The sequence below is a fragment of the Aulonocara sp. 'chitande type north' Nkhata Bay genome, linkage group LG22 (genome assembly GCF_057382095.1).
Source record: "Aulonocara sp. 'chitande type north' Nkhata Bay isolate Kocher_YH1m ecotype deep benthic linkage group LG22, A_spYH_male_GT1.1, whole genome shotgun sequence".
Lineage (NCBI taxonomy): Eukaryota > Metazoa > Chordata > Actinopteri > Cichliformes > Cichlidae > Aulonocara > Aulonocara sp. 'chitande type north' Nkhata Bay.
Genome location: NC_141364.1, coordinates 29,130,666 through 29,274,844, shown reverse-complemented (window position 1 = coordinate 29,274,844; position 144,179 = coordinate 29,130,666). Strand labels below are relative to the sequence as shown.

The 144,179-nt window shown below is 42.4% G+C and overlaps 6 protein-coding genes and 1 pseudogene across 7 annotated transcripts; 3 read left to right on the top strand and 4 right to left on the bottom strand.

The window, feature by feature from the left end:
- Positions 1-4,090: 4,090 nt before the first annotated feature.
- LOC147304415 (uncharacterized) lies at positions 4,091-5,284 on the bottom strand (annotated as a pseudogene).
- Positions 5,285-11,799: 6,515 nt separating this feature from the next.
- Positions 11,800-13,445, bottom strand: LOC147304414 (uncharacterized). Its single transcript, XM_086280911.1, has 2 exons — positions 12,336-13,445; positions 11,800-12,199 (listed from the first exon to the last, which is right to left on the bottom strand). The coding sequence occupies exons 1-2, from the start codon at positions 13,160-13,162 to the stop codon at positions 12,091-12,093; spliced, it is 936 nt and encodes a 311-aa protein (XP_086137037.1). The 5' UTR covers positions 13,163-13,445; the 3' UTR covers positions 11,800-12,090.
- Positions 13,446-22,562: 9,117 nt separating this feature from the next.
- On the bottom strand, positions 22,563-27,880 carry paqr7a (progestin and adipoQ receptor family member VII, a). The gene is made up of 2 exons (XM_086280829.1): positions 27,759-27,880; positions 22,563-24,943 (listed from the first exon to the last, which is right to left on the bottom strand). Exons 1-2 carry the CDS (start codon positions 27,830-27,832, stop codon positions 23,848-23,850), a joined length of 1,170 nt encoding a protein of 389 aa, XP_086136955.1. The 5' UTR covers positions 27,833-27,880; the 3' UTR covers positions 22,563-23,847.
- Positions 27,881-40,802: 12,922 nt separating this feature from the next.
- Positions 40,803-47,548, top strand: tmem222b (transmembrane protein 222b). The gene is made up of 6 exons (XM_086280414.1): positions 40,803-40,966; positions 41,554-41,638; positions 42,631-42,662; positions 42,755-42,851; positions 42,944-43,074; positions 45,538-47,548. Exons 1-6 carry the CDS (start codon positions 40,851-40,853, stop codon positions 45,623-45,625), a joined length of 549 nt encoding a protein of 182 aa, XP_086136540.1. The 5' UTR covers positions 40,803-40,850; the 3' UTR covers positions 45,626-47,548.
- A 2,368-nt stretch (positions 47,549-49,916) lies between these two features.
- On the top strand, positions 49,917-53,634 carry tpbg1b (trophoblast glycoprotein 1b). Its single transcript, XM_086280997.1, has 2 exons — positions 49,917-50,424; positions 50,711-53,634. Exons 1-2 carry the CDS (start codon positions 50,171-50,173, stop codon positions 51,558-51,560), a joined length of 1,104 nt encoding a protein of 367 aa, XP_086137123.1. The 5' UTR covers positions 49,917-50,170; the 3' UTR covers positions 51,561-53,634.
- Positions 53,635-63,950: 10,316 nt separating this feature from the next.
- LOC147304410 (uncharacterized) lies at positions 63,951-65,499 on the top strand. The gene is made up of 4 exons (XM_086281065.1): positions 63,951-64,101; positions 64,181-64,239; positions 64,323-65,377; positions 65,445-65,499. The coding sequence occupies exons 1-3, from the start codon at positions 64,061-64,063 to the stop codon at positions 65,372-65,374; spliced, it is 1,152 nt and encodes a 383-aa protein (XP_086137191.1). The 5' UTR covers positions 63,951-64,060; the 3' UTR covers positions 65,375-65,377; positions 65,445-65,499.
- Positions 65,500-71,715: 6,216 nt separating this feature from the next.
- arid1ab (AT-rich interactive domain 1Ab) lies at positions 71,716-126,661 on the bottom strand. 2 transcript variants are annotated; one of them, XM_086279116.1, is made up of 20 exons: positions 125,386-126,661; positions 102,908-103,129; positions 99,914-100,603; positions 98,991-99,098; positions 84,694-84,934; positions 83,824-83,898; positions 83,168-83,338; positions 82,363-82,663; positions 80,697-80,845; positions 80,460-80,557; positions 80,169-80,378; positions 79,826-80,030; positions 77,885-78,017; positions 77,340-77,515; positions 77,125-77,254; positions 76,882-77,001; positions 76,605-76,701; positions 75,615-76,434; positions 75,198-75,328; positions 71,716-75,101 (listed from the first exon to the last, which is right to left on the bottom strand). In XM_086279116.1, the coding sequence occupies exons 1-20, from the start codon at positions 126,280-126,282 to the stop codon at positions 73,167-73,169; spliced, it is 6,909 nt and encodes a 2,302-aa protein (XP_086135242.1). In that variant the 5' UTR covers positions 126,283-126,661; the 3' UTR covers positions 71,716-73,166. The 2 variants fall into 2 exon arrangements, with proteins under 2 accessions (XP_086135242.1, XP_086135243.1); XM_086279117.1 differs by having other exon boundaries at positions 77,125-77,251.
- Between the last annotated feature and the right edge of the window lie 17,518 nt (positions 126,662-144,179).

Sequence of the window (144,179 nt, the reverse complement as noted above, 5' to 3'; positions counted from 1 at the left end):
TGGGGTTGCATGAGTGCGTGTGGCATGGGAAGCTTGCATGTCTGGAAAGGCACCATCAATGCAGGAAAATATATTCAGGTTCTAGAACAACATATGCTCCCATCCAGACGTCATCTCTTTCAGGGAAGACCCTGCATTTTTCAACAAGATAATGCCAGACCACATTCTGCATCAATCACAACATCATGGCTGCGTAGGAGAAGGATCCGGGTACTGAAATGGCCAGTCTGCAGTCCAGATCTTTCACCTATAGAGAACATTTGGCGCATCATAAAGAGGAAGGTGCGACAAAGAAGGCCCAAGATGATTGAACAGTTAGAGGCCTGTATTGGACAAGAATGGGAGAGCATTCCTATTTCTAAACTTGAGAAACTGGTCTCCTCGGTCCCCAGACATCTGTTGAGTGTTGTAAGAAGAAGGAGATGCCACACAGTGGTGAAAATGGCCTTGTCCCAACTTTTTTGGGATTTGTTGATACCATGACATTTTGTATCAACATATTTTCCCCTTAAAATGATAAATTTTCTCAGTTTCAACTTTTGTTCTGTGATTTACGTTCTATTCTGAATAAAATATTGACATTTGCCATCTCCACGTTGTTGCATTCAGTCTTTATTCACAATTTGTTTAGTGTCCCAACTTTGTTGCAATCCGGTTTATACTTTAGGTTTCTGAATATTAAACTTGTTTCTGCCTTTCATAGTGTGTAACTTGAAGGCCCTGAGTACTTTCTCCCACACTGAAAACACTGGAATGATAAAATATTTTGAACATTACCTAATGAGACTGAGTCAGGACAGGCAATTAGTTATTTTAAACTTTCCTAGCAGTCCTTCACAAACAGGGAACAGTCTGTCTATCCTCTCCATCTGTCAGCTGCTGCTGGCTCTTCCTCCTCCTCTTCCTCACACACTGCTGAGTTTTCCTGGTGGATCATCAGGGGTGCAAAGCCTCACAGGTGATGTGCAGCAGTGGGTCCCTCAGTCTGTCCTCACTCTGGTCACTTGCAGTTGTCACACATGGAAATCAAATGTGTGATAAGCTGCAGGATTCAAACACAAGTGTAACTTATAAATACATGTTATACTTTTATTACACAATCAGAGAGAGAGTGCAGGACAGACAGACAGGTGACAGTCTCAGGTGTAGACACTGCTACACAACAGCACAAGAGAAAGAAGATTTAGTGTTTGTGTTATTACGAGTGCTCAACAAGGAGAGTTCCCAGTGGACACATGTGTGACTCCTGTGATTAAAGCATCTTTCTTTCAGCTTAACGAGTGAACCGTCAGCTCGTTCAAACACATATTAAAGCCCGTTTGGCTCGACACCACCGAACAGAGGCAGCAATATAACACAGCTAACATTAACAGTGCAGTGGATCCTGCTTGTGCCGTGATATTTGGCAGCATTCACTGACTTTCAGCTTGTTGTGTTTGTGGATATATGACTGACTTTAATCATCCATAAAAGTATCACATTTTCTGTAAGATTAATGTCAGGTATATATATAGCGGCGTATATTTTAAAGTAAAGGTTTTAAAACCCAGTTAGTACTACATCGCTAATGGCACATAACTTTGCCGGCATGTAGGTGTGTAAAGTTAGGGTATTATTGTTTTTAGCGTTGCTTTAATGAATTTTGTATATTACAGCAACTTGTTGTGGTATGAGGCCACTTGTATGTGACCGTTTGTGTGGTGGAACCACAGATCACTTGTGAATGTGATTATTCGTGGCTGCTCTGATTTTGTGTTGTAGCAGGTTGAATAATCGTTTTGGATTTGACTTTTGTACCCCTTTATGTTGGTCACATGTTAGTCTTTGTGCAGTCAGTGTGGCAACTTTAAATCCTAATGCAGGGGCATCCTTGCTTAAAGATGCCAACTTAAGAAATGCGAGTATTTAGTTTTGTGTCAGGAGAGCAGGTAATAAACTGCTCAAGTTTTGGCTTTGGCTTAATAAATTTAGGGGTCCTAGAGGAACCCTTTTGAGTGAGGTGGTGTTACGCCCCTCTGCAGCCCCTAATCTCCTCAGTGTGTTCAGCTGTTGCTAATTGGCCACACCTAGTAAGGTATAAATAAATGCATACCTGTGGCAGGCTATTCAGGAAGCCTGTTGCCTTTGTGGCAACAGCCATTTGAGCCAACCTGGGATGTCATTTTAAGCTAAAACCTCTTCTCACTTACACTCTGATATTCGTCTCCTTTTTTATGTTGCAGCCTCGAGCCGGGTCATAACACCTCCCCTTAAGTTTTCCAAAAAAAAAACAGATAGATGATCCTCAAGTACTTAGGGAAAATATTCTGTGGAGTCATGAGACAGTTTGTGGATAGTTTGAATTCTGTTATTTGTGGTAGTGAGATCATAAAGCTAACACAGTATTTCATAAAATGAACATCAAACAATTGATGGAACCATGATTCTGCTCTGTCTGAAAATCCTGAATGCTTTTCTGGGTTCTCCATTAGGTCATAGTAGTTCACAGCCCGGGATTCCAAGCATTCTGATCAGGTACTACACTGTGACGTCGTCAGACTACATGCCACCGATTGGCTGATAAGTAGCGTCAGTTAATGAGTCATTGAGCGCCATTTGCGAAAATTAAAACCGCAATTTTTGAATTTCGGTGATCATATTTGAATCAGGGAAATTTTGCCCCATACAGTCAGAAATATTGTATTTCTGATCACTTATCAGTACATATCCTTATTTTTACATCTATAAAAACAAAGCTGACACTTGTGAGACTTGATCAAAGGTGTAAGCATCTCAGCAGATGCCTTTGTGTCAAAGTAACTGAGGATAATACAGAAAAACATGAAGGAGATTTTCCTGGCCTGGGATTTTATAGCAGATAACCTTAAAATATTCTGCAGTATATACATTTGTTCAGTATTGAAGTGAAGAAATTAGGCTTTCGTGTTGGAAATGTAAAAAACAAAAACCAGTGGCAGACAGCGCTGTAAACAACGGTAGCCTGGTGGGTAATAAGCAAGCGAATAATGCAGAAAACAGACTTTTTTATGGGAATCTATTCCTGAGAGAGAGAGACGGAGAGCTCTGCATGATGTGTGATTTTTATCGTGGTGGAGTTAAAACAGCAAAAGTAAGAGGGAATTTAAGGTGTTTATTTAATGTTTATGTGAAGCGAAACATGAAGCTAGTTTGGATCTTCTTTTGCTGCTGGTTCAGTCAATGTTGTTTGAAGATAGATCAAACCTGCAGCTTCAGAATCTAGCGCAAAAAAGACAAACACAAAGAGCGGAGCCGCCGAAATGTGAAAATGTTTCACTCAGTACAGTGCGCTCCAGCTGTGAGGCTCCAGCTGCTGTTATGCAGCTGATGAATTGGTCATTGTGCACTGACTGGTCCTGGTATTCTCCTAACCCCAAAGCTGTTGCTGCTGAGAAAAATGTAATTTACACAGCTGGAGAAGCAATGTACAGGAAGTACCTCCCCACTCTGCTTTTTCTGATTTCACAGTAGTCCTCCAGTCTGACTCCCAGTCATTCTCACACATCTCCATAATGATGTTGGTGGTACAGGACCACTGTTTTATCTACTCAGACAATCACTATCAGACACGTAGTAGTAAACAAAACTAAAGTAAACAAAATCAAACATCAACATTTTTATGTATTTCAAGATTTTTATTATTTGTATTGTAATGGCTGATGGATGGTGAAGACTTTGCAATATAACTGTTGTTGTGAATATTTTCACAACAACAGTTGTGAATATAAAACCCCAACAATCAAATGATCCCCTATGAGCAAGCACATGGCGACAGTGGGAAGGAAAAACTCCCTTTGAACAGGAAGAAACCTCCAGCAGATCCAGGCTCAGGGAGGGGCGGCTATCTGCTGCTACCGGTTGGGGGGGGGGGGTGTTATCTGTATTTTACTGCTGTTAATATTTCCATGTCTCTAATAAGCGTGGTGCCCAAGGTGCCACATCCTTGTGTTGTTTTTTAATAATGGGGGCACGCAGCGTTTTCTGTGGTTTAACCGGAAGAGGAGGGAGGGGTGGGAGTAAATTTTTATTTGTATTTATGTCCCACCGCTCTAAGCGTGGTGCCCAAGGTGCAACATCCTTGTGTTGTTTTTTAATAATGGGGGCACGCTGTGGTTTTTGTGGTTTAACCGGAAGAGGAGGGGGGGGTGGGAGTAAATTTTTATTTGTATTTATGTCCCACCTTTCTAAGCGTGGTGCCCAAGGTGCAACATCCTTCTGTTGCTTTTTAATAATGGGGGCACGCTGTGGTTTTTGTGGTTTAACCGGAAGAGGAGGGGGGTGTGGGAGTAAATTTTTATTTGTATTTATGTCCCACCTTTCTAAGCGTGGTGCCCAAGGTGCAACATCCTTCTGTTGCTTTTTAATAATTGGGGCACGCTGTGGTTTTTGTGGTTTAACGGGAAGAGGAGGGGGGGGTGGGAGTAAATTTTTATTTGTATTTATGTCCCACCTTTCTAAGCGTGGTGCCCAAGGTGCAACATCCTTCTGTTGCTTTTTAATAATGGGGGCACGCTGTGGTTTTTGTGGTTTAACGGGAAGAGGAGGGGGGTGTGGGAGTAAATTTTTATTTGTATTTATGTCCCACCGCTCTAAGCGTGGTGCCCAAGGTGCAACATCCTTGTGTTGCTTTTTAATAATGGGGGCACGCAGTGTTTTCTGTGGTTTAACCGGAAGAGGAGGGGGGGGTGGAAGTAAATTTTTATTTGTATTTATGTCCCACCGCTCTAAGCGTGGTGCCCAAGGTGCAACATCCTTGTGTTGCATTTTAATAATGGGGGCACGCTGTGTTTTCTGTGGTTTGACCGGAAGAGGAGGGGGGGGTGGGAGTAAATTTTTATTTGTATTTATGTCCCACCGCTCTAAGCGTGGTGCCCAAGGTGCAACATCCTTGTGTTGCATTTTAATAATGGGGGCACGCTGTTCAGTTGTGCGAACCTTTGCACGGGAACCGTGATCGTTAGCTCTAGCATAAACGTGAGACATATTTAATAAAGGTTGACTTTCAGCAGTATTTTAGACTCAGCGATACTTTAGACGGACCGACTTTGGAGTTTACTGGTGTAGAGTGTCGCCAAGGCTCTATTTATGCTATTTGGAGGCTCCTTCGAAGCACCTTTGTTGTGACGTTGCAAAGGCCTTTGTTGTGACGTTGCAAAGGCCTTTGATCTGTCCGAGCTTAAGCCCCGCCCCCGACGCTGTTGTCTGTGATGGTTCTCAGGCTGTGGCAGGGTCGGCACGCTTGAAGTACGCGCACTACGCATGGTGCGTGCGGAAGTGAGAGGCTTGTGAAATGGGACGGTCTAGTCTCCGTCGCGCTTCCCAGGTTGCCTAGCAACCATGATACTAACCGCTGGAAACGTGTCATACAATTTTGTTTGACAGAAATGAAGGAGAACATATTTTGTTCATTTGTTTCTACAAGAGCTTTGTGTGATTTGATAAGTATCTGAGGCTGAGACTACAGGACAGTAAAACATGATTTTTGGGCTTCATTTCTGTACTGAACAGTCATTTAAGATTAGTTAGTAAATAACAATTAGCTAATGTTTTTCATGAGACAAAAGTCATATCACTTTGGTAATGTAAATATAATATGGCCAACATTATAGTTATTATATTAATCATTATTAGCTATTACAGCAATGAACATGAACTCTGTGTCAAATACTGAGCCTCAGTACAGATTCAAGTTGCAGTTATTTATATGTCTTATCACCTTAAATCTTCACTCAAAGACAAGTGTCTTTGACAGTGCATCTATAGGTGTATCATATATAGGAGACAAATGCTGTTCCTTCAGTATGTTGGCATTACTAAATTTGGCTCATTGCTTACATACATTTATAAAAAGAAAATGTACAAGCTGTGATAACTGTTTCTGATAAAATGAAGAGTAGACTGATATATTAAATATTCCTTTATTGTCATAACTGCTTTAAGTCATACAGAATAGATATCAGAGCCTTAAACAGGCTGGTTTCTGCTAAATGGGTCAAACTGGGCAGAAGTACATTTATTTTTAGGTCCATTCTGCTGCTGATACATACAAACCGGATTGCAACAAACTGAATGCAATGGTGTGGAGACGGCAAATGTCAATATTTTATTCAGAATAGAACATAGATGACAGATCAAAAGTTTAATCCGAGAAAATGTATCATTTCAAAGGAAAAATATGTTGATTCAAAATTACACGGTGTCAACAAATCCCAAAAAAGTTGGGACAAGTAGCAATAAGAGGCTGGAAAAAGTAAATTTGAGCATAACGAAGAGCTGGAAGACCAATTAACACTGATTAGGTTAATTGGGAACATGATTGGGTATAAAAAGAGCTTCTCAGAGTGGCAGTGTCTCTCAGAAGCCAAGATGGGTAGAGGATCACCAATTCCCACAATGTTGCGCAGAAAGATAGTGGAGCAATATCAGAAAGGCGTTACCCGGCGAAAAATTGCAAAGACTTTGCAGTTATCATCATCAACTGTGCATAACGTCATCCGAAGATTCAGAGAATCTGGAACAATCTCTGTGCGTAAGGGTCAAGGGCGTAAACCCATACTGGATGACCGTGATCTCCGGGCCCTTAAACGACACTGCACCACAAACAGGAATGCTACTGTAAAGGAAATCACAGAATGGGCTCAGGAATACTTCCAGAAACAATTGTCAGTGAACACAATCCACCGTGCCATCTGCCGTTGCCAGCTGAAACTCTACAGTGCAAAGAAGAAGCCATTTCTAAGCAAGATCCACAAGCTCAGGCGTTTTCACTGGGCCAGGGATCATTTCAAATGGAGTGTGGCAAAATGGAAGACTGTTCTGCGGTCAGACGAGTCACGATTCAAAGTTCTTTTTGGAAATGTGGGACGCCATGTCATCCAGACCAAAGAGGACAAGGACAACCCAAGTTGTTATCAACGCTCAGTTCAGAAGCCTGCATCTCTGATGGTATGGGGTTGCATGAGTGCGTGTGGCATGGGAAGCTTGCATGTCTGGAAAGGCACCATCAATGCAGGAAAATATATTCAGGTTCTAGAACAACATATGCTCCCATCCAGACGTCATCTCTTTCAGGGAAGACCCTGCATTTTTCAACAAGATAATGCCAGACCACATTCTGCATCAATCACAACATCATGGCTGCGTAGGAGAAGGATCCGGGTACTGAAATGGCCAGTCTGCAGTCCAGATCTTTCACCTATAGAGAACATTTGGCGCATCATAAAGAGGAAGGTGCGACAAAGAAGGCCCAAGATGATTGAACAGTTAGAGGCCTGTATTGGACAAGAATGGGAGAGCATTCCTATTTCTAAACTTGAGAAACTGGTCTCCTCGGTCCCCAGACATCTGTTGAGTGTTGTAAGAAGAAGGAGATGCCACACAGTGGTGAAAATGGCCTTGTCCCAACTTTTTTGGGATTTGTTGATACCATGACATTTTGTATCAACATATTTTCCCCTTAAAATGATAAATTTTCTCAGTTTCAACTTTTGTTCTGTGATTTACGTTCTATTCTGAATAAAATATTGACATTTGCCATCTCCACGTCGTTGCATTCAGTCTTTATTCACAATTTGTTTAGTGTCCCAACTTTGTTGCAATCCGGTTTATACTTTAGGTTTCTGAATATTAAACTTGTTTCTGCCTTTCATAGTGTGTAACTTGAAGGCCCTGAGTACTTTCTCCCACACTGAAAACACTGGAATGATAAAATATTTTGAACATTACCTAATGAGACTGAGTCAGGACAGGCAATTAGTTATTTTAAACTTTCCTAGCAGTCCTTCACAAACAGGGAACAGTCTGTCTATCCTCTCCATCTGTCAGCTGCTGCTGGCTCTTCCTCCTCCTCTTCCTCACACACTGCTGAGTTTTTCCTGGTGGATCATCAGGGGTGCAAAGCCTCACAGGTGATGTGCAGTAGTGGGTCCCTCAGTCTGTCCTCACTCTGGACACTTGCAGTTGTCACACATGGAAATCAAATGTGTGATAAGCTGCAGGATTCAAACACAAGTGTAACTTATAAATACATGTTATACTTTTATTACACAATCAGAGAGAGAGTGCAGGACAGACAGACAGGTGACAGTCTCAGGTGTAGACACTGCTACAAAACGGCACAAGAGAAGGAAGATTTAGTGTTTGTGTTATTACGAGTGCTCAACAAGAAGAGTTCCCAGTGGACACATGTGTGACTCCTGTGATTAAAGCATCTTTCTTTCAGCTTAACGAGTGAACCGTCAGCTCGTTCAAACACATATTAAAGCCCGTTTGGCTCGACACCACCGAACAGAGGCAGCAATATAACATAGCTAACATTAACAGTGCAGTGGATCCTGCTTGTGCCATGATATTTGGCAGCATTCACTGACTTTCAGCTTGTTGTGTTTGTGGATATATGACTGACTTTAATTATCCATAAAAGTATCACATTTTCTGTAAGATTAATGTCAGGTATATATATAGCGGCGTATATTTTAAAGTAAAGGTTTTGAAACCCAGTTAGTACTAACATCGCTAATGGCACATAACTTTGCCAGTATGTGGCCAACAGTAATGTTTTAACGTTCTTCTTTATTAAACATTTGCGCATAAATAAGTGATATAATATTCAGTACTTACTTTAAAAAAAGTTTACTCTTTACTCTTTTGACCTGAATACTGAAATGAGCTCCTTTGTGGTTTAAGTATAAACTAACAGATCTTTGTAATTATTTTGTCTGAATTAATTGTCAGACATAACCTCTGCAGACTACAAGTGTGAATAAATATTTCACAACACACAGTTTTACCTTTGGAGCATACAGTAATGAATTATGCCACTGAGACCTCGAAAGCACGATATAGGAACGCATTTTCATTGCATGTGTTGCCTTTATAATATTGTATTATCACCACAGGACCTGTACATTGGATTGCAATAAAAAAAAAGTTCTCTGAATTTCTTAGAACGGAAGGTTTTGAAACAAGACAGAGGAGATAAACTCAAATCCTGAAGTGCCTTTTAAAGAAGACATTTTGTACCAATTATACTTTACTCTCAGATCTATTATAAAGGTGCTGCTTTTGGGAGTGAGTCAAACATGAAGGTCATATCTGCATGTTTAGATTTAGGATTAATATTGGAATAATACTGGATTTTTAGCATAACCCCTGTTCCTTTGTATTCGTATTCTTATTCCAATTTATTCTATTTATCCCTTTTGTATACTCTGTATTAGGGGTGGGCGATATAAACGGAATAGGGTAGAAACGATATAAATTTAGCCAACGGTAGAGATTTTAGAGTAAGTAAGGTTAGGGTTTTATTGTTTTTAGCGTTTTAGGCTGGGAGTTGCTCACAGTAAACCAGTGGCACCAAACTTGGCAAGAGGTTTGAATTAGGGGTGGGCAGTATAAATAGATTACTGTTATGCAATTTTGTGGATCACAAGGTTTAAAACTACTAATAAACACACACCCACACACACACAAATTAATTTCACCAGAGTGCCAATGTCAGGTCACTTTTGCTGGTCCAAGCCCGGATAAAGAAGCAGGGTTGGAATTGTGACATTAAAAAAAACAATAATTCCTAAAAGAAATTTAATTTGTATTTCTAAATAAATTCGAAATGCATTTAGGACATTTTACTCACTTTCTCTTCCACGATGTTATTTCTCTCTCCAACAACGTAGGTTACAGGTCTCTTGACGACACTATCAACATGGCTCTACACTTCATCCTGTAGCATCTGGACTCCCCAGGAACCTACGCCAGGATCCTGTTTGTGGACTTCAGCTCTGCCATCAACACCACCCTTCCAGACCATCTCCGAGGCAAGCTTTCCCAGATGAATGTGCCTGATCCCATCTGCCGGTGGATCACTGACTTCCTGACGGACAGGAAGCAGCATGTGAGGCTGGGAAAGAATGTCTCGGACTCCCGGACCATCAGCACCGGCTCCCCTCAGGGCTGTGTTCTTTCTCCTCTGCTCTTCTCCCTGTGCACCAACTGCTGCACCTCCACCCACCAGTCTGTCAAGCTAATCAAGTTTGCAGATGACACCACCATTATTGGACTCATCTCGGACGGGGATGAGTCTGCCTACAGGAGGGAGGTTGAACGTTTGGTGTCCTGGTGCAGCCACAACAACCTGGTGCTGAATGCCCAGAAGACAGTGGAGATTATTGTGGACTTCAGGAAGCACACAGCTCCACTCCCCCCCATCATCCTGACTGACACCCCCATCACCTCTGTGGACTCATTCCGCTTCCTGGGTACCACCATCACCCAGGACCTGAAGTGGGAGCCCACCATCACCTCCGTCATTAAGAAAGCCCAGCAGAGGATGTACTTCCTGAGGCAGCTGAAGAAATTCACCCTGCCAACACGGAAGATGATACAATTCTACACTGCAATCATCGAGTCCATCCTCACCTCCTCCATCACCGTGTGGTACGCTGGAGCCACTATCAGGGACAAACAGAGACTGCAGCGTGTTGTGCGCTCTGCTGAGAAGGTGATTGGCTGCAGACTCCCATCTCTGCAGGACCTGTACACCTCCAGGACACTGGGGCGTGCAGCTCGGATCTCAGCTGACCCTTCTCACCCTGGACACAGTCTGTTTGACCTGCTCCCCTCAGGCAGGAGGCTCCGGTCCATTCGCACCAGAACCTCTCGCCATAAGAACAGTTTCTTCCCCTCTGCTGTTGAACACATGAACAATAACCGTATGACTGTTCCCACCCCTAACACATGACCCTACGCTGTGTTCACTGCATCATTCCATGTTTGGCACTGATCACCACCTGCACTCATGTATATATCATGTATATATCTATCTACTTAGCACTTTTAATTCTTATTCTCATTTTTATTTTCATGTCTATTTAAGCTTAATTTATAACAGTATGTTTGCACTGAAGCACCGCAGCAATTTCCTAATGTTGTAAACCCGCTCAACATTTGGCAATAAAACCCTTTCTGATTCTGATTCTCTTTTTAGTGAGCCGAACTGAAAGAGCCGGTTCTCTAAAAAGAGCCGGAAATCCCATCACTAGTGTTTACCCAGATAGCAAGGAAACGTCTTTGTGCAGAATCCGTGCACCAGCTCTCATTTACTGTTTTAGCTGTTGGGTGGTTGTCGAAATTTTGTAAGGTTTAACCTGATATTCTGGCATTTTGAGCAAAATGAATTTATATTTAAAAGTCAATTCAGGATTTTAATGAATCAATATCATGTTATGCAAGCTAGAATTGATTTTAATCGAAAAATTGATGATCAAAACCCACCCCTAGAAGGTACTAATGGAAAAGGGCCATATGCATGCTGCTTTTATTCTGCCTTTAGTGGCATCTTAGTCCTCCTGGCATCTGGAAATGAAACCCTTTTGTTTGGGGAATGATGAGGTGAAAGTTTTCTGTCCTTATTTCTTGTGAAGTGTGAAAATGTTTCACTCAGTACAGTGCGCTCCAGCTGTGAGGCTCCAGCTGCTGTTATGCAGCTGATGAATTGGTCATTGTGCACTGACTGGTCCTGGTATTCTCCTAACCCCAAAGCTGTTGCTGCTGAGAAAAATGTAATTTACACAGCTGGAGAAGCAATGTACAGGAAGTACCTCCCCACTCTGCTTTTTCTGATTTCACAGTAGTCCTCCAGTCTGACTCCCAGTCATTCTCACACATCTCCATAATGATGTTGGTGGTACAGGACCACTGTTTTATCTACTCAGACAATCACTATCAGACACGTAGTAGTAAACAAAACTAAAGTAAACAAAATCAAACATCAACATTTTTATGTATTTCAAGATTTTTATTATTTGTATTGTAATGGCTGATGGATGGTGAAGACTTTGCAATATAACTGTTGTTGTGAATATTTTCACAACAACAGTTGTGAATATAAAACCCCAACAATCAAATGATCCCCTATGAGCAAGCACATGGCGACAGTGGGAAGGAAAAACTCCCTTTGAACAGGAAGAAACCTCCAGCAGATCCAGGCTCAGGGAGGGGCGGCTATCTGCTGCTACCGGTTGGGGGGGGGGGGGGTGTTATTTGTATTTTACTGCTGTTAATATTTCCATGTCTCTAATAAGCGTGGTGCCCAAGGTGCCACATCCTTGTGTTGTTTTTTAATAATGGGGGCACGCAGCGTTTTCTGTGGTTTAACGGGAAGAGGAGGGGGGGGTGGGAGTAAATTTTTATTCGCATTTATGTCCCACCGCTCTAAGCGTGGTGCCCAAGGTGCAACATCCTTGTGTTGCATTTTAATAATGGGGGCACGCTGTGTTTTCTGTGGGTTAACCGGAAGAGGAGGGGGGTGTGGGAGTAAATTTTTATTTGTATTTATGTCCCACCGCTCTAAGCGTGGTGCCCAAGGTGCAACATCCTTGTGTTGCATTTTAATAATGGGGGCACGCTGTGGTTGTTGTGGTTTAACCGGAAGAGGAGGGGGGGGTGGGAGTAAATTTTTATTTGTATTTATGTCCCACCGCTCTAAGCGTGGTGCCCAAGGTGCAACATCCTTGTGTTGCTTTTTAATAATTGGGGCACGCTGTGTTTTCTGTGGTTTGACCGGAAGAGGAGGGGGGGGTGGAAGTAAATTTTTATTCGCATTTATGTCCCACCGCTCTAAGCGTGGTGCCCAAGGTGCAACATCCTTGTGTTGCTTTTTAATAATGGGGGCACGCTGTGTTTTCTGTGGTTTAACCGGAAGAGGAGGGGGGTGTGGGAGTAAATTTTTATTTGTATTTATGTCCCACCGCTCTAAGCGTGGTGCCCAAGGTGCAACATCCTTGTGTTGCTTTTTAATAATTGGGGCACGCTGTGTTTTCTGTGGTTTAACCGGAAGAGGAGGGGGGTGTGGGAGTAAATTTTTATTTGTATTTATGTCCCACCGCTCTAAGCGTGGTGCCCAAGGTGCAACATCCTTGTGTTGCTTTTTAATAATTGGGGCACGCTGTGTTTTCTGTGGGTTAACCGGAAGAGGAGGGGGGGGTGGGAGTAAATTTTTATTTGTATTTATGTCCCACCGCTCTAAGCGTGGTGCCCAAGGTGCAACATCCTTGTGTTGCATTTTAATAATGGGGGCACGCTGTTCAGTTGTGCGAACTTTTGCACGGGAACCGTGATCGTTAGCTCTAGCATAAACGTGAGACATATTTAATAAAGGTTGACTTTCAGCAGTATTTTAGACTCAGCGATACTTTAGACGGACCGACTTTGGAGTTTACTGGTGTAGAGTGTCGCCAAGGCTCTATTTATGCTATTTGGAGGCTCCTTCGAAGCACCTTTGTTGTGACGTTGCAAAGGCCTTTGTTGTGACGTTGCAAAGGCCTTTGATCTGTCCGAGCTTAAGCCCCGCCCCCGACGCTGTTGTCTGTGATGGTTCTCAGGCTGTGGCAGGGTCGGCACGCTTGAAGTACGCGCACTACGCATGGTGCGTGCGGAAGTGAGAGGCTTGTGAAATGGGACGGTCTAGTCTCCGTCGCGCTTCCCAGGTTGCCTAGCAACCATGATACTAACCGCTGGAAACGTGTCATACAATTTTGTTTGACAGAAATGAAGGAGAACATATTTTGTTCATTTGTTTCTACAAGAGCTTTGTGTGATTTGATAAGTATCTGAGGCTGAGACTACAGGACAGTAAAACATGATTTTTGGGCTTCATTTCTGTACTGAACAGTCATTTAAGATTAGTTAGTAAATAACAATTAGCTAATGTTTTTCATGAGACAAAAGTCATATCACTTTGGTAATGTAAATATAATATGGCCAACATTATAGTTATTATATTAATCATTATTAGCTATTACAGCAATGAACATGAACTCTGTGTCAAATACTGAGCCTCAGTACAGATTCAAGTTGCAGTTATTTATATGTCTTATCACCTTAAATCTTCACTCAAAGACAAGTGTCTTTGACAGTGCATCTATAGGTGTATCATATATAGGAGACAAATGCTGTTCCTTCAATGTTGGCATTACTAAATTTGGCTCATTGCTTACATATTTTATAAAAAGAAAATGTACAAGCTGTGATAACTGTTTCTGATAAAATGAAGAGTAGACTGATATATTAAATATTCCTTTATTGTCATAACTGCTTTAAGTCATACAGAATAGATATCAGAGACTTAAACAGGCTGGCTTCTGCTAAATGGGTCAAACTGGGCAGAAGTACATTTATTTTTAGGTCCATTCTGCTGCTGATACATACAAACCAGATTGCAACAAAGTTGGGACACTAAACAAATTGTGAATAAAAACTGAATGCAATGGTGTGGAGACGGCAAATGTCAATATTTTATTCAGAATAGAACGTAGATGACAGATCAAAAGTTTAATCCGAGAAAATGTATCATTTCAAAGGAAAAATATGTTGATTCAAAATTACACGGTGTCAACAAATCCCAAAAAAGTTGGGACAAGTAGCAATAAGAGGCTGGAAAAAGTAAATTGGAGCATAACGAAGAGCTGGAAGACCAATTAACACTGATTAGGTTAATTGGGAACATGATTGGGTATAAAAAGAGCTTCTCAGAGTGGCAGTGTCTCTCAGAAGCCAAGATGGGTAGAGGATCACCAATTCCCACAATGTTGCGCAGAAAGATAGTGGAGCAATATCAGAAAGGCGTTACCCGGCGAAAAATTGCAAAGACTTTGCAGTTATCATCATCAACTGTGCATAACGTCATCCGAAGATTCAGAGAATCTGGAACAATCTCTGTGCGTAAGGGTAAAGGGCGTAAACCCATACTGGATGCCCGTGATCTCCGGGCCCTTAAACGACACTGCACCACAAACAGGAATGCTACTGTAAAGGAAATCACAGAATGGGCTCAGGAATACTTCCAGAAACAATTGTCAGTGAACACAATCCACCGTGCCATCTGCCGTTGCCAGCTGAAACTCTACAGTGCAAAGAAGAAACCATTTCTAAGCAAGATCCACAAGCTCAGGCGTTTTCACTGGGCCAGGGATCATTTCAAATGGAGTGTGGCAAAATGGAAGACTGTTCTGCGGTCAGACGAGTCACGATTCAAAGTTCTTTTTGGAAATGTGGGACGCCATGTCATCCAGACCAAAGAGGACAAGGACAACCCAAGTTGTTATCAACGCTCAGTTCAGAAGCCTGCATCTCTGATGGTATGGGGTTGCATGAGTGCGTGTGGCATGGGAAGCTTGCATGTCTGGAAAGGCACCATCAATGCAGGAAAATATATTCAGGTTCTAGAACAACATATGCTCCCATCCAGACGTCATCTCTTTCAGGGAAGACCCTGCATTTTTCAACAAGATAATGCCAGACCACATTCTGCATCAATCACAACATCATGGCTGCGTAGGAGAAGGATCCGGGTACTGAAATGGCCAGTCTGCAGTCCAGATCTTTCACCTATAGAGAACATTTGGCGCATCATAAAGAGGAAGGTGCGACAAAGAAGGCCCAAGATGATTGAACAGTTAGAGGCCTGTATTAGACAAGAATGGGAGAGCATTCCTATTTCTAAACTTGAGAAACTGGTCTCCTCGGTCCCCAGACATCTGTTGAGTGTTGTAAGAAGAAGGAGATGCCACACAGTGGTGAAAATGGCCTTGTCCCAACTTTTTTTGGGATTTGTTGATACCATGACATTTTGTATCAACATAGTTTCCCCTTAAAATGATACATTTTCTCAGTTTCAACTTTTGTTCTGTGATTTACGTTCTATTCTGAATAAAATATTGACATTTGCCATCTCCACGTCGTTGCATTCAGTTTTTATTCACAATTTGTTTAGTGTCCCAACTTTGTTGCAATCCGGTTTATACTTTAGGTTTCTGAATATTAAACTTGTTTCTGCCTTTCATAGTGTGTAACTTGAAGGCCCTGAGTACTTTCTCCCACACTGAAAACACTGGAATGATAAAATATTTTGAACATTACCTAATGAGACTGAGTCAGGACAGGCAATTAGTTATTTTAAACTTTCCTAGCAGTCCTTCACAAACAGGGAACAGTCTGTCTATCCTCTCCATCTGTCAGCTGCTGCTGGCTCTTCCTCCTCCTCTTCCTCACACACTGCTGAGTTTTTCCTGGTGGATCATCAGGGGTGCAAAGCCTCACAGGTGATGTGCAGCAGTGGGTCCCTCAGTCTGTCCTCACTCTGGACACTTGCAGTTGTCACACATGGAAATCAAATGTGTGATAAGCTGCAGGATTCAAACACAAGTGTAACTTATAAATACATGTTATACTTTTATTACACAATCAGAGAGAGAGTGCAGGACAGACAGACAGGTGACAGTCTCAGGTGTAGACACTGCTACAAAACGGCACAAGAGAAGGAAGATTTAGTGTTTGTGTTATTACGAGTGCTCAACAAGGAGAGTTCCCAGTGGACACATGTGTGACTCCTGTGATTAAAGCATCTTTCTTTCAGCTTAACGAGTGAACCGTCAGCTCGTTCAAACACATATTAAAGCCCGTTTGGCTCGACACCACCGAACAGAGGCAGCAATATAACATAGCTAACATTAACAGTGCAGTGGATCCTGCTTGTGCCATGATATTTGGCAGCATTCACTGACTTTCAGCTTGTTGTGTTTGTGGATATATGACTGACTTTAATTATCCATAAAAGTATCACATTTTCTGTAAGATTAATGTCAGGTATATATATAGCGGCGTATATTTTAAAGTAAAGGTTTTAAAACCCAGTTAGTACTAACATCGCTAATGGCACATAACTTTGCCAGTATGTGGCCAACAGTAATGTTTTAACGTTCTTCTTTATTAAACATTTGCGCATAAATAAGTAATATAATATTCAGTACTTACTTTAAAAAAAGTTTACTCTTTACTCTTTTGACCTGAATACTGAAATGAGCTCCTTTGTGGTTTAAGTATAAACTAACAGATCTTTGTAATTATTTTGTCTGAATTAATTGTCAGACATAACCTCTGCAGACTACAAGTGTGAATAAATATTTCACAACACACAGTTTTACCTTTGGAGCATACAGTAATGAATTATGCCACTGAGACCTCGAAAGCACGATATAGGAACGCATTTTCATTGCATGTGTTGTCTTTATAATATTGTATTATCACCACAGGACCTGTACATTGGATTGCAATAAAAAAAAAGTTCTCTGAATTTCTTAGAACGGAAGGTTTTGAAACAAGACAGAGGAGATAAACTCAAATCCTGAAGTGCCTTTTAAAGAAGACATTTTGTACCAATTATACTTTACTCTCAGATCTATTATAAAGGTGCTGCTTTTGGGAGTGAGTCAAACATGAAGGTCATATCTGCATGTTTAGATTTAGGATTAATATTGGAATAATACTGGATTTTTAGCATAACCCCTGTTCCTTTGTATTCATATTCTTATTCCAATTTATTCTATTTATCCCTTTTGTATACTCTGTATTAGGGGTGGGCGGTATAAACGGAATAGGGTAGAAACGATATAAATTTAGCCAACGGTAGAGATTTTAGAGTAAGTAAGGTTAGGGTTTTATTGTTTTTAGCGTTTTAGGCTGGGAGTTGCTCACAGTAAACCAGTGGCACCAAACTTGGCAAGAGGTTTGAATTAGGGGTGGGCAGTATAAATAGATTACTGTTATGCAATTTTGTGGATCACAAGGTTTAAAACTACTAATAAACACACACCCACACACACACAAATTAATTTCACCAGAGTGCCAATGTCAGGTCACTTTTGCTGGTCCAAGCCCGGATAAAGAAGCAGGGTTGGAATTGTGACATTAAAAAAAACAATAATTCCTAAAAGAAATTTAATTTGTAGTTCTAAATAAATTCGAAATGCATTTAGGACATTTTACTCACTTTCTCTTCCACGATGTTATTTCTCTCTCCAACAACGTAGGTTACAGATCTCTAGACGACACTATCAACATGGCCCTACACTTCATCCTGTAGCATCTGGACTCCCCAGGAACCTACGCCAGGATCCTGTTTGTGGACTTCAGCTCTGCCATCAACACCACCCTTCCAGACCATCTCCGAGGCAAGCTTTCCCAGATGAATGTGCCTGATCCCATCTGCCGGTGGATCACTGACTTCCTGACGGACAGGAAGCAGCATGTGAGGCTGGGAAAGAATGTCTCGGACTCCCGGACCATCAGCACCGGCTCCCCTCAGGGCTGTGTTCTTTCTCCTCTGCTCTTCTCCCTGTACACCAACTGCTGCACCTCCACCCACCAGTCTGTCAAGCTAATCAAGTTTGCAGATGACACCACCGTTATTGGACTCATCTCGGACGGGGATGAGTCTGCCTACAGGAGGGAGGTTGAACGTTTGGTGTCCTGGTGCAGCCACAACAACCTGGTGCTGAATGCCCAGAAGACAGTGGAGATTATTGTGTACTTCAGGAAGCACACAGCTCCATTCCCCCCCATCATCCTGACTGACACCCCCATCACCTCTGTGGACTCATTCCACTTCCTGGGTACCACCATCACCCAGGACCTGAAGTGGGAGCCCACCATCACCTCCGTCATTAAGAAAGCCCAGCAGAGGATGTACTTCCTGAGGCAGCTGAAGAAATTCACCCTGCCAACACGGATGATGATACAATTCTACACTGCAATCATCGAGTCCATCCTCACCTCCTCCATCACCGTGTGGTACGCTGGAGCCACTATCAGGGACAAACAGAGACTGCAGCGTGTTGTGCGCTCTGCTGAGAAGGTGATTGGCTGCAGACTCCCATCTCTGCAGGACCTGTACACCTCCAGGACACTGGGGCGTGCAGCTCGGATCACAGCTGACCCTTCTCACCCTGGACACAGTCTGTTTGAGCTGCTCCCCTCAGGCAGGAGGCTCCGGTCCATTCGCCATAAGAACCTCTCGCCATAAGAACAGTTTCTTCCCCTCTGCTGTTGGTGTTACGGGTCCCAGATGTGAAGACCACAATAACAAAAAGAATACAAATCTGTAAAAATAAAGGTAGAGTCTCAGAGAAAGAATCACAGGAGCACTCGTATCTTTTCCCGAATTGCGTCCCTTATTTCCGATCAACAAATATAATTTACATCCAGTGCTTTCACTTGTCAGATATGCTCAATAACTGTAAAAGGTAATTAAAAGGCATTTGGCAAATATATGCATCTATGGTCATTACATTTCTCCAGTTTACACTGTTAACTACACTACCACCGCTGCTGTGCCGCGCTTCAGTAACTTTCAACTAAACCCCACTTAAGGTTACATCGGCGGTGTCAACATAACTCTCAGTAAACACCGAAGTAGAACGAGGCACAAAACCCTCATACACTGTATTTTTAAGACGATACTGACCTGTAAAAATAAAGGTAGAGTCTCAGAGAAAGAATCACAGGAGCACTCGTATCTTTTCCCGAATTGCGTCTGAGAGGACAGGAAGTTGGTCCGCTCTAGGCAACCGCGGGCGAACGACTACAGTGTCCACAGTTCCGCTTATTATTTCTCACTTTTACTCTCCTCAATTGTTATCGAATACACGTAATGAATGTAAAATAATAATTGTCTTAATTGCTGGCATATGTTTTTCTTAAAAATAATAAAATTTACCAAAATATGGTAGCACATTTGTGTGTGGCCATCTTGTTTTCCCAGTAAAGAGGAAGCCTGCCTCAATTGCAGCTCTTTTATAGGCCAGTCTGTATTAAGAAGGTGTGTCTTTAGAGTATTTAAAGGGAGCAGGAATTGGATTGGGAGCCATTTTGAGAAGTTGCTGTCTGCATGTGCATGATGTTGGCAAGAGATAATAAAACAATTACTTTAATTAAGATAGAGTGAAGTCTGCTGTTTCCCTCACCACCCCTCACTGTGTAACAGGCACTGATCACAACCTGCACTCATGTATATATCTATCTACTTAGCACTTTTAATTCTTATTTTTATGTCTATTTAAGCGTTATATGACAATATGTTTGCACTAAGTACCGCAGCAATTTCCTAATGTTGTAAACCTGCTCAACATTTGGCAATAAAACCCTTTCTGATTCTGATTACAATGACATTAGCATGACCTATTATGCAAATTAGGCGATGACGTCTTTTAGCGACTTCTAGCGACTTTATGGTCAGCCAATACTGATTTTCCTTACTGAGGAGTTGGCAACATTGCGTGAGGCTCCTGACTACGGCAGCCGTAATGCTCCAGCAATCCATCAAGCCATGCCCATCATAGCTTACCAAAGTCGTACTAAAACATTTTGACAGATTTCTATGTGCCGTGTACTACATAAAATCGGTTCGAGGTCAGAATTCATACATAAGGCACACTGTCGATTTTTGAGAAAATTAAAGGATTGTAAGTTGCCTTATAGTGTGTAAAATACGTTATACAGAAGAAAAGAATATATCACGATATATATCGTTACCGCAGATGCTTCAAATTATACCGTGATATGGATTTTAGGCCATATCGCCCAGCTCTACTCCCCAGTGCCATCAGCAGTCATGCAGTCCCAAACAATGACATCTCACCACCATGCTTGACTGTAGGCAAGACATAATTGTGTTTGTACTCCTCACCTGGTTGCCGCCACACAACCTTGAGAACCATCTGAACCAAATACGTTTCTTGGTCTCATCAGACCACAGGTAATCCATGTCCTTAGTCTGCTTGTCTTCAGCAAACTGTTTGTAGGCTTTCTTGTGCATTATCTTTAGAAGAGGATTCCTTCTGGGATGAAAGCCATTTGATGCAGTGTATGAGCACTAACAGACTGACCCTCTACGCCTTCAACCTCTGCAGCAATGCTGGCAGCACTCATACATCCATTTTTAAAAGACACCCCCTGGATATGATGCTGAGCGTGGCGAGGTTTGTTCTGAGTGGTACCTGTCCTGTTAAACTGGTGTATGGTCTTGGCCCCCACGCTACAGCTCAGTTTCAGGGTGTTGCCAGTCTTCTTATAGCCTAGGCCATCTTTATAGAGAGTAAAAATTCTTCTTTTTTTTCAGATCCTCAGAGAAATCTTTTCCATGATGTGCCATGTTAGACTTCCAGTGACCAGTATGAGAGAAATAACACCAAATTCAACACACCTTCTACCAATTTGCACCTGAGATCTTGTAACACTAATGAGTCACATGACACCAGGAAGAGAAATGGCTAATTGGGCACAATTTGGACATTTTCACTTAGGGGTGTACTCACTTTTGTTGCCAGCAGCTGTGTGGTGAGTTATTTAAAGGGGATGGCAAATTTAGACTTATACAAGCTGTACACTGACTACTTTACATTGTATCAAAGTGTCATATCTTCAATGTTCTCCCATGAAAAGATACAATAAAATATTTACAAAAATGTGAGCGGTGTACTTACTTTTGTGAGATACTGTATATATGTACATATAATAGATACAAAGTAAGAAAAAATCACTTGCATAAAGTTTTAAGAAACTATTGGCAGAAAGATGTTGTCTCAGTTGCGCAGCCTGACAAATTACTTTTCAAAACTACAAATCCTCAATTTAATGCTTTAAAAAAATTTTAGCAGTAAAATGATGTGTAATTTCAATTCAGCTTTACTGTCATTTCAATCATGGCAGAGTCTGTGCAATAGTGCATAATAAAACTGTGGGTCAGTATTATCACCATTTTTGCTTGTACATACTCATATGGTAGCAAACTGTCAATCACAAGACAGGCCTGGCCTGAATCAGACTGAGCTTTATCATGCTGTTTGATTCTAATAAGAACAAAAAAACAAAATTCAAAATAAACATCATTTTGTATTCACTATGATGTGAACCTCACAACTGAAGGCGTAAATCCAGGACAAATCAAGGGCTTGAAATAAAATGTTTCCCTCTGCTGTTACTGCAGCTTACTGTAACTTTGTCTCTGAAAAGGACATGGTGGACTATTGAGTTTATTACATGCTTTCTTACTCATCATTTGTCTCAGAAATATTAATTTCATACACCAAAGCATATTTTGTGCTTATTTTCTATGACTTTTATAGTACTATAGGGCTAGTATAGTACTTAAGCTGTTAGTACTGGCTAGACTAACTGAATGTGAACTGACAGGCCTATACATAGTCAGTCACAAGCTGGTTTACATAAGGTAAAGAGGTAAACTGTGTTGCCTAACTCACGTGATTTTAATTTTTGGTTATTATGAGTTCACTTGGTGAGTTTTGGGTTTGTTGCTCATGTCATGAAAAACGCTTTGCAACAACTACACATCTCTGGGCACTGAAAATGTCTGCCGCGTCTGACATATGAGCTACGATGATGTTTGATCCAGGCTAATTTACAATATAACAAGAAATATGACTGAGTGACCAATAAAATTACAAAAGCATTATATAAATGCAAGTATATGACATTATACTTATTCTCTTTGTTTCTAGCAGCAATACCAACAGGTACCCTCATTTTGTATTGCTCATTGTTAATACTTTAAGCTGTGGCAAGATTACTACGACCCTGGAGCTGAGCAGCACATTACCTAACACCCTCATTAAAAAAAAAAAAAAAAAAAAAAAAAAAAGCACTGTTATGGCTTCTGTGGTTGTGCAAGTATTGTTACAAATTCACACAATGAATAGAGAAAGGGTTTAATACATGAAAGACATTTCACATTGTTACATACATAACAAAACAAGATTATTTCTGCCTCCAGAGATGCTTATTTGACTAATCCCACTAGTTTACCTCTTGGTCAGTAGCATTATCATCTCCCACAAACACCAGCAAAAACCTCCCTTGCTTTGCACTTATGTGACATTCATAATCATTTCTTTTACATTCTAAAGGCCCGCTTAATCACTGCCAGTAGTGGTTACAGTAAAGGTATATACCTGAAGAATACAAGGGTACAAAAACAAAAGGAAAAAACAAAACTGAACTGAAAACGATTTTCATTATATATTAAATCCCTCATACAAAAAAAGATCTAGCTCTCTTAAATACATTAAGTACATATTCCAAAGTGCTATGATGCTGAAACTTGTGGTGGCACAGCAACAAAAAATGAGGTTTAAATCTTAGACTGGCAGTCGACATCAACATTCCAGTGTGTCCTCAGAGCTTTAAAGCCTACATGCAGAAACCCAACGCTCTCCTTCGAAGACTCCGCACACTGTGCTATTATTTGATGGAGTAACCTTCAAGGAAAACTCAGCCTTCAAGGCAACTGAAGAAAATGCCTACCAAGGCACAAAGTGAAGGTCTGAAATACTGCAGCTCTCTGGCAACACTATATTATAATAGGACTTAGTTTTACTGTAGTGTTTGAACAGGAATTATGTAGCAGACTTTATCTTAAAGAAATGCAGATTTTAGCTGTGATCAGTAATCACCTTTAAATAATACCTATAGTTACATTGTTAAAAACCAACGTAAATCCATCCCTCTATCCATATATCCAGTTTCTTTTGTTTATCCAATTCAGGATGCTTGGAGGGGGGGGCATTATTTTGCACATTATTTGCACCTGAATTTGCAATTTGCAAAATAATTACTTGCAAATTGCACAAGATCCTCTCCAGACATTGCTACAAAAATATCCTTACAACATGACAATTTAACAAAGTACATATCATCTGTTTAAATAACACTACTGTAAATTGACAGAATAACATGTAGGCAATCATTTTTTACTTTTAATGATCTTCCTAAACTTACAGAATTGTACTCTTTTAAATAAAGCACCAGGCTTTGTTAATACATGAAAATTCTGTGTTATTCAGAAATAATCCATAAGAATATAAAAATTCTAATATCACTGTTTATCCCTCTTGCAATTTGCTACCTATTTATTTATTATGCTGCAAAAATAATCAGTTCCCTTTCTATGAAAGGAGTGACACTAAAGGAAGGCTTGTATGATTATTTGGACTTTAATTTGAAGTCCAGCACTTGTTTCACTTTCCTCAACATTAAAGCAGCAATTCCAACACACATAATCAAAGTGACCACATACAGCCCCACAAATAGAACAACATCACCACTTCCGTGCAGACTTGAGTACAACTTCCTGCGGCCCACAAAGTCCAGGTAGGAGGCGTGGATCTGACACAGGGTGCAGCAAGATAAGAAAACGTGGAAGATTTGATGACTCTGTCCCACAAAATCACACCGCCCGGGGAAACAGCGCTCCAGCAGAGGGCAGGTGAAGAAGAAGGCACAGCTGAGGAAGAACGCCACCTGGCCAAAGTGGTAGATGATGGCTGGATCACTGCTGGACCAGAAGAACAGTCTCTTGGCCACTGGACTGATGTCCCAGGAATAGGCGAGTGCTGAAGGCACCACCTGGCACACCTTACGCACCCACGTTGGTAGGCTGTGGTTGCAGTATTTGCCGTAGCAGCATCCCAAACATGAAAGGCAGCTGAGGATTGCGGCGGTGGGCATGAAGATACCACTCACCAGTCCATGGACGCTTTCATCAACAGCATAGTAAAAGTGGACTACAGCGCTGCCATACTGATACTGCGCTACCCCTACGTAGTCCAGAAAGTAGAAGCAATAATGAGCAAGGTCAGACTTTCCTCCCAGTAAGTGAGCTACAACACTGAATGCAGAGTAGGTCAAAGAGGACAGGACGAGGATGAGCAGGGGCCACGAATGACGGTCACTGATAAAGTCCACAGTCTCAGTAAGCTGGCACAATTTAATCAGCAACACTAAAAATGCCACCAGGTGAGTCCAAATGTTTAAGGTTTCATTGTGGCGCTGAAACAAGGACAGGAAGTAGTAGCGCCAGTTTTGGTTGAGTGGACGATAGCCGGTGCAGACGTAGCGTTCCCGGAAGTAGGAGGGAACCTCGGTGTCTCTGACGGTGCCGGGCATGGAGGGTGCAGCGTCAGTCAGCAACTGGGGAAACTGCCGGATCTGCTGCAGGCTGATGAACACTCGGCCGATGCTCTCCATCACAGTGGTTGCCATGATTGTCAGTAGCTGGCTGATGCACACTGGGTAGTTCCTGCAGATAGGTTTTTAAGAGTTAAAACCCACAAATTTGTTTTATTTTCAACCATTTCATTATGCTCCAACAACAGTGATACACATTGGCAAAGCAGGCTGTTGGGATGATTCCAGGGATTGTTTGAATAGATCTTTTCTGGATTCAAAGCAGAAAGCACAGTTAGGCAGTTCTTCTGATGTAAAGTATTTTAAAATAACCCTGTATATATGTATGTATGTATATGTATATGTATATATGTGTATGTATGTATGTATATATGTTAGGGGTGCAACGATACACAAAATTCACGGTTCGGTTCGGTTCGATACTTTGGTGTCACGGTTCGATATTTTTTTCGATACAAAAAAATGTTCATGCTTTTTTAATTTGTCATTTATTAAAATTATAAATATACATCTTAACTCAAACGTACAGTTTTTAAATTTAATGTTGCTGAAACAACAAAGGGATAAAATAATAAATCTATCTGATTGAGGAATCACTCATCTTTGGAAAAGAGAGTTTATTGCAGAGAAATGGCTCTTTCCAAAATAAAAGCTATACTATCCGCTTCTTCTGGGCTATATTCTCAGCAGCATATTAAACATATCAGGTCCCCATAAGGAGAATCATGTGCTAACGGCTGTCTAAATGACTCGGGTAAAGTTTGTAGCATGCGTGCTTGTTGTTTTTCTCTGCTTCCACTTGTCTTTGCACTAGGATGCTGTCGGAGTAAATGTGCAGTCATATTCGTTGTGTTCCCACTAGTGCTTTCAGGTTAATCTGAAATGACGTTAACGCCACAACACGGCAAATCTCCGTTAACGAGCTACCATCCCCGTGCGTGGGGCTGGACAGCGTCAACATTTCTTTTTATCACAACTCTGGTTTTCGTGGCTTTTCAACACAATTTAAAAACTGTTATAAAGTCCACACTTTTCCCGTCAAATGTTCCGTCTGTCCTGCTCACATCTCCAATGGTTGTACACGTTGTCATTAACGTGGCTTCACTCCACATCAGCCACGCCGCCTTGGCAGCTAAAACACCGGTGTCGGCACTTAAGGACGCTGTCATAGCCTGTCAACGACGTTGATTGGCTGCGTATATACGAATGTGAATCGCATTATTGGCTGGACTATGGGATAGGTGGCATCGTTCTAATCACATACGGGAGCAACCAGTCACTTACTGACTAACGCTGCAAAACAGAATTGTTAAAGTATTAATTTTAATTTCAATGCAGGTAGATTTTTTTTGTGCGCAAAGCAGATTTTCTGTGCGCAGAGACTGTGCCAGCAGTGCGCAATTGTGCACGTGCGCAGCTTAGAGGGAACATTGCTCCCAGGGACATGTTAGGCAAATCTATAACCACTACACTTTTAAGGTAATAGACAGTCCTGATGCTTGTAGAAACACTCAAACATAGAGCCTGCTTTACCTCATGCAGATGTCATATAGAGTCACTGACAGGTAGAGTAGTTCCACTCTACCTATAGGAGCAGTTTTGTGTTGTTAAGCTATGTCCTAATGCTCTTTCTCTTCCCACCTTAAGCTAATGCGCGTAACAAGACAATATATCTACGCTGAGGTGTTTTAGTCATTACCCCACTCCCCTCCAAAAACCAGAAACATTTTTCCTTATTTACATCTTTAATGATTGGCTGCAGAGCTCTGAGAGAAGCCGCCACTTCATGTGTGCTTGTGCATGTGTATTACTAAGTTTTCAATTAGAGCAGTTATTTTGCTCTCAAGTGATTATCTTGCTGTTACTGCGAGGGACCTGTTTTAAAGAGTACTCACAGTAAAGCATTTTGACACACCAAGAAGAATGAGGCAGCTTTTGTTGTATGGGTTTAGAGAGAGTTTGTGTCTCTATGTTTGGATGAACTGTGCGGCTCTTACAGCTCTTGATTCCTGCAGAGACTGCTGTACCTCGGAAGTATCAACAAAATTTGTCATATAAACCCGTCAGCTTTCCCCCCCTTGTGTTACAAACAAAGCGCGCCCCTTTCGTTTGCAGCTGTGTGCTTTATCCTCTCTTTCAGGTTATTTCAGCTTGAGCCAAGATGATGCAACAAATAAAACATTTGGTCCACAAGTCCTATCTAGAAGAAGCAAAAGTTGTAATGGGCTTCAAGAGGGGAACCAATGGAAAGATGATGAAAGGTTAAAGATCCCCTTATCTCACTCAGTACACTGCTGGGGTGCAGTGTGTGACCAAGGTGCTACTCTGCTGTCCTGCTGGATTGGCAGGTGAATTTTGTTGTGGTGACTTTTGACAGAAATCATGTGACCAGACCTCAGAGAAAAGACTCAAACCCTGGAACCCGTGGGTAACTAATCAGCTGTTTATGTTAATGTCTGGCCCAAGTTGCGTCTATTCTTTGTAACTGGCCGCCCTCACTTAACTGTAGCAGGCTAGAACCGGTCCTGAGCTCGGTTCTCCAGCCTCCTCTTCCGGTCTGTATTTCAGCAAAGGAAGGATTTTTTTTAAGTTTTGTATAATAATTTGCAGTGGCAGGCTATTGTAAAATAAGAACGCGACATCGAGAAAAAACGCAGCACCTCACACCAGTTTACTGCCTACATAAGCCCCCCTTCCCATTTTTAAAAGCATGCTACAGCCTGTTGAATATCAAACTTCCTTCGCTAAAGTTGTGTCGATTTACCAGATAATCGTGTGTATGCTACCTGCAGAGTCTTGGGGAGAAAACATCCCAAAACAGTTCTTTAAAGGTAAAAAGGAGACTTATTCGACTTAATGTGTCCGTAACATTAGCGGTCTGTTTAGTGTTCAGCTACCCATGAAGTCATAAATGGATGATGTCTCACCTGCCAGCCTGAGTTATGTCGATGTCCGTCGGTAAAACGACCGCTCCTTCCTCCTCCGCCTGCCGACAGTACATTCAACAGATTGAATCGCTCTTCTGAAGACAGTCGAGGCGCTGGAAATGCGGCCGGAAGTTTAGTCTTTTACCCCACCCAATTAAAAGCGTTATTTTTCAGTCGTACGTCGTTGTTATTCCTGTTAGCAGTATAGTTTTGTTTCCGTTGCAAATAAATAAATAAATACATACATAATAACATTTCATCCCTCCCCAAACACCCCCAACACTGAACTAACAACTGAACCTTATAGAGTCCAAGTGCTAAATACCCCTAATGAATGTAAAACCAACACACTGTCTCCAACACCTTTCCAGTTTTCACGCATTAAAGCTAGTCTCTTGAGCAGGAGAATGACTTTGTTTTAGTTACAAAGAGGCATATCAGGGGTACTTCCCAAAGTATAAAACATATGCTCTAAAAACTAAGTACTGTAAAAAAAAAAACTACTGATATATACAAGTCAAATCTAATAATAATTGCTAGAAATACGACGATTTGCTTTTTCTGTATTATAAAATTTTAAAAACTCATTGGAAGCTATTCTACCCCTATCTTTTCGTTGCATTCGAGATTCTTAATTGTCTGGGATGGTTGTTAAACTTAATGTCGTTACAGTTTTATTTTGGAAAATGTATACCGGAAGATGAGTCGTGCTCTTATTTTTCTGACACCGGATGGATTTTGAGGAAGAAAGTGGTTTTCTAAAAACATTAAAACGAAGTACCGAAAGAAAGTCTCCGAAGTGCGTTGCCTTAAGCCTGACCCACGTGCACAAGAATATGTTATAGATAAATATTTTTAGAAGCTGTTTTCTCATGAGCTTATTAGGAAATATGTCTTACTCTACATTTGGGAGGACATTAGAAAATAAATTTGAATCACAAGAGACCTTTCCAGACATTTAATTCAGTCTCAAAAGTCCCGGACAGATGCTAAATCAGTTCATTTGTTTGAGGGAAGGGCAGAGGAAGGTGGTTAGACAGCCTCGGGGTGATTTTTCTGGAACATTCGTTATCATTGACTTTGCTCCGGAGATTTAGAGTTTACACAGACACGATTACATAACCTGGCATTCAAGCTATGACCACACCACTTAAGTATGATTTGAACAGTGAGGCTTGTACAAACGTGTTTTATTATTGTAGTCATTTTGACTAAAAAAAGTTCTCACATTAAAAAAATTCGATTAACACACTTTGTCAGAAAAAACAAAGTTCATCCTAAAACATATTGCCTTTATAATATTGTATTATCACCACAGGACCTGTACATTGGATGCAATAAAAAAAAGTTTTCTCTGAATTTCTTAGAATGGAAGGTTTTGAAACAAGACAGAGGAGATAAACTCAAATCCTGAAGTGCCTTTTAAAGAAGACATTTTATACCAATTATACTTTACTCTCAGATCTATTATAAAGGTGCTGCTTTTGGGAGTGAGTCAAACATGAAGGTCATATCTGCATGTTTAGATTTAGGATTAATATTGGAATAATACTGGATTTTTAGCATAACCCCTGTTCCTTTGTATTCGTATTCTTATTCCAATTTATTCTATTTATCCCTTTTGTATACTCTGTATTAGGGGTGGGCGGTATAAACGGAATAGGGTAGAAACGATATAAATTTAGCCAACGGTAGAGATTTTAGAGTAAGTAAGGTTAGGGTTTTATTGTTTTTAGCGTTTTAGGCTGGGAGTTGCTCACAGTAAACCAGTGGCACCAAACTTGGCAAGAGGTTTGAATTAGGGGTGGGCGGCATAGACCGCGATAGCGCATGTTGATGATGTCATCAAGCTGCGCCTGTTTTGGTCGAAAGCATCGCAGCAGCTGCAAACAACATCATCAGCAAATTATGCCGGGCGACAGTAATAGCAAAGAGACAAGCACTTTTGGAATATGGGGAAAGCCAAAAAATGCGCTTTCTCCACTTCCCTACAATTGATTCATTAGTGCTGAATTCTCTCGCAGCTGCTCTATTCCCATGTTGTTGCAGTATATTAATCACTAACCTCATATTGCGGATGGATCATCTCAGTTGTTCTCCTGACTGAAGTTTGGTCTGTTTATAGCATTCTGCCATGCAACTGCATTTGTCCCTAACCACCAGAACTCCTCACGTTAACTTTTATCGAGTGGTAAGAAGTTAGCGTTCATCCTTCAGCTTCACTGTGCTAATGTTATGCTAATGTAGCTGTTTTGCTAATGGTCACGTAGCACATCATTAGCAGAGCTGTACGTTTTCAATTTTTCAAAAATGGTAAATGGCCTGTATTTGTATAGCGCTTTACGCATCCAGTCATCTACCCATTCACGCACACATTCACACAGAAATCTGTCAGAACATGGTATATCTGTTTAGGTGGAAACTAGCGAGCTAACTTCCTGCTAACTTCTAACTCCGTTGAATTTAATAAGTTCTGATTTCATGGATGTCTGGATGTTAATTTTAATTTTTACACCTGGTAAAGCAGCAACGCCGATCATTTTATTAAAGATGAAAGAATTTAGACAGTTTTAATTCTCAGTGATGCCGCAGTGTTCGTTTGACTTTGGGACCTGATGTAATGGAGTTTAGGACCCAGATTACTCCGCGAGGCTCCTGACTACGGCAGCCGTAATGCTCCAATAATCCATCAAGTGGTACGCCTTCATAGTTTACCAAAGTCGTACTAAAACATTTTTGACAGATTTCTGCGCGCCGTGTACCACATAAAATCGGTTCGACGTCAGTAAGCACACCCAGAATTTATACATAAAGCACACTGTCGATGTTTGAGAAAATTAAAGGATTGTAAGTGTGCCTTATAGTGTGCAAAATACATTATACAGAAAAAAGAATGTATTGCGATATATATCGTTACCGCACATGCTTCAAATTATACAGTGATATGGATTTTAGGCCACATCGCCCAGCCTTAACTCAAAGGTCTATCTTATAAAGACCTTTTTTGTTTTTGTTTTATTTAGACCTGGTTTAATTCTGGCCGTTGCAAAGCCTGGGTCGTGTAGCAGCCAACATCTTCTCCAGAGAGGTTGTCCCGGTGAGGGAGAAGTTCATGGCCCACTTCTCGGCGGAGGGAGCAGTGTCTTGGCAGCCAAAAGAATAGCCTATTTGAAGTCCCAGTGACTTCCCCACAACGGCTCTTTTAAGAGCCACCCACAAACCTCTAAAGAGCGTTCCTGCCTTTTTAAAATTTTCTTAATAAGTGGAGCTTGTCTCCAAAATAAACTAACCTCTCTTTATTCTCTTAAATAATTGGTCTTCACTATGTTCCAATATAGTAGTACATTTTTTTATTGGCCAATATTAAAGTTATTATTATATTTAATCAATTATATCATTATTAGTTATTACAGCAGTGAACATGAACTCTGTGACAAATACTGAGCTTCAGTAAAGATTCAAGTTGAAGTTATTTATATTTCCTATCAACTTAAATCTTCACTCAAAGACCAGTATCTTTGACAGTGTATATATAGATGTATTATACATAAGATAAGATGACCTTTATTAGTCCCACAGGTGGGAAATTTGTTTCGTTACAGCAAAAGTGCAAAGTTATGTAGCAGAAATTAGAAAACACTGGAATGGAATAAAATAAAATACTATATACAATAAGATTAGATAAAACTATAACAAAATAATGAAATAGAATAATATATACAATAGAACAAAATAGAATACAAATGCTATATACAGCTGAGTAAGAAAATACAAAAGTACAACTTTGTCAGAAAAAGAATTGCACTTATAGCAGTCTTATTGCACATGTGTGGGTTTGATCAGCTGCAAAAGTCTTTGTTGTAGAGTCTGACAGCAGTGGGGAGGAAAGACCTGCGAAACCTCTCCGTGGGTGCCGCAGCCTGCCACTGAAGGAGCTGCTCAGTGCTGTCAGATTCTCCTGCATGGAGTGGGAGATGTTGTCCAACAGGGATGAAAGCTTAACCATTCAAACATTCTCCTGTCACCAATGGCGTGTCCAGCGGGGTGGCCTGGGGGGCACAGGCCACCCCCAAACCAGACTGGCCACCCCAGGTGCCACCCCAAAGGCAAAACAATAAAATTCAATCAAATATCAAATGTCCGATTATGTTTTCACGGTGACGCTCAGATATCCGAGTGTAAGTGAATGCAGCATCGCTTCTGCGCTATGCGCATCACGTTAGCAAAGGTAGGAGAGCCAAGCGCGAAAGATGGCACTGCAGGAAACAATTTTTCGGTGAAAGAAAATGAGGACAGAATAAATGTCCCGGTAAGTAATATCAAGTTTGTTGAGTTTAGTAAACTTCGGTGAAATTAGAATACCAAGGAAAAAATAACACTTAAAGAATTATTGCAGCTGTGGAATATTTCAGACAGTATGCTACTGAGGGCAGCTAACATAAGAGTTATGAGTTATAAGATATAATCTAAGTCGTAACATTGCTGTATGGAGCTGCAAATTTGGTTGCAGGTTAACATAGCTGGACTGGCCATCGGGCATACCGGGCATATCCCCAGTGACTTATTTTTTTTTTTTTTTTTTGTAATGGCATGAACAATGAGAGGTGGTGGATTGGCCAGATGCAGGTCAATGTGTAGAAATAACTCCGTTGTTTGGTGGTGGCTATGGCGGGGCTTCCACAGAGGCAACAGGTGGATGAGGGAAGGGGAGGCAGGAGGAGAGACCCGAAGCAGCCACCAGTCCGAGTGTCAGGTGAACTGAACTTCAGGTAAGAAGTTATGACCTGCAGTCTATCTGGGTCAGATATAAACCAAGTTTAGGTGGAGTTTATTTTCATGTTGCTGACTTTTTACTGTCAGTTGCAATAACTCATACTGCGTTCTAGCCAGTTTGACGGAGTTTTTATACAGCTGGGTGGGTGCTATGATGTTACTGATAGTGAACTTTATTTTATTCATAAGGTTAGTAGAGTTGCCAACGGCTCCTTAAAAAAATGGAATGGTCCCTCAATCAGAGAAAATATTACGCGTTTCGTATTGAGCTGAGAAGAGACGCAGTTTGTCCCGGACTTTAGCTAGAATGGAAAAAAGACACAAAGCTGGAGTTATTCTGTCGTTACGCTGCACAGCTGCCTCTTCTCTCATTCTCTCCCCCTCCCTCTCCTGTTGCTACTTCAATCATGAAACTGATCAATGATCAGCTGATCGGCTTTTCTCTCTTGTTTATCGCCCACTTTGCCAGAAAGAGGAAACCAGCAGATGTCGCGCTAAACAACAGCAGCACGTTTAAGCTTGATCAGCTGTTGTTAGAATTTATTTAATATTAATTTCTAGTATCAGCTGATGTTTGCTGGAGCCACAGCTGTAAAGCTGCTGGTCATGATGTCTGTTTAGATATGTGGTGAGAGGGAAACATGAAGATGAAACCAGGAGATGTCCTTACTGAATCATCAGAGCTGAACAGGTGATGGAGAAACAGGTTTACCTTTTAGGTGACATGAATGAGTTGAAGGGAAGTTATGAACTGTTTCTGAGAGACAAATAACACCAGGATCCTTTTTTATGTAGCTGACAGCTGGTAACTGTGCAGGGGCGGGTCTAGCAAAGTTTTGCCAGGGGGCCAGGTAGGGCATTAACAGGGAAAGGTGGGCACAAAGAAATACTTTTCTTTCTTATTCTCATTTAAAATACCTAGTTTTTATTAAATAATTATCTAAATCTTACAACCAAAGTTTTTATCTGACGTAAAATGTATAGAAATCATACATATACCAACAAGACTGTACATCACTGTCACAACAGCATTTGTTTTCATTCAAAGTCTTTATGGCTTTACTACCTGGTGGGTCGGTCTGTAGTAAAAATGCCCAATTTTTTGTCCCAGTCCAGCCCTGCAGGTTAATACTGGCAGTGTCACCATGCCAGCTGACTGTATTTTATCATCAGCCAGTGTTGTTCTTGATCAATATTACCAAAGTTTACCATAAGGCAGCATAGAAAGTATTTACTTGCTTTCAGGTTTTATTCAAATGTTAGTCTTTTCATTTGTTTCCCCACTTTTTTCCTGTTTCAAAATCAAACACCAGTTTGTGAGAAGATTATCTTCTTTTTTTAACAGGCAGATAAAGTTTTGCATTGGCATTGGCTAATTTGTCAATTGTTTGTTACAAATGTTCGTATTTTAATTTTCAAAAATGTTTTTGCCCAAAACATATGTGCACTATATGTCAGTAAAAATACTATGCAAATATTGCTGTCCTTGAATGCTGAGTAAACACTGACAAAGCACTGATTGTATCTCTTGTACTTTATCAACGCAGTATCTAAAAACTTTGCACCGTAGTGGTTAAAATCTCATTCTAATAAGAGTTAAAAGTGCATTTGGTTATTAGGTTTATAGGATTATTGAATTATGGTTAAGGGTTGGTAGAATTTTTTTTTTAAACATTATCTGCCAATTAAATCTGCCACCCTTCTCCAAATCTGTGCCCCTACCTGGCCCCCCCAACAAAAATTTTCTAGACACGCCACTGCCTGTCACTCACCACCTCCACTGGGTCCAGAGGGCATCCTACAACATAGCTGGCCCTTCGAATCAGCCTGTTCAGTCTCTTCCTGTCCCCGGCAGAGATGTTGCCGCCCCAGCAGACCACACCATAAAAGATAGCTGAGACATAAGAGACAAATATTGTTCTTTTAATATGTTGGCATTACTAAATTTGGCTCAATGCTTACGTATATGTGTAAAAAGAAAGTGTACAAGCTCTGATAACTATTTCTGACAGAATAAAGAGTAGACTGATATATTAAATGTTCCTGTATTGGGTGAGAAAATCCTACCATGTCATAACTGCTTTAAGTCATACAGAATAGATATCAGAGCCTTAAATGGGGCGATCGTGGCTCAAGAGTTGGGCGTTCATCTTGTAATCGGAAGGTTGCTGGTTCGAGCCCCGGCTCCGACAGTCTCGGTTGTTGTGTCCTTGGGCAAGACCCCGTTGCCTACTGGTGGTGGTCGGGCCACCAAACCACGCCTGCGCCACATTCACAGAGCCACCAGTTAATTGTGGCATGCTTCAGCTCAGTGAGATGAGCAGCCGTTCTCAGACCAGGAGGCCCTGTTTCAAATCCTGCTTATGGCAACATTTTCTTCAGTTAACACTTCAACTGTTTAAACTCTTTTCCACACAAATTTCAGCTTTTTCACCTCTTTTTAGCAAAATTTTCAGTTTTTCACTACTTTTCAGCACTAATTCCAGCTTCTTAAGCTGTTTTAGCACAAACTTCAGCTTCTTTCCCCCTTATACAGTAGAAAGTCTGCTGATTCACCCCTTTTCAGTACAATTTTTAGCTTTTTCACCTCTTCTTAGCACAATTTTAATCCTCTTCTGCTCTTATCAGCACAATTTTCAGCCTTTTCACCTCTTTTCAGCACAATTCAGCTTCTTCTGCACAGTTACTCTTTTTTTTACTCTCATCATATCTTTCTTTTGGATCAGAAGTGGTTTGGTGCAGTGGGATGCGCAGCTGCTGGGAGACCTGGTGGCAAGGGTTCGAGCACTACATGGGACCGATGCTGCACATCTTCCCTGCCTGCATGTAATCTGCTTTCTTGACACTCTTCAGTATAGTCTTTTAAATAAAGTAGAGTTTACCTTCTACACCTGTTTTCAACAGAAAGCTCTCCTTCTTCTGCTGTTTTCAGATTCCACTACACGGCATTCACACTGCATTTTCGCAGGAAATGGAACTTTTTCTAGTTATTCTAGTTGCTCAGACCTTTGCTGGTTAACTACTCCCTCAGTTTTCAGCCGATTTTCACCATTCAAACTTTAAACCTCTCCGCTCCTTCTCCCGATGTATGCTATAAGTTTTGGTGCTCATAACCTTTATACTTTTTCAGATATTAAGCTTTTTATGCCATTTTTGGACCTATTTTGCTGAATGGGACCACATTATCAGTGTGATCACCAGTTTAGCTTTCCGGGGTGAGCAATACTTTAGCTCAGTGAGATGAGCAGCAGTTCTCAGAGCAGAAGGGTAAGGTTCGAATCCCCCTTATGGCAACATTTATTTCAGTTAACAGTTTAACTGTTTTTACTCTTTTTAACACAAATTTTAGCTTTTTCACCCCTTTTCAGCAAAATTTTCAGTCACTTCTGCTCTTTTCAGCACAATTTTCAGCTTTTTCACCTCTTTTCAGCACAATTTAGCTTCTTCTGCACAGTGCACATTTTTTCTCTCATCATATCATTGTTTGAGACCAGAGCTGGTTTGGCTCAGTGGGATGCGCAGCTGCCGTAAGATCTGGTGGCAAAGGTTCAAACCCAACATGTGACATTTGCTGCACATCTTCCCTGCTTTCTTGACACTCTTCAGTCTAGTCTTTCAAATAAAGCAGATTTCTGCATAGAGTTCAGCTTGTACACAGTGTTTTCAGCAGATAGTTCTCCTTCTTCTGCTGTTTTCAGATTCCACTGCACAGCATTCACAGTGCACTTTTGCAGGAAATGCAACTTTTTCTAGTTAGAGAGAAAGAATCTGTCTCTAATTCCATTAAAAATGTGTTTTCTTGAGCAGTATTTGAACTGTAAATTTGTACTCATGCTCTAATCTTTCACATAACATCCATAACATGTGTGTGTAACTTCATCTACATTTACTTGAGCAAGCAGAGTGTCTTTTAGTGTTACAGACACATCAGCAGTAACCCTGTTCCTCTTCACAGTTTTAAATATAGACCTAAGTGTGCTGATAAAAAAATTTGTAAAGACTACAATGTTTGCCACTCCCTCCTTCTCACTGTTTATCTCTCACAGAAGTATTTGCACACTTCCTGTTGTTAACCACACTCGTTTAGTAATACATACTCCCTGTTTCTACTTTTTTCCCCCCACGCTCTAACATTCTCTCAGTTAACGTTAACATTGTCTGTTTTTGATGCTGTTACATTGGAGTTTATTTTGTTATATTGATACTTGCTACTTTTATTTTATTAAAAATCATTTGTAAGGGTGGAGAAAAGTTGTTGCATTGCTACACTAAAGCGGATTCTAACATTTTCAAAGGCATATCGGACATAGTGAAGACATGGATTTGGACAAAAACACTTACGTTAATATGGCAGTTACATTGTGTATAAAGGAGAATATGAACTAAATTTGAAAAGAGTCAAAAGCAGAAGTACATTCCTAATAATGTACTAAGAAAAAGTAGACTCCTGTAAAACTAGAATAGTGTGACATCTAGTGGACAAAAATGTAAACTCAAATTAACACAAACCTTGCAAGCACCAGCTGATAATCATATGTGTGTGTGTGTGTGTGTGTGTGTGTGTGTGTGTGTGTGTGTGTGTGTGTATATATATATATATATATATATGTGTGTGTGTGTGTAGCTGTGTAGTCTTGTAGCTGTTAATAACTGTTAATATGACACCCCATAATCTTCCTATAATAATCTGTGTGTTTGTTTCATTGTCCAACAATTCCTGCTGCACAATCAGGATTTAAGCAACAAAACTAGGCACACAGGTTGGTCTCAGGCCTCTCAAGGCTCTTACCTATAGCAGATGGTATGATGTCATTTGGCAACAATTTTATGTATTTATTTACATTTATGCAACAATAGCACCTTATGAAACCATTACAATAATTTTTATTTTACAGCTGAACTGTACTATATTATGGGTATGCACTAATAATTACAATAATAAAAATAATGATAAAATAAAACAAAAAACAAAAGCTGAATTTTAAGTGAGTTACTTGATTTAGTTTTGAAAAAATCAGATGTCACTGTCAGAAGAACAGAGGAGTCTGCTATTCACATATGTTGCACTGTAGAGCATTATTGCATGAGGTATGGAAGATTTCCTGCTTGTGTCCTTATGGCAGCGGTACTGAAAGTGAGAAAGTGCTGTGGAGCGTCAGATACTTGTACTCCTCCACCAGGCCATTTGGATTTACTCCTTCTTCTGAACATCATTACCAGTCTGGTCTTATTAAGTAAGCCTGCAGTAAGATGCAGTGTGTTTAGTGAAGTGTGGATTAATTTAATCCAGTGTAAATTGTGATTTAGGAAAGATTTGCATACAACTACAATGCATTTGACCTCATACTCAGCTCATATCAAAGTCTTTTTAAAAGTAAACCCCCTCATCATTGTACTTTAAGCTCTGCTGTACCAGCGATTCTTCAGTCAGTCATTCATATCACAACAAACTAAGTGCTACATACTGTGTGCAGCGAGCAAAGATATTTGGGACTTTAGCCCCCAAAACAAACAGACCTAAAAATGTGAGCCTTCATATAATATCAAAAAAGATATCAATATCCCCACTTCAGCAAATTACACTCAATGAGTGGACTGATTGATTGTAAGAAGTAGGTTTGTGTGCGTGTGTGTCTGACCAGCACTTCCGCTTTTGTGACTGTAAAGTAACAATGAGGGAAAGCCCTGTGTTGCTGCAAAGCGAAAGCAAGGAGTGTTTTCCTCTCTCTAGTTACACTCTTTTTAGCCAATAAAAAGGACACATTTTAACCTCCTTTCCTTTTTCTTTTTTTTTTACACATCCTTTCAGAAGACTTCACTAACTAAATATGTTTCTAAAAGTGTGTAATTAGACCCTCTTGTCATTTCTTGGATGTGTAACCACTGTCCGGGGAGCTGAACTGGAAACTATCGGATGCTTGACATTTTACTTTCCAAACCTATGACTGAAAAGAATACTGTGTCACCGAGTTACAGTCCCTAAAGCAGCCCGTCTCCAGGCCTAATTGGGTTGGATGGCTCAGCCAGAAATCGAGGTGGCATTTTGCCGGAGAATTCCCTCAGCTCCCCAATGATGAGCCCAGTGTGCCTTCCTTTATCAACGTCTGCCTGCTTTTGCTGAGTAGTTTGTTTTTGCCCTTCGCACAATTTATCACCTGTCACATCTAATGGGACCCAGTATAGAGTACAGAGAGCCCTGGTGGATCCCTTGGGTTCATCTTTGTTTCCATTTCCACCACTGCCATAGATAACTCCTTCAATAGCTGGAGCCCTCCACCTCCACAGTGCTGGAGGGTTTCTGTGCGCTGGCATGGAAACAAATAAAGGCCTTTGCAATAAACAGGATAGAAGTTCCATTAAAGCCTTTGTGGTGAGATTGAATTTGGATGATAACAACGGACCTATTTGACTCAAAACTGGGAAGTTTTGTTGGCAAAGTCTTAAAGAGTCTGAGTGAATGTATTTATTCCCCAAAGTTACAAAGTAATTTAGATACACAGAGCAGGTACAAATATGCCCAAAAGGTCATGGAAGGATGAGTGAAAATCTGTAAGTCTCACAAAAATGTTTTCTCTGCCCCCTTCAAAAGGAGTGGTGTCATCATCATCATCATCATCGTCTTGTTTCTGCCCTATCATATCTCTCCTCTAAGCGGAAGGTTTGGCTATTACTGCTTTTGAAGGATGTTTCTAAATATTTATCCACAGCCACACACTGTATAATAGATCAAACTCATTCCACAGGATCAATTAATTTGAGATGGAAAACTTAGATTTAATTTGAGTGTTTTGACTAAAACAGTTTTTAGTTTCAGTCATAATTTAGGCATCTAAGTTCTTATAGTTTTACTCAGTTAAATAGCATAAGATTATAGTGTTTCAGTTGACTAACAGTGTAGGTGTAACAGTTTGGCGTGTTTTTACTAGTGAGAGTCATCCACACAGTTTTCAAAGCATCTTACTTTTCTTGACATCAAATGCAAAACGTGTCCACACATCTACCTGTTTCTTGTGTTGACATTTTATGGCATTTTCATGAGTGTTACGACCCGGCTCAAAAGCCGCAACATAAATAAGGAGACGGACACCAGAATTTAGGTGAGAAGAGGTTCTATCTTAAAATGCGTTGCAAGTTGGCTAAAATAGCTGGTACTACCAAGGCAAGGGCTAGCGAGCCTACCCTGAAAGCCTACCTCAGGTATGCTTTTATCCACACCTGACTAGGCGTGGCCAATTAGCAACAGCTGAACACACTGAGGAGATTAGGGGCTGCAGAGGGGGCGTAAGAATGAGAAACAGGGACCATGGGAGCTAGCTGTACCATTTCCCATTGAGTTGGATTAAATGATTAGCTTGTGTTAAGTGTAAAATTAAGCCTTTTCATGTTTTTATAACCTTAATACTATAGGTTTTCACATGCATGCACACGTTCTTATCTTCTTCGGCTCTTATTATCTTGGTTTCCCTGACGACCACCTCTTTTTCCTCCTTTCAGCACCTCTTGCCCACACCCTGCTCTCAGATGAGTGTTAAAAACTGTAAGTACAACTCGGGGAGCTTTTCTTGAGTAAAGCACTTATGGGCTGTATCCACTTTGAAAATGGTGAAAAAATAAAAGGAATAAATGTGGGGGTTTTTTGTCAATAAAGGAAATAATAATGGAATAAAAACAGAAACATTTCCACGATACCCGTTTCTTCGGTTGTACATTTTTAGAAAAGTTAGTGATCCCAGTTTGTTTGGGGGATTTTATGTTTTTAAATTTTGTTTTATAATATAATACACATACTCACAAAAATGCATTTTCCTTACAAGTGTGGAACCATTTAATGGGAAATAAACCGACTTTCCATCAGCATAAGATTAAGATTGCCAAGAAGCATTGTTAGAACAAATAATCGACCAAACACAACTTTCCTTACTTTGTGTGCAAACACACACGTATCCCACTGGTGACTGATTCCTCATAGGCATACAAGTATCCCGGAAACAACTGCTGTCACGAATCCAACAGGATAGTAAAGCTAGAATAGTGAAGTCTCATCAAATAAGAGAAGGCGCTTCCGGTTGAACCTTTCAAAGTAAACGATGTAACTTTTATAAAAGTGCTTTGCGCTTTTAGTCTGTCTCTATTTTTCTCAGATGTGGCGATAATGTCAGTGAATTTAGCATATCTGTTGATACTGATGCCGTCTTTACGATTTTTGCCAAACTAAAAGTAGATGTAGTGTTTTATTTTGACAGTAAGATTTGTTTTCCGCTGAGTATCCGGGTAGCTTGACGCGGTGGGACAAATGAAGTTCATAGTCCACAGCTGGTGATGGCGGATGTTGAAAAAGAGAGCATGAAGAATTACCACATAGCTTCGGAGAAAATTAACCCGGAGGCCAGTCGCTATCCTTACTGTATAGTGTGGACACCTATCCCCGTGTTATCGTGAGTTATCACTTTTTGGCTAAATGCTCCAGAAATCGCACGAGGTGACAGCAGTAGCTTAGCTAGCTAGCAGACGCACAGTACCTTCCTGTTGCTGCCCTTCTTCTAAAACGATTTATATTAGATTATCTTCGCTGCTAACAAATGTCTAAGTTACAGCTGTGCACGAAGAACTGTTACATTTAATGAACACGGTTTAAACTGAAGATGTTTGTACGAATAAATATAAATATGCAGATATTTGGATCACAGATACGAAGCAAACAAAATGGTAAACATGCCAGCTATTAAATGATATGCTTAAAGTCAGCCGTTGAGGATTTTGGGTCATCAGTGTTATAGTTCTGCGAAAGTATATCTTACTGAAACTTTGAATATCACAACGCAGTTGCTTTAAAACTCATACTATCGCCTTTATTTTCAGTGATATTACTAATAAATAATACACTAATCAAAATTGTGTGTGTGTTTGTATTGGCTTGTCTAATCTCAACGTTTGCAGTCAGGCCCTCTTAAATAGTACTTCAATGTGGTGATGGTAACTTTGCAGGTTTGTTTGTTTGTTTGTTTGTTATTGTTTCTCTCAGATGGCTGTTTCCCTTCATTGGTCACATGGGTATCTGTACTTCCACTGGAATCATCCGGGACTTTGCTGGGCCTTACTTTGTTTCAGTGAGTACTGACTGAAGTTCTGCAGCATTCACCAAACAATCCTTTAGCCCTTTATGCTAGATTTACTATGGTAAAATGCCCTTGTCCGTGATAGATATGAGCGTAAAGAGCTCACTATTAGTTTTAACAAAGGGTCCAATAAAAATCGGACATGCTGTACCTTGAGACCTGTTGCCTTTAAATCCAGTATTTCTCACTTCTGACACAGAATATAAAATAGAAATGAATAGATGGCTGTACATCTACTTGTATACACTGTGCAGTATGAGCAAATGAAGGCACAGCGCTATTGTGTTTTAATGTGGGACATCTAGGTTTTCCAGTAGGACCAGTAAGACTGTTTCACAGTAGTGTAGGCAGTCATTAATTAAGTGTGGTTTTAGTGCTACAAAGTACTCTCCCAGTAATCTCATGAGCAATTTCATACATTTGCAGTGCCACCGCTGGATTATGCTGTGCTGTGGCAAAAATAGCGATGTTTGCCTTGTGTGTCAGAAAACATTCTGTCTTTGCAGCTGTAGAAATTCCTAAAGAGAGCTTTGTTTTGCTGCACTTTTGTGTTGTCAGACTATCGTTTAACACGTTCTTTGTTTTGTTTTTTGTTTTTTTGGAATATTCAGATTTGTTTATTCCGAAATGTCATTTTCTTTTATGGGAATTGAAGGTACACTATTCCTTGTAATAGAAGAAAGAGTAAAGAGAGCTTGCAGCTTGGATCCATTTTGACTTGTATACGCAAACACAATAGTGAATCCTAACAAACAGGATGTTAGACCCATTTCCTAAATTGATGCTAAACTACATATTCCGGCTATTAGGGTGCTGAAAATGTCTCTTATTCAACCTTACATAGCTGAACAAGTTTTGCCCTAATGGTGGTGTCTTTGTTTAGTGCTTTGATGTAACCCCCCACCCAAAAGAAAAACCCCAAACAACATAAAACAGCTTTCAGTGAGCACAGGTAACTTAAAGAAATATTTCATCTTTTGCAGGAGGACAACATGGCTTTTGGACAACCAACAAAGTAAGTAAATAAATATCGTATTTTTTTTTTATTTTTGTCTCTTTACATCTGTCATACACAACAATAAAGTTTGTTTTCCTCCTTAAATCCAGATACTGGATGCTTGATGTAAGCAAGGTTTACACCAGCGGCTCCAATGCCTGGGACACAGCCGTGCATGACGCTTCAGAGGAGTATAAACACAGGATGGTAAATATGTGGTGTTGTGTGAATGACTTTGCCTCAACTGTGAAGTGAAGAAATAGTGGGAATGATTCTTGATAATGTTGTGTTCTCCAAAGCACAACCTATGCTGTGATAACTGCCACTCGCATGTCGCAATGGCTCTGAATCTGATGCGATATGAAAACAGCACCTCGTGGAACATGATCAACCTCTGCCTCCTCGCTCTCATCCACGGAAAGCATGTGAGGTAAGAAAAGCTCAGCGTGTCTGAGAGACTGAAAAAGATAGAAAAACAGTTGATGTGGAGTTTTTAGTGGGCAAACATTGCAACAGGAAATTATTGATGACGTACTCTGGTGTATATCTGATATTGTTTCAGTACTGAATTCAAATAGCTAGGCTGGATAGTGGATCCATTCCTTTCAATTCTGCATTGTTCTGCGTGTACTGCACCACACGTCAGCAGCAATTCCCTGGCTTACTGGAACCAAACGTAACAGTGCATGAAGAAAAACTAAGATCAGTCTGGAGGCATTTCCGGTTTGCTATGGCAACAAGCTCTGTTTTTCTCTTATGTGCTCTATATTTTCTTTGGGATGAGATGCACATACAGTGAAACAGAGAGCAGAGAAGGGAGAGAAATTGGAGTAATCCTAACTAACAGCAGCCAGTCCCCAGCTCATGCCCGATCAATGATTTTGCTCAAAAGCTTCACTTTGTCATACCAAAGATTGATATTTTTTTTTCTTTTTTTTTTTTCTCAAGCTTGTTAGAATTGTACACAAACTTTTTATTTTGTTTTATGGACTCTATTTCCGTGCATGTTTCTGTGGTTCAATAAATCACTTCACCGGTTTCCTTTTTTCCTGACGAAGTATAAAGATTTCAGGGGAAGCTTACAAACCCATGTAGAGGCTCAGGTCATGGTTTTTTCTTTTCTTTTTTTAAAACATCTTGTGGCACTCAACTGTAGACTGTTGCTAAAAAAACAAACACAATTATTAATCACATGAATTTTCTATCAAAATCTAACCTCAGTTACGATGATCTAGTGATGTTTTACTCGATGTTTCATTTGCTCCAGATAAGCATGAACAGACTTAACGGTATCCTTTTAAAAAAAATTCATCTTCCGGGGAGCAATGAAGTGAACTACTTTCAGAGGAATGCGCATAGTATTAGTGACTACCATCCTTATTCTCGAGATATCTGAAGGCTGTCTACCTTAGAAGGAGGTGATACAGTGCAAGCCCTGTACTCAACAGCTGCTCTCTTCAAAGCCTGCCTAAGAAGTAGGGCTGAAGCCTGTGAATGAGGTTTCTCTGTGGAATCCCAGGGGTTCGGACATAATTTCACAGGTATGCCTTGAACCTGTTGTGTCTCAGGACAAGAGAGAGAGACCTGATTCTTGGGAAATAATAAGAGTGTATATAGGACATTACTGGAATGTCTTTAAATTATAGCATGACAATAAAAAAACTACACATCCCAGCAGAACTGCAGTAATTGTCAGAAAGTATCGGGAAGCGAGACCTCTGAAGTTGTCGCAGTCACTCAGTTTTGTTTTTTTTTTTTTTTTTAATTATTCTTAATTGAAAATGTGCTCTGACTACCTGCTTGATCGTTAAAATTTTAAAGGGTTGTTTAGTATAACTTAATCACTCTTACTTACTTATGCAAAGCAGCCTCAATATTTAGTCTTATTTAATCTAAGGATATTTCTTGTAACTGCTTTACTAGTCGATTAAATTCAAGAAAAAAAATCATGCTATTCCGCTAGTCTTAACACAGATGCCACAGAAACGTGTAGCCCTTTGTGCTATATATACTAGTGTGCGTACACACACACAATTTAAGTTTGCTGAGTGCGGCTTAACATAAGCATCGCTAACATCATCGACCTTCTTTCCTCTCAAGTTGATTAAGAGTTGAATTTTATTTATATAGCGCCAAATCAGAACAACAGTCGCTTCAAGGCGCTGTATATGTAAGGTAGACCCTACAATAAAACATACAGAGAAAAACCCAACAATCATATGACCCCCCTGTGAGCAAGCACTCTGACAACAGTGGGAAGGAAAAACTCCCTGTTAACAGGAAGAAACCTCCTGCAGAACCAGGCTCACGGAGAGGGGCCATCTTCCGCGACTGGTTGGGGCGAGAGAAGGAAGACAGGATAGAAGACATGCTGTGGAAGAGAGACAGAGGTTAATAACAGTGTGTATACAATGTCGTTAAACGTCCCTGTGATCAACTGAACATTTGCTACTTTGCTCCGACACAGCGTACATGCAACCCTTGCTTTCTAGAACATTTAGAGATGTCTTGTGAGGCTGGCATCAGTTACTTTCCATTTTGCTTGTTTATCCCAAAAGTCCAGACACCAGTGTGTGCGATGTCTGTGCTCTAATTAACGTATTTTTCTTAGTTTTTTAGCTTTCCACACCAGCTGCTTGTTTTGCCTCTCAGCAGGGTTAAAAAAAAAAAAAAAAAAAGACGTGTCTATCATCTACACTGATTGTTGCCATAGCTACAGGAAGAACAAGGTTGAAGATGCCATGTCCCTTGTCTTCTGCTGGTCATTATAAGGGCTGTGGTTGGGATGGGAGGGGGCTCATAAAAAAATAAGAGCTCATTCCCGCGATTTGTATTTGTGTACATCACCGCATGCTTGTTTCCTCACCTTGGTTTTCCTGTCATCTCTCTCCAGCTGTGCAGGCTTTCTGAAGACCTGGCTGCCTTTTCTGATGCTCATGGGCATCGTCCTTACAGTGGCCCTGGCCCTCAACCTCCGGTGACCTGGGAGCAAGTCTAGGGACATGGTGGAAACCCCCTCGTGGGTCAGAGGTGGCGCTGACCTTTTGAACAACACAGGAGAGGGGAAACCAGTAACAAAGACTCCTCACCTCTGAGAGAAGATTGATGGACAGGATTGTTTAGGACATGCCTGATTGCTGGCTCGAGCATGATCACTGGCTTTACTGCCGTGTGGATGCTAGAATGTCCCAGTGATGGAAGTCCATTTATAATCGCCTGCAATGACCAGGACTACACAAAAGCATTTATTGGATTCTGAATATTAAAAGTGTGACTGGCGGTTTTAAGCCATTGCCGCCTGCAAAGTGTAACAGTAAACAGTTGAAAAGAAGTACCTACATTGTTGAACTCTTTGAGGGAAACACATCCATGCCTTGCTTTCAGATTTTACTCTGATTGGGATTGTAATCCCATGATTCAGTGCTTCCAGGATGCCAAATTTATAGCGGGGCGCACCAACATGTTAGTTCAGTTAGCTGCCTTTCTGCAGGAATCTATTGCATCTCATGCTTGACCTAACGTAGCTCTTCCACAGCACTGCAACGTCTACCTAAATACACAAAAGCAGTTTGTTTTTGTGCATTTTCTTACTCTGTAGGATATCAAAGAGTTTGCATCTTCAAAAGGGAAATATTTTCTCAGATCTGTTGGACATGCATTACACATATCACCTCATGATACTGTTATCTATCAGTGCAACAATTGTAGCAACCTCAATGAATATGGCTGTGGTAGAAAATTAGAGAATAGATGAGCCTTTTTGTGTGACCAGCACAGACTGTGTCCTTCCATATCTTAGTCTCTCAGTAGTGGAACAGTTTGTCTGTGACTCTAAAGGTGTTGATGAAAAGCCAGCTGATGTCAGAGGTATGAAACCTGCTGCGATTTCGTTTTGTTGTCCCTTTGCTGCGTTCGACTTTTACGAGAAAAAGCCAGAGTCAGTGCCTCGAAACGACCTCTCTTTGCATTTTCAGCTTTATGGTCATTTATGACTCCTCCTTCTAAAAAAGAAATGCACATGATGGTTGGCACTCAAAATCCGTTGCCATGGCTGTCGTGAACGGCTTCAAATCCCCTCATTGTTTGCAATCAAACAGGGAAAAAAGTGTTGAGCCCTCTCTTTGTCTGCGGTGCTGCCAGAAGCAGCAGGTAGCCAGGATCCTCAGGTTTTTTCACGCTCACCGACCCCTGTTGAAAATCCCCCGTTTCCACCTCGGCGCCTGACCAGCGTTGCTCGCTCCTGCTGTTTTTCACCTCTGCAGATCAGATTGGAAGGTCATTGTGAAATGTCAGCACTGTTTCGCAAAGCTTTGATGTATACCGACCAACATCCTGCAATAATCCAAAGTAGATGTCATTTAAGTGTGAGCTTAAAGGGGTTTTCTGTAGTAACTCCAGGGCTAACACCATTTTCAGGCTCCTGTTGGAAGCAGAATTTCTGTGGCCTCTAGTTCTCTGTTTCACCCATGTTGCCTGTAAATACTTACACATCAGACTGTACATCAGGTGCTCTTTATATACTTTGCTAACTTGATCACTCTTCAGATTTGAATGGCCCTCTTTACTGTACTTGTAATGTCTGCTTGGCAGTGAGGCAGACCTGTGCCTGGATGAGTGTGTGTGTGTGTTTGTGCGTGTTCTGCACACTAGAGAGAGCATGCACTTGCATGCCAGCATGTGTGTATTGCATGCATGCGAGAGTGAAACTGTTGGAGAGGGATGTTCGTGGTTGGCTCATAGCTATCGCTTCTTGATTATTAATCGGCTGCATATCATTGCAGCAAACTGCCTAGTAATTGATTTCTATATTTATTACTCAGTCTTTCCCTTAATCTCTTTAAAATGTTCTGTATTCACTGGTAAAATTGAGTGAAAATAAATAAAATATTAGATTGTACCAGACCTGCCTGTTTGTGTTTGAAATGGCCAATCTGGATCCCAACTAGGTTGGCAGCTCTCTGTAAAATATAAAAACATTATATTTAGTAATACTTTAAAGATACAAGAAAAAAAAATGTTCTAGGGTAGAATCGCACCCAGCCATCTGCAGTAGCCTTTAGTATAAATGAGTTGCCTTCTCAACCAGGTGAGATGTAACAACACCCACAGGGAGAAAAGGGAAGCTGCTTTTTAAGACTATTGTAACATGAAAATTGATTAAAAATCATCAGTGATTCCTTGAAGTATCAGTGTAAGCATAGCACACTATTTTCTAATATTTTGTAGATAATTAGATTATTTTTTGGTTATTAATTTGCATAGCTGAAAAACTGCTATGATGATCAAAGAGCGAGTACTTTAACTAGCTGGGATCTGGATTGTCAGCTTTGGGAGCTCAAAGTTAAAAAAAAAAAATCAAATCTGGTAAAGTATTTGTTTTGTTCTGAGGGGAGAGTTTCATGTCTTAAATGGTTGATTTCAAATGTGTGCATTGCTCCCTTTGACAGAACAGAACAAACTGCCTGTAACTGGAGTGAAAAGAGAAGGAGACACCAGTGCACGACTGAGCAACGGGAACACTTGTGCCACCAAGTCTGGGAAACTGATGCCTCGCCGGAACTGAAGAGGCAGCAGCAGTGAATTATATCTCTGCTAGCTTGGGAAGTCATCATAACATGGCTCTTATTTCTTAGGTTATTCATCAGAATTATTTTTCTCTGAGTGAGCATGCAAAGACCAGAACCATTTATAGCGCAAAAGGCTAATATGATCAATAAGACAATTAACGCAGCAAACTTGGACATGAGACGTAGTTGTAACCTACATGAGGCCTTTTGTGGAGATAAATTTAAATGAAAGGTGCTTTTTGCATCATAAAATGACATTTATTTGCAGTGGTAGAATAGGTCAGTAGCCCTTTAAAAATGCATATGTATGCCCTAAGATGTCAACTATTTCTTTTAAATGACTGAGCTGAGCAGACTACACTGCTGGGTCCAAGAAGGAGCATGCCTTTAAAGAAAACGTGGAAATGTGCTCATTATGCCTAAACTGCAGTGATATTTAAGGTGCAGACTTGGTGGACCTGTCTGTGGAAAATCCCAGTAGAAACAAAGAGTAAAGTGAAAATCCCTTTGGTGTTCTGTAATTGCGCTAAATGTCAGAAAACGGACGGCAAACGGTGTCTTTGAATGTGAAACCTGTCCTTAATGAAGCAGCTCATTTAGCGCACTTTGAGGCATAAAAGGCAGTGGAGGAATGAACGGTCCTTTTGAGAGCAGCCGGCATGCCTCACAACATTGCCGCCTGTAACACATAAATATGAAGGTATATTTCTGAAAGAGAGATTGTGAAGATCAGCAGTACTTTGGGCCTATTTAAGGGCGGCCATGTGCGGGAATGCCACACTGAGTGGGGATGATGTGAATGGTTTTAGATGTTGCCTCCTGCGGTGCCTTGTTGTATCCAGGAGCCGGGTCCTGGAATGCGGAGACCTGTGGCCACAGCGATTCAGACCGCTCACAAAAGACAGTTGGGATGCTATTATTAGCGCCACCATCCATGTATACTTATACCAGTCTGCAATGTCAAAAACCCTCCTTTGTTTCTCTAATCCCAACATATCTTCTGTGCTGCAGATCATACAGATGCGAACTCTGAATGTGTCCGACTTCCAGCCTTAATGCGTATAAAAGTTATTATAGATTTGTGGCTCTGCTTTTCTCTCGCTTGAATTCGCATCATTCAGTCGTGACTGCTGTGTTTCATCAGGGCTGTCAGCAGGAGGGATGATGCTTTAAGACTGAGTCATGATATGCGAGAGCCTTGCTCGTCTTTAAATACTCTCGGAAGTCATTCAGGTAGTAGTCTTTGGAAGTTGTCGGAATAAATTTATAAAGAAGAGGAAGTCCTCGCAGCTCTCATACTCAGCTGCCAAGTGGCCAAAAGTTTCATTATCTAGTAGATCATCGTGGTGTTAAAGAAAAGGGGGATCAAAGGCTGAAGGTTGGCCCCCAAACACTCCTCCCCCACATTTAGCGCACACCACCTGGGGAGCTGGGAATGACGAGTATGTTTGCCCGTTCTTTGTTCTGAAATAAAACTGTTAAAGTCCAGAATTCATTACATTCACATTTATATTTGAGTGCAGAAAAAATGGGAGAGAGAGCGAGCGCTGAAATCCCGGCCACTTTCTCCTCCTCATCCATCCTTCATGCCTGCGCTCTCTGCTCAGGGCTGAGGGGAAGATCTCGTAGATCCGGGCGGAGAGAAGCCCCTCCCCGCAGATCACTACACTCCTCGATGGTCCTTTTAACTTCATTGCTGGAGCAGAAGCAACGCCCCGAAGGATCAAACACCCCCTCTGATCTGCACGACCCTCACTTTTGTTCTCATGGAAATCAGAGCCAGCCTCCCGGCCACACTTTCTGCAGAGATCCAAAGTTAAAGGCGCATTCCCGGCCGGGACAGCTCGTGATCATGATGTTTCGGTGGAGCTGATCGTTTCTCCCCGTGTGCGTGTATTCTTTGTCGCTGTTTCTTGCCGCCGCTCTCTAACCGGACACTTTTTTGTTTTCCTTTCCAACATGCTGGATTTGACGCAGGGCATTGTTTTCTGCGCGCTCCTCGCCTCCGTATACGCGTCTTGCCCTCCTCGCTGCGAGTGCTCAGAGGCGGCTCACACCGTGAAGTGTGTCTCCAAAGACCTGCAGAGTATCCCGGCTGGGATCCCGGGATACACGAGGAATCTGTTTATAACGGGGAATCAGATCAGCCGGATCGGTCCGGAGTCTTTCAAAGGGTTGGAGAATGTTACCAACCTATCTCTGAGCAATAACAGGTAAGAAACTCTCCCTGATCTCTGGGGCTCTTTGTTATTGTGCTAATGCAAAGCTCCGAAGGACTGAAACTGTGACAAAACTCTGTTTTCTCATTCTTCACATGTCCCCCATTGTTCTTGAACTGCACCGATCCATTGGCTTAAGTTCTGTTACCCGTGTGCATAGTAGTAGACTGTGTTCAAATGATCACGTTCAGTTTTCTTTCAGGTTTGATTCGAGGTAAATGTGCTTTCATTCTCTCAGTCTTGATGGTGATTGCTAATGATGTGTCATCTTCAAATCCAGAATTTCTGAGGTGGAATCCCTCACCTTCAAAGGGCTGCACAGGCTTCGCTCTCTGGATCTGAGCAACAACCAGCTGGCTGTTATTCATCCTGAGGCCTTTGCCGTCCTGAACCAGTCTCTGCGGGAGCTCAACCTGAGCCGAGCCCTCTACAACCACTCTGCAGTGACCAGCTTGAGCACGGCTTTCCACTGGAGCTCCCTGGAGACCCTGAGAGCACTGGACCTGTCGGACAACAGTCTCATCTTTTTGCCCCCGCGCATTTTCTCCTACCTGAGCAGCTTGCGGATGCTCCGGCTTTCCAACAACTCCCTGGTGGCCATCCACAACTCCACCCTTTCGGGTTTAGAGCAGCTGGAGGTGCTCGACCTGACGCTCAATGCCCTCAAGACTCTGTCAGAAGAGGGCCTCCAAGAGCTGGACTCCCTGCCCAGAGCTGCTCTCCTGCTGGGAGAGAACCCGTTCACGTGCACATGTGGAATTGAATCTTTTGCTCAGTGGCTCAACAGGTCACAGAATCGCATCAGAGACGTCGAGAGCCTCGCGTGCGTCTTCCCGGCCAGCATGAGAAACACGTCCTTGCTTGCCGTGGGGACGATGACTCTGGGATGCCACGAGAGAGATGCTGCCGCAGATCTCGCTCTGCAGACCTCTTATGTCTTCTTGGGTATAGTCCTGGGCTTTATCGGCCTCATCTTCCTCTTTGTACTCTACCTCAACCGCAAAGGCATCAAGAAGCGAATCTATGACATGCGAGACGCCTGCAGGGAGGTGTGGGAAGGCTACCATTACCGCTTCGAAATGGACTCTGACCCCAGGTTATCACAGGTCTCCAACAGCGCTGATGTGTGAGAGGACATTTTGCTGTATTTTCTGATGAGACAGACTTTCTCACCCCCACACATATATATAAGTAGAAAAGTGTATAAAATGTACAGATGTGTAAATATATACAAAGCAACATGTTCAGAGCCTTTGAGCCATGGTGACTGAAGCATGCACTGTTATCGGCTATCGCTATTCCTTTGCTGTCCCGAGTGGGCACGATTGTTCCAAAAAGACTATGCCGGCTGACTTTTCTTATATCTGCTCCTGCTCTTTATGTACTCCACAAAAGTAACAGCAAGTGCCTAAAGTCAGGTATTGTTTTCCACATGGCACAGTCATTCAGTATTTAGCTGTTTGAAAAGAAGCAACAAAACGCTGCCATACAAACTCGACACTATTAAAACAAACCTCTGGGAATTTAAAGCACAATCACTCATTCATCTTTAAACCATTTCACCTCCTCCCTCCCAGGGTGCTGGAGGGGAATTAAACCACCAGAAAGCTTTTCCAAACGCTCTCCTTAAAAATAATAATAATAAAAAAAATATCACCGCTCCGCTCCTCTTTGGCAGTCGGATAAGAGGGAGGGGTGGACAATCCAGCGCAGACCAGCGGAACTCTACCGGCCCCCCTTCTGCTATTTTTTTTCAATGAAATGTCGCTTTGTGTCAGTTCCTTGAGTTTTATTGTCAAAATGATGAGAACCAGTCCCCGGGCCCGGGGCCGCTGAAAGCAGTCTCCCTCCCTCTCTCCTTCCTTAAAGACAACAGGCTGCTCTGGAGGCTCTTTGAAAGAGAGGTCTGGCTCTCCACATTTTTCTGTTTAAGGGATTTTTTCTCTCTCTTTCCGATGATAAGATACAGATGATTCTGAAACACCAGCTACATTGTTTCATTCAGCAGTTTGCTCTGACCAGTTAAGGGCATTAAGTCTTGTGAAAAGGAAGAAGAATATGTTCTTAGCTTTTCGTTTTTCATTTCGAGAGAAGTGTCTTTTAGGGGAAGTTGTTTTTCCAATAATTCTTCGTTCACCTCTTTAACATCCAGAAGGTCACCGGTAACCATCTAGGGTCAGGGGTAGGTTTACGGTTACTTTACCACCACCCCCACAAACCCTGGGCTCAAACCCTACCCCTGACACTTAGGTGGACTGCTGATGATGCGGTGGGGGGTTAGAAATTAAACATAAATGTACATGCATGTCAATCCAGCATGGCCAAATAAATCAAAATGTATCCTTACAGCATATTTATTTCAGCCATTGTCGTCTTCATAGAAGACAAAAGCGATTCTCTCAGGCCTTTTGAGGCTCCAAATTCAGACAAACACACACAGAGCGGATGGCAAGCTGCCATTCATCAGTTTGTTTATTACCCACATTTCTAGCTGTCTGTGGTGCAAAGGAGGCCTGCAGTTAAGTGAAACAGCCTCGCCTTTGTTTGATGCCAAAGTAGCATCTTCATCCCATCAAGATGTTCTCCATACTCTCCTGATAGCCAGAAGCGTTTATAACCTGGAACCAGTTCACTGCATGTGGAATGACAAAGCATTAGAAAGTTGTACATGTCCATGCTGTCATTTAGCCCAAATGTAACCTTGTGCATTATGCAAACAGCAGAAATGAACGTACTGTTAATGTCCGGAGGTATCATTTCTCCCGAGCTGCGGCACCACATTAAGCCGGGCATTTACTCGGCGATGAGAAAACAATTGAGGCTCGTACGCCGCGCACAAAGGGACGGCTCGGGTGGCGAGACGCCTCAAATGAGCTTTGTTTCTCGGCGCTGAAAAGACGCCTTGTTGACACTCATTCTGTTTCTGTTTTCACAGACGGCCATTATGCTGTCACGTAATAGGATTCACTCACGATGACAAAGTCGAGCGCTCTGATCCAGCTATTGTTCAAGTGTCATCATTCCTAATAATCTCCTCCTGGGGGGAAAATCCCGGGAAAAGTTTTCATTTGGCATTACGCAACGTGTCACAACCGGGGCATTAAGCCGGCCACGGGTCATTGGTGTCAATTTGCAAGACAGAGAGAAGAAGAATGATTCCCTGCATGTCATTACTTCCGTTTTCACTCATTAAAGTGTGGATTTGAAGCAGTGCCTTTTTGTCTTTTTACGAGTCTGCCTGTCTGAGAAATGTATGGTGTGCTTGGGCTGTGGGAGACTGCCTCAGCAGGAATCCAAGGAAAGAGAGGAACTTACAGACCCATCCAGGCGCTCTCCATTACTCCCTGTGCTAAAGAGAGGCTTGTTAAAAACAGGGGGAAAAAACTACTCCAATTACTCCTCTCCCTCAGACTGCCGCACGTATCTGATTAAAAGATCATGTCTCTGTTTCAGTTTTGCTCACCATGTTTTGCGTTCCCACAGGCTGTTTTTTTTAGGTTTCTTTTGAGGAAGCAGTTTTAAAAAGTGTAACAGCTTTATGTTCCCGTGCAGCGTGCGGTTGGCGCAAAATACATATTCAAAGGATTTCTTTCTCACTTATTCCTCTGGAGCGCAGCAGGCTTTTGATTTTATACGCCTGCTGTCTCGGGGAACATCTTGGCGCCATTACACTGGGCTTTAATGGCCGTGATAGAGAATATGCCTTGAAAGCGATCGCCACATCTGCGAGGAATTGAACATGTTAAAAAAAAAAACTTAAAAAAATAAACCCACAACAGTCAGCAGCGTGATGACAGAGACAAAGTGGCATTTCCACCTCCCCCCACTCCCACTTTCCTCCACTAGCATAGTATGACAAGTACAGCTGTCTCTCCCATCATGGGGATCATGTCATTATTTACATTTGGTATAACTGAACTGTACAAACACTGCTTCAGATCCAATGTGGTGCGCCAAACCTTAGTCTTGCTAGACTTTTACTATAACAGCTATCTTGATTGTGGCGTGAGGTCAGCGAAGTCATTGGCCCAGCTTCTCAGATGTCGCCTATCCATCATCTCTAACAAGACTGCTCAGTGAAGGTGGAGACTAAAAACTCCAGTGGGGTACTTACCCATTGTTCTGCTGCTCACTTGATCAATGAGGCTAATTGTGTTTGCCAGAGGATGCAAGGAAGGAGGAGTTGGTACAAGTGGCCCAAGTGCCCATTAAAACCAACTGGCCTCCCATTTATCATTTTACAAGGCCTGGAGCTAACTGCACATTTAGAATGGTGCGTAGGCATACACACTGCCATCATAGTATCTGCAAAAAACAAAAGATGTGTATGTTTGGTCTTTCCTCAAACAAATGAATGGTGCAAATTAATAGTTTGTATTTCGCTTTGCAAAGATATATATCAGATATATACCATCGACAATCCAAGCAGGTGTTGAAGGAGAGACCGCAATAAGCGGCAGTATCACCTCAGCTTCAATTTTCTGACACAAAACAAGCGACGAGGACTGAAATTTCAGTTTGAACTTATTAAACTCCACAAATGGATTCGATTTGTGCTTGATTGCACACTCCCTCTGTCCCCGCTTTGTGTAAAACCGAGTGTGTGTGTATGTGTGTATATGTGTGTTTCCGCATGTCGCAATGGGATTCTTCATGCTCTTGAAATTCAAACAAAACCCTCTTGGTGCATAACCACAACGAGTCCCCAGACCCGTGATAAATGAGAAACAAATGCTTCTCAACAGAGTTTTGTATGAACGCAACGCTTATGTAAAACATTCCACAGCAACAATGCAGCTGCCCTCTGAAGTCATCATAATCGCATCTCTATTGATCTCCAAATTGACTACGATTTTAAAAGAAGAAAAAGCACTGGTCTGCCAGGCCTTATACCCCCACCCTATCCCCTGTGACTTATCCCCCTCCCCGTCCCCTTTTCTGGGCCTCTACCCTGAGAGCAGAGTGTCCTAAAGCCTTGTTGTGGGCTCTGCTGTGTTTCAGCTGGCCGTAGACCAGTCCCTCGATTGTGGCTCGTCACAAGTTTTGTTTAGCGTTGATGTGGTCGTTGTAGGAGGATAAGGCTGGGCAGATCTCAGTTAAAGTGATCTGTTTTCATCTGTGTCCCACTCATCTGTGTCTACTCAAAGTCTTGATGAAACCCCAAAGCCGAGGCTTTTTCCAGGTACTCGAGTTTAAAGAGAAGAGAGTTCAACTCTTTTTATGTCTCTGATTTAAGATTCTCAAGGGAGCTCAACATGGCGTAAAGATGATCACCAAACATAATCGAGCAATGCGACTGATTCAGCGCACCAAACGAAGGACTCGAGCTATACTTCATTAAGAACTCTCTCCTCTGGCCAGTTCGCAAAAATAGAGTATGGCTGCCGTTTCTTGGTGATTATAAATGGCCTTGACCCATTTTTAAAAAAGGACAAGATACTCACAACTCCTGTGCTACTTCATCATCTGCTTCATGCATCAATGAGCCGGGCTGGAAATGAGCAGCAGGCAGGGCAAATACGATAGTCTGACTGGAGAGTGGAGTCATTTGAACACAGTATTGTGAGCAGTGGCTCAATTTATTGCTGGCTATGCCTTTTCTTCCAGGTTCCAGCTACAGGAAGTGATGGGAAAAGCCATTTAAACTGAGAAGTAAAGCTGCAGTTATCATTAGTTTCACAGGAGCAACGTGTCAAGAGCGTGCATGTGCAATATGAAAGTTGTTCCTCATAACAGGAGACTTTTTAGTTACACGACAAAGCAGCTGAAGAGCCGCCTAAACTGCTGAGGAGTTGGTGGAGACCAAAACAGAAAGAGGACTGAATCTGGGACACTCCGTGTGTCAGCTGGCCAAAACCACCGTTACAAACCAAGTCTGAGGTTTCTAATGTGTGCATCGGCTCAGTCTTAACCAACATGTGTTGTTTTTTTTGGGTTTTTTTTGCATTTTTCAGCCTGGATGCAAATATACATGAACTAGAAATAACAGATTTGCGGGACAGTTGTGGATTTACGGCACCTTTTTTTCTCTTGTCTTTGAGCATCCATCCCAGTCAGCCATAATAACAAGCCTCCACGTTTGTATGATTTCATGATTTATGCTGCGGGTTTGGATGCAGTGCTTTAGAGATCTCTTCCCACATCTCACTGATGCCTCTGGTTAAAACTGATGACCAAAACAAAACAAAAATATGGGCAAAGTTGTGATAACTTGGAAGTGTTATGGAAGCAGCGAGGGGAGGGAGTGCAGCCGCTCCGATGATGACGAATCCTTAAGTTCCTGGAATGTGTTAGGTGTGAACTCTCCATAGGTAGTTTGACCTCTCGCCTTCCCAGAGGGAGGAGTTTTAAGCTCATTATTATTGCCTTCATTATTTCAAATGCTTGACCAGATGCCTGAGCTGGAGGTGGCCCTATGCACCCCACAGGGATCTGAAGCACCTGATTGGTCAGGAGGAGAGAATCGGTTCGGAGGCCAAAGGGTAGATTCTTCCGGAGTGAAGACACCATCTGCTGACTGTCTGTCTCTCTGACTTTACATCATCTTGCTACATGAAGGAGTTTGATACGGGTCACTTTGGATGAGAACATCCTGTTACTGCACTGCGTGTGACATCCTGCCTGTAGTATCAGTCTCAGGTGTTAGATGTACAGTCAGTCTCTCCAAAAAGGATTTAAGTTTGATTAAACCAAGTGTAAATTAAAAAGTGCAGACTGTTACACACACTAGAACCTGCTCTAATTAATATTTTTACATTATAAATGGATTTAAATGGAAACCTCTGCAGATTCCTTACTGTATGGTGCTTTTTGACATATTTCTGCTCATTATTGAGGCTTTCTGTCCCACAGCCTTGCTGCTTGACACAGAACGGGTGGTTACTTTCAGCCTTATATGAAACAGTGTGAAGATATGCCATTTAATGTGTTGATAGCTCACACGATAGATGTTTTACTTATTAAATGACTTATTGACCATGAATCTTACCTTGTACCCTACTGTAACCCTGAAAACTAGGCTTAACTTTAACATGTAGTCATTTTCATTTGCTTCTTAATGTCAGACCACTTTTAGCCCAAGCTGTGCAATTCCTACAGTCATACATTAATAAGAAAGACATTTGATTGGTCTCAAAGTGGGCTATTTATGTTTAGCCCAAGAGGTTCTGGGCTTTATGAGGCTCCAGAAGCTATGTCTCAGAAAGCTATACTGTTAGCTTGGTTAGCTCTGTTAGGATGATAGAGTTACCACTTAGAGAATTTACTCACTGCTCCCAAACTTCCAAGACTAGATATGAGCTAGATGCCAATAAAACGGATAGTCAGTGGGTTTTGGCAAACAACTTAGGGTAACGTCAGGCAGAACTCCAGAAAACAGTCCAAGAGGTCATATACCGAAAACCAATAACATACAAGGAAACTTAAAAAAACAACAAAAAGACAAAAACAAATGGAGGACAGGTTGACGGCTGAAATGCTCGAATAGAGACGAGACAATCAGGAAAAATTAAAGAAAGCAGCAGGTGGTGCAGCTACAGAGGACTGACTGGATAGTTGGTGTGAAAACTGGAGGGAACCCTGACGAAGACAAAAAGTAAAACCAACCAAAGGCAGAAATGCAGATTATTTCAAAATACAACTAGAAGCAATAAAAAAGATCACACGAACATATTATAAAGCAAAAACTGCAGAATGAAGTCAAACTTTGACAAGAGCCAGATTTAAAGATGGATTTTAAAGTTTAAAGTGTGTCCACACATATTCATCTAATGCTCACGGCTCCATACCCCCTAATGTATACAGTAGATGTCTGTGAACATTGTTTTCAAGGCTAAATCTGGCCAAACTTTCAAAGGATTTCCTTTTTATGTTTAATTTGGCTGAAAAGAGAAAGGTGACTTCAGCCATGTACCAATAACATACTGCGCAACCTTCTGTTCTTTAGAGAGTTAAGAGGTGTCAGAGTGGCACATCAGGATTACAAATGTGTTAAATTAAGTGTAAAATTTAGGCAATTATAACTGGCTGTTGTTTCAATAATTTCATTGTGGCTTTGTTTTTATTTTTTATGAGGTTTTTTTTTCCAATATAAAAAAATATAAAACACAGTTTCTAAAGTTGACTCTAGTTGAGGAGTTTGCAGAGGTATTACATTTAGTTCCCAGTTGCCTGAAAGCACTTGATACTGTAAGGTGATGATGATCGCCTGTGATTAAGCACTTAAGCGCTTGGTGACAGTGGGAAGAAAAAACTCCCTTTTAACAGGAAAAAACCTCCAGCAGAATCAGGGAGAGGCATCTATTTGCCATAGTTGGCTGTGGGTGAGATGTTGAGGAGATATGCCCTTTCACCTTTTAGCCAGATTTAGACATAAAGGTCTTTTAAATGACCTAAGCAGGAGGCTTTTATGTTTCCTTTTTCACTAGATCATACTGTAGTTTAAAGTCAGGGAAAGTCGTCTTTATGCTGGGTTTTTGCTGGGTGGGTAGGTTCTAAATGGAAAAACTGGCACCGTACAAACATGCAGTGTTTTTTAAAGGGAAAATATTAGCATGATTTTGGAAGAACGCTGGTTAGCACCGTCACTCAACAGCAATCCACTGGCTCTGCATGCTCTCCCTTTCTTTCTCCACCTTTTTCTGGCAGTCTAAATATATGCAGTTTGGGGTAAGTGATGATTTTAAATAGATCATAGGTGTTAACGGCTGTCTGTGACAGTGCGACAGACTGGTGACCTGTCCATTTTAGTGTACCCTGCCTTTTACCCCATGACAGCTGGGATAGACTCCCCCTGCAGCAGTCCATAATTTATTATTCCTCAACGCCATGAAGCTCTAGTTTTATAAAGAACATAATTTTTTGTTTTATAAGAACAAAAAATCTACTTTTTTCCTAAATAACATGAATACATTTTAATTGGATTTAATCTCACATACACTGTCCTGCTACTACAAATGCTCAGTGGAGCATCCACACAAGAGCAATGCACAGTTCAGAGAAACACACAGTTCACTTTTGAGTATCTTTATCTTTGTTTTTAACAAAAGTTTCTGATTCAGCAGGCGTTGCATGGTTTGACCCTTCTGACAAAAGTCCCCATATCCTGCATAGCTCTGCACATAAATTAGATACGGATGCTGTGCTTGCCTTCTCCTCCACCACACCCCCTTTTTGTGGTTCTGCACACGCAGATATTAATCTGTCTTAGCCAGCACGGAGCTCATGAGCAAAGTGAAACCTTACACAGTGTAACCTTTACAGGAGAGAGGCTTCTAAAATGAGTCTGTGTGCCAATCATCTACAGGTCAGGGGTCTGCGGAGACCGAACGATGCCTTTCATTTGCTACAACACCCTGCTCTGTAGAAATCGGCATTAAGGCAGAAAATATAAGAGTGTGAGACCCGATGCCGGCAGAATTTTGAGCAAGAGTGACCATCCCCAAGGAGAGAAGAGTCACCTACATTGAAGCATAGCTCTCATTTACAGTTTGATTAATGTCACGCGTAGGTTTCTTTTTAAAGCATTCCTTCTGTGTCATCATGACACCTTTGTCATCGGGGAAGGATTCCAGCGGAGGACTTTCATATGAATGTTGATAGGCATAAATGGAAAGAATTCAGAAAAGAGGAAACTGCTCCTGAAAAAAATTCTTCTGGGCTATTTCCTCTGACAGGAAATTGTGTCTTTGATCTAAGCCACCACACTCATCTGGTCATCGCATGCGAAGTGTCACTCTTTCCTAGAGTGGAGACAAGGAAATTTGCTATCACTGCTGTGACTCATAGAGAATATTGGACACTCAAGTCCCTAAAAGATGAAAAAAGGGACTCTAAATTTGACTAAAGCTAGGCTTAAGAAGTGTTTGATGAAGCACGTGATGGACAGCAGGACAAAGTGACTGATTCGTTTGTCTTTGCAGGGAATTGTCATCACTATTGACTAAGCACAGTCAGGGATGAAGATTCACACCTGTCAGACTACCAGGGAGTGTGTCCTTAGCGTGTGTGTGTCCTACACTCACAGTATAAAAGGTCATTTTCCTGCGGAGCCTCCCACATGGTCACAGATCAGTCAGAAAAACAGAGGACGCTGATGATATCGCACTCACATGCAAATCTAACATGCATTCTGCTTATCACTCTGTGCAGTCACATGTAAAAAAGAAGCAGAAGCAGAATGAAGCTGAAATCTCTGATATGGAGATTGTGGTGCTGGTATTGCAGCGCCTGATTTATAACCTGCAAACAGAAGGTGGAAGCACATTGATCTTCGTGTGTCGTTTGTCACGGTTATAGTCGACCGCATCATTACCGCCGCCTGGGTCTTTTCAGCGTCAGGGGGTAGAGGAGGCATCGTTAATAATGTTAACAAGGCCAACAAGACTTATATGATGGTTGTCAAGGTCAAGCTCGACACGGAGAGGTGAATTCTCTGCCTAGTAGAGCAGGTAAGTTAAATGTTACTGTTTGCAGAAAATTAGTCAGTCGGTTAGTTAGTTTGTATATAATGTAGCTTGCCATCACCAGTGTGTGAATGTGTGGATGACTGGTTGTGTAAAGCGCTTTGGGGTCCTTAGGTACTAGTAAAGCGTTATACAAATGCAGGCCATTTGTCTTTTTTTTTTTATCATTTAGGTTGCTAAACATAGCAGCAAGTTTTTCATTGAAAGGCATGAACCTGGTGTCCTATAGATGCAACTTATAATTATATTGCTGGCTTTTTCAACATGGATTTCAATAGTAACACATTCCAATACGTCATCTATGGTGCTTGACATACATTCAATCAGACTACATTTCAAAACTTTATCTATATATAAAGCAACACCGCCTCCTTTTTTATTCACCCTGTTCATTGTAAATAATTGGTATCCTTCCAGTCCCATTTCACTAACTTTCTCATTATCGAGCCATGTTTCTGATATTGCAATTATATTAAACTTTTTTAACTTACTTAAACATTCTGTAACTTTAGAAAATTTTTATACAGGCTTCTACTATTGAAATGTATGACCGACAACGCATTTGCCATTTTAATATTCATATTGAATTGGTCATCTGTATAGTACTCACAAGTACTATTGTTGTTATTGTAGAAGTGGTTATCTGGGTCAGTGTTACTTTCAGGGTCATGCATGTTATGCTCTGCATAGTTAAATGTTTTGAAGTTCGTTTTCTCCGCGTGTGTCAAAATAACCACCTCGACAGTCCTTTTCATAATCAATGTCTTCCTCTTCAATATCTCTGAATGGAAACCTATAATCTGTGTCCAAACTTGTCATTTATGTGTTTTTTTTGTTGTTGTTTTCTTGAGCCGTAAGGCCAGAAACACTTTCCATACCCATTGTTCATTATCCAATCGTCACTTTTCCAATAGATTCTATAGTAGATTCCTGATTATTTATATTGCTCTAAGTCTTTGATTTCTCTTATCATCACAACTTTCGCTTCTTCGGGAGTGCCATTTAGTCTCATTACTTTGCAGTTCCTCGTCCATGTCGCTTGTATCTTATTTTGTTTCAGGCTGCGTGCCTGTCTTGCAATTTCAGCAGTCTTTTTCGTTAAATGTTCATTTAAATACACACCAGTCCCTTTTAGCTTCTTTCCCTGTTTCAGTAACTCAATCTTTGTTTTGCGACTCACAAACCGAAGAATAATTGATGGCTTTGTTTTACTGTCTTTTCTGGGGAGCGTGTGGCATGCGGCGATATGATGGCTCTGAATACTTACATTCTTCGTTTGAAGGAATTTTAATACTTGCTGTTCAAGTGAGTAAATGATGTGATGCAGCTCCTCTACTGGGGCATCTTCACCGTCTTTACCTCCGCCAGCTGTTACTCTGGCTTAGGTTCGGTGTTGTGTCTCCAGTCCACTTATCACTAAGTCATCCATTCTTGTGTATTGTTCAAGGTCCTCGATTTGCCGTTCCAAGTTGTCTATTTTCTTGTCCTTCTTGTTTATCAAGTTTTTTAGTTGTTTTATCTCATCCTGTCATGTAGCATACCCTGTTGTTTAGCCACTTTGCTCAGTTCATCAGACATGAAATTAAGCGATTTCCTCTTCAACTCCTGGGTTTGCCTTTTTGAAAATGTTGAGATTGGTGTTACCTTGTGGTGGCCCGTTGAAGTCAGTGTCAGTTTACTTGTTGGTGCCTTGCTGGAGGAGCCTGGGCCTAGAGGCTGATTGAAAATCATACGATGAGTATTTCTTCTTCACTCACTGTGCTGCATTTAATCATTATTGCTGATGATTAATCTCTGACACTCTTTTGGGCATCATGGTGATGTGGTGCTTAGTACTATTGCCTTATAGGAAGGAGGTCCTGGCTCGGGCCTTTCTGAGGTTCTCTCCGGCTGCCTCCTGCAGTCCAAAGAGCTGCAGTTAGCGGGGTCATGTTAACTGGTGATTCTAAATCGCCCATAGATGTCAATGGTTATCTGTCTCTCTGCGTTAGCCCAGTGTCAGATTGGTGATGTGTCCAGGCTGCACCCTGCTGCTCGCCCTATGGCAGCTGGGATAGGCTCCAACACCCCATGACCCTGACAGGATGGATGGCTCTCTTCCACAGTATGCCTTTCATCCTTCTTTCTCCCGTCAGGAGCAGGTGGCTTCCCCTCCCTGAGCCTCGTTCTGTAAAACGTTCTTTCCTGTTAAAAGAGAGTTTTTCCTTTCCACTGTTGTAATATTGTAGGGTCTTCATCTTACTTTATAAAGCACCTTCATTGACTGATGTTGTGATTTGATGCTGTATGTAAGTAAACTTCTAGATATGAGGAGCTATATAAATTGAGCTGCTCTATATGTATCTGTTTGATCCATAGGGCTACATTCAGTTGGTTTCATTTGCATTTTCTCTATTTCAGGTTAAAGCATAATAAAAATATATTGAGATTTACAAGAAAAATAAATGTGAAGATTTGATGGATTTCCAGTTTGGTCTATTAATAAAAGATTCAAGCTAGGATGACTGAGATGATGCGAAAGGAAAGTGCTCCCCTCCATTTTTATTTATTTATTTATTTTAGAAAAATGTTATAATTCACACTGACACTCGTGTTCCTTATTCCCCCAAATAAACCTAAGGCTCTGTGGGATGCTGATTTAACTTAGTGGTTGAGCAGATGACCAGAAGGCATGAGTCTCAATATAACAGCCCAGGTTTGGTTCTGACCCCTCTGAGTCCCTTCGCTGCACATCTTCTCCACTTTCCTGTCTCATCTTTACAAAAATTCTCTAATAAAGGTGAAAAAAAGCCCCAAAATGATTTATAAACTCAAGGCTCAGTTTTATATTTTCCCAGTTGCTATGGTGATGATGATGGGGTTTTTTCCACTACCCCTACACACGTAACTCTGTGTGAACAAAGTTACAGTCGACTGAGCTAACCGATCATCTGTAACCAAAAAATGAGTTAATCGACTCTGACTTCAGGATGAGACTTTGTCAGACCTGCTTTCTGGAACAATCTCCAGCATTCAGCCTGACAGCAGCACAACAGCAGCTGTAAACAATCTGCTCATTAGCCTGTGATTGGATACAGGTTGCAAGAAATGTCACCTCTTTGCGGCACACACATGCAGAGTGAGCAGCTTCAGAGTGTTTGTGTTACTGTTGCTTTGAGTAAGGCAGCATGCTTTGGAAATCTGGAAGGGCTTGTGGAGCTGGTTTGGGGTAAGGCTCTACTTTGCAGCTATTCTTAACCTTGTTGTTGTCCCATTTCTCCTGACCTTGATGTTTTGCTTCTGAGCAGGATATTGCTGATTTTCTTAGTTCAAGCAGAGCATGTGTGCTGTTCATGGGCTACACGAAGTAAGTGGGGAATTTATATGTTTAAGTTATTTTAGTGCTGTGATTGATTACCACAGTGGGCTTACATTCTATTTCTTTCTCAGCATATAGCCCCCAGATGCACAACGTTAACGGATATGTTGGCTTTTCACAGCAAGATGGTAGACTAAGAAGACTAGATGGCAGCTATTCCCAGGATCAAATCAGACATGCCTTCATTTCTCCACGAGTAGCTCACAGCAGTAGCCTCAGCACAGGAACTACAGTTAACAGAGGCTATAGTGAAAGGCTTTCTGCTAGCAGCTATAAACAGACTGTTTCAGAACCAGCCCAAAGCTTGGTAAGGTTAGTGCAGAGCAGCTTGGTGACAAAACCTAACTGGTACACAAATGTGAAGGGCGTTAATGCTCTGGAGGTGCCAAACCGCTCCTCTTTTAGCCTTTCTGTTGCAAGTGGGAACTCGCTGAATGGACTCGGTCAAAACCAGAACAGCCTTCCTGATAGCAACAAGGAAATGACTTGGCCGTTTCAGCGTGGTGCACCCCAAACTAGTAAGGCTGGCTCCAGCAGTGCCGCATCTCTTCAAACTCTTACACGAAGCTCCTTGTTTAAACCAGCCTCTCAGCATTCTGTAGCACAGAAACCTGCCAGTGCAGCTGTACGGGGGCAAACATCAGCAAGCGCTCCTGCAAAACGGGTCACTCAACATAAATCTGAACCTTTAAGTATTGCTAGAGACTTCGCCGTCCATGGCTTTAGGAAATCATACGGAAACACATGGCTTCCTGCAAATACTGGGAACATCCAAGTAGGCTACATGCCGTCTTCCACTTCGAACATGATGGTGAGCTACAAACCCAGCTACACCTTCGCAGAGCGGAGGCCCACCAGTAGTAACCCTCTTCAAGCACCATGGGGAATCAGGAATCCAGCCCAGGAAGTTCATAGTCTGCCTGCCTATGGAAGTAACAGCAGGATCTATGAGGTCCCTGAACACTTTGGAGGCTATGCTATCAGACGGCTTGGTGACAAAGAGGTCGAGCAGGTGCCACAAACTACCACACCTCCCCCACAGCAGATGGAATATCTCAACCCAAGAAAATCTGAGCATCCGCGTGCCAAATGGATGACAATCAAGCTACGTCCAAGATACTAGAAGGTGAGTATCTCATTACTTTGTTCTGTTTATATCTGGCTGGTATCTAAAGTGTCTCTCCTACCAACAGGTGCAGCAAGAAGACATAGCTGAATGTTTTCTTAAATAAATTAAATTGAAATCTTGTCTTCTGTCTTGACTTCATCTCCCAGTTGTGAGGTACTATTAAAAGCCAACGCTTGTGTCTATGGATGTAGACTTGGTGCCCTCTAGTGAGTAAATGATGTGATGCTAAACTACTCTTTGGGGGGCGAAATTGCTCCTGATGCAAAGATCCACTTCAGAGAACACAATCTTACTCTAGCTTATTTCCAAACGACTGTTTGTTTTGGTTTTAAATTGTAGAAGGAAGTGCTTACAGGACATTTCTGACACAATACAGTGGTGACAGAGTCCAGTACCTTGCTCTGCCCAGATTAAAGAAAACGTGACGCAGTTAAGAGCTGTGCGTAAACGCCCTGCCTACAAAATGATGTCCTGAGTCAGATCAGTTGAAACATCTCAATTGCTTCCTGTGGGGGACGGGAGACTGGGCCATTTACTTTCTGGAGACTTTTTTTTCTTAAGTCTTGGCTGAAATCTGTTTAGACAGATGACTCAAGCTGCTGAGTCATGGTTCAGCTGTGGTCGTGTTGTAAGGGGACACTCCAATAATTTCTCGGCAAACTCACTTTCCTCTGAGTTTTAATTTGAACGTATTGTTCAGACTATGTCAGTAGTTGGATTTCTAGAGAAAATATTAAAATCGCTGTAAAACGGTTCCTGATGGCACGGAGTTAAAAGGACCCAAAAAGTGCACCAGAAGACCCGCTGTGGATCTATTGGGTCCACAAGAGCACCCTTCTAACAAGGAGTAGATTTCTATTCCTTGGTCTGTCCTGGCATGTATTGTGACAATCGTGTGTGTCCTTGCTTGTTACCCCCAGCAGGTCACTCTGACCTGCAGACAAATGCATCAGCTCTGCAGCTAGCCTGAGTGCTATCACTTGCACATCAGGACAGAAACAACCATCCTGCACTATCAAAGGAAAAACACTTGTAACTCCCTGAACACTTGATAATTGTACACAAAGTGATCACGTTTTTTGTTTCGCAAAACCTTGTTTTTGGGTTTTTTTTTGGCAAAATGGCAACATGAAATTGAATCTATACACAGCGTGGGTGGATATTTTATTTTTTTTGTGGACTGAAACATTTCATCATAAAGGAGCAGAAGTGAAGATACTTTTCCAAAATCAAGTCTGAGGACGTTGTTTTCCTATACTTACAGTTCATGGTCGACTGCTTGTCATCAACACTGAACCTTGCAAATAAACCTCTAGTTTGAGATTTGGTGCCTTTATATACAAATAACCCTGAGTTATTCCTGGTGCATTTGTTATTGTGAATGTCACATAGAAAGCACTTGGATGGAGAATAAAAGCTTTTATGAATGAAACATGTTGTGCTTTTAGTGCTGAAGTAGAACAGTCACTTTACTATTTATGCATCACCAAATGCATGTTCAGCTCATTGATACTTTCAGGTCCTTTTAGATTAACAAAAAGGATATAAGCCAAAGTATTTAGGATGAGGCTCCTCTCGATCCTCCTCTTCCCCTTTTGATTCCCAATCTGACCCATCGTCTTGACAAGGGCACATATATAGTTTGAAGTCATTACAACAGAACTGTGGGATCATTCATATCAATTATACTTAATATAACAAAAAATATACATATGAGCTGTTGATAACCTTCCATGTTCCTTAGTGCTCCACAGTAAACAACTGCACTTTTTGTGCATCCATATTCACCCATGTACACTGAGCTACAAAGCAAACTATCATAAGGGGATAATGGCCTGCTTTACGTTCTCCCTCCTGAATTCACTCTGATTAAAGGGACAATGACAATATGAAAATCATTTAACTAAATAAGGTTCATATGTAATGTCTACATTAAGGTTGTCCTCTCCAACCTCTGGCTTTCCTTTTATGCAAGATGCCACAAACCAAACTCTTTAAGTCCAAACTCCAGTGAGCTAAACAAAACTCCTGGGAGAAGAAGGTGGCTCATGTCTGGCTGCTCACTATGTATCAACATACCCCAACCTGAGGGACAGTAAATGACCGGAACACACAAACACAAACACACACACACACACACACACACACACACACACACACACACACACGTGCATATGATGTATCATTGTTTATTTGAGGGAGAGCGCCCTCATCAGAAAAGCCTAGTTTGCCCCCTTGCGGTTGAATCGTGCAGTGACGTTGTTGACCTAATTATCAGACATTTCTGGAGCAGGTGTGACGGAGTCAGCCTTTTTTATTCTTATTCGTGTAGTTTGTGCTTTTAAAAACATTATATATTTATGTTCTAATGTATGAAGGTTATTCTTGGTCGTACTTTTTTTGGTTTGCCAGAGTAACCTGTTGTTTCGCTAAATACAGATGTTTGCTAGCATCCAGCTGTCACCATTCCTTGTCAGTGTTGTGACGTTTATTAATAATTTATTACTTATCGTTTCCTTGTTTTTTCCCCCTCCTTTTTTTTGTTTAATCCAGAGTTTCTTCTTTCTTTAAATTGTTACATTATTACAAAGTTATACTTCTATCCTAAAAAAGTGTAATAGGATTTGTACATTCAGGCTAATAGCAGCGGTAGAGTATATTGACATAAGACAGATTTATTCATGTTTTACAGATGACTGTAGATACTCTTGTGCCTTGTACCTCTCTCCTGACATCCTGCATATATAATGATGACAAATAAAACAAAAATAATATTTTCAGCTCTCCATACCACCTGTTGCCATTTCATTTCAGTCCGGTTTTTGTGTAATTTTGAATACCTCAGTCTTTTCTCCCCATTTCCCTTCCTAAAGAGTGGCTTCTTGACAGCCACTGATCCACTGAAAGCATCTCAGATGAGGCTTTGATCAACAGTAGAACTGAACAGCCAGATGCCAAATCCTGTGTCAGGTCATTGCTAGATATCTTGTCTTAGATCTTAAGAGCATGACTTTCCAGATGCTGTTCAACAGATTGTTTTGTGTTAGGCTGTTAGGAACACAATAACTAAAGATTTAGTAGACATCCCTTGAGTTTCTTTGGTGTTTGTTAAGTGACTTCACACAAAAAACGCATTTTCTGAAAATGTACAAGTACAAGGAGTGGAAATTTGTTCAAAAGTAGCCAATATCCACTGAAAAACCTGATAGCTTTAAAAAAAAAAAATGATAACAAAGTCTGGCTCCTTGGAAGTATAAAGAAATAAAGGTTGGCCCAATACAAGAAGTGAGTGTGTTAGAGTTGCTCCCACCAGCTGTCACACTGGTGTGAGGGGGGGTAAGACATACTTTTACAGCAGTTATGCAGATACACGCTGTAATTTGATGTTGTGACCAGATGAGGGCACCATGTCTTTAGAGCAGAGAGAGGAGCCGGCTGACTTATAGGAAAAAGTTCACACAAATTAAATACTGAGTGTAAATGTTAAATAAAATGAATAAAATGAAAGACACGATTCCTCATTTGATGCATATAAAGCATCATAAACCTGCTCCAACCTTCTACATGCTGCATATGATCATCTACTGCTTTAACAACTGCAGATGTTGGCAATCAAAAAGTACTTACTCATCTAAAATCTGTTTTGTAAGGAAGGGAAAGAAAGGGGACGAGTCCACACTGGAAGTAACGTGGTGACCAGAGACCATAGAAGGTGAAAGATATTTGGCAACTTCATGCAATTGCATGTGAAATAACTGCTGGTGAGGCAAAGTGGACCGGACCTGCAATAAACTTTCAGGTTAGTGACTGAAGTCAATGAGAGTGAAGACGACCCGTGATTGACATGTATAACCTGCTAGTAAATACATTACAAGGTCACGGGAGCCTGGAATGTCAGCAAGCGACCGGCTGGCAGCTTCAAAGCGATGCACGACGAGTGAATCGTTTCCAGTGTGTACGCAGCTCAGCACAACATGCTCTGGAATCAGTGCTGCCAGCACTACTGTACATTGGAAGACTCTCTGGATGAGTGGGACGGGGCTTTGGGAGATTTGTTAAGTGCTTTGTTGATGTGATTATAACGGCTCGAGAATCTCTTTAGAGACCTGGAAAATTTCTGGCAGCATGTGTTTACTACTGGCTGTCAAGAGTGTTTGTCATGGCTCTTTGAAAAAAGAAATCCATGACAGATGTCTTTAGGCCTCAGCTGGCTTCAGGTGGCGGTATGAATGGCGCTGAGTAGGTTCGTAGATGAACTGGGGGTTGTTTTAATGGCTCTCCTTAGTAGGGATCTACTGAGATGCTGACAGAGAAGAAGAGTTCATAACTGGCTCCATAAGTCGAGGTCTGTTGTTCGGCACAGACCCCAATCAATGTGTACAGTAACTGGTCACTGTCAAAACGAGCCGTTACAGAGATGTAACTGACTTCTACAGCCATAAATAATTCACTGGTGAGTTGCAGTATGAGCATGATACCGCCCTACAAGGACTCTATAAAGACCTCTGCTGTTGTGCCATTACTGACAAATGACTTGAAGAGATTACAGTGGGACAAAATTAACCTTCCTGTCGTGTTTGGGTCAAATCTGACTGATTTACAACTTAAAACGCTCATAAATATTGTGCTTTACATATGATTTCCTCAAAGCCCTATGACAGCACTTGAATATATAAAAATGATGAGCACCTCTTTCATTGAATTTTGATTGTTTATATTGTAAGTAAAGACTCTAGTATTAGAGAGAGGACTAAAACCATCAGGTGATTCCCTTTGAGCAGTAAAAGTAGGTCCAAATGTGTAGATCAAGCTCACCAAGGATGAAGCACACCATCAAACTTTGCATGTTGCCTCCTCCTGCTACTCCCACAAACACTGTCTACTTCTGTGGGAAACACTATAATCCCATGCAGGGGTTAATGGTAACCATCGAGAACAGTGACCTGCCATCTTCGATCAATAATCAATTAAATCAAATTAGGCAAATAAAACATATTAATATAAAGGGAGCTGATTTTGTGCTACAGCCTGGCGTTGCTTTCAGGTGATACCAGGAGATACTTGCCCTGCAAATCGTCCCACAGTTCCACTTACCATTAAGCCGGCCCCCATTCTTATGTCTGCCATGTATTCATGTACACAGCAGTCAGTGCTCTTCTTGCAGAACTTCAGCATGTAGCCATCTAGCTAGCACTACAAGATGCAAGTGAGCAAAAATGGAGCAACTATGTAAAACAACATTATTTGAAATCAAACATTTGAAACAGCTCAACATATATCAGCAAACAAATGATTTCTGTGCAATTTCAGTCACAGTCTCTGAGCTCAAAGTACAGTTTCATTATTTTAAAATAAGAAAAAAGCATGTTAACGTTTGTCAACTCAAATGTTCAGTGGTAGGGAGCGAGACGTACAATACTAAATTGGTTGGTGAGCCTTTAGAGCCGTTTAAGCTGCACTTTATGTAGATCTCTCCTTTTATTATGATCTGAGTTTGCGGGTGATCTCTGGGACTTATCTATAGCACTTGGGGTTATTTTAGATCCATTGCCTTGAAGCATTCCACTAAAGTCACACACTAAAGCAAGCCGGGACTTTACTTTTTTCCTGCATCTTGATCTCAGTGAGACTTGCTGAATAAATACGACTAAAGTAAAACAACATCAAGAAGCGGCAGCAGGCTTTGAAAACGTACTTGGTGCCACATTTAGCTCAGGCCGACTGTTTTGTTTTTATGGATGCTATTTTGTCTCTCCGTTGAGGACAAGAATGGAAATACTTTAAAACTTCATTATCCTGTCGGCTGTAGCTAAATAAGTAGGGGTGCTCCCCCCCCCCCATCACACATTAAACCAGGTGCTCTGCCGTCTCCAAACTGAATTCAACTTTTGTCAAAACATCAGATGATATTCTGGAGGGGAAAAAAAGTCAGCTTTTCTCGCAGTAAATGTCAGCTCCTAGCTTATCTGTATGTATCGAAGCGCTCTGGCTGTTCCCCAAGTAATGTAAATATATATGTAAATATCAGCATGTGCGACCCAGGGACAAGGACAGCCTTGTAACATGGGGGTGAGATGTCAATCAATACAGGGATGGGAAAACATGGCTGTGCATTCAATAAGCAGCATACTGCACAGAGATGTGCCGTGTCTCCGCATCCGTGTGTAAATATCAAAAGCGTCAGCAAAACACAAGCGCTCTGAGCTGCTTTAGTCGTATCAGATTGTCTCAGCGCGAGTGAAATGCGAGCCAAATAAAAAATTCAGGGCTTTATTCACTGCGGCCTCAACCATGTCAAGAATAATAATAAATAAATCCACAGCAAATGTCTTACGAAGATTTAATGTACATTTATTCTTAACACGTGGAACATATAGTATAAAGATTTCATACTGAATAAATGATATTCATTAAGCCAAAAAAAAGGAAAAAAGAGGAATTTACATCAAGTTTTTAGCTACATCATCTGAAATACAAATATGCAGAATCCGCATCACTGAAAAAAAAAATAAAATAAAAACAGTTTCTTCATCAAGGTCTAGTTTGTCGTTTATGAAGGAGCTCGAATGGAACCGATTTGTGTTAATATTCTCTACACCCAGACGAACAGAAAGTTGAAGTTGTGTTTACTGAGAGGAGGGGGTGGCGCTGGATCTGACAGCAGCTTAACGACCCCCGTCCCCACGCTCACACAGCGTGATACGAGCGGGGTGAGGCGCTGAAGTAACGGAGAGGGCGGGCGTCAAGTAATCACATGGCGTTCTCGATGCAGGGAAACTCGTCAAAGATTAAAAACGGTGAAGAGCAACAGAAGTCGAGAAAGAGAAAGTGTAATGTACAACATCATATATACACTGCAGCTTGGACTGCATCTAGAGTTGAGGACCAGTCCTAAAGAGGTGACTTTTGAATATAAGGGTCAAGTCATACAATCAAGGGACAAAGAGAAGAGGTCGGGGTGTTGTAGGTTCACCGTACTTTGGGGGGAAAGCCGTTTTTCTCTCTCGACATTTAACTAAAACTGGTTTTAAAAACTACAGTTTGCTGCCAAGCCAGCGGATCTCAGTGTGAAACAGTATTATTACAGTATGTTTACAGTTTTTAAGGTGTACAGTACAGAAAAAAGTCCTACAATCTACTGCACAGGCCTCCCATGACAGACATCTGTTCACAGCCAATAATGTGGTTCCTGTGGGGCTGAGTATATAGCATCCAAAGTTACAGCAATTATACCACACCACAGTCCATGAGTCTATGTAGCCTCCAAACATGAACCATAATATTGTTTAGTCTGTGCCCTCTTTCCCCTGACGACCCACCTCCCCCGAGGGAGAAAGCGAACACGTGTATCCCCCAAACTCACTGTAAACGAGACAGCAACTTTGGTTACAGTTTTTTCTTTTTTTTTTCTCTTTCTGGAGATTTTTTTTTCAATAAAAAAAAAACAAAAACAAAAAAAAGTCCTTTCTACAGGGCAGCAGCACACTCTGTCCTATGCCTGGGTCCCAGTCTGTTCTTCTTTGCCAGTTTCTTTCAGTTTCAGATGTTTGAAATCAACAGCTACTTCATGATATTCCTTCCTTATAGAGAGAAGCAGGGGTAAGAAAGACAGTGGAATCCGAGTTGATTTTGCATAAATTAAAAAAAAAAAAAAAAAAAAAACTAAAAAAAAAAAGTTTTGCTTTTGTCACTCACGCGCAACTAACAGACACGCACACACGCGCACACACAAAAAGGTGGTTTAGGGGGAATAGAAAGAGGCAGAGCTGAAACCTCTCCACGGCTGTCATGACTGGCCGATCAGAAACAGTACATCACAGATTACTTGGGACACCAGAGAGTTCATAAGTGGGGACATCGAGATGTCCAGTAGCCGCGACTCGTACAAAGTGAATTCAGAGTGGTTTTCTTCCACCTTAGCCAGGGCGTGCAAAGCCCGCGCTGCCCGCCGCATCATGTCCACACTAGTAGGCTCAAACTGGGGTCCACCCTGCATTTGTAGCAGGGAGCTCTGGCTCTGCTGGTACTGCGTAGCCGCTAGGCTGTCCTCCAGGAAGCCCAGTAGGTTGCCCACGCTGCCTTTCTGCACAGCGATCGCTCGCGCTGCAAGGCTGTCACCCTGGGCTAGGTTAGCTAGCAGGATCACTGCCATTTCACGGCAGACGGCCACCTTGCGCTCGCCGACGAGTCGCACGAGCAAGCCGTAGAGCTTCTCCAAGCGGCTGAATGGCGGAGTGGCCAGAATGAGGTCGACGTTGTTGTCCTGGATGCTGAGCTTGCTGAGGGTCTCGAGGACCAGTCTCTGGGGTGAAAGGGAGCCGTGGGGCCCCAGCGTGGGAAAGGGATCCAAGGCCTCTGCTGAAGGGCACACAGCCCAGTGGAGCAGGCCATCAAGGAGAGGCAGGCATATGCTCTCTGGGTAGATAGAAAGGTCCAGCTGGCCGGAGATGTTTGCCAGAGTGACCAGGCAGTTCTCCCTTAACACCTCAAGGCAGTCCCACCACCACTCGTCTCTCTCGCAGCTCACGCCTTCGTCTTCCTCGTCCTTCTCGTAGGTAACAGGCGCCTGTTTGCGTTCAGGGTGCCTGTGGTGGAGCAGCACCAGGCGGCCCAACAGCAACAGGAGGCCAGGGTGTTTGGACAGCTCCAGGTCATTGCCAGGAACGAAGGAGAGGCTCCTCACAATGTTGGAGACGCAGATGCAGCGCCGAGCTAGCGAGTCCTGCCAGTCTGATAGAGTGCTAAGTGGCGTTTCATCCTTGCTGTGAGGTTCATCCTCCAGGATCTTGATGTTGCGGCGGCTCTGGAGATCGGGGTTGATGCTGAACAAATACTTGCCGTTCTCCTTCTGCTCCTCGGCACCTCCACGAACTACTTCCTCCGTGACCGACCCCGGGCGAGCGGATAGTACATCGTCAATGGTGGCAGTGACTGGTGCGCCAATGGGAAGAGGAGGCGTGGTAGTCTTTGTTGGAGACTTGTGAGGTTCAGAAAACTGGGGCTGCTGCTGCTGAACCTTATCGTCACCACTGGATTTAGGCTTCTCTGGGTTTTCTGCTGCTGCCGCTGTCCCATTCACCTTGACCTTCTTGCGGTTGTCAGCGGCCGCTGTTGTTTGTTTTCGCTGCTTGAGAAGCTCCATCCGGCTCTCAAAGTGGGTCTGGATGTGCTCAGTAGTGTCACCACCACCCACGCTCCAGTGTATCAGGCCGCTGTCAAAGCTCTGCCGCTGCCCAAGCTTGGACAAGCGGTTTAGCCGGAAGGGATTCTTCTTCCGCACCACCTTGATGGGGAGTTTATCAAACTTGCTAGCCTGTTTGGGCTTTTCCGAGTGTATACTGGGGTCGTGGGAGAACCCTGAGGTAGAGGTATTGGCTTCCTTGATAGAAGACTCCCTTTCCTTCTCATCTTCCTCATCCTCTGAAGACTTATCTTTGTGGGAGTTCTCCTCTTCCTCCTCCTCCTCCTTTATCTGGACCAGTGAAGAAGTGTCAGGATTGATCTTTGTTTCCTCTACCTCCTCATCCTCTTCGTCCTCCTCGTCCGAGTTCATGTCCTCGCCCTCAGGCATGGGAATTTCATCATCAGAGTCCTCAGCTGCATTGGGGTCTATTAGGGTGCGCTGGCCAGGGTCTCCTACTTCATACTCCTTAAGGATGCCAAAGATCTCAATGAGACAGCGTCTGAAGTACTCCACTACCAGCTCCAGAAATCCAGGTAGCTGTGAAAGCAAAGAAGGTGGTCACTACATTTGACAAGTCATTCTGAAATGTTGACAGAAACAAATGCTAACAGGTTGTGGACGTGTGCAACCTACCTGGCAAAGGTTAAAAGTAGAAATGCTATTGTCATCATACAGCAGAATGTTAATGGTGTCCAAGGCCCAGGTGCTCTCAGCTAATAAGCCAGACTTTAATGACATCATTACCCTCCAAGCCTCAGGAGTGCCTTTGAAAATAGAAACAGAATGAATATAACTAAAAGTAACCATGATCGGTCACTGCAGCTTTAAATAACATGTAAAGGTTTACTAATCTTGGGACTTTAACTCCATACTACATGCAATACATACTACATACTTGTGTCACCTAGTGTGAATACGCAATTTGTATCTGAAAGCTGTCTTAACGCAAACTGAGAAATATCAAATGGTCAATCCAGGTCAGGTAGACATAAGCATATTGTTTATTACATGTGTAATGTTACAAGTTATCAGGCAAATCACATTTTATACCAATGTCTTTCATGGTGAGCCGCCTGCGGGGTTTCAGGTGGGGTTGGGTAGCTTCCACAGAGCCAGGAGGGAAGGCCACATCTCGCCGGATCATGGGTTGCTGCACGGGAGCCTGGCCAATGTGGGACGCGGGAACTGGAGGTCCAGCTTTCTGCACCTTAATTCCAGGATGCATATAGGGGGATTTGCTGGGCGACGTTCTGCTTTCCATGGATCGGGGCATGGATGCTGGGCTCGACACCTGAGGAATGTGGTTTTGGGAAGCCGAGTAGGTGGAGGGCAGGGATCTGGTCATGGGTGGTCCGGAGCCTGCGGGGACAAACGGAGGCTGTCGCTGGTTGGCATGGCCAGGCCACTGTCCCTCGTGGTTCATGCGCTGATCTGATGGCATCATATCTTCTGAGCGGTTCATGCCGTGGTAGCCGGGACCCTGGCCCGACACAGGGGGTCCCTGTCGGTTGGGATAGTTGGGGTAGCCCATCTCATTGCGGCCCTGCCACATTGGGCCCTGGGAACCATCGGGGCCTGAAGGCATGGGACTTGCCATCATTTGGGGAGGCATCGGAGACTGGGAATTGGGGCCTGCAGATGACGGCCCTCGATCCCGTCCGAAGGGGAAGGGGAACTGGTTCTGTGGGCCTGGCGGTCGGCGCTCCCCTCCAGGGTATGCATTATACTGATTATACATGTCCTGCTGGCCCTGGGGCCCCGAGGACTGGGGTCCTGGCTGTTGCTGCCCACTGTAAGGAACGCTGTACATTTCTCCCTCATGGCGCTTGGCAGGAGGACAATACCCACCATCCACAGGACGTTTGTAGTTCTGTCAGCACACAAAATTAAGCATTACAATCCTCAACTGAGCACAATAATTTTAGCAACAGCTCATACTTCTGTTCAGCTGGAACAGAACATAGTACATTACATGAACACTGAAAAGAGAAACCCAAGTAATAATAGGAGTACTGCAAATGCTGGACAAACTGTTCTTACTGGCTGCTGCTGTGGATACATTCCTGGCTGCTGATTTGGGTAAGGCCCACCAGGGGGAGCTCCTTGGCCAGGGAACTGATTTGTATAGGACTCATGCCTAAAAATACACACTCAGATTACTATATTTCTTCATTTCAGTAAATGATTCAGTTACAATAAGAAACTCTGTAAATATCTTTAAATCTATCAATGATCTTACTGACAAAATGCTGACATGCAACCATGTCTCTCCGTTTAATCTTTATACAGAATAGTCTCTGCCCTGAATGGTACAGACCGTTGCTGTGGCGGAGGACGGCTAGGCGAGTACATCCCTGTGTCAGCTCCAGAAGGCATCATGTTGGGCTGAGGAGCTCCCGGTCCCATGTTGACATCAGGGCCCATGCCTGGCTCTTGTCTATAAAAGCAACGAGCAATAATCATGAAGTGATTTGATTTAGTCGGAAAGAGAAAAGGACACTGAAATGGCACAGGTCAGATCACAATCATCTTATCTTATTTACAACTATAGTACATTTACCTTCGTTCATATCCATACGGGTACTGTTGCCTCTGGCTCATTGGCATGTTGGCCATTGGGCCTGGTGGACCTCTGTTATACTGTTCCCCCATTCCACTGTTGGGGCCGGGTGGCATGAACTGTTCCCCTGCTAAAAATAAATAAACATAATATTAGTTATGGCTATGAACGAACCCTTACAGAATCTGGGGTTTGGTTACATGGACGGTGTTCACCTTTCCTCATGCCTCCAAAAGGGTCCTTGTTGGACTCGTAGGGACCCATCCGACCCATCATCTCCGGGGTGCCTATCCCAGGCTGATAGCCCTGAGAGTTGGGAGTCATGGCGTTCCTCCGGGGAAACGCCGGGTCTCCGCCATCAGCAAAGGGATCCTGTAGATTAACACTACTCCTGTAGGAAAACAGATGGCTTTTTAGCAAAATGTGGAATGTGAAAAATTCATAGTAATTAAGACTTTTCTAAGTTTTCTTGTTAATTTCTTTTTTTGAATGTTTTCTGTCTGTCCCTCTAACAAGACACAGAAGACAGTTTTTACTGTAGTCTTCTAAGCCCAAAGTGCATAACTATAATCCTTTCATATTCCTGTTGACTAGTCTGGTGTTTGTGTGTACATGTGAACAGAACCCCATCAGTGATAACTTTAAAGCATATTTTGCTGTTTTTCGTATTCCAGTTCTTGCTTCTCTGATCCAATTTCACCACAGGTGGAGATTTTAGTACGAACGCCACAGAAGCACGACGCTGGTTTTTGAATCGTACCTTACGCCAGGCATTGGGGGCATTTGCGTGTGTGGGGTGGAGGCTGGTGTGGGGGGCTTCAGGTCTCCCCCCTCTGCCATTGAACTAGTGGTTGACTGAGGGGTTTGGGGTCCTTGCAGGGATCCAGAACCAGCTGCAAAACACAAGGATACACACAATGACTAAGTGGGAGAAAAAACAAACAAAAGAAAAACAGTCAAGTGCTCTGGTTTGTAACACTCAGAGATTCCAGAGAATTCAAAGAACATCCCTTTCTCCTCCTCCTCCTCGCTCGAGGAATAAAGGCAAGAGCTGATAGTTGATAGTGAGGCGGGTTAGGCAGAACACTGCTGGGGGCTTTTAGAGCACATGCTGCTTTTGGCAATCCTAAATCCCATTAAGAAATTCCTGAGCGCTGCACAGTTTGTGTCGAGCTGACTGGCTTTTGAGTGCATAGCCAGCAAAAAATCTTGAATCTTCCTGCTCATCACAGGATTCCTGCCCCCTCCTCAAACACCGCTGGGCTCCAGGAACCACCAGGAAACAGTGATGTAAACCCTCACTGTGACAGATTACTGCCTGGGCTGTAGAGACAGGAGACAGCCAGCTATGTGTGAATGTGTGTGTGTGGGTGTGACTGATATTTTGTTTGTGTTGTGTGTGTGACATACTAGCAATCATCCTTAACTTCAGCTCAGGACTTCTCACTATTAGCAAGCCAGTCTGATGAGTCACAGGTTCCCATTCATTAAACTGGCACACACACACAAACACACACAACACCCGGGTCACTGGCAGGTCACAGTTATTCACATTTTCTCACATCACCCTCTTGCCTCTCGAGCTCTCACGCATGCACACAACATTCATTGGCTCACCCTCCCTCACCCCCTCTGGGCAGGGATTTCCCTCTACTAAAGATGAAGGGAGGGAGGGCATGATAGAAATAGAGTCAGAGAGAGAATCGTGTGACTTTTACACACACACACACACACACACACAAAACCCTCTTCCCCCATTCATCATTTCTGGCTCAGCACTAATCTCCAGGGAGTGTTGCCGTGCTGCTGTAGCCCAGGGCCAGGCACCAGGCAGCGAGGACACGCCACTGACGGAGCATCGCTATCGCCAAATCACCTCCTGCCTTTCTCCTGCCATTACTTCCTCCACCACCCCCACCCCCAAAACCCTCCCCTGCCCTTCTTTCGTACTAACTAGAGGGCTGATGCCAGCTGACAAGCACCCTGATGTCTCCTGTAACAACACCCCGGCGCTGACTCAGTGCCCCGTGTCTGACAGCCTGGGTCTCAGCCAGACTGAAGCAGCATGTGGTTGCTCCCGGTGTGGTTGCTCCTGGCAGCTATAAACAAGGAGTCCCCTCCAAAATAAACAGCATCTCATGCAACAAGCAATGACCCTTCCTGGCTGCAACCTCCTCACCCTTAACAACTGGTATGAATGAGCGCCAGTTCATCCGCTGACTTTTACCCAGTTCATTGAAACATTTAGCATTCTGCTGTCATCACCGTTGCCACAAAAATCAAAGTGGGGAAGTCGGAAAGGACAAGTCTTTCGTCATGTTCTGTGCAAATGCCAAGGACTATTCCCCCAAGGCATGTGTTTGTGGAACCGTCCAAAGGACTTACAGCTACGCCGCCGTCATTTATAACTCCTACGATATAGGGGAGCAGCGATTTATGGAGGGTGGCTGCTCCTACATGAGATGACAAACAATGCTCTATGAATGGCTTTAAAAACGGCAATTAATGGGATATAATAAAATAGACTAGTTTATAGACAGCTGATGTGAGGCAAATAGAGCAGAGATGATGTTATGAATTGTACTTAATCCAAACTGCGCCCAAGGGAGAAAAGGAAATCTGAAATAAGATTCATTCATTGCATTTTAAATCTAAGGAGGCAGTAAACTGTGTGACAGTGAAGCGGAGCAGCAGCGCTCACCTGGGCTGGGAGGCTGGATTTTGGGCTGGTTCTTTTTGGTGTCCGTGTTGAAGAAGTCTGGGGGAGGGTCCTCGCCGCGCTCCATTTTGCACTCAAAGGCGTACAAACACTGGATGTACTGTTTTTTGAGCGAGCTGGCTGCGCTGCTCGACGTGCCCACGTTCAGGTTGGTAGCCAGCTCCCTCCACTTCTTGTTCTTGTTCACCTGGTGGGCGAGAGAGGAAGGAGGTGGTTCAGAAAGCTGTATACGAATTTTTTTATTTATTTATTTTTTTAAATTACCGACGATCGTCCTTCTGATCTGAAGGATTCACATCAAATTCAGGTGGAAGTCCAGGTGTACCTGGGTGAGGCCGCCGATCTCTTTGACGGATATGTAGAGCCTGAAGAGATCGAGGGGCTTACGGCCCACAGCGGGAAGATTGTTCATGCCCATGGCTTTCTCCTCAGCAAAGGCCAAGTATCGGTCCACCCAAATTTTCCTCTCTGGCTCCGGGCCAAGCTCGTACAGACGGGTTATTTTCTCATTGGTGATGGTGGAAGAGCTCGACTTCTGTTGGACGGGTGACGGAAGAAAATCGTAAGAACGAGAAAAAGGGAGGGCGGGGGAAAAAGCTGGACTTTGAATGTGTACCTTCTTGGATTCTGGCTTGGGAGTCCCGTCCACTTTGTTGTTCATCTTCGGAGCAGGATTCATTTTGTCCATGCCAAACTCTGAACTTGGAGCCATTCCTGGGAGAACGGGGCAATGACAGAAGGGTATAAAAATAAAACGATTACCAGTCTATAAAACTGTTTTATAGACACAACCCTCAGGCCTGCAGCTGTACTCCAATCACCTGATCAGGGCTATAGTTTCACTTGTACTCACCAGGGCTATTGTTGGCTATGTTTGCTCCTGCCATTGGATACGGCCCTGGCCCACCTTGGTTTATCATACTGTGCATGCTGTTCATGCCTGGGCCATACGGAGAGCCTGCTCCCATCATGCCCTGGGACATGTTAGGATAGCTGGGTGGCCTACAGAAAAGAATGCTTGATTAGAAGAAATGCTAAAAAACAATAACCACAAAGAAACAACAGGATGATTAAAAGTTGCCACCCCTGTAGCAGAAACGAGAAATACTGGTCAGTTAAACTACTTATTTCTATTTTTCTAATGTCAAACCGAGTTAACATGTTGTTTCTAAGACGGCAAGCAGCAACTTGCCACTGCCAGGGCACACAGTCCCACTCTTTGTGACAGGAAGTTGTAAACAAGCAAGCTGGGGAGGTAGGATAGATGAAATCCCTGTGAGTCAGTGCAGTTCTGCAGAATTTTATTCCAGATAATGAATGGTACTATCTCGAGGCTGTGTCAGAGTGAAATTAGTGCTGTTTCTACAATGGTCACTTGAACCTGGCTCCAAAAGAAAGTCAGTCTCCACAGACTCAGATGTTTCAAAAAGCGTGTTCACAGCCTGATACAAAAAAATGTGGCTTTGGCTTCTATAAATATTTTCCTGTAGAACAAGTCCACAGTGACTGACTGTTGTTTTTAACTTAAACATTCAGAGACTTTTATGGCCGCTATGACTGACAGATGCGCTGACACAGGCGGCTGGAGGTGAGCTACGTCTCAGCGCTGCTAATTCGAGTCTCTGAACTGGACTTCCTCACGGTGTTTGTGCTGTTGCTCCCTTTTGGATAAATTTTAATGGAATTTTCTGACAAATAATATGGTTTGCTGTCAACTTAATCGTACTACCCAGCCCATCCAATATGTCTGTGCAGCAGTTTTTGGTGAATGCAATTCTAGCATTCTATTTTTCTACCTTAATTTGAGCAAAGAGTACAAAAATAAGAAGAAAAAAAACATTTCATAGACGCAACCTTAGGGCCTTGTCCAAATATGGTCATGTTTCCTTTTAAAAAACATAACATAAGCATCAAAACGTTGAGTCCAGAAAGAATTCTTCTGATTATTGTGCTAATTTTAACTTTTTTCTCAGCGATTCTACAGTAGTTGACTAATCTAATTATTTTCACCTATTTAATCAACTAATAATTAGTCAGAAGTAATCCCTGAAAGGATCCACTGCAAATACAGACTTTGCCTGACTGAATTATGTCTTTTCCTTCACAGAGTTCAGTTTCATTTGTAGGAAACATTAATTTAAGTCACAGGGTACCATTTGCCAAGCCCACAAGAGCTGCTCTGTAGGCTCAACAGGCATCCCTGCTTAGGAAGGATGTGATTCAGTGATTGCAGGGACCATCTCCTCTTCTGTGATAGATAAGCGTTTGGGCTACTGCCACCACTCAAGCACTAAAACATGTAACAGACTGGCTTGTGTGTGAGGCAAACCAAGGAGAGACAGACACACACACACACACACACACACACACACACACACACACACACACACACACACACACACACACACACACACACACACAGCAAAGTGATGAGAAAATCTCCTTAAAGCTATAAATTCAATGACCCTCAACAGTCACAGGCTCACACAGATGTCACTGATGCAGCCAGGAGCACCCACCTGTTGTGTATAGAGTTTGTTGGTCCGTGGTGCACGGAAGGACCACCATCCTTCCTCGTCATGACCGGAGGGGGACACATGCCGGACCCCACCTGAGGAGGCATGCCGCCCATATTGGAGGCCATGGCAGGACCGTAAGGCCGAGTGCCCATCTGCCCAGGACCTATCCTGCCCGGTGGCATGCTTCCATACGGAGCCCCGCTGCCCTGACCGGGAATGGGGTTCATGGAGCCACCCATGCCGGGGCCACTGGGGTAATTGGCGTTGGGCATCCCTGTGTAGCCGGGCTGCCTGGGATAACCTGAAAGTGTTACAGATCAACATTTAGAGTTTCATGCCCTCCTGCTGTGTTTCAGCCTAAAACAGATCTCATCTAGTCACTTCTCACTGACGGGATAAAGAGTTTCACCAGTCCGGCTCTAAATTTACCTCAGCTTGTCAGAACAAGCAGCCTGATGAAGCGGGCTTTATCTGGCTCCCGCCTTTCTCTGCTATGACTCATAGCAGAACTTCTTCAAAGCCCACAGAAACCATCTGAGACTTCAAAGTGCACTGATATAATTTCATGAATGTAAGAAGTGAGAGGAAACTTCAAAACCTCTTAGAAAAAAAAATCTGGGCTATCTGTGAAACTGTGATGGTCACAGGACAACCACTGTAAACTCATTCATAATATTTTGAGTATTAAAAAAAGAAAAAAAGTCTGCTTGATATGACAGAGCGGAGACACTGCACTCTTATTTTTCCTGCTGTACAGAAGGCCCTCAAAGCAACACCACCCAACACTCACAGCCTCATGTCTCACCTGGCGGGCCGTACTGGCCCCCCTGAGGGACGTAGTTTCCCATGGTATTGTTCTGAGGATAAGGGCCCATCCCACCATGGATCTGCACTCCTGAAGACTGGCGTGGAGATAAGGCCGAGCCAGGCTGTCCAGGGGACCCGTAAGGAGGCATCTGAGGATTGCGCATGTACACTGGAGAAAAGACAGGGAACATTAAGCAACACTGTTAGTTTTTTTTACACACACATATCAAAGTTTGATTAATTCAGCAACCAATAGTAAGTGGTAATAATTAGATGCCGATTGTATCTTATGTTAAACACTTAATGTTAAAAAAAACCAAGAAAATAAACAAAAAAACAACAAAAACAAAACTCCACGCTACATCTGCTTTAGCATACATTTGCACAACACATTATGGCTCAAGCTCTTCACTTCCTCACAAACACAACACAGTACAGTGTGTCTGCCTGCTCTCATTTGACCTGGCAAGTAGAGCACATTCTTATTTAGAAGCACAGCCTGGGGGAGTGCTTGCAGATGGGAGGAATGCATACAAGTGCAAACAATCACACCTAAAAGCTGCTGAGAATGGGGCGCACACACTGCTGGCCACTGAGCACATGAGGAGATACTCTTTAAAGGTTTCTGTTTGCAAACATTTCCAACACACTCACCTCTGTCCTGGCTCATGGATGAGTGCATGATGCTGTCTGACTGGACGCTGGGCGGCCGAGGAGGCATCTGATTACCTGCGGGACAGCGATGACATGGGTCTGAAATTACCGTGGGAACCGCGGAAATTTGTCTCCTTTATTTACAATCAGTTCTTGCTCTTAAACTTTGAAATACTGGCCATAAAATGAGTGTGACCCAGTCACATTCAAGCTAATAAACTGTGGCAAGTCTCTCCACAATGAGCAGAGGGTGGCACTGTAACCTCCGTCTCTCCGTCAGCGAATGGTTTACTAGCATCATGTTAGGAGAAACTTAAAGTTCCATATCTTGCAAATCGCTTCATAAATTACAAATGTGATCCGCATCGAGTTTTGAATTAAAACTCTAAATCTGTCTGTTTTTTATTACATATGTCAGACAGGATTTCTGCTGGATACGATGAATAGCTGACTACAAAGACATTGAAATTATTGTTGTTGGTTAGCCGTATCGAGCAGGTCCATTTTTACATTTAGCAGTCTTTGGCAAGTGAAAATAAATAACTGCTCAGTTGTTTCAGGACATCATATTTATGGTGATTTTCCTGTAAATATTCTGCATTTGTACTTTATCTACTGACACCCACATAATGCTATTATTCTTCTAGAACAAACTTGGTTTTAATTTTCACATTTTTCCTTGCCATAAAATCCCCCTACGTAGTCTTTCGCAGCTGAATTTCAGATTTCAAAGACCATTTCAAAACGACTGAACTTAAAGACCGGAAGATCTAAAACAACTGTATTAAAGCAGAGTAGAAACAGAATAATGTTTTAGCTGTGTGCTGCTGTAGGTCTGAAACAACAGTATTAACGGTATTGTGCGTTTACCTGGCACAGCAGCGGGGGACAGGGGGCCGGTGCGAGAAGGGGTGACGCTAGCTGGGGAACCCACAGGTGACGGCGAGGGTCCACGTATGCCCGGAAGGTGAGGCGAAGTGTGCGGGGAGAAGGGTGACTGGGCCGGGTTGCTCTGCTCGCCCTGGCTGCTGGACACGCCCGAGGTGCTGACACCCGGGCTCAAAGCGCCTTCTGTACCAGTGGGAAGGTCGTCGATGGAGCCGGATAAATCCTTGAAGGAGAAGAGCAACAGAACATGAGTCGACGATGACACTGCATTCGTTCGTTTACACTGTAACAAGTGGCTTAACAAATTTATTTTTACAATTCACATCACCAACTTGTTACTGATAACAAGTCAACACATTTCGCTCTCGCTTTTCCATAAAGTATCAGTTCCTACAGCTTGTGGAAGCATTTGCATCATTTTGTGAAGCGATGATGACTCAGCTGCTGATGAGTTCTCCTTAACATGAAGAACCACTAAGCAGATAAGCAGCTCCAGAACAGCGGCGAGGCCCACAGACGAGGAGAAAAGGGCCAGTGCTACAGTTCTCAAGCTGTAATGGCTAGCCGTTAGCTAAACGTGTAGCTATGAAGGGAAATTACCAAGCAATTAGCAATATCAACTCGATATGCAGTGAAGTGTAGTCAGTAGGTACACCGGGATAGATATCATATCATTACAATTGCTGTAGTAAGGCATGCTAGTCTAATCAAAGATGAAATGTTCAGATATGGTTCTGGTAACAAATGAAGCAGAAATCCACCAGAGTTATGGAGTTATTCTCTTCTTTGTGATACAACCATGATCATGGCATCGGGGCTGCGGCAAAAAGACGCATTGTCCAACAAGTTGCCTTTAAAAGTAACTGATGAGCATATGGGCTAAAAATACAGAACAAGAAAACTGTTCAGGTTTCATCAGACAAAACAAAAAAAAAATCTCTGCCACTCATTGTGGAGGCTCAGCTTATGATGGGAAGAGAGAAATTAAGTGGAAGAACTGATACTTGATATCAAAGGTAAGGGTGTGTGTGTGCACTGGGATGTAAATGAGGCTCTAAAAATGTATAAAACCTAGAAAAAGAAAGCGGCTGCATTCTGGGAATCACATTTGGGAGAAATGAATAAGAAACGATGAATATATTCAGGCTTTTCTCCTCCTGACCTGCATGAGGAGGGTGAGACTGTTTTATTTTCAGTGTCATGTCAAAGTCAAGAGAAGTCAAATCAAGTGAGTGGAAATCCAAATGGGCACTGATGCATTACAGCAATCTTTGCCCTCACCGGGGTGTGTATGTTACTCTCTCATAGAAGGCTGCCAGCCCTATTACAGTTCAATAATACATTTGGGTACAATGACTTCTTTTCCCACCTTTTTAAAAATACTCCACACATCACTCCCATAATGCCGATAATGATCCGTGCTGGCAAGGAGAACCGAGTTTGACTTGCAAAGAGAAAGTGGGGGGAAAAAAACAAACATTTGAAGCGAGTCATCTCGGGAGGCAGTTGAAATAATTGGTGCTGGGCACGAGCTCTGGTGCCATGTGGTGTTGTTATTGAGCCTCGCTGGCTGCGACACAAAGACGGGCGGGCGGGCAGGAAGGTAGGAAGGCAGCCGGCAATGATTATGTTTGTGGGAAGGTGAATGTTTACACACTGGCCACTCACGTGGAGACCATGTGCTCACTCAGAAATGCAAGCTCATCTGCCAGTCACATTGGAGGAAGGGAAAAAAATGGGAGGGAGTGAGGAGGAGGAGGAGGAGAAGGAGGGGGTGGGAGAGAAAAATAAAGCAGCACTCATTGGATTGTGGCCAACTATTCCCATAGAAATCTCACACTCGCAGGCTGGCTGCAGCCCCGAAGCCGGCGGTTTTGCACTTGAAACGGCGCCCGTTGCTATTTTTGGGATGTGACCTGATGGAGGAACCCCAGAGGGAGTGACAGGAGGACAACGCTGATTCAGAATCCACCCTTCCCTCCCCCTCCAATCCACCCTCACCCCGTTCCTTCGGCCCTCCCTCCCTCCGGCTCTTCCTCTCCTGCTCCGGCGACTGCACAAACCCAGGCCTCTCTGACCCACACTGGAAATACGGCACCAACAAAACCACGTGAAACGCAGCAGGAAGGGAGTATCGCACTCCAAAGTGTTTCCCTGGCTGACGCCCAATTAATGTTCTCAAATGCAAAAGTGGGTTAGAGGCACATCATTAGGTCTTCGTGCTTTGGAATCAAGAACAGGGAACCGAACAGCGTGACATTCTTTGCTCAAACAACCATAGCAGGAACCCTTTTTCCAGCAGCCAGCATCGTCAGCTGACCTACACCCACCCCCTCCTTCTCCTGTTCCCAACCAAGAGATCACAAGACTGGTCATCTGACAGAGGGCTCCATCTGAAGGGCTCCGACTGGCCAGATGCCACGATGACCACCTCTGTAGTTGGTACTCACAGAGACTCAGAAGCTGCTGCTCAGAGTCAAATCTCAGCCACAAAACAAGTTCTAAACCACAGCTTCCTCAACACAGACCAAAGAGGAAAGGATTCAGTTAGTGGGTTCAGCTGAGGAGACACCTCAGCAGGAGGATGCACACTCAAGACGAACAAACTGTCATCATAAGACAGAAAAAAGGATTTAACACATGATCGTGGATGTGGGGTACTTCTAGAGATCCATGGGGGTGTAAAAGCAGAACAAGATCAATCGAGTATATCAGTCGTCATTCTTGGTAGTACCGCCTCACAGTGGCTTTTAAACCATATTAAGATTTGGGGATTGAGGTAAACTGTCTGATTATTATAGTTTGTGTAGTTTCGTTTGTGTGTAGTTTGTGTAGTGGAGTTTCTGCCTTTTTTTATTAAGCCTATTTTCAGTTGACAGATTTACTTTTAATCAAAGGTTGGCAGTGATGTAACTCCAAACTAGTTACGCATGAAACACACATTTATGTTGTCGTCTTGGAGCCTAGAGGTTGATGACCACCAGCTACACACAGAGACAAGAATCATGCCATTAAAGCAACTATCACTTTACACCAATCAAGATTAGATGGGTTAGGATGGCGGGTTAAAGGTACGACCACCATATTATCACGCAATACCAGGATTTCACCGATCTTTGGCTGTGTTTGGGTTCCAACGACCATTTCCAAGCAGCACTGATTAAAGCTCAAGAGAATCATATTAAATAACCACGTTTGCATTGTTCTGGTGCTAAAATTGAACTCCTAACTCTGAGACGGACTGTTAGCGGTCGTCATTCCTGCCACACTTTAAAGTCCACTGTGTGGCGTGCATGGCTAATTGGTACACTGAAGTGTGCATCATGTGTCCAGCAAAAAGCTGGGATTGAGTTAGCTGGAATAAAGTTGTGAGAGCAGTCATTTTTATTTTCCTCCAGATTACAGAATATCTGTAAGAAACAAAAAGAAGCTGGTTGGTGCTAACAGGTCCAGACTGGGACCAGAATAAATCAGCAGGACTTTAAAGTGACATAACATCTGAGAAAAACAGGAAAGTAAACAAAAAAACCCAAACAAATGTGTTTTTGTGACAACGCTGCATGGTACGGCATGAAAACCGCAAAATTTAAAATATCCCTTAATGGCCCGATAACGCCGGCAAAAGCTCCGTTTGTGCAGCCTGTGTGCACTGCTACAGTGGCACGTATGCAGCGTACAGACTGAGCTCTTTAACATTCTGTAAATATCTGACAGCTCTGAATCCTCAGCTTGGATAGGCAGAAGAATTGTACACACACACACACACACACACACACACACACACACACACACACACACACACACACAAGCTCCTACCTACTCCCACTCTGCAGTCATTGATTTTTCCCAGCTCAATACTGCACAGCACCAGCCTGTTCTGCTGACTGCACAAGCCGGACAGCGAGGAGAGGACGGAGGGGGAGGGGTGGTGGATGCTGGTGATACTGATGCTGCTGAGGCTCTGCTATTCAACACGCTCATTATTTAAGGCAAATGATGAAGAGGAGGAGAGAGGACATAGATCAGGCATGAGGAGGAGTTGAGAAGTGGCGTGGTTAAGTTGGAGTAGCGTGTGAGCACAGGTGGGGTGTGTGACTCTGTGTGTGGAGGGGGGGGAGCTTGAAGGAAGGTCACAGCAGCATTATCAATGGCAAATATGACAACTGACAATATGAAAATACAGAAACGAGCCATTTCTCTATGTGCAGGGGAAGAAAGGGGAGGACCGGCGAGCCGTGTTGCAGAGAGAGCAGCAGAGAAGCTGCAGCTCTTTCTGTAGAAAGCCTCTCTGTGGCAGCCATTTTGTGCTTTTTCCCAGCACTGCCTAACATGGAACTTCAGAGCTGAGAAGTGCAGAACAGACTTCGGGAGCTTTCAAAGGCTAAAAAGCAGCGTTTCGAACGATGAATTCGTTTCAAATTCATTTTAAAAACGATACAAACTTTCCAGAATTTTATTCTTCTTCGTCTCCTTCTTCTAACGCACTTCTTGTTCACAAATGCTGAAAATCTTCGCTGCTCCCACAATTCTTACATTCTCCACATCTCTCTCGCCCGTGCTGTCTCTGAGTCATCTGCTCTGCTCTCTGCCGTCCTAATGTATTCCATTTGCAGATTACTTCACTGAATCAATCAAGCTCGACCAGAGCCATTAGTCTGCCAAGCCAGCCTTTTTTCCTCCCTCTTTTTTTTCTTTGGTAGGTTATGAGAAGCAGAAAGTGGAAGAAGCAGCGTAGTGGCTCGGAGTTAATGACACGTATCTGGAACATGTAACCCTGGTCAGTGGTGTAACTAGATCTGGTGGTGGTGGTGAGGAGGAAGAGGAGGAAGAAGAGAAGGGAGGGGGGGTGCCAAAGTTCATCTTTGAGTCACACACTTGCCCTGACCCGCTTCATTCTGTCATCCTCAGACCTCAGAGTCTCACCCGCTGCCTGGGCTGGCAAGCTTCCTCGTTCTCAGGCCTCCAGATGCTGAACACAATATATACAGCAAAGAACAAAACAAAACAAACCCAGCTCGCTCAGAGTCGACACATCCGCTGTGGCAAAGTGAAGAGAGTAAGAAGAAAGGGATGGAAGAGGAAGAGGGGGAAGCTGGCTGCATGTCAAGGGCTGCCATGGTTACTGTGATCCACGTGGTTGACACGTTAGAGCCGACACAGTCCCTCCCCCCTGTTGCTGCCATTCCTAGGTCTGCATGTCTCTGTCGACGGCCTCCCTGTGTGCCTGGCAGGGTCACGGTGCAGTCAGCTACTACAAAAGAAGAAGCCCGTCATTGTTACAGGAAACGCAGACGCACCAAAGCCCTGTTCACCCCCCCACACCCCCCAATATCCCTCCAGCTCCTTTAATTACATTTGTTGGGGAGGACTGGGAGACAACACGGAAGCACAAAGCGGACAGGGCACGCTCAAACTTTTTTGTCTTTTTTTTTGCCATCTCATTCTGGAGATGTTTATGTTTATATGCCAACGACCTCGTCAGCAGAGCACTCCAGCGCTGCGCATTTACCACTTGTTCAGGACAAAGTAGGCTTTTGATATCAGAATGGGGTCATGGGAAAAGTCATCGCTTCCCTTTCAAGCTTAAGATCAAGTGAATTTTTTTTCCTCAGCGCAGTTTCTCTTCTCTTTCTCTCAGCTCAGAATCTGAATGTGCTGACTTGACTTACTGAGCCCAAAAGCACATTATCTCTCGCCTATGATCAGAGCGCTTGTCTTCATCATTCACCAATGACACACAGTCCTTAGACAAAGTACAATTTAAGATATTTGTTCTGTCAAACCACCAGTCAATGCTACATTACCATGAAATGCCAGCGGGTTGCTGAAAAGAAGACAGACGTGTGGGCGTTGCTGACATGTCAGCCGCCACCCCAGAGCCTCCACCTGTATCTGGGGACTGTATCCACATACCAAGGGCTGATGGGAAGTCAACCAAAGACCTGGGGAGAGGCTGCTCCAGCCCCAGCTCAAGATTTGCAGGGCTGAGCTCAACCATAAGGGGGCACTCCCATCCCACTATGAGGGAAGAACTGGAGAAAGGAGGAGAAGCAAGGCAGGCCCCTGCCTCAAACAGCAGCAGCAGCAGCCATTACAGGGTTTCACACACACACACAGCACAGACAGACGAGAAACTCCAGGCACAGCCAAAGCACCCTATAGGTGCGCCATGCACTCTTACCATATATATATGCCACCGAGCAGATGACTCGAACCCCAGTTAGTGTTTGAAATTAACAAATCGCATTTGTGCAATTTCATCTCCCCAAGGTAAATAACAAAGGTGGATAGTGACAACAACAGCAGGGTGTCACAACGCTCACAGCACCCTGCTGGGGACAGATATCTCAGACACAATGTCTACTACCTCCACAGATGAGCAAGCTCAAACTCCCGAGAGATCAACATTACACTGCTACTTTATCAGCAGCGTGGGTAGGATAATAACATGGAACAGAAAGTAGAAGATGAAAGAGTGAACCAGCAAAAACAAAAAAAGGGGAGGATGCCACGATATACGAAAATCTAATCCTTCTGACACTGATCGGTGCTGTTCAGCTTTTACTTTGCTGTGTGATACAGGCTTGCAGTCAAAAAAAAAATCTAGGCCAACTATGAATCTTAATCAATAAGTAGGGAGGTCTTTTTTAAACGCTCCACATTTGCCTAATTGAGCTTCACTGTGGGGGTAACAGGAAAAAAAAAAAGGAGGTGTGCAATGCACACAAACACTGCAGCAGCCTGTGTGGAGCTACCACAGAGTAGATGAAGGGAGGCGGTGGAGAGGAGGAGGAGGAGGGAGGGAGGGAGGGAGAGGGTGGTTGGAGGGGTCTGATTGCTGTGAATAATGGGGAGATGGTGTGTGCGTGGGGGGCCTTTTGTGGAGATCACAATAGTAGCAGGGAGTCCCAGGGCAGCGCACAGATGCCCGAGTGAGGCAGGCAGCTGCCCAGCCCGAGGTGAGGGGTGATGGGATGCGCAGGGCTGAGGGGGCTGGAGGGGCCTCGGGGTGAGGTGGGGGAGCTAGAAGGGTGGGGAAGCTCCAGACCTCTACAGCCAGTCTGCCTGCTTTCCAGACCAGCAACGCCCCTCCCTCTTACTGTCACACAGTGTGTCTAGAGGGCGCTACTAAAGCAACGGACACCAGCAGTGAATTAACTGGGGATAGGAGGAAAAAAATCATATGTAATATGAAAAGGGATATTTCGCAGAGCGAGAGTTAAATTCATTGTCAGCCTCTTTTCATCAGTCCGTGCTCAGCAGCTTGTTCCAGCGAGCGCCAGAGAAAGCCAGGGACATACAGTGCTGCAGTCAGCCACAGTCTTTGTGCTGCAAAACTAGCTCAGCCCAGCAAAAATGGAGGCAGAGGGGAGGGGCATGGGAGAGTGTGCACGCGAGTGTGAGAGTGAGTGAGTGTGCAGAGAGCGCAGAAGGGAGAGTGCTTGATGCACTCTGTGTGTGCGTGTGTGTGTGTGTGTCAGGGCTTTTTTGTTAAGTTTTTGGGGTGTTTTTTTTTCCAGGTGGAGAAACAATTCAGTGAAGTAAATGCAAAACAAGACACTTTGTCAACAGACTAAATTTCCTCAAATAGATTCATTAAAAATCATCTAAAGAAAAGAAGGAGAAAGAAACAGACGAGCTGGGAGAATGGGGGGAGGCACCCTGGAATCTGAATAAGACATGTCCACACAGGAAGCAAGGCCCCCAGAATAGCAACAGGAAACTGGCCCAGGACTCTGAATACTGTCAGAACCTCGCAAAACAAGGCTGCGCTGCACAGCGTTATGAAAGCTGATTTACTGAGAGAAGAGAGCGAACGAGGAAGGAAAGAGAGGGGGAGGAGGGCGCAGGCGAGGGAAAGAGAAAACGAGAATTTAGACAGAAAGAGGAACGAGTCAGAGAGAGAGGGGGGAGAAATATATTCATATAGAAATATATTTCAAACAGAAATAAAGAAATGCTGCACAAAAACAGAGTGTAATAATGAAAAAGGCGCTGAGGGGGTTGGGCTGGGTAGGAGAAAAAAGAGAGAGAGAGAGACAGAGAGAAAAAAAAAGTGGGCCGGCCTTGTCAGGCTGATTGCTCCAGAGCTATGTCGCAAAAACAAGCTTAGCTGCCGCATGAGAGCAGAGCTGGGTTGGGCTGAGGAGGGAATGGGGATTGGAGGCAGAAGGAAGGGAGGGGAAGGGAAGGGAGGGGGAGGGGGGGACTCGGAGTTGATCAGCAAGGCTGGAAGATCCCTCGGTTCCAGATCAGAAGGCTTGGCACATAACATTAAAGGTCATTAAGAGGGGGGGGGGGGGGGGGGGGGAACTGTTGTTGGTGTGGGTGGTCCCTGAGCTCTGGATAAGAGTGGATTCACGCAAAGGCGGGACTCAAGATAAGCAGTGATACGTTTAAAGGTGGGGAAAACTAGGATCTTCAGTGGATGGCTGTCCAACCAAAACAACAAAAAACAGGAACTTGAGAACACAAATAGCAGAAATGCATCAATGACTTTACACATAAGGCTCAAGAATCTGCATAATTAGGGAAATACATTCTACTAACGGTAAAGACTCTTATTGTGAGAAGAGAAACCAGAGGACCAGGACAGAGGAGAGAAAAAACAAACTCGAGTGCAAGTGTATGACCAACATGTGACCTTCCTCTTAAGTCTAGAGCACATTCAGACACATCAGAAAAGAGGAGCACCACAAGCAGTGGGCGGTCCTGAGTGGGATTAGCCCCACAGTGGAGAAAGGGTGTACAAAAGACTTGGGAAAGGACAAGAAGGGGATTTTAAAGAAAAAGAAGGGAAAAAAAAGACTAGAAGAGAGGTGGGTGGGAGTGACGGGGCTTGATGGTGTCCTGCTAGTTATTCCCCTTTCCACGGTTTTTACACAGAGAGGAAATGTCACATCTAAGGAGTATGAAAGACGCCTGCTTTACTTCTGCTGGGCCCTAGACGAACGAGTTCCCGAGTATTCACGTCTGCATGGCTACTACTACAACACACACAGACACCCCAAAAATCTGACCAGCATCACACGTCAACATTAAAGGTGTGTCCCAGACGTGTGACATTAGCACAGACATCAAACTCGTTGAGGAGCTGCCAGAGGGGAAATTAAATAGCTCCTCAAGAAGAGCTAAGTCATTCATGTGTTTTAAAAAAAAAAAAAATGGCAGAGTCCCCCCTTTAATCATGAACTATGGTTATTCATTACAAACAGAGTCAATAATGTGAAGTATTTGATCGAAAAAAAGAACACAAACCCTTTTTTTCCCTCACCTACTTCTTATCTCTTAATTCATTTCCTTTCCTTGAAATGCCACAAGTGTTATAAGGCCAGATGTATATTCGAAGACCACAAAGACTACTACTTTGCTGCTGTATTTCACCCCCCCCCAAGACAAGCTTCAGTTAGATAACCAAACGGTAAAAACATAAAAAAAGGATTCCTCAGAACTGATCAAATGAACAGCGAGGTAAATACTCAACAGTTAAACTGTGCATGTGTCTCCTGGAGCCAGAGTGAAAACAAACCAGGAACCAGTTGAACCTGCTCAGCTAGTTCCACTCTGACCGCACATGTGTGTGTGTCTCTCTCTGTTTTAATCTCTCTCTCTTCCACTTCTTATCCGCAGCCCTGTTCTCAAACCGACTGTTGCTCTCCTACCTGCGCCTTCCAGCAGGCACTGAGCCTTCTGTACACCTTTATTCCCACCTCAGCAGCGGCCTAACAGACGCTGGGTTTTTAAGCACCTGCCTCAAACAGACCCATCTGTGCTCTCGATGAGGTGATGTCTGGCTGGCTCTGCACGAATGCTACTAAAGTAGCTAAATGGCATTTACCCCTCAGTCGCTGTTGGATCGGGATTCAAACAAGATCTCAGGCAGATTAAAAGAAATGAGTCTATACAAATTACTGCAGGTTCTTACAAAATAAACATACTTTTTTCCCCCCTTCAAAATAAACCTGTACCTTTCTTTCTGACAGATGCACTTAAATACGCTCCTTTGCTTGGCGTAAGGCTAATTAGTTATTTAAGATTAGATTAGCAAACGCTTCCTAAACGAGAGAAGTACAAACACAATTTAGTACCAGTTACTTATTTTGAGACAAGAACAGGAAAATTTGTATCTATTACACTCATCAATCCACTAATAAGTGTAAAATAAAAATAATCATACCACATAAAACCTCCACATTTATTGGGCTAGAATACAAGGAAGAATTTGTGTGTGGACAACACACACACAAAAAAACATTTCTATACATTTGATTTATACAACCTTGGTTTCATATGTGGTCAAACCAACACATATGAACCCCAACAAGTCTGACCATGACCCCTTAAATCATCTTTTCTTTTTATGACTGCAGCTGTAAATCTTTCTCTCGGTTATTTGGGGGAACTGCATGTTAAAATAGAAAAATTCAACAATAATCAGATCAGATATTACACATATTACTTCCAAACCTGGCTTGCTTCCTAACAATGTCAAAGTGAGCACATGCAATAGGTACCCATCCAGGCCAATTCCCACCTAAACCAAACAGAGGTTTTCCAGTGGTGACAACAAATCCGAGGTTGACTGTCTCCTGGTGTGTTCAACACGGGACAAAGGGCAACTTCACATTCAAGCCCGAAAACGGCTCAAGTTAGCGAGTTACTATAACTACATTCATTCTTTTTGATATTTGTATTCCTTGGTCACAAATGTTATTATCATTTCATTTTTTTTTATACAAGTATGCATCTTGTTTTCTTTACTGCAGTGACCTCACGTTTGAAATTATTTTATTATGGCAGAGCAGTTAAGACTTTGGTTTTTGGGCTCCGACCTCACAGGTCCCCAGAAATCATGCACAAAAACTGGAGTGATAATTTTTAGAGCCTGTCGGTGGACGTTGAGGTGTTAGAAGGGATGGATAGTGATGCAGGGCAGCGACATAAAAATTAAACAGACCGCCAATTTGTGCTGTGTTTGTTATATGGTATAAGTAGAGAGTGCCATGTTATGTGTGTGACACAGCATAGCTCGAGCTGCCTACCTCAACTAGCTAGTAGTAAGGACTAGGGGTGGGCGATATAAACGATATACGATAGAAACGATATAAATTTGGCCAACGATAGAGATTTTGACTATATCGCTCTATCGCGATAGCGCATGTTGATGATGTCATCAAGCTGCGCCTGTTTTGGTCGAAAGCATCGCAGCGGCTACAACCATTATCATCTGCAAATTATGGCGGGCGACAGTCATAGCAAAGAGATGAAGCACTTTTGAAATATGGGGAAAGCCAAAAACTGCGCTACCTCCACTTCCGTAACATTGATTCATTAATGTTGAATTCTCTCGCAGCTGCTCTAGTCCCATGTTGTTGCAGTATATTAATAACTAACCTTGTATTGTGCACGAATAATCTCAGTTGTTCTCCTGACTGAAGTTTGGCCCGTGTATAGCATCCTGCTATACGATTGCATTTGTCCCTAACCACCAGAATCCCTCACGTTAACTTTTATCGAGTGGAAAAAAAGTTGGCGTTCATCCTCCAGCGTCACTGTCAGAACTTGGTATGAAATGTTTAGGTGTAAACTAGCGAGCTAATTTCCTGTTAACGTCTAACTCCGTTAAATTAAATAAATTCTGTTTTCATGGATGCATGGATGTAAAGCCTTATAGTGTGGAAAATACGTTATACAGAAGAAAAGAATATATCGCGATATATATCGTTACCGCACATGCTTCAAATTATATGCGATATGAATTTTAGCCCATATCGTCCAGCCCTAGTAAGGACCACTGTCTGTATAAGTAGGTGTCCTGTTAACAACAGCAGAATTGTGATGCAGGCTGTAATGAATGTGTGGCTCTTTTTTTAACAACACATCCATTTATTTTGAGTTCGGGGGAAAGGACCGGGCTAAGTACTATTTTTTTTCTTACTGAGAGCAGTCTTTACACATATTTCAGTTCTATCGCACAAAGCATTGGAGTTTTTACACCACTCTTTATTGTAGAGTTTCATTGTCACAAATCCTTTTCTCAGCATTTCTGACTTGTTGGTGATATTTTCTGCCGCTTTTATAGTTTAGCAGAGGTTACAGAATAACTTCAGCACCTTGTACAACAGGTATCATCGATGCACATCTACTTCTAACACCTGCAGGTGTCACCCCAGCTGCTCGGACTCAGGCTGGCAGGGTTCTACTCTGAGTTAGCATGGTCTCATCTGCACACACTTTGGTGCCGCAGGGATGAGGAGGAAAAAGAACGGGAGGAGGAGATCTGTTTACCACTGCCATAACCAGATTAATGGCTCTGTCGGCCAATCAGACAACACTGATGGGGAATCCCTGAGAAGATAGAAAGTAAAAATAATAATAATAAAGAAATAAATAAAAATAGCCCTGGCCTAGCCTTCCTGACCAATGGCCAGGTCCACAGAGAGGTGTATAAATAAATAAGGGAAATAAATAAAAGAGGAGGGAAACACATCCTGAGGGCATCCCCTACTGGCGTAGACAGCGCTGCCTCTCATCCCTCCCTCTTTCAGCATCTTCCACTCCAACCAATCACTCACACTATTTGAAGTTATTTGCTTGCACTCCCTCAGTCCCACACATCTCCCCCCCTCCCACCCCTCCAAACTCTGCTCCCTCACTTTCATTCTTTCTTATTAATGATCTCATTTCTCACTCTCCTTCCCTGAGGCCCAGAATGAGGTTAGATCTGCAGTCTGACCTATAAACACTGCCATGGAAACTGCAACGTGTTACAGCGAGACACCTCTTTAACACAGAGCATGGGGTGGAGGGCTGGTGGAGGGTGAGTGTGTGTGTGTGGGGTTGGGGGGTTCTCTCACCTTTATCTTAGCCAGAGGGCTATCAGATGCGAGATTTGCTTCACTTTCAACAATCCTTATCCAGGCAGAACTATTTTTCCCCACTTTCTGATTTCTTTGCTCTTTAAGAGCAAATGGAAACCGTGACTTTGCTTGCTCGTGCTATCAGCTTCTTGTGGGAAGGGTTGGGGTCTAAATTAACATTATAGCGCTCTTTACCTCTCCTTCAAAAATTCTTGTGCTGTTGTCACTGATATCCAGATACTACTGAATTCAACTTTATTTATACAGCGCCAAATCACAACAACAATCGCCTCAAAACACTTTATATTGTAGAGTAAAACCTAGAATAACAGAGAGAAACCCCCAACAATCAGATAACCGCCTATGAGCAAGCACTTGGCGACAGTGGGAAGGAAAATCTTCCTTTTAAGAGGAAGAAACCTCTGGCAGAACCAGGCTCCAGGAGAGGGACGACGATCTGCCACGACATGTTGGGGGAAGTTAGGTAGAGGGTGGGAGATACTTGGTTTCAAATATTCCATCTAGGAGGGAGAAATTTCTCAAGATACTGTGAATTTAGCAACAAAGCTATTACTCCACTAACATCTGCAGAACAAAATATTGGGCCTTTTTCTACTAAAGCACATGATACCCACAGAGTTGTGATCATGTATAACATTTCCATCACATTGCTCTGAATAGATTGACTACCAAACCATTGGATTCACAAGCACAATCGATTGCACGGTGGAATCCAAAAGCCAACATTTACTCCACATTTGCATGTTTGCTTCACTCTGAGTGACACTATACAAATTCACCTATGAAGTAACTCAAACTGAATCACAGAGCAAAGCCTAGTAAACATCAACTGTTTTGAGAAATAAGTTCAATTTTAGTCTGAGTTTCAAGCAGGAGAAATGGGTACAGAGTAAGAAACACCAGGATGGGATTTGCTTAAATCTCATTTAAGGGGTGAACCCATGGTCGAGGGGTTTTAGGCGCTTACCAAATCGGCTAAAGCAGCCTAGTTCCCGGATCAACACCCAGCCAGAACTTTGCTGCATGTCATTCCCCTGTTCTATCCCCACATTTCCTGTCAATCTCCACTCCACTCTATCGAAATAATAAAGGAAAAATATTATAACATGTTCACAGAGGCAGCCATAATGACATTTAGAGCTGGGTGATTTTCCTCTACCACATATGGCTATAGATTCTGAATTCAATCAAGTCTGACTAACATCACTAATTATATCAGTGCTGTCCTACATGTTGGGCTGACTATGCGGTTACGATTACAAATGGTTTATAAATGTTAGTTTAAATGTTGCTTCTGTGGGATATTCATCAAGGGCGTCTGTGAATGTGGTCTGTGGAATTCTGGCGATGAAACCTGCTACAAAATTCAGAAGTTAAAAGCGAAGACAGAAGCCTCACCGGCAGACTGGATGGCCGCGCCTGCATGCTGTCTTCTTGACTGCTCTTGTTTGGCTGGTTAGATGGAGGAGCGCTGGACTGTGAGCTGAAGGAATCCTGGGAGAGTTCCTGATTGGAAGAACGAAGACAAGAGACAAAACGGACACAATGTAAAAAAAAATAAAATAAAATCTCAGAGTCGAGCATTTATTACTGCTTGTTCCCTTTTTGCAGTGCACAGCTAATATAACCACTGTCACACTGATACAAATAACAGATCTCCACTGGGCTGGATAAATGTAGAGAGCCGTGACCGACTGTGATTTGAATATTTACTGTACGTCATGTTTGTGTTGCCACAGGGCTCACATGGCATGGGGAAAACTCACTGCTTATTCTACAGCTTGTGCTTCAACTTATCATATTTTTTTATTTATTTTTTACAAGAAACTACTAAAAACTGCCCCGTTCTGTCAACGGTCTTGTGTGCGGTCCATTTCCTGTTGTTCATACTATCCATTTAACAGACAGGAGCCTGTTTAATTAACTAAGTAATTAAAGCTTAATTACCAACAAAGCAGCTCTGAGTGGGCCACACCAAAGGTTTATTCAAAAGCTCTCATGGCTGTTTCCCTGTTTAACCCTTGTAGAGCAGCATCTCACTTCTTCCATGTGTTTTTGCTATGGAAAGCTGAGCGTGCAATGTTCTTTTCAACCGACTATTGAAAGTTATCAAGTGAAGGCATTTCCTGGGAAGCAGGCAGTTTACAGTGCCACTGTTAGATCGGCACGGACATCATTACAGCACTGATTAAGTACAGTAAAGTCAAGAGCATGTGTCAGCGCAGGAATCTCCTGCTAATGGAAACACAGTTGCCCCTGACACAGCACATCACATCAAATTACAGCTAAAGTGTTCTAATAGAGTTTTGTGTAAGGATTACCTGTGGAGGAGGTGGGAACCTCTGATAAGGTGACTGCTGCTGCTGCTGTTGTTGTTGTGGTGGTTGCTGCTGCTGTTGTTGTTGTTGCTGCTGCTGTTGCAGCGGGGGAGTCTGAGAATATGGTGATGGCTGGCCCTGCTGGCCATGACCTGGAGGCTGTTGGGCTTGAGGAGGTGGACCTCCTGGTTGTTGTTGTTGTTGCTGCTGCTGCTGTTGTTGTTGTGGTGGTGGTTGTTGTTGTGGGGGCCCTTGTTGTTGTGGGGTTTGCTGCTGTGGTGGCTGCCCTGGACCAGAGGGTTGCGGGTACCCAGGCTGGCCCTGAGAGCCCTGCTGACTTTGCGGACCAGGTCCCTGCTGCTGCTGCTGCTGTTGTTGACTCTGCTGTTGCTGGGGAGATACATAGGGTGGCTGTCCTGGCTGAGACTGCTGGGGCTGGCTATACGGAGGTTGACTCTGAGGAGGGCCGTGGGGACCTTGAGATTGTTGGTATGGGGGTCCTGGCTGCCCGTGTTGGCCTGGAGTCTGTGAAGGATGGCCCTGTTGGGGGTATGAAGGTCCAGAGGTTCCCTGGGGTTGGCCAGAGTATGGAGGTTGCTGCTGTCCAGGGTGAGGCGCAGGGCCATGCTGACCATAGTAGCCCTGACTTTGCTGTCCATAGCCTCCTGGGCCCTGTTGTCCATATGCTGACATCTAGAAAATAGGATATCAGTTATCAACAGTAGTTTATCTTCAAAGGGGAAGACTAGCGATGCTTGATCTGAAAGTGCGAGCAGACACAACCAGGCACAGTTTTACTATCCGGAGCCCCTCTGTGGAATATCAGTCACTACCTGAATACAGCATGTGTACTGATGGGATCTGCAGAAATATATAAAAATAACTCAATATTCAAAGTCACCTCTTTAGTTTTCATTTTTTACCATTCATTCTCCACAGAGTAATCAGAGCATCTCTTCATCTTCCTCACAGATTAAACAGAAAAGACAAACTGCCCCCCCACCCCTCAGTTTGAGTGGTGTGTTCCTCACTATAAACTGATCAGTCAAAGCACATAAGAAAAAGCATCCAAGTGTCGGAATTCAGCCGTGTATTACTTTAAATTACTGGCATGAAAATAAAAATTGAGTTTTGACTTCATCTCCTTGAACTTCAATATGAGCCTTTTCATATTCTGCCCGAACCTGCTCGCGGAATGCCTTTCAATACCAGTGTTTTTGTTTCATTACCCTCAAGGAACATGGAAGGAGAAAGCGCTGACCTTGTGAGGAAACACTGTAATAAGAAAAGAAGAAGGGGGGGGAGCCATGTGTGGGGTTTTTTCTTCTTCGCAAGGGGACTGAAGGGGGGTGAGGGGGTTCTCAGCTACTCGAGAACTATAAGAAAATACAAGATAGTAAAGAATGGCCTCACATTTAAAACAACATGAAGTGGCTGTATTGTATCTGTCTGACAAAGGCGGGGAAGCCGTTTTCTTCTCTGCAGGGCACTTATCGAGTCCACGGTCAAACACCAGGCAGGCCAGTATGAGATAATCACACCACACAATGGGCACAAGACCACAGGCAGCGGACGCACAAGAAAAAGGCTTCACTCTACGGGATTCCCTGCATGCATTTCTCTGTTAAGATGAACTGCCTGGCTGAGAGAGTTCAAGAAGGGGCTTATTCCTAGCTATGAGTAAGTAGCTATAGCAAACTGGATGTTTGCCGTTTTCAATTGGACAACGCTGTCAGAAGGTGCTGCCCACTGTGCCTGTCGACACAGCTTGGATTTCCCCCCCATCTTTGGCTTTCAAGCATGAAAATAAATCAGACAGTGGGAAACTGATGGGCTGCTCTCTTTTGTGTCTATCCCTGTAAAGAGTTTTTTTCACCCCTCCTCTTTCTTCAGAGCCTTTTGGGATTCAAGTGAAAAAGATACAGAAACACAGTTTGGTTGGACTCTTCAGAGGAGGTTCGTGGATGTAGTTGAGGAAGGGTTGGTGTGACAGAAGAGGCAGAATTTTGGTTGGGGCTTTCATCCACCCTAATAAACAGGACTTTAAATAATAAGTTAAGTATGCAAGGTAAGAGACACTCAAGGTGACAATGCTGATATTTCTTTGATGTCTAGCAGAGCAGGTGAACGTTATTTGGTTATATGTTAATGCACTTTATCCTCTCTAGTTTACAAGATATATCTAGTTAAAAAAAAAAAACAGACACAGGGCCACACTGTAAGTCTTTCAGATCTTTAGCTTTTTGTTTAATTACAATTGTTATGCTAAGCTAACTGTCAGATATGACACACACACACACACACACACACACACACACACACACACACACACACACACACACACACACACACACACACACACACACACACCATCTTCCCTATGACAGCCAGAACAGGGTCATGCCTTAATGGCTTTCAATTCCTTTAAGTCACTGTACCTGGATACATGACATTTGTTAAATATCTTCTGCTAACGAAGAGTTGTTTTGACCTGGATTAGACTTTCTAGTAATGACATAGTTGTTCCAATGCTCTATTACTCTGGCAGTATGGCAGAAGAGTGTTACCCTATCGATACTACAGGCTCTCCTCTGAAACCATGCTGTAGTTTCTTATCCTAGTTCATGTCTTCTTCTCACTAGATGGTACAAATTTGTGGAATAAATTCTGACTGCACAGTGCTGCTTTTTTTAAACTCGACTGCTACATATCACCTTACAAATATTTTTCTTGTCATATTTCTTATTCAAATTATTTTACATTTCTTTTTAAGGACTCTTAAATTGGTGCAGTAAACCAAAATGTACAAAAACATCTCATCACCTACTTAGTGGACAATCTGCTAAATTTACTAGCATAATTGATGAAAAGAATTTAGCCTAAGTCACCAGATATTTCAAAAATAATCTGCACAGAAATGTCTTAACAGCAAATATTGGTTGTGCAAGGTTTCAATTAAAACTGTACAAATAGAGAGCCAAGTTAATCATTACTGACCTGTTGTCCGTATTGCATGCCACTCATGGTTCCGGGTGGTCGGCTCTGCATCCCAATAGGGTACCTCTGAGGGCCCGGAGGGCCATAGCCCTGCCCTGGGTAAGAGCCTGCCTGCTGGGGTCCAGGCCCTGTGGGAGGTCCTTGCTGCTGCTGCGAGAAGGGGTTGGGTCCTCCATATGGTTGGCTGCGCATCTTCCCTACCTGGTCCATTGGGCCTGGAGGCTGGAGAAGATACAAAGAGAATATGTGATACATCCATGAACTGACGAAATAGATTGCTGGAATGACAATTCTGACATTAAAGCTGTATGGTGAAGCGGACTTTAGAAATAACTGTGTGATCCACACAATTATTGTGATTTTAGTGCTGATGGTAATGGCATGTCTAGAGTCCCTATTAGAGGGTTCAGTCATACCTCCTAACAAGCTCTATAGTGATAGAAATAAAGGGATCTTGTTCAGAGCACAGTGAAGTGACAGAAAAGGATGAGAAAATGCGGTCCAGGTCAAATTTAGCTAGAGTTATTTTAGAACCTTTTTTAGTGAGTTGTCTTGAGAAGGCATTACTCAGCATGACTCCACTGCAGTGTGTCCTATGAGCATCATCTCATAAACCAGCCACAGTGTAATCAAGCAAATATAGAACAAAAAGCAGAAGGGAGGGGGAAAAAAACTGTAGTGGATTTACTTTCCAAATAGAAAGGGAAAAAAAATTGGCCATGAATGAATGAATAAGCCCACTACATCCGCCAGGAGCATTTCCCGGCCCAGGAGATCATTGTGCCAGTGGGTGGATACTGTTACGGCAGAGACGTTGGTAAAGGTTTCTATGAAAATAAGCTTAAGGAAGTGGAAGTGTCTGCGGTGGCTGGAGCTGTGCCCACCTCTCAGCTGGAAGCCGTGTAAGGATAAAGGGTGGGGTGGTGGATGTGGGGAATGACCTAGGGCATCCTGGACTCGTAGAGATCCACGTGGTAAAAACAGGGAATGTTACGGAGTCAGATGGCATATTCTGGGTTGGTAGTGGTTTACAATGAGGTAGCTTCATCTGTCAACAGCTGGAACCAGTGTCATAAAATGTCTATGCCATAAAGTCGGTGACAGTGTGTTTGTGTGTACATAACACATGGTGGGATCCCTTCCGACACAACACTCCCCCAGCATGAGAAAAAAAAAAAGTATATCCAATATTTCTAAAAAATTAATAAAATGGGATTCCACTGCAGCATTATTAACTGGTCATCAAGTGGAAAAATAAACAAATAGCAATTCACAACAAGTTTTCTGCTCGTTTGCCATGGTCTGATGCCATCAACACATCACACTTCTGACAGCCTGTGCATGTTCCCATCAAACCCACCGCAGCGGCGTCTGAAAGTACAAACCACAACGGGGTCTTTGAAGTAGCAACACCTCCTGGCCTGCTGACCTCGGGCAGCAGACACAAAGGTTTCATTGCTTCCCACGGTTATTAATCTGTGTGCAAGTGTGAGTGTGTGTGTGTGTGCCTGCGCGCGCGTGTGCGTACGGGTGTGTTTTTCCTCCCCCAAAAACCTCTTTTCCTCGGTTAAGGGAGACAACCACTGGGGCTATTTATAGCCAGTGAGACGGAGAGGGCAGTCTGCCGAAAATGTAACAGGTCCCAGCTGCACTGCTGTTTGAACCCGGGCCAGGGCTTGCTCTTCCTGGGCTTTAATAAAGCAGCAGGCTTTGGCACTCTATGAATGACAGTGCTGCAATGAAAGAGGGGGAGGTCGGGGTAGGGGGTGACTCAGTAGGAGGCTTGTGTGTTTGCGAGTGTGTGAAAATATGTGTGTGTGTTCCAGAAGACTGTAGCTGTTGGAGGTGGTGGTGGGGGGGTGTGTGGAGAAGGGGTGGATCAACAAGCTGTCAGCGTGGTCAACCGACATTATCCAAGATAACATATTCCACTCCAGATTTTCCCTCTAGCCTCCTCCAGGCCAAACTCTCCTGAGCTCCTCCAGGTTCACAAGAGTGTGTGTTTGTGTGTTGTGTTGGATGTCTGTGCAGGGAAGGAGTAGGTGGGAACAGTGGGAGGTGGGATGGGGTATCTTGCACTCCCTTGGGTCATTACCGACCGCACCAGGGGTAGAGGTAACAGGCTCCACTGTGACCTCTAATGCACTTTTAACCTCAGACTCGAAGAAAGGACACCATGCCTGCTGCCCCCCCTCCCCAGTCATGCCAAAATAGGAGTCCAAACATCACTCTACACAGCTTAAATATGACTGGTAGAAAGCAGTGAAGCAGACACCACATTGTTGCTGTTTTTTTACACATTTCCAAAAGTTTCTTTTGTCCAATTATGGCAATGAGGAGCCAAGAGGAGGAAAAAAAAAAAAAAACTGGAGCGGTTTCTTTCACTGGACAGAAATATCCTATAGCTCTTTTCTAATGAGCTGCTTAAGCAGTTAGACAGAGCCTCCTGAGTCATCTGTAAAGTGTGCCACCGAGGCCTGAATCACCGGTAATGTCCTCCAATCCACATGAAAAATGACTAGCATGCAAACAAACTACAAAAGCCGGCACACTAAAGGTAAAATCTATTTCTCATTTAGACAAAAATCTCCCAGCGATGACTGGGCCATAAAACAATCAACCTTTCTTCCCCTCACCAATTTCGGTCGATACTTTTGCCAGCAGTGAGAATATTTCTAAATGAGCGAACAAACTGGCTTTTCCATTAAGAACCATGACAGCTCGGCACCCAGCTCAGTGGGGAGAGAGCTCGCAAGTACGACTTGACTACAATCGGGGTTTCCAGCCCGGAGTGGAACGTGCATAGTAACGGCTCCCGAAACAACCACTCTTCTCCCTCTCGTGTCTCAGTTATCACCCACTCCACAGATGCAGATAGGGGTGCTTTGATCAGGTCAGGAGATAGTGAAGGTGAGCGTGCACTGTTCACAAGTGTGTTAACGTATTTAAAATTAGGCTTCATTTTCTTATTTTTTGAGTCATAACTATTAAACATTCTAAATCTTTTCTGTAGGAAAATGAGGTGAAAAAGCAGAAGAAACAGGTAGACTGCACTCCATTGAATTGTGTTAGCACAATTTGTGCTTCTAAAGATTATGAAAACATCATTTAGAAGAAAAATTAATTTGTTGTATTCGTTGAATCAATAATGCTCCTGTTTTGCTGTTTTTCCACTTTACGTGGACCAGTTCTCCCAGTATACACCCAGTATAAATGTATTTATTTTCTCTGATACACCCGCAGACCTTCCACGGTGTAGACTCCAGATTGTGGGGACAAGCAGTTGTCTCTACCTGACAGGCTTCATCAGTTCAGGGAAATCCACTCTTAAAAAAAAAGTTCAATAAATGCATGATGTTTCAAAAGCTTGAATTGAGCAACTGTTTTTAATCGTCGATGACATTCCTGACCGCAATAATTTGTGATTATGACTTGCCACAATGAGCAGCACGGCATTAACAGATTTATAAACTTTGTTTCTACGTAACGTAACTATTGTAATAATTAACTGCAAAGTCACTGGATCAAAGTCACTGACCTTTTTAGAAATCAGTAAAGCATAAAAAATAACTACTACCTTGAGCCCTATTTTGCGGGCTTTGGCCTTCATATGCGTTAAATCCCCCCCCCCCCCAAAAAAAAACAACAAAAAAAACACCCATAAATTATAAATCTGCTATCACACAACTGGCAATGTGACAAATTTAATCTGCAATGTAGTCAGTCAATTAGCATTCAATAACCTGTTTGGATAATTAAAGTAGCTGAAGCCAAACTCCAAAAATCCAATGAATCGCCATCATGACCACACAATATGGGTAGGATGTGTCGAAAACCGCGCTCAATATAATCTTATCACATTCATGTTTTGGCTCGATGGATTTAAATGCATATGGTTTACAGCTCAGCATAAAGATGAGGAACGCAGGGTGTTTGTTTTACCTCTCTGCCTCATTCGATCATGTTAACACATCTGTACTCTGCAGGCTGGGAGATAGCTGTGGCCGGCCTACTGCTCGGCACTTCATTGATCTGTTTACCAGTATTTTCCTTGGATTGCTTAAGTTGTTCACATCGGACATACCATTACACATCCTTCAAATTCCCAGAGAGCTTTTGTAGAGGCCTTTGTAGGTGCGCGAATGTCTGCTTTAACCCAACTAAAGAGTCTACTGCATCTTGTAGACAGAGGCCTGTGAATGCTATACAAGAGTCTGTTTAGCGTTCTCTTGCTTACAGAATTAGCACTGCTGCTGCTCCTCAACTTGAGAATTTTATCAAAACCAAAAAAAAAAAAAAGAAAAAAAAAAGAATAAAAGTAGAATTATGTTAGCAAAGATTAGCAGTACAAGGTTGAGGGAAAAAATTCCAATAGAGGAGATCTATACATATCATTTGTTAGTTTCTGATCTATTTAAAAGGACACTGGATTTCAAGGTGAAACAGCCATATCTTTAACAGTATGGGCATGGTTGGTGGTTGAATGTTCAAGGCGAAGGACAGAAAGAGAATCGTTTCTGATGTATCACAGGAGAATGTCAGTGGTTTTAGTGGTGAGGTCAAGATGGACACAGCGGAAAGACGATAAGGCACGCAACACTACCGAGCTGAGTGCAAGTGCTTTGAATCCAAGTGCTTTGAAAGACAAATGGCCACAATAAAGGTCTCGCAGAGAAACCTGCCACCTGCCACTTACTGGCAAAATATGGTCCATCTCATGGAATTTATAAAACTACTTTCTTACAGCATACAGTATTAAAAGCTAGATTCTCAATTCCAGTTTTTCAACAAAGGCCACTCTGTGAATGATAAACATTTGAGTCTATTTTAGAACAGCATTTAACACTTTGAACTATTTCCCCTTTCTTGACTAACCAATTGACTTTGTCCGTTAAAATCCCCACAGTGTACAGCAGAGAATTCAAATGTTATGTTTTGACTGAAAAAAAATGACATTAAGTTCCAGTTTACTTTCATATACAACAAAGATGCATCCAATATTAAATTCAACAGACTATGCAGAGCTCTCACCAATTTTAACATTTGCTTTTTGGTGTTACCTTGAAAGGGCTTCTAGCATGTTAGCATGACACACCCAAACAAATTACACTGAACATTAAAACACAGCATCTGGGAGAAAAAAAAAAAAAAAAAGACCTCAGAGAAACTGTTATATTTATTGTTCGACTTACAAAACCCCCCAAATTAACAGGTAGCACTCTCTTGCTTGATGGCTAACCCTACGAGATGTTAGCAACCTTTAGAAATATATACTCCTGGGTAACAATAGCACTAAATTAGCTTGGTCACATTATAACTCTCTTTTATAATCTGCTTTCCCCATTTAGTGTCATTTACATACACAACACACATACATATATACACACACACACACACACACACACATATATATACACACACACACACACACACACACACACACACACACACATACATATATACACACACACACACACACACACACACACACACACACACACACACACACACAAACACATACATACATATATATATTTTCTCCTGTAGGATCTGTGTGGTGCCACTGAGAATCAGAGAGCATATCCCTTATATGGTCATGTCACACATCTTCTGTAGCAAGATTATGAGGGGCAGCAAATAAGAAGTTAAATAGAGGCTCATTTCAGACAGAGGAGCAGTAGCGAGGCTCAGCACGAGATAAATGAAGAATTATTTTGATCTGTGAATCATGCAAAGCTATTATGATAGAATCCAAATATAAAAATAAGGTTTAGAAAAGGATCATAATAGATGTCCGTTAATTTTTAACATTTACCATGACCCTGTGAATGCCAGTGGTTTACCTTAGCCACACATAAATAACATAAAAGAGCAAATCAGACAACAAAGAAAAAACATGGTATCTGAAAATAACTCATTCCAATTACAAATAAAATATTCTATGACATTCTATTCTCATGAAATAGACTGCTTGTTATATAACCGGCGAGGTGGTGTGCCCGTCATTGTCCTCAGCATTTAGCCATAAATCAGAGTGTAAAATAAGTTAACATTCATTTTCAGTGGGTATTAAATTTTTAGTATGGCATTATAAAAGTAATGTGACTTGGGGGGAAAAAAAAGAAGTTCTGTTATGTAGGGGAATTCCCTGACAAACACAGATCAAAAGGTATGTGACAAAGTGTTGCAGCTACCACTTTTTCCTGTCAGGTTGATTTTTCTTTTGTTTTTTTTACACCTTTAGAAAGGTTACTGGCATCTTATCATGCGAAAGATGAAAATATGCCAGTAACCAGTATTCTATGGAAATAATTTGGCATTGCAAAAATGATTAGAACTACATTTCCTCATGAATAATATATAACAGATTTAAATCAATAAAATTTACACTAAAACCAAGGATATCAGTATAAATGCACTCATCAAAATGTATTACAAACCGACTCATCAGAATCAGTTCAAGTCTCTGAGGTGTTTGTTTGGAGGCAGAATCTCACTAAACTCCTGGCACATCGTTCTTGACTCGACGTGACTTAAAGGTTTACAACAAACCTTCCTCACACAGAAGCCTTAACTATGCGTGCTGGATTACGTCTCAAGCCACAACACGGTACTCTTTCCTTTTTCTGCTCAGTCATCTAATCAATTCTGAAGGAAACGCTTCCCCTCTGTTCCATAAAAAAATAAAAAATAAAAAAATAACTACAATTAGCACATGGCTAATCTGCATAGAGGGAAGCCAGAGCACTCTTGGCAGAAGAGGTTGCATGGAGTATATTGTGTCATGATAACAGGGGCTGCTGGTGGATATAGCAACTAGTCAAAAGCGCGTGTGTGACATGGGGTTGGGGAAAGGGATTTGTCAGGCACTGGGGAGGGTGAAGTGGGTGGGGCAAAGCTTGAGTGCAAAGCTGGAGTCTATGGGGCCAAGCAGAGCAGATGGACCGAGGGGGGGGGGGGGACTGCTGCTAATTTAATCCGCCACACAGCCACATGGCCTTGACTCGGCACACACACACACACACACTACTGTTCAGTGTTAAAGCCCTTGGACATGCAAACACACTACAGCAACAACACTTGCTGGCTACGGCCCCTCTCAGACGGTGGCTACGTCATACAAGTCACATCCATAAAGAGAGAGGATATCCTGCTCTTTATCACCAATGTCAAGTCAGAGGCTAAGATTTGTTTCTAAGGGTCCGTCAGGTGAACCTGCGCAGCGAAAACTGACCCCACGTTAATGCCGGCACTCACGTTCACAGTGGGAGCTGCCCAGTGTCACCCGACTTCACTGTTTAAGCTCTGAACACTGTCGCTGTACAAGTGAAGGGTTAAGCACTTTCCTCCACAGTAAGTGACGGTGTTCCTCATCCACTTTCTCTAGTGACATTTTTACAGCTGTGTAAGGAGTCATGCTGGTAACACTTCCCTTTGAACTCACATACAGCAGACAGAGGACCAAGAACCTAGGCGGAATATTAAACCTCTTGTCTTTATTTATGGTATAGCAGCAAAAATTGCCGTTACATCTACCATATTTTCCGCACTATAAGGCGCACTTAAAATCCTCAACAATCGGCAGTGCACCTTATAATCTGGTGCGCCTTATCTATGAATTCTGGCTGTGTTTACTGACCTCGATTTTATGTGGTACACGGCGCTCAAAAATCTGTCAAAAAATGTTTTAGTAGGACTTTGCTAAGCTACGAAGCCGCACCACTGGATGGATTGTCTGAGCATTATGGCTACCGTAGTCAGGAGCCTCGCAACTCATAGTAATCTGGGTCCAAAACTTCGTCCGCGTCAGGTCCCAAAGTCAAACGAACACTGTGTAAATTCTTTCATCTTTAATAAAATGATCAGTATTGCTGCTTTACCAGGTGTAACAATTAAGTTTAACATCCAGGCATCCATGAAAACAGAATTTATTTAATTTAACGGAGTTAGAAGTAAGCAGGAAGTTAGCTCGCTTGTTTCGCTAGTTATCTAAACATGATATATCATGTTCTGACTGAGAGATTTCTGGAAAAAAATAAAATGTACAGCTCTGCTATCACTTCCAACATGAATGAAGACAGAAAACTACACAATAGTGACGTTTGTAGGGTTACTGAAGTTGGATTAGATGGTATATAATGCTGTGCTAGTGATCGCTAGCGACACAGCTATGTTAGCATAACAAAGCGTAACACAGTGAACCTGGAGAATGAACGCTAAATTTTTTCCACTTGATAAAAGTTCCCGATGTTTTATTTTGACAAATGCAATCGCATGGAAAATTGCTGTAAATGGACCAAACTTCAGTAGGGGAGAACAACTGAGGTAATCCAGCCACAATATGAGATTAGTCATTAATGTAAGATAAGAAAACATTTTATTAGTCCCACACGTGAGAAATTTGTTTTGTTACAGCAGAAAGTGGACAGTGCAAAGTTACAAAGCAAAAATTAGAAAAACACTGGAACAACATATACTGTTGTTCCAGTGTTTATAGAGCCGCTACCAGAGAATTCAGCATTAATGAATCAATGGTATAGAAGTGGAGGAAGCAAGAGGAATGAGTTGAGTAAAGTTTGACTTATCTGACCGTTTTGTTTCGTTTAATGCCTTATAATCCGGTGCGCCTTACGGTCCAAAAAATACAGTATTATTAGATTTATATCCATTTACACCTGTAGGGATTATTTTATTCTCAATTCACCTACTCATATGTTTATGGGTGTCTTCAATGTGGAAATAATGCTTAAATTAACTATTCCCCCATCTGGAACATGTATAGTTTTTGATTTTGGTGGAAGTCATCCTATCTTTTATGCAAGGGAAAAACCAAAATCATCATAAAATATACCTAAACCGCATATTTCATTAACTCACATCCAAATAAATTTGATGACTTGTTTTAGAATTTCTAGCCTTCATCGCTCCCAGAGTACAAAACTGTTACACGTAAGCAATCCTGTCGCTGGCTAAGCTGCTTGTAGCTGTCCTTGACTGTATTCATTGGCTCCCTGTTACATTCAGAAGCAAATTTAAAGTCATTGTAAATCATCCCAATAGAGCACTTCACTCTCAGACTGTTGGCTTATTTGTGGTTCCTTAAAAGTAGAATGGGAGGCAGAGCCTTCAGCTTTCAGGCCCCTCCTCTGTGGAACCAGCTCCCAGTTTAGATTTAGGAGACAGACACTGTGCACTTTTAAGATTAGACTTAAAACAGATTTTTTTTGTTAAATGATACAAGACAGTGACAAAATAGCACCAAACTTGGAGAGCTGGATTTAAAAAACTTTCCACCTAAAGATTATTTGGAATATAATTTAGCTAGCTGTAATTTTAACCCATTTCCATTCCTACTCTTTATATGTGTCCTAATTACATTAGACCGTGATATGAACTGATCTTGATGTTGTCCATGTTTTGACATCATTTAGCATTTATTCAACTAAGGCTATAGTGATTAGCATAAAGAAAGTCCTTCTTATAAAACCAAAACAACAAAAAAACATTCATATTCTTCAACGTGACATATCAGGAAACGCAACATCCTGAAACCAGAACTCAGGTCTCACATCAGCACAGTACAGACATTTTTTCAAGTAATATAAAAACGCATCAGAAGCTTTATGCCAAAAAAAAAAAAAAAAGTTGCACTACAGCAATGACCAATCATACTGATTCATTTAAATAAATGATGACCAAGACCTGCCCCAGGCTGTAATGTTAGTCCCATTTGGATATCAGTATCTAAGGGCTAATTACATTTTGGGAAACCTTATTAAAAATTCTTATTACCTTAATAATTCATAACATTATTTAAATCGAATTAAAAGACAAGTTTTAAAATTTTCCCAGGGGTGTTAAAAACTGTGTGATCATTATAGTAACTGAACCGAGCGCCAAACACAGCAAAGTCCCAACTCCAGCGTAGTAAACAATTGAGATTGCTTGTTCAGAAGAGCTTAAGGAAAGCTTAAGCAAAGCCTACCAATGTGTCCAAATAGTTGTGGAAAAATCTATACCTGTAAGCTACAGTAAGCAAGCTAAGAAGGGGGGCACATTCTCAATTAAACAATTAAGTCTTAGCTTTCCAAATGCATCAACCTCTACTTGGTGCTGACCGCTGCATGACTCTGAATAAAAGCAAGCACGAGGATTGGGCTGGGTAGAGGGGGCGGCAGCCGGCGCCTGCTGGTGCTATCATCCGTACTGAGCAGAGGGAACAGCACCCTACACACCCAGATGTTCACCCAGCTGTTCCAAAGAACTCAAAAGCTGTTCTGGGAGGAGAAGAAGAAGGGAACTCGTGCACTCTGATGACAAAATCTGCTTTCACATCTCTGCGAGATGAAGGAAGAAGTGAAGCTTTTCCAGGGCTATTTAAAGCTTAGAAGAACAACAGAGGCGACAACAGAAAAGTAGGAGCTAGAAGAAAAAAAACAAGGCGCTGCTCTTGCATGAATTAGGGTTGGGTTAAAAGGTATAAAGGAAAGCACTGCTGCTTAAAAGGGACCCTTTGCATTTCTGGGCACTTTTATTTCCAATGACAAGCAGCCATAGGTAGATGTCGCATATATTACAGGTATTCCTGGGTCTGTTAAAATAAGGTTTGATAGCAGAACATTTGTAAAACCTTAAAGACTAGCCGGTTCTTTCTTTAGCTTCCACTTTACTCTGACATTTAACAATCACACAGGGAGAAATAAACTGTGGCGGCAGCACAGACAGCAGTGTCTGCACATGCTGCTGGCTCAGTTAATGGCAATGTAGTTTGACAAAAACAACTTAACTGGAGCTCTACTTTGTAGCTTTTGAACTTTCAATTGCATTTGGGGAACAAATACTCAGATAATAACAACTAAATTGCTCATCATCCCACCAGATCATGAGCTCAGACAACTCAATCTTCCAACAAAAAAATGGGAGATCTGGTAACAACTCAACCTCAAATTTATTTTTTCAAACTACTTCTCTCGAGATCAAGATGAAGCGAGGTATGGATAGATGTCCCCTATGAGCAAGCATGGCAATGGTGGGGAGGAAGAACTCCTGTTTAACAGGAAGAGACAACTGGCAGAACCAAGCTCAGGGAGGGGAAGCCATCTTCTGTGACAGTTTGAGAAATAAGGAGAAATTCCAGACATAATAACAACAGTACAAGTGGTTTGTGTCCATCCACGCATTTTGAAGGGAAGTTTGTTCATATCCGATTTAAACATCCACACTCGAGATGGAAAGAAAAGCTCAAGAGATATGGTTTAAAAACAGGTATAATTTGACATATTTCCAAGCGAAATTATCAAGAAAACCTGTGAATATGGTGTGACTGTCAAATGATGAGTTCATAAAGTTAAAGAACCAGTAGGCACCACTTAAACCCTAGTCATGTGATATTAAAGATAGGGGAATCTGAAACACCTGGCTTTCTGACAGTATGTGTAGAGAAGGCAGGTGAAAACTACAGCAAGGTTGTCAGCAGTTTTATTAATGTTGAAAAGTTTTGAATAATTACTTCCAGTTCCCCTGTCTCAAAGTGGTTTGTGGTTAGATTGCAGAAATATGATCTGTTGCTATAACAATTATTAGACATTTTTATGCTAAAACATATATGTTAATACACCAGGAAATTTGAAGCTAATATGTGTTAAATACAGGAGCTTAATCATGTTTCTGTTAAATGAATACAGCTGGGGTGTTACGTTAAAGCCCAAACTTGGCACTGGGTTTCCTGTGACTGCACTTATCCTGTTACAAAAAAAAAAAAAAAAAAAAAAGCATCAATTCATTAAGTTCAAGACTAAACAAAACATGCTAACGACGTGTCCGTTAAAAGACAATGGCCAATGTGTGTCTGCCATTCTGCTGCGACTGCTTTCAAAGAACTAAAACCATGACTGAATAAGCTGAGCGTTCCATAGTAGGACTTCACTAACCATTGCATGACCAAAGGTAGTTAGAACTATACAGAACCATGATTCTGCACAGTTGACCAAAATGTTACTTGACCATAACTTTAAAAATAAGAAACTCAACTCATCAGTACCAACATCACTGTGGCGACTGGCACATGTGAGCGACTGTTTACTGATGATTAACAACATAGCTGTGAGGTGCTAACTGGTTCCCACACTGTACTGATAGACTCAGTGTGTGTGGCTCTCCAATTAGGTAGATCAGAAAATCTTTCTGTTACCACCCAGTACAAAAAAAGCGTAGGAAAACTCCCTGACCTGTCAGTGCAATGTTAAGGTTTGGTGGTACAAGAGAATGAACACTGGCTGTGACTCCCAGCTGTCAAACTGTCAGGCCAAACATATATTTCCAGGTGACAGCGGCTGTGTCCCAGGAGTGAGACAAGGTGAGTTTGGATGGGAGATCAGCAGGGCTGAGAGCAAGCCAGTGGAAAGAGTGCAGCATGTGGTGAGAAACAGCAGGCAGCAAACCAGATGTTCAACATGCAACAGTGGCGTAATAGAAAGTAATACATGTATATTGCACCTTTGTTGAAGAACTTATCAACACACTGTTAAACAGAACAAAAGGCATTTTGAAAATGCATTTTTACTTTCAAATCAGGTTTCAAAAAAGCAGAATACTGAACTAATATAAAATACACTAAGCCCACCTTGACTGTGAAACATAGCCAAAACATTTCTTCAATTATAACCTGTGAAACAATTTGAAACCTAATGACACATTAACAATTACACAGCAACCCTTAGAATATTGTTAAAATGTAGTTACAGTGGACACTCATCCTGTAAAGCACACCTGTGTGGCTTGTTGAGTACAGTTCAAGAGTGGCACTGGCACTCTGGTCACACCAACACTTTAACGGGAACGCTCATGGAAGAAAAAGTGGTCTCTGCTCTTCTCTCCTGCTCAGAGATAAGCCACTCGATGGGTTAGCGGGCACAGCAACTCCTCCAATGCTCTGTCAGCATTGGAGGCAAGACAGCGATCGGTTACATCACGTTGCCGAGGCTCAGCAGGCACTGCCGAGAAGGATGCTTATTCAGGCTGACCATTGGAACCCTGGACGACCCATTACGATAAGTGTGTCACTCACTAGTATGCCAAAAATACCCTGGCTGCTGAATGAGGCGAAGCCACTTAAGGACCTGGCTGGGTCACTGGCTGCCTCATGGTTAGAGTCACAACTCTGATGCTGACGTCAGACACTCTGTCAACATAAGGAAAACATGCCTGGTCATAATCTGAATCACAGACGGGTCATTTTAATGAAATAAAAGGGGTTTTGTACTTTACAGCAGGGCTTTCTAGTCTTAAAATAATCTAAACACATACATAAATAAAGCTAGACAGCTGTAAAAAAAACAAAAAAACAAAGAAAAAAAACTGTTCTCAACACGCTTCAAAACAAATGAGAGAGAGTAAACTGGAGTGGTGAGACCGTTGGGGTTGTTAATTTGCACTCTCCTGTGGGTAGAATCGCCTCTCACATACACGCTCATGCAAATGTCTAGGTAGAGAGAGAAATATGTCAACGCCTGTTACTGTTCTTTCTACAGCCATGCCACCACAGGTATCACCAAAGCAGCACAATCTTAACAGCAGCCTGGCACATCAGAAATCACCCGCTACACAAGGCAGAAACAACACCGCTAGTAAACTGCTTCTTCTGCTTGTCCCTGTGCAACTTTGCACCTACTGAGCACTGGTTGCTCATCCATGTGCTCAACAAACCATCAACCAAACAGGGTGCTGATACCTGGTACAGGAACCAACTGCGATACTGAACTGGAACGTGGCCTGTTTTTATTGTAAAAGTGTATGATATTTATTTTATGTCAAGCAACAACAAGTACCTTACTTTTAATAGCATCATTTTGAACTTTAAACAGAGTCTAAGTCAGACTCCAGCAGTAAGAACTGTTCTGATGTCAGTCACTGCTAAGGTTGTTGCTACTGATTATGTGCACTGTCAATTAAACTGTTAAGTAGATTACTTTATAATCTCTTGTGTCAAAGAGCAGTAAAGCTTGCCTCTTACATTTCCAGACACAAAAGTGACATTTAAGTTTTATCTCACCGACAGTCCAGAGGGGATTCACTTCAAGGCTGCCAACTAATCAGTTATTTCCTCTATCAGACACTTCATCTTTTCATCTACAAACTCTTAAAAACTGTCAAACATAGCCGCTTTGTCATAGTCCAAAACCCAAAAATTGTAGTTGTTAACATGAAAGACTAATAATGTGAAAAAACAGAAATGTGGAACCAGTTGCTTAAAAAAAATACTTTATCTAGCAGTATTGTGTGCATGTCAAAGTATCCAGCAGTGACTCTCTGAAAACATACCTAGACATTACAATTACAAAGCAGTTACACAGTCTGCAACATATACTCCCTATGATCAGTTATTGATTTGAGAATGAGCAATATGCCCTCTGTTTGTTTGCTTGTTTTCACCAAAGACTCAGATCAGATCTCCTTTCCTTCATTGGGAGTTATTTCAGATCTTATTGTGGTCAAAGATAGATTAAGCTTAGTATGCATTTTTTGAAGTGCACAAAGACAGAGTGAGAAAGAAACACCCAGTGCTACCTAGAATTCTGGAGGTTTGCTAACGAGTTCTTTTCCAACACTACTTTACAGTATATTGATCTTTGTCAGAGCGATCAAGGTTCACTAACCTATAAAAGTTAACAAATTACTGTTGTTGTTGTTTTAATTTTACTATAAACTGAATTTTCCATATAACAAAATATGCTTTGTAGCAAGACTGAAAGTCAGACTCACACAAAATTAGAAATTGCAGGTCACACAATAAAAAAAGAAAATGACTGTACTAACATCTGAAAAGTTCAACCAACTGTATTCGTTGAAAAAAGATAAATGATCATTAATTAGAACATTTAATACTACTTTCTAACTAATCTGTTAAAGGCAGAAAATCTTTTTTTCTCATTTGCTTCTGATGTTGTAGCTTTTTATTACCTCACTGTTACACATTTATTTTCTATCAATTACTAACAGAATTTTTTCCCCTCAAACATGGGGCTTTCACAGGAATTGTCATTTCCACAGCTTTGCTTTTATTGACAGCAACGAAAAAAAAAAAAAAAAAAAACACCCTGTGAATATCACATTAGGCAAAACAGAAAGCGAGGTAATGACCAGCGGGCACAATTACACCTCCAGCTCACATCACGGCCGAGTTCCACAAAGGAAATGAAGGTAGAAAGATCAGCAGCATCTTGTGCCCTTATATTCCTTTCCCCCCTGCTTTATAGATGAGCCATTGGCTTTTTCCCCCCTTTGCGGAGATCAAAGGTGAAAGCTGCATGAAAGCTGGGAGGAAGCATCATTCTCTACCACAGAGTATCAACAACTGCACCCATTTAAAGGTTAACCACTTTATTCCATAAAAACACACACACCATACGTCATGTAAATGAAGTCTGTAGTCCCACACAGGCCCACAGAAGGATATTACTATGCTAATCCGAAGCATTTTTAGAAGGTAAATGTCAAAAGAAATGAATTACCTTTACATTCCAGCATGCCCTGATGCAATAGCCCAAGCCTGACATTTGTCCACGAGGAGCTTGTTTTTCCCAATGTATTTTCAATTGCAACAAAGAGGATACAATTATTCAGATCGAGTCATTTCCACCATGACAGTGTCTGTATTAACCTTTTGAGTCACTAAACCAAAGACTCCCAACACAAACTGTTTTAGAGACAACTTGAAATCAATAAAGTTTGGGAGATGCCGGTGGAACAGCAAGAAGCTGAGGAAAAACAAAAAAAAGAACAACAAAAATACACTGAGCTGGACCGCACAGCTGTGTGCTGTGGCTGAGAGAGAAAAAAAAAAAGAGCGATGTTAGTAAAGAAAGACGGATGGCTGGTGACACGTGGAGTAAGAGCAGGTCAGAGGATCCTGAGGCAGTGGCAGACACACAAACACACAACAACCACATAACTGCTGCACTTTACACAGAAATACACACAGCTGTCAGGGGCAGACGAAGATCATTCACAAAACACCACCACCACCCCTTCCCCCGGGTATCACTGACACCGTTTCTCCCTCACACACACACACACACACACACACACACACACACACACACACACACACACACACACACACACACAAATACAGTTGCCAGGAGGCAGCATGCTGTCCATGAGGCCTGTGGAGAATCATTACTCAGCAGAGCAGACTAAAGAGCCGAGAGTGAACTTCCTTTTCGAATGCTCAGTGTTCCTCTTCTCCACGGCACCAAGCCCTATTAAACAGGGGTCCAAACCGTAGTGGGAAGTTGCGCTGTGTGTTTTCTTAGAACTGGGAGTTGTGTTTAGTGAACAGGAACAAAACAGAAACTGCTGGCCCAGCTGTCAAAGACCAGCATTAGGCTCTCAAGTGACTGAATAACGGTAGATAGTGTGCTATACAGTGATGTGTATAAACAGTCTGTATCTCAGTAGTGGTACTCCTGTCAATGACTAAACTGAGGCAACTATGCACGCTTAATTTTAGGAGAGATAATTTTGCACAGATTCAAGAGGCTGGACCCAAAAAAAGCTGGCAAAGACTGAAATTTAACTAGTCACTGACGCTATGGAAATATTCTCTTATCTTCACTTATTTTCTAATTCGATTTTTAAGTGGAAAAAATAAACTAAAAAAATAACTCAAACCAAATGCAAATTAGAATTTTCTCAGCAGCAAACAATGTCATTACAAATTCCCACGCTCTCAAACAGTACCTACAAAAATAATAATAACAATAATAACAATAAATCCAAGTTAATCTACAACTTTGTTTATTGTGCTTTGTCATTATTGGTTAATTAAATAAACTAATAAATGTGTAATTGTGGCCTTACCCGTGCAAAAGGGAAACTTTTTGAACATCTCTGGTGATGGTGGTGGTGGGAGGTGGGGGACACACCTGGCGTTACACCATTCCAAATAAAGAAGCAAAAAAAACAAAAAAACAAAACCCCACTACAATCCACTTCAGAGTATTTGTTTGTGTGCAAGGTGTTATGGAAACCCATAATATGAGCCCTTATCCACCATTCAATTAACGCATTAACTCATCTTGAGCAGGTGGCCCAAGGCAGGTGAGTGGCTTGTTGAAAAACACAACAACAAAAAAAAACCAAAAAAAAAAAACCAACAGCTGCTGAATTATTACCAGAGCCACCAATTAAAAGGCTGATCGTGCCACTGCTCATGACAGAAGAGCTGAAGCCTTTAATAAACTCTGCTGAAATGTAGTCGGCAGCACTTCAGCCGAGGGTAGCCTGTGAAAAACTGACCTGAACTTTGGTCTACTGACTGCCACATCAAACTCTGCAGTCAGACATCAAACATACAATCTCCCTGACTAAACATAACAAGCATGTAGCAGTGGCCTCATGTGACATATCTTTGCTATGATTTGAAAACAGTCTGGGTCCCACACGTGTTTATTTGCCCTTAGTGAAAGGTCCTGTCCTCCACACACCATGTCTTAGATCATATCCATTAAGGTAATGTGTTCTCTGCACCTGGACCACTGACATCAAGACAAACTCTTGTAGAGTTAAAGTTACTGTGAGTCTGCTCAATTCAGTTACACTAATGATAGTTTGTCAAAGCCCTTTTGCCTTCTGCTAAAATACAGTCATTGCTACCTTTACATTTGCTTAACAACCAAAAAATGTTCAATTATCCTCCAGCTTTCCAGCAAAACCTTGAATTCTTTTGCAAGGAATTGCTCTGAAGGCTCATTAGCCCATTGGAAAAGCATCCACGGATTTAAATCCAATGAAGGAAAAGTATTGGATTAGACATCAGTCTTCCTGTGGAAGAAATTGAGAAAATACAAGGCTAAAAGGACATAAACACAAACAAAGCTAATGCATTCTCAAGCTAAATCATTCTATTAACAAATTTTAGCTCATTATAACTTCTGTTTGCATATTTTAACGATAATTCACTGCTTTCACTGGGGGTGACTGCTATCAAAGAACACTTAGCAATCCATGTGCAGTATTTTTTAAACCCATTTTCACACTGCAGGTCTTAATGCTCAATTCCAATTTTTTGATCAAATATGATTTTTTTGTCTGCTTGTTGACACTACAAACAAAATGTGACAACAAACGCGCTCTAGTGTGAACCCTCAAAGCGGCCCGCATGCGCAAAAGAAGACGTCGCACACAACGCGCTCTGTTTAGATCCAGACTAAACAGTATTGTTTGACTGATGGCCCTTAATATAAAGACTTGTTTTGGACTTTACGTTTCCAAATTTTGCTTTAAGTTATAAAGTTATTTTGTTATTTGCATATGGCCTAATAAGTATCCTTATTGCTGTTTAAGAGAGGAGCGGTGCTTCAAAGGATAGTTGCAGATTTCTGTCAGAGTCTGCAGATTATACAGTACAAATAAAATGTTCACGTTTCTTCAACGTTATCTTCCCAACAGTTTCACTGGATGGCCAGGAAGCGTTCACAATGTCTTCTCCGGAGCTGATAATTGGCGTCTGTCTTGTGTCAGTGACGTAAAAGATGGATTTAATGCGACATGACCGTTCAAACAGCAGTCGCTTTCTAAAACATCAGATATGTATCTGATTCAGTACCACATACGAAAGTGACCCAGATCGGATTTGAAAATATCGGATTTGTGCCGTTCACACTGTCATACCATGATCGGATATGGGTCGCATAGGGTCAAAAAAGTCGGATTTGATGCACTTTCGCCTGCAGTGTGAACGTAGCCTTAGAGTTTGACACCCACTGGGAATTAATTGCAGCATTTCACACACACTTAGCTGTAGAGGCACATCATAGTATCTCATTTTGAAAGTTCACCTACTGCTAACCAACAAGCACTGACCAGTACCATTTCCTGGCTGGACAGTTTGCTAAGGTCACTGCTATTTAGCTGTCAAATTAGTGCAGTAGAGGCACCTGCATCACAGGTTCACACTAAAGTGACTGTCCAGCAGTCAACACACCTCCAGAGCAGAACAAGGACCACTGAGACTTACTGGAGAGGCAGCTGAGCATATCAGGCAGTGTTTCCCTCAACTGCAGATTGCAAAGGAAGATCTACTGATGCTGGCTTAGTGGGCTAAGCATGGTGGAACATGAACCAGTTCTCCACGAACTCCAGGGTCTGGTTAGAGTTTCCCTCTAGCTTATGGTGGTTCTATAGAGCAAAACAAGAACTACAGCTGGTGTGGTTTAAGACTGTGGAGTTCTGTCAAACTACAGGATGTGACACTGCAAACAGCGGACCGACATCGAGGACCAGCACAGCAGGCACCTAACCACCCTACCCAAGGGTGACTCTAGTCACTAACATTAAAAAGAATGAATAAAGTAATAAAAAGATGCACTAGGGCACCCTACATTTGGGCAGCTTGCCCAAGTATAGTCTATGTGTGGGAAACACTGCAATAACAAGGTACTTGGCAATTAAAATATTTACAGCTGAGCACCTTCTATAGCGTATTTAATAATTAATTAAAGCTCCCCCACAAATATCATTTGAATCTGTTAAAGATGTTGTGCTAACAATCTATCACCGACCACAAACATAGCAACAAATTCCAAGAAAGGTGGCAGGGCATTTCTTTGACACATTATAGAAAATATAAAAAAGGGTTATTTGAAGTTCATAACTCTCAATCTGACACCCTGAGTACTACGCAAACCTGATGAATGCTCAGTTTAGAAATGAAAGAAATGCCATTTAGACACACTGACACTTAGAAAAATGTGCAAGGTTTTCTAAAATATATTCAACTGAAAAGAAATAAAACGAGATGGGATTCAGATGTGCACTATTTAATATATATGCAATGTCAGGAACGTAATCTGCATGTATCTAACTACCGACATCCAATATTTAAGCAAGTGATGTAAATATGGCAACTCTACAGCAATAAAGGCTGGACCCTGCTCAAATTGAACTCATCCACCCTGACAGCAGCAATTCCCAGTTTGCCTAAATTTAATGCCGTCCCCAGGCACAGACACTATTCCACATGCTGGAGGTGACAAACTGAAAGTAAAAAGGAGCATCCTAACTTTGCTGGAAACAGCAGCGAGGGGCCCTCCGGAGAAAGATGGGCGCACTCAGCGCGACACCCCTCATCCGTCCTGGAATATGTGGGGGTTTTTTTGTATAAAGCGACGGCAATAAGCAAACACGGCCCGTGTCCAATTGCTGCGGAATATCTGGGTGTTTGTTCTAAAACACACTGAACCGAGCACTTCTGCAGCCACTCTACAACTGTGCACCATCCGGCTCTAAGTGCAGGCAATTTAACTTGTTGTGGATGCAGCGAAAGTGGCAATCAAAATGTGTGAAAAGCTGTCGCCTTAAAAGTTTAAAGCAACAAGTGGTGGGTTCACCTCTCTGGATGAAAAGTCTGATGAAACATCTTTTGGTGGGAAATAAAAACAAACAGCCCATCTATCACTTTTCATTTACAAAAGCCACGTGCAAAATGTTTTGAGAAAACGGACACTGAAAGTAAATGAGAATACAGAAGAGATATAAAAATGTTGTTTTTAAGCAAATGTCAAATAAAGAGTTTAATTTTATGCCTCCCGCAATCCTGTATGTACACAGATAAAGCATCCCTCTGTGGCCTATATATGTTTAATTAATTAAGCCAAAACCCACAAAATATTCTCAAATGCATCCAACTCTACCTACCTACATTGCCTATGACACATAACTGTAGCATAAAACACTACACAAGGGGCCGTTATCTCTTAAGAGAAAGATGTAGGTAAGCACTGTTGACATACTCTGCCTGTGGAAGTAAATTAGGCTACCTGCCGGGAAGAAGAAGAAGAAAAAAAAAGCTGTGACACTTGGCTGACACCTTGCTTGCTTGTAAACACAACTGCAGCCAGGCAGGCTCCATCACGTGGCCACAAGACTTTCAGGGCCACACCAGTCTCCTCAACTCCTGATCTGGAAACAGCACAGAACACAGTTGTAGGAGAGGGGCTATATGACCACACCTACTTTCTCTGCTGTTCTGGAGTCAGTTGACTTGAAGGAGCAGTGCACGCTGTGTACCCCCCTCCCCCCACAAGCAAAAATGGGAAAAAATGAAGAAAAAAAACCCCCAAACTTTACATGCCAGGTCAATAACAGCAAAGCAGTGACTGAGCACGTGTCAGGTTAATCACACAAATAAAAACAACGGTGACTCCACATCACTACATCATCATGCAAATTACTGCAGTGGGAGGAACTGAGCAAACTGTATTCTCAAAATGCTTTCACAAATAAAATGCAACCAAATCATAGGTTAGCATTTACAGATAAATAAGTAGTCTTTGGGTTTTAGATTTCTGTTGATATCACTAGAATAATAAATATGTTTTTACAATTCTTTTTAATTACACGACCATATAGCTGCATTCAAAATCGCTCAAAATGATAATAAATACAACAAAAAAATCAAAAAAGAGAGGCAGGGACTATGTTTTCTTTACGCAGTGGAGGAACACTGGGCAGAGGGGGCTGTTTTTCTGCAGCCTTCCATTAGATGCAATTATAAATGGCCGAGAGCAGAGGGATGGGGGAGCCAATCAGATCTCGGCTCGCATGTCAACCTAAGACCAACTGTCTCCTGGCTCTGACAGCAGGATTTTACCTCCATAATTCAAATCCCAAAGCAAAGGCAATCTGCACTTTGCCAACTCCGAGCGCCGGGGCCGTGTTTACAGGCGGCACATGGAGGAAAGAGGCAGAGAAAAAAAGACAGCGAACCGAGTCGAACCGATCCCGCAATGAATGAAAACCCTCAAGTCGAGACAATCAATCGCGGTCACAATCACACTTTGATCCGAGTAAACACTTTATCGGGATGGAATTGTTGCCATTCTCCCGACTCTGAGACACATCTCTACTCCGGCCTGCAGCGGCTTTTTAACAGACACAGCGCTCTTTTTCTTAATGATTATGCAAATATTATTTAACGGCTATCGCTGTCATTTGCATCTTGTTTATCGCCTCGACAGCCACTGACACAACTTTTGATAGCACCGGAGGGAGCTCGGCACCGAACAGAACCGGACTCGCTGCGGATTCTCGCAGAAATGACAGCGGTTACAGCACTGACAGCGAGGCTAGAGCAATACCGCGAACAAATATCACCTCATCTCCCTGCACACACGCACACACTTTCTCCCCGCTAACTCTTGTTCTACTTAGTCTAACTCTTGCCCTGTACCAAGCAGGGACACACACCGATACCCACGTCTCGGAAAGTTGTTTCTGACGGAATATGCGGCTTCTTTCTCTGTCTAAACACTATTGCAGGGGTGGTATTGGGAGAGAGAGAGAGGCAGCCATTTTAGAGCTCTTGCTACATAGACAATGGCTGGTCCAATGCAATATTCAACTCTACAGTGCTTTTTCTCAGCGACTGAGAGACTTTAAGTCAGCCAAAGTGTGTCAGTGCAGTGAGTGAAGTTTACCTGATTTCTGTTTGGAGGTTGTCCAGTGTTTCCCGGGCTCATGGGAGGCGGATGGTGGGTCCTTTGTTGCCAAGCCGGATGAACCCCACCATACTGACTGCTGCCCATATCCCCTGGTCCCTTGTTGGCCCCCTCCTGATTGTTATAGTCTCCTTGGGGATAATTCGGGTAGCTCCTGGTAGGGCTGGGGGATGTCAAAAGCTGATTTAAAGTTGGCGTAGACGTAGGTTGTTGGTTTCCCATGTTATATCTCTGATTATTATAAGAGGCAGCCATAGCTGTGGTTCCTCCTGCTGGCTGTTGCTTGCCTGGCTGCCCCCCAGCCGGAGGCTGGTTGTTACGCGGGGAATTCATGGCCCCGTATCCCGGGCCCTGGTAAGAAGTCCTGTTCTGGAACGGGCTGTAGTTGTTGTAATGGTTGGGGTAGCCGTGTTCGTGTGAATTAGGGGGGTAAGAGTCCATCATGCCCGGCCCCGATGCAGCTGCCATGCCAGGGCTTTGTTGTCCGCCATGTTGATGAAAAGGGGCCCGGGTGTAGTGCTGGTTGTAACCGTAAGGAGGTGGAGGAAAGGGGCCCGGGTGGTGGTGTCCCATCCCGGGATGGTTATTCCCTTCGGGCCCGCCTGTATCATTCTGATTACTGCTATTATTATTTACCCTGGGTAAATTCCCGTTGCCGTTCTTCATGTCAGGATCCCCTCCTCCCCCAGCATTTCCAGCATCGGTCCCGTCCTGCAGCTCCTTCTGCCCAGGAGATCCGCCGTCAGGTCCCGGTTCCTTATTTTCATGCTGTTTCTCTCCCGGTACCGACTCCTCCTGTGTGTCCCGATCCGGCTTTTTTAGTTCGGATGGCGGGCTAGTGTTGAGAGTGGCGACGCTAGCGACCTGAGCGGCCATGATATCCCTCTCTCTCTCTCCCCCACTCTTTCTCTGCCTCTCTCTCAGCACGGCGACTCACACACAATCAAACTTCGAATAACCATTGAATATAAATACAAGTATATTTATAACAACGTACCCGTTGTCCCGGTTCATTCCCCCCTTTTCCCTCCGCCCGGACCGGTATCCGGTAATCCACCGCGACTCCGTTTAAAGTTAAAACAGAGAGGGGAAAGTTTGTGAAAGAAAAAATGTATAAATACAGAGCCAGGGAAGTGAATTTAACCGACACAAGTGAGTGTGTGTGTGTTGGAGGGGGGCCTTCTGTTACAGAACGAGAGCGCGAGCTAGAAATCAACCAAACCAGCACGAGGCTCCGCGAGATACAGCCATCTTACCGACAAGTCGCGAGAAAATAAAAACCCGGAGCGGAATCTACAGCAACTGGATTCGGACTGCTTGTTCCCTGTTGTTTATACACAAGGAGAGCCGTTATTGAAGGTCTAATACGCTTTGAACTGAGCGCATACATAAATCCGTCGACGTATTCGAGAAGCGGTGTTTGTTAGCATAAAGTGCCAGCCGTACAGAGGGTAATTAAATGACGCAAATTAATAAAAAGCTAATGTCTCCTGGAGAGATGTTTATTTAGAAAATAAGTTACACTAATTCTCTGTGCTGTCTTTCATTTTAAATAGGAATTAATCAATATGCGTTATAATATAATACATAATATAATCCTAGTAAATAAAACACGATTTTAGTTGTATGCTTTTATACTGGGGATACTACCTGCTAAGATACACGTAACTTTACAAAGTAGATGTTGAATAGCTCTGTTTGTCGTTACAAATAACCAGAATTTCCCACATTTCATTTTTACTTCAAATATCTTTCAAATAGCCACGTGCTTGGTGCTCATGGTCTTTCCTTATATATCTCACTGCTAAATACTGACTGTTTTGTGTTATCAAAACACTTCTGCCGTCCCTTCTTTTGCCATACTATTTTTTTTTATTTCAGCCACGACTGTGCAGTTCGTGCTTAAGCTGTGAGCGCTTCTGTTACATTCATTTGTGGGTTTCTATCAGCTGGTGAAAGGGGTGGAACAAAATAGGCTACAATGTCATCTTCTATAAGAGTGTGCTAATGGGTGGAAGTGACTGCTTCCATGTGTCTACAACAGCACAAGCGGAGGAAAGCATGAAATTACAACCTGTGCATGTTTGTGGCGCATGTGTGTGTTTGAGAGAGCGCGCGAGAGAGAGAGAGGGAGCAGAAAAGGAAGAAGAATGGGGGATGGACTGAGCCAGTCTCAGACCAGGAAGTGGAGATAGATAGAAAATGAGAAACAGCGATGGTGAGAAAAGTGACAGGGCCGCTGAATATTTGAACATATCATGTAGGAGTCGAGGCTCACTCCAGCACACAGTGGACAGGACATATTTGGAGAAAGCATGAAGTAGCCCTATACAATTAACAGGAACAGACACCCTAAGTCTCTCCACCACTCTCTCTCTCTCCCCACCCCCTTTTTCTTCGTGTTCTCTGCCTGCCTGCCTCGCGCTCTCCTAGCAGCAGCATCAGCCCTCGTGCTGCTTTCAAGTGCTGTCGGAATTTTCCTAATCAACGTCACCTAGTCTAATATTAAAGACTTATAGGGAGTGAAAAATTAAGTAAATATGAAAGAGAGTATAAAATGTTTTAACATCTTAATTGCCATAAGCTAAGGTTGTCTAGAGTGCGGTCAGAGTGCCAAATCTCCTTTATAAATACAACAAAAATGTCAGGGGAGTGAAAGGAGCACTTTAGATTCTGTTCTAATAGGTCTAAGGTGACATTAGCTACTTTACAGGAAACAAGTGTCGAATTCATTAGATTTAAAAACAAACAAACAAACAAACAAAACAGCAAAGCAAAGATTTTAAAGCAAAGGCGTACGCACACGTCACAAGCTAAAAGAAAAAAATATTGGTTTACTCTCCAGACAACAACAAGTAATAACCAAAATTGAGGAAACTCAACATTTTATAATGTTTTTCATTGTTTCACACGAAACGACACCTTCCTTCTATACTTTAAGGAACGTAGCGCACATTAACGTAAATAACGTACTTAACCGCATTGCACGTGCTTTTTGCTTTGAATGTAAAAACCAGACAACACAGTATTTTCGTTTTCATATAATCAAATAACACGCAATGCTCACTACTTTAAGTGAAAAGGCTGTGAAAAAATAACGTTCACTTCCGAGCTGTAGCGCCTGAACGCTGCGACACTGTGCATTCGCAGCGTTCACGTGGAGCACGTGAAGGCAGCACTGCCGCTTGCAAAAGCAGCAGAACTTTGCTATGTGAATGTGGGGGATGGGAAGCAGCAGCGCCCTGCTCTGCTCAGCCCTTTCTCTCTACAATGCGGGGCTTTCTGCTCATATTGCTCACACTATCTGTGCAGAAGTAGACCATGTTTTCTTCCTGAAGTTTTGCTAAGAAATCAACAAACATATCCACATGTATTTCAAAGCTGCAAAGACAGCTTTTGTATGTTTAATAAAGGAGAGAAGGCAGGGTGGAGGGGGTCAGCTCAGCTGCTGTCTGCTTATATAGGCTAAGGGAGGAGTGTGTGTGCTGTGTGTGTGTGTGTGTGTGTGTGTGTGTGTGTGTGTGTGTGTGTGTGTGTGTGTGTGTGTGTGTGTGTGTGTGTTAGCAGAGAGCGCAGATAGAAGGCTGTAAGGGAGGAGGGGGGTAGGGAGCTTCTTTTTCTTTTTAGCATAAACTTGCTGTTTATTATAAGTCTCTCTTCTCTCTTATATATATATCATATATATATATTTCATATATATATTTTAAAGCGCACTGCAATCTGCTTTCTATGCTGCATGTTCTCAGTTCTATTTTAGAAGAGGCTTCAAAATATGCTCCATTTATCTGGGTTCACCTTGAAAAATATTTATCTGTTTTTTCAGCCGCCTGTGTGGCTGCAAAGTGACTTAAAAGCCCTGAGATCATATGGTATGTTAAATCTCTGTGGGAGAGCAACAACATGATGCTAAAGACCTCCTGTGCAGCAGAGAGTGCCATGCATTTATTTATGTGATTCTTGTTTTACAAGGATATGGTTTTCTTTAAAATGCCACGCTGCCTGTTCGGACAAGCTCAGCGGCAGCAGGCACGAGGACCTCCTTTAGCACCGAATTAATAGGGACAGGATGAAACTTCGAAAGCAGAGTTTCTTTCTATGAAGTGCTGGAGCTGAATCAGACAACAGCCACCTACAGTAATTGATACTGCTGCTCGTATACAGTCGCTGTACTATAACTGTTGCCTCCCACAGATGACTTGTTGAAAAAGTGTTACCATGAAAACTTACTACTCGCTAATTCGCTGTCATAATCTGGCTTGGCACACGCAGGAAAAGATTCATACTACCTACACAGTTTTGATCCCTGTGTCTTTTGTCAAATTTACAATTATTTTACCAAAGATGAAAAAGCAATGAAGGCCTGCAAGCTGTTTCACCTGGACTGCGATTTGTGTCTTTGCTCTGACCATTGATAATGCCTGCTCTGGGAGAGCCAGAAGGGATTGGAGGGGGGGTCATGTGGCATTCCGCTCTCCTCGCTACATCCCCACCACCCCCCACGCTCCCCTCATGTGTCCCAGGACGATGATTTAAGAGTGTTTACTTGTGCTTCGCCACCGCCTCCCTGCAAGGATGAGCTTGATGCATCACCTTCGGCCCTGGTGCCATGGCTTCCCTGGCCGTCACCAGGGCAGCAGCTTGGACTTCATCCAGCCCCCCCCCCCCCCCCCCCCCTTTTTGTTTTCTTATCAGAGGTTGATCATAAGAAGGGAAAAAGAAAGAAAACAGCAGCTGCATTTAGAGCCGCAAAAATTTGCTGGGTGTTCGTTATTCATATCGTCATATCTGGTTTTTCAATACAACACAGTCATTTCGCTGGACTGGCTGGGGCCATAAATGTTTTACAAACTCAACAAAGCCAAAAATATTCAATTTCTGTTCAGTTATGTAGGCCTTTGATATTCTTAAATATGCATTTTTAATAGAGCAACTTTGTTCACATAATTTCAGCACTGGACTGTAAAAGTGTCACTCTAGCTGAGTTAACTGGTGACTGATCATTCAGGAGTTTTGCTTTTCTTTTAATCCCTTGGGATCCAGTCTGGGAATGAAGCCATACAATCACCAAGACAACCCAATAATGTGGTGTGGAATTCCCTAACAAGACCGGAGTTGAATTCAGGCGCACATGCATGGTGCACACCCACGTGTACAATAGCCACACACAACACGTACCTGACAATACTGTACACGCTGAGAATTTATGGCTGTCAAGAGTCCATCATTTACGCACACTTGCACCCAACACGAGTGTCAATCCCACACCCGCGCTGTCCCGGCCACACACAATCAAAACAGTTGGGTCCCTTCCAGATGGTTGCCAGGCAGCAGTTCAACGCATAGTCTGGAGTGTGTAGAGGAAGGAAGTGCCACTTTGCGAAGTGCAATTGGCATCCGGCTTGTTCCCAGACAGTTTGTGTGTGGAACCTGCTGTTTAAATGTACACCTGGCAAACATACACCCACTGTTTCGTAAACAGTGCTGGAGTAAGAAATGTCTAGTAGGTGACCTGCACGGTTTCCTGCACAATTCTTTAATAAATGTGGACAACAGTTTTTATATTGGCTTTAAGACAAAGCAAACCACATATGTTGGCCCGGCCTTCACAGTCAGGAGCCACAGTATACATTTAATCCCAACATACTGCTTTGATAGATTAACAGATATTAAAAAAGCACTTTGGGAATTATTCTGCAACCTTATGAGGTCATGTTTCAAGTTAATCTTTCAGCCATTGTTCTTACCTGATTTGATCAAATGGAATCAAACTTTTTGCTAGTGGCCACAGCTCACCCTGAACTGCAGAGCACACATTCAATCAGTCCTTGTATTATTTTCTCCTAAGCACTGAAATCCTCTCTCTGTTCCTTAGGTGAAAATAGACTAGGGGACTTCTATGCCCCATGACAGGCTTTCAAATCAAAGCCGATAGGACATATTCAGGTTACACCGGAGCACTTTCATCCACCTTTTTTGTGTGTGGGGTGATAATTTGCTAGGGGGCATTTTTTTCCCAAGTCCCCAAATTCATAAAATCCACACAGGCACCGGCGCTGAATTCTAAACTCCATTTTCTCGCAGTGTGTTCAAGAGAAGCAAAGGAAAGACTCCCGATCTCAACAAAGCCAGGCAAGGTTAAGAGCACTCAAAATTACGGTGTCCACCCTGCAAGGACAGAGAAGTACTCGCTCTCTTTTCAGCAGGGATGAAAAGAAACCGTCAGGGGAATCATCTCTGTAGTAAGGAAACTCATCACTGTGAGCGTAGTAGGAACTGCTCCATTGTGGGTCAGAGAGCCCAGCGTGTGAGCTTCTCATTGACTGAAAAACAATGCTGTGTGTGATTCACAGGTCCCCGTAAATCACACACAGCATCTTTTCAGTCTCTCAGCTATGAAGCAGGAGCCAAATATATGGGAAGAATAAGACCACCACAGGCTTCTATAGGGGATTACAAAACCTGGATTCCTCCAAAAAAAAATAAAGCTTCTTGTTATATATAAGTTTATATATAAGTTTATATTCTAGCTTCTAAGTATTAACCTGTTTATGACTCCTGTAGAAGTCTCTATGGTCAGACATGCCAGCCAAAGTCTCTGTACTTGCTAGTCTTAGCTAGTTACAGAAATCATTCACAGCAATTTTTGTTCTATGCTTTCATATCCACCTTTTTTCTGAGAACCATTATGCAGTGGATATGTTATCAGTTTGTTTGTTTTTTATTCACAGAGTGAATTTCTGAGTATTCAGTCTATAATTTACCTACAGCGACTTTAAGACATGCACGACTTTTGTCCGACTGTATCTAAATTTTACAGCGTCAGATCTGAACACACCCCGCTGAGTTTCTTGTAAAAGCTGCATGCGCCTTATTGTAAAATGTCAGTTTTATTGGAATGAATTTGAAATTTTCTAGTGGAAAGATTTCCTCGAAGCTTCTAGAGTCAGAGAAACCGTTTGGAAAGTCAGACAGAAGTTTGGTATTCAAAGTTTTGTTACTAGTACTAATTGATGTATTGCAAACCAGTTATTTTGCTTTGATTAAATTTGCAAAATGGTATATATGTATGTATATATACAGGGAGTGCAGAATTATTAGGCAAATGAGTATTTTGCCCACATCATCCTCTTCATGCATGTTGTCTTACTCCAAGCTGTATAGGCTCGAAAGCCTACTACCAATTAAGTATATTAGGTGATGTGCATCTCTGTAATGAGAAGGGGTGTGGTCTAATGACATCAACACCCTATATCAGGTGTGCATAATTATTAGGCAACGTCCTTTCCTTTGGCAAAATGGGTCAAAAGAAGGACTTGACAGGCTCAGAAAAGTCAAAAATAGTGAGATATCTTGCAGAGGGATGCAGCAGTCTCAAAATTGCAAACGCTTCTGAAGCGTGATCATCAAACAATCAAGCGTTTCATTCAAAATAGTCAACAGGGTCGCAAGAAGCGTGTGGAAAAACCAAGGCGCAAAATAACTGCCCATGAACTGAGAAAAGTCAAGTGTGCAGCTGCCAAGATGCCACTTGCCACCAGTTTGGCCATATTTCAGAGCTGCAACATCACTGGAGTGCCCAAAAGCACAAGGTGTGCAATACTCAGAGACATGGCCAAGGTAAGAAAGGCTGAAAGACGACCACCACTGAACAAGACACACAAGCTGAAACGTCAAGACTGGGCCAAGAAATATCTCAAGACTGGTTTTTCTAAGGTTTTATGGACTGATGAAATGAGAGTGAGTCTTGATGGGCCAGATGGATGGGCCCATGGCTGGATTGGTAAAGGGCAGAGAGCTCCAGTCCGACTCAGACGCCAGCAAGGTGGAGGTGGAGTACTGGTTTGGGCTGGTATCATCAAAGATGAGCTTGTGGGGCCTTTTCGGGTTGAGGATGGAGTCAAGCTCAACTCCCAGTCCTACTGCCAGTTTCTGGAAGACACCTTCTTCAAGCAGTGGTACAGGAAGAAGTCTGCATCCTTCAAGAAAAACATGATTTTCATGCAGGACAATGCTCCATCACACGCGTCCAAGTACTCCACAGCGTGGCTGGCAAGAAAGGGTATAAAAGAAGAAAAACTAATGACATGGCCTCCTTGTTCACCTGATCTGAACCCCATTGAGAACCTGTGGTCCATCATCAAATGTGAGATTTACAAGGAGGGAAAACAGTACACCTCTCTGAACAGTGTCTGGGAGGCTGTGGTTGCTGCTGCACGCAATGTTGATGGTGAACAGATCAAAACACTGACAGAATCCATGGATGGCAGGCTTTTGAGTGTCCTTGCAAAGAAAGGTGGCTATATTGGTCGCTGATTTGTTTTTGTTTTGTTTTTGAATGTCAGAAATGTATATTTGTGAATGTGGAGATGTTATATTGGTTTCACTGGTAAAAATAAATAATTGAAATGGGTATATATTTGTTTTTTGTTAAGTTGCCTAATAATTATGCACAGTAATAGTCACCTGCACACACAGATATCCCCCTAAAATAGCTAAAACTAAAAACAAACTAAAAACTACTTCCAAAAACATTCAGCTTTGATATTAATGAGTTTTTTGGGTTCATTGAGAACATGGTTGTTGTTCAATAATAAAATTATTCCTCAAAAATACAACTTGCCTAATAATTCTGCACATACATACATACATACATACACATACATACATATATCATCCCCCTGCTAATTCAATGTGTAACATTCAATGTATGTGGAATTTACCATCAGATTTACCACTAAATATGAAATAAAGAAGCCTTCAAAAAGCACTGCAACAAAAGCAACACCACATTGCTTTTAAAAGATTTTTTTTAAAATTTACTTTAAAATGAAACTTAAACATTGAGTGAATTCCTGATTTGAAAAAAAAAGTTTCCTGTACAAAAGACTTAATTCTCTTTTCATTGCAATGCAGTTTCTTTCTCCCTTCAAGTAACTTATTATCAAAGTTTTTGAAGTGTAGGAACATGCTATCTGATCTAGCTTGCTAACCAATTAAGCTAGTTTCCTAATCAATAAAGAGACAATTAGCTCTCTCATAACAACACCACACTGTAACTGTGTAATAAAGTTTCTTCTTCGTGGAACAGTTTGTACTCTGCCAGAGGTAAGTAAACTTGCACAAATATCATGAGGTCTGTTATGTTGTTAAATTCTGTTATGTTTTTAAAGGAGGGTCCTTTATTCTGGACCCTCCTGTTCTCTGTGCTCTTGGACTCCAGTCTCAAGATGGCTTATTGGTGCATAATGTTATATTTCCTCAATTTAAGATAAACTCAAAAGATTTATATGAGTGTAAGTGCAACACTTATATGTTAACTGATTTGGCTGCTAAATTTTTCAGATTCATGTATACCTAAGTCTTGACTTAGCTTTACAAAAATATGTTTAAATACAGAGTTTGAGACGTCATAGCATTTAATACATCATATTATTTTGTACTTGCCAACTACTGTGAATTTTTTTGGCTAATATTCATTAATATTAATAGTCATCTTTGAAGACTCTGCCAACAAATTCATATTCATAATCAATTTTTTCAATATGTATATCAAAAGAAAGCACCGGATGGTTGGTTTTTACACTAATTTACAGAAGCCAAGCACTCAAGAGCTGTGTTAAATAAATTGGAAAATTAGAAAAATCTAAATTATAAAATGGCATTTACGTGCATGTGTGCATTGAATCATACTTCTTATTAATCTCTGTGTCTCTTCCACAGCATGCCTTTTATCCTGTCTTCCTTCTCTCACCCCAACCGGTCGGAGCAGATGGCCCCGCCCCTCCCTGAGCCTGGTTCTGCTGGAGGTTTCTTCCTGTTAAAAGGGAGTTTTTCCTTCCCACTGTCGCCAAAGCGCTTGCTCACAGCGGGTCACATGATTGTTGGGTTTTTCTCTGTATATATTATTGTAGGGTCTACCTTACAATATAAAGCGACTTGATTCGACTCTTGTTGTGATTCGGCGCTACATAAATAAAAGTGAATTGAATTACTCTTTTTGACCATATGATAGCTGTTTAAGGATCCATTCAAATTTGGCTTACATTTCCCAAGGTCTTAAAAGTTAACTTAATTATTAATTTTTTAGAAAATTAAATAATTCAATTCAATTCAATTTTATTTATACAGCGCCAAATCACAACGACACTTTATATTGAAATGTAGACCCTACAATAATACATGCAGAGAAAAACCCAACAATCATATGACCCCCTGTGAGCAAGCACTTTGGCAACAGTGGGAAGGAAAAACTCACTTTTAACATCAATATAGAAGCATTATAAATTAGAATCTGATTCTTACAAGTGTATTGCTTATTTTCAACATAGAAAGTAGGATTTAAAATATCATGTCACATCTGACCTTTGACCTCTCCTTTAAGGTCAATAGATTGATCTGAAGGTCAAAGTGATAATAATACTATATAGAGCTAAAATAGAACTATTTTCCTTATTTTCCTTACTGCCATTGTTTGTATTGACACCATGTATGGGGAATGATATATAATTATTTTATTATGACTGTTATGTGCATTACAGTAACAGGATATAACCATTTAAATACAAATTGTTCCTGAATAAGAATCCTTTTTTTTTAGAATTAAAAAAAAAACTTCAATTTTTTTATGATTTTTTAAATATTTATTACTTGTAAAAAACATTTAAACAAATGTATTAAGTAATTGCATGAATGCTACACGTGTGCTGTATCCACATAAATAAAACCAATAATTATACTAGCTATGTAATGAGTTTCAGCAGGGCAAATAACAAAATTATGCACTTTGTGCTTGTTTTTCCTGCACTACAAACTTCTTACAGTACATTTAAAAAGAACAAAGTATTTAAAAGTAAATACTGAGCTGCCTTGGAGGAGGTTTGTGCTGTCAGAGGGCTTCTTGTACTTTATCCGTTTTCCTAGGTTTTTTGTTCACTTCCTTTTCTCCAAATGTATGTCATTTCAAACTTTTCGCTGTCAGAGGCTGGCTGTTGGTTTGACCTGAATGACTTTATAATCACACAATGTCCCTCACTTCATATTTGTCTCAATGGAGCGACAAAGATTTTCAGACAGTAAGATCATCCAGAAATCTGGCATTGTGAGACTGAAAAAGGAGTTCATCGATTTATAAAATAATTAAAGAAATATTTTCCTTTCAAGCAATGATTAATTTTAAAACAGCAAACAATTAAATGTGTGAAAATAAATCTAAAACACCAAAACAATAGAAAAAAGAATTGTATCGCCTTAAAAATACTTTAATAAAATAACGCTTGTAAAAGATTTCATTCATTTCAAAAAATACTTTGATGTTGATGTCGCTGCTCTCCTTTCCACGTGCACACGACAGACTGGACTTTAGATTCCACTCATGCAGTATATTCATGAAAGAATGAATGAATATTTAAAAGTTTAATTGAACCAAATATGATTGTTTGAATTAGGGATTCAGGAGCTACAAGTTTCCAATCAGCGGTGGCAGTCAGGAGACCTGTGTTTGTTTGGAGGTGAAATAGCAGACTGTAATGCAGACTTAATGAAAAGCAGAGTGGGCTAGCAGAGAGATGGACAAAACTGACACGTTGAAGACTGGTGTGATTAAGCTACCTGTTACAAAACAGCCCTGAGCATGCATCAATATGAACTGTGGCAGGCTGAGAAGATGAATTGGACATGAATGAATGGATGGTGTGAAAAATGAAATAAAGAATTGCGAGCTGCTGTACTTATCCAGCACGGAAAATAGAGTCTATTTTTATGGAGAAACCATTTTCAGCATATAATATTAGTATGTTGATACAAGATATTATATTGAAAAATGGCTGATGTTATTCAATCCCTGGGCTCTTGAAGATGCTCAAGAGACCAATCTTCTCATATTCTGAAATTGGATATATTTCAGCTGTTTCCAGCTGAATCATTTTCTTGTCCCAGTCTTTTACCCATTGTTTACAGATGCGCCTTTCGTTGTGCCTGAACTCTTCCCTCTTATGGGGCTGATGTTTGTGCTGTTTCAGGCGCGATCATTCTTACTCACAAAGGACAAGGATGAAGAAGGGAACGAATGTGAGTGTCAGAGTCACTGAAACAGGAGGAAAAGTTGGGGACAAACTTTGTCACATGAAACACTACATTTGCAAGGCGGCATGTGGGATAACAGCGAGCATGCCCCCATGACACACGTCAAGAATGACCTTTTGGAGCCAGTGTGTATGTGGGGGGGGGGTGAGGGGAATCCAGCACCACCCACCCACTAGTCAACTGTGAAAACAAAACTTTATCTTGACTCTGCGGGGAGGTGTTGAGATAGGGGACAACAAGGCTTCTGAGGGCAGAAACTATTCTTTGGTACTAATTGTTGGCCTGCAGGAAGGTGGATGAAGATAGAGGTGGTACTGGCTTGAGGGTCAGATTTCAAATCTTTGCATTGAAATGCTGATGAAAGAGAACATTCAACTGTAATTGCTCTTTTGCAGCAATTGTGGTTTGACGCACCTCGCCTCTGAATACCTGGAAAACCCACCGTGAACGCTGATATGTTGCAGCTCCATTCCTATTCTCTGCACATGGCAAAGGGACAAGGATGCTGAGATTAACGAACAAAATGTACTATAGTGTGTGACAATAAAGTAAAACGAGGCTGTGCATATGACTTTCCAGATTTTCTCCATCTGTTGCCAGTGGAGTTGATAAAACATAATCCACGATTTCCTCTGAATGTGATATGAGAGCTTACAATTTGGAACGCATCATTTGGATCATTTAGGATTTGGATTGGGTTCACATTTGAAGAGGGTATTTGAACCAGAACCTTAAGAGACACTGCTGGGCACAGCTCTTGCCAAATAGGGCATTTATAAAAGGCTGGCACAGGCCCTACAGAGTGAAGGCTGGCAAAGGCATGATGCCCACATCATAGTGCCAACCAAGGGTTTTGTTTGGCATGTGTCTCTGTAGTATGGTTTGTCTCCTCCAGACAACTGGCCCAAACACAACTTAGCATTAGGTTACAGAAGTATTACAAACGGAAAGTGATTCATTAAAAAGCTCTTGGCATGACACAAGAGGTGGAGGAATATGGATCAATAGCAGCACAGGTGCAAATGTATGACTGTATGCTCCTTTAGCATACAGCACAGTATTTGGTTTGGATTTAAACAAGTTAATAAATAACTTTTACAGAGTTACTGTGCCGTGAAAAAAGAAGTGCCTCTTAATAACAAGTGCCATTTATTCGCTTTAGTCATTACTGCAAATGAAAAACCGACAAGGAGAACTAATATCTCTTCAATTATAAACCCAGCGTAACAGCATCTTTACCCTGAACCTTCCTACTCGAGGATTTGGCCAGATGCCTCTCCAAGAGATTTTGATATCCCTTGTTTGATAGCAGCAGGCGCCACATACGCAATCCTAGCTGAGACTGTTACAATAAAAAAGGAGCTCTAGGAACACAGTCAGGGACAACAGCAATGTTAAATTTCAGGCACAGAGGAGAGCGATTTTTGTCCTGCAACTGTAGAAATCAAGACAGTAGAAAGAGAAGGGCAAAACACAGCTAAAGTAATTTATTCTGCCTCATTTTAACCTGCCAGAGAGGCCTATTTTAAGAGAAAATTTTAAAAAAAAGAAAGAGAGGGAGGAGGTGCTGAAGACAATGCATTTTAAAGGAGGCTCTTCCCCCAGTGTGCCTTTATCTGTCAATCAAACCCAGCAACATAAACATATATTAGGAGAAAAGACAGAGGGGTTTCCATAGCCACAGTTTTAAATGGCACTGTCGTGCTGTACTCAGAGCCCCCACCCCCTTTTTTCATGGCTGTTTATTTGCTGTTGTGCTGGAAGAATTCAGGTTGTGCAGAAAAGCGCTGATAGTGAGGCACTGGCTTGGTTTGCGCTATTTCCACTGCAAGAGAAAGAGGAGAGAGGGAGACAGCAGAGGGCCGAGCAGACTGAGGAGAAAAAAAAACACATACAAGGCCGGTTATGCAGAAACACAGATTTAATGTAAGGCTTGGCTCTCTGTTATAAGCAGGGGAGAGAGGAAAAAGCTGGTCTGGAATGGCAGGAGGAGGGAGACGGAGAGGAAGAGGAAAAGGGAGCAGAGTATCTTCCAGCAGACCAAGTCATTAGCCTGTGGATTGAGGACTTGAAGGTGTTTTAGGAGAGATTTGATCTGATAGGAATCACTATAATAATAATAATAATGGATTTGATTTATATAGCGCTTTTCAAGGCACCCAAAGCGCTTTACAATGCCACTATTCATTCACTCTCGCATTCACACACTGGTGGAGGCAAGCTATGGTTGTAGCCACAGCTGCACTGTGACCATCCACTCTCAGGGCAAGAGGGTACCCCAGCTGAAGCAGTTCCTGCCCGTTCCTTGGGTAAAGAGTGCTATAATGCAATAGGCCCAGGGGAAATCAGGTTTCTCTACAATAAATTAGCAACCCCCACCCACTTCCCGTGAATTTTATGGTTTCAAGCTCAATAACAGAGTTATTATTAAATCATGTTTACTGGAATCACACGCATGTCCTGGTCTTGGTCTGTGATTTCTAAAGTGCCTTTTTTCCCTTTTAGGTGAATTCATTATATGATATTTCATAAGCACTTATTGATTGTGGCCGAGGGCTAAAAAACATTCATCAGAGCGTTTGGTTTTTGAATCTGCGTGGAGGATTTTTTTTTTTACAGCTTTAGTTTAAAAAAAGGAAAAAAAAGCATTTGGTTAATGCCATTTGTTTAAATATATCATCCCTGGATGCTCAGTTCATCGGCCCCCCATGCAGCTGAGCTTTCCCCTCTGAGGTCTTTACTTAGGCAATACATAAAACATCAAGGATGTAAGCGAGAAGCGCTGTTCATCAACACAATGTGTGGTGTGAAAAGAGGATGCAATTCTCGCAGAGCCACATTAAAGCACTCTCCAAAACCTCTGATTCTGCTTCTTCTTGTCATCTCTGCAGGAGACCAGGTAGGAACCCCTTAACTGTGGCTTCTCACCCGCCGCTTAATCTTACCCACAATCACATTCAGTGACAAGCACACAAAGCCATCCGGCCAGCCCAACAAGGCTCAGCTATTATGTAACCACTGACAGCTGGGCTTTCAAGGGAGGGGTGAACCCCCATCCGTGTGGCAGCACTTTGTGTCAACCAGACGTGACAATCAAGAAAGGGCCTGGGTAGAGAAAGCAGGCCAAGCAGGGGCATACGCACCAGGTGATGGAGTCCAAATCCAAAGAGAAGCGTCTCTCGCGACAATGTTTCCTCTAGTTCCTTAATCGAACATCATGTAGCACGCTCTGTCTTTGTGGCACTCGATAATTGGCCGCCCATCAGTGACCTGAAATATTAATGCAAAGATGTGGGTTTAAAAAATGATTGCGGTTCGTGTCGCAGAAACAGACGATAAGGAACTGTTTGAAGTTGGCCCAAAGATGATCTCGGTTGCACGAAGACCCAATGCACCCAAATGGAAATTCACATGTGCATGGGCTTGAAGTCTTTTTGGTCCAAAGGGGGTGATTTCTCCCGATTGTTTTTCTTAGTATTTAATTTCTTTGAAATGGTGGCACATGACACTGAAAACAGAGGCACCCCCAAATGTTTGATTAAACCGCGCTTCGCCTCCCTTTAGACCGACGGCTCTTTGATGCTCTGAACACACAGCCAAGCCAAAGGACCCAGAATAGCAGGGGGATAATCGGCAGACGGTGTGTTGATTTTGTCACCCTTTCCAAATAATTCCCTGTTGTCCCAGGGAAGAATTGCTGTCAGTGGCGGCATTCCAGGGCAGACAGACTGAAGAGATTGCACAGGATGAGGGCCGCCGTCTAGATAGTGGAGATCTAAACATGTCTGTGGTCACACAGACCTGGCCTTCAACATGCTCTTTAAAAAACGGGCTGTTTTGATGGCGTGGACAGTGCATGCATATAAACTTCTTAACAAATAACTTGGAGTGACAAGAAAATCATTTTTAAGAACCATACTGTTTGTATCACTTTCATCTATCTGCAATAATAAATGCACTGTATGGATATATATTAGTGTTTTTCTACAACAGTCTGGCATGACAGTATAACGTTACTGCTACTTTGACTTTAGTCAAACAGATATTCTCTTAAATTCATTTCCATTCATTATAATTGTTTACAAACTATAGTATGACAAACTCGCCTTTACGTTTATAGGCTACATGGAAGGTAGGTTTTTGCTAACTTTCCCACCACATCTAAACATGTCTGCCCTGAATATTTAATAGTACAGAAAATTCAGCAGCCCCACACCCCTCCAAAGCTTCAATTGTATGTCTGTGGAGCATTTTTACTATCTGACCCAGGCTGTTCTCCACACGAGGATGTTCCAGTTTACCGACCACCAGAATAACCAGTTCTATATCCTGTGCAGCCAGGTTTCTGGTGCTCTCAACACTGAGCTGAAGCTTGTCAAGTCGAGATAGAGGTCATAGTACAGCAACCGTTCCCTCCAACAGGCAGGCAGCTCATTAGCACCGACTGAAAATGACAAAAATAGCACTGAAAACGACACGTTTCACTGTCACACTTTGGCGGAATATATTTGGAGGACAACGTAAAAAATTATTACACTTCCCTTCTTCATTTTCCCACTTTTAAAAACAGTTTTTTGGAACAGATTAAAATCAAAATCCACCCCGTGTTTTCCCGGAAGCCGGAGCCTCAATTTACTGTGTGTGCTTTCAGCGCCGCAGCACTCACTGGCAACCTTAACGATTCCTCCGCGGCTCACTTGTGTGTGCGTGTATGTGACTCTTGTTTTACAACACAAAACGACAGCGTTTTTACCCGGTACGTCACATAAAACAAAGTGCAATAGTTTCTCTGAATCGTCCGTTCACGGGATAGACAATATAATGCGTTTCAACGCCCGCAGAACAGGTTTAGGAAACTTGGCGCACTATTTCGCCCCACTGTCCTGTCTTTCTAACGCATACAATACATTCCTGTGTTGTTCCGCCGTGTGACAAGGCCCTGCCTGCTTGCCTGCTGTTCCTGTAAACTCCCGCCTTGACTCAATGAGCGAGAGAGGCAGAGAGACACAGAGAGAGAGCGGCGAGAGGGAGCGAGTAGAAAAGCCCTATAAAACAAGCAGGCCCGCAGCACTCACGCTGGAGTTCATATTCTATTATAGAGCACACATCAAGTTTGCTGGGTGCAATGAACACAGTAATCACATAAGAAAATAATGACTCACACATAACTGTCGAGAAATATAAATTTATTCGCCATATCTGCCCGAGTAACAGCTTATTCAGCTCGCATTGTCCACCACACAAGCGAGAATAGCTTCAGCGTCCAGAAGTGTGTTTGAAGAAAAACTTCATCAACGGTGTGAGCAAGTGGACAAACTCCTGTAATTACTGCACTTGTTGTATTATAGTTTTAAATGTAAGAAAGTATTCCAGTTATCATACAGTCAACATGTCCTTCAGCTGACATTAAACCTTAAACTGGAGCTATTTGGTATTTAAAGCATTTCATTTTGGATCATTGTTGTTATCTCAGCCGTGAATATCATAGGCAGGCTGTCTAGAATTAAAAAAACCCAAAACTTTAGCCTGCTATGTTCCTGTGGGGACTATAAAAGTACATCTGTGCCATTCAAATATGGTGCCTTTTGTGCTGTCCCTTAACACTCCCCATAACACCAGGTTTCACAGCTAGTTTTGCTGAGGTGAGACCCTGAATTTGAGTTTTTACCCCTCCTCTCCACAGCTAGCCAAAAGGAGCAGCTCCCTTTATCGGCTTTGCATCTCAACTATCAATTAATTTCTGACCAGGTTCTGCAAGTAGCCCGATGTGGTCGAATGATGACTGATGCTTTCGCAGTCAGACCGCGTGCAGGACCAGACTCCACTTGCCCCTAAGTGACAGTTTATGGTCTTTGATTTGGTTTGGCTCGAGATTGCCAGGCAACAAAACTACCCCGAGTCCTGAATGAAACAGCCATCTGTTCCATAGCCCGGTAAAACTGAATTAATTTGACGCACAGGTCCTAATCCTGGAATTCAACTGCAGATTGATTTTTAAAAATGCATTTATTTATTTATTTTTAGATCAGAGCAACTAAAAAAAAACAAAAGTAGGTTAAATTAAAGAGCACGGTGACCACAGCGGGTTGTGGGGTGGATACAGACTGGGAGCACTGCTGCTGTCTTGTTGGGCATATAATGTGGGATCATACACGAAACTGTGAAAGGTGCAAAAAAAAAAAAAGAAAATGAAAAAAAGAAAGAGATGAATATAAAACAAAGGAAAGGTTATTTTTTGTGTTGATTGCAAAGCAGGTCATAGCATGCTAATCCCCTCGCCTGGGCTGCTGCACACTGAATGCAGCCGTTCATTGCTACTGACTGCATAAAAGTGAAATGGAATCGAATATGAAAGGCAACAAATTCAAAGGGATGAGATAATAGCACGAGTCAGGTGAGCATGTCGGTGACCTTTAACCCTGCAAGACTCCCCTGCTGCCCTTGACCCGCAGCATGCCGAGGGCAGGGCCCTTTGGCTTCTGCGACGGCCTCTCTTTCCAGTGTCTACAAGGCTTTATCCTTTCTGCTTCATGCCTGTTAAACCTATATGGATTGTTTTACCCTCCGAACCACGGGCCCACACAATACCCATTGAGAAAGGAGAGGTCAGAGGCTCACCGCTGCGACCCCCTCGATGAGGGAGCTTCATGAATGGAGTTGAGCTTGTATCCCATTCTCCACCCTGGTTCAAA

What these genes read in the sequence shown, in the direction of transcription:
- LOC147304414 (XM_086280911.1), bottom strand. Translation starts at nt 13,162, where the DNA reads ATGTCTCACGTTTATGCTAGAGCTAACGATCACGGTTCCCGTGCAAAA. An exon ending in GACATAAATACAAATAAAAA is followed by an intron (nt 12,200 to 12,335) that starts TTTACTCCCACA and finishes GCGAATAAAAAT; the next exon opens with TTACTCCCACCCCCCCCTCC.
- paqr7a (XM_086280829.1), bottom strand. Translation starts at nt 27,832, where the DNA reads ATGTACTGTCGGCAGGCGGAGGAGGAAGGAGCGGTCGTTTTACCGACG. An exon ending in GACATAACTCAGGCTGGCAG is followed by an intron (nt 24,944 to 27,758) that starts GTGAGACATCAT and finishes ACCTATCTGCAG; the next exon opens with GAACTACCCAGTGTGCATCA.
- tmem222b (XM_086280414.1), top strand. Translation starts at nt 40,851, where the DNA reads ATGGCGGATGTTGAAAAAGAGAGCATGAAGAATTACCACATAGCTTCG. An exon ending in GCTTTTGGACAACCAACAAA is followed by an intron (nt 42,663 to 42,754) that starts GTAAGTAAATAA and finishes CCTTAAATCCAG; the next exon opens with ATACTGGATGCTTGATGTAA. An exon ending in ATCCACGGAAAGCATGTGAG is followed by an intron (nt 43,075 to 45,537) that starts GTAAGAAAAGCT and finishes ATCTCTCTCCAG; the next exon opens with CTGTGCAGGCTTTCTGAAGA.
- tpbg1b (XM_086280997.1), top strand. Translation starts at nt 50,171, where the DNA reads ATGCTGGATTTGACGCAGGGCATTGTTTTCTGCGCGCTCCTCGCCTCC. An exon ending in CTATCTCTGAGCAATAACAG is followed by an intron (nt 50,425 to 50,710) that starts GTAAGAAACTCT and finishes CTTCAAATCCAG; the next exon opens with AATTTCTGAGGTGGAATCCC.
- LOC147304410 (XM_086281065.1), top strand. Translation starts at nt 64,061, where the DNA reads ATGCTTTGGAAATCTGGAAGGGCTTGTGGAGCTGGTTTGGG. An exon ending in GCTTGTGGAGCTGGTTTGGG is followed by an intron (nt 64,102 to 64,180) that starts GTAAGGCTCTAC and finishes GCTTCTGAGCAG; the next exon opens with GATATTGCTGATTTTCTTAG. An exon ending in CTGTTCATGGGCTACACGAA is followed by an intron (nt 64,240 to 64,322) that starts GTAAGTGGGGAA and finishes TTTCTTTCTCAG; the next exon opens with CATATAGCCCCCAGATGCAC.
- arid1ab (XM_086279116.1), bottom strand. Translation starts at nt 126,282, where the DNA reads ATGGCCGCTCAGGTCGCTAGCGTCGCCACTCTCAACACTAGCCCGCCA. An exon ending in TTTTGGAGGCATGAGGAAAG is followed by an intron (nt 77,255 to 77,339) that starts GTGAACACCGTC and finishes ATTTATTTTTAG; the next exon opens with CAGGGGAACAGTTCATGCCA. An exon ending in GCTCACCATGAAAGACATTG is followed by an intron (nt 75,329 to 75,614) that starts GTATAAAATGTG and finishes CTATTTTCAAAG; the next exon opens with GCACTCCTGAGGCTTGGAGG.